The following is a 144,179-nucleotide window of genomic DNA, read 5'->3' on the forward strand; positions in this document are numbered from 1 at the left end:
ATATCATGAAACTGCTGCCAGTGATGCTGACCAATATTTTTGATTGTTTCCTTGTGTTTCCCCCCCTCTCTCTGTATCCTCCTTTTGTCTCTGGTCTTATATTTAGACTCTAATCTCTTTAGGGAAGGGACTACCTTTTTGTTGGGTGTTTGTACAGCACCTTGCACACTGACGTCCTAGACATTACCACAATCCAAACAAATAAATAAATAATAAATATAGTAAAGAGACACGAAGAGCACTGGGTAATGAATGATCAGGGAGGCACATGTTATGCAGGGTTTCTTCACGGAACTGCCAGCGGTGACCTACAACATCTGCTCTTCCAGTAATCAGCCTTTTATACAAAGGCACATAAGTGAATAGAACTGAGTGATGGCTTTGGCGTGTGAATAAATAGTAGTAGTAATAATAATAATAATAATAATGATAATAAATAAATAATAAATAAAATATTAAGGAGGATAGGGACATGATATTGGGGAAATATATACCCAGACATCCTCTTTGCAGAGCCAGGGACAGATTGGTCTGGTTTTGAAACAAGCTGATATATTACAGAACAAGTCTTCAGGACTGGATGGTACCTATCCAAGATCTCTGAATCGGTTGAGCTAGTAACAAAAATATGCACTCTTTCAATAAAACCAGCTATTATACTGGAGGCAAATGATGTAGCTATCTTTAGAAATGGTGCTGGAGTGATCCTGGGAATTGCAGATCAGTAAGACTTACCTCAGTACCAAATAAATGAATGAAGTGATAATTAAAAGTAGAATTCCTTAACATCTCTATGAATATGGTATAAAAACGAAGGAGCATGGCTTTTGCTTGTGCCTCCCTAATCTTCTAGAATTCTTTGAGTACATAAAGAAGATAGTGAGATTGATTGCAAAGATTTGGACTGTCTAGAAAGGAAATGAATGCAAGAAGATAGATAAATCCATACAATAATAAGGTAGATTGGGTGCTTTCATAAATCAAAAACAAGAGGCCATTCAATCTAATTGAAAGGCAACACGTTAAAAAAGAATACAAGGAAATACCTTTTTATACAATACATAAGCTCTTGTAAATCACTGCCACAGGTCATCACTGAGGCCAAGAATTTAGCAGGATTCATAAAAGAATCGGGATACCCAAATGAAGACAGAGAACATCCACAGTTATGTTAACTAGGATAAAAATATATTTAAAAGGGACATTCATGCTCATGGTTCAGGACATATACCAAGCACTAGCTGATAGGTTTTCAGAAGAAACTTTCTCAATAGGTAGATTATTCCACAGTTGTCCATTATGGCTTCATGCATCTCCCTCTGAAACAGTTCATAACAGCCATTGGCAGTGACAGGATATGGACTAGATGGATCACTGATCTGATCTAGTGTGCCAATTCCTATGCTCCTAGTATTATTGACTATAGGTCAAACCCTGGCCAAATGACAAAAGCCTGCCACCTCATTTGCAAATCCACGCTGAGACACCCACATTATACCCCCCCACTCGATTGACACATTGCACAGAACTGCTAGCCATGCCCCCTGCAACGCCCATGTTCCAGAGCAAGTTATAGTCTTAGGATTTTTGTGTTCCTCCCCTTTGCAAGGACTGAGTTTGAGGCCCGCAAAGAACTCCTACCTCTACTTATTACACGTGGCCACCAGCGGTAACCTAAATGATGCCCACATCCACCAAAACCAGAGCCCGCCCCCACAATGCACTCATGTAATTCCCATTAGGTGCAAGTGGGAGTGTGAACTTCCATATCCAATACCAAAAATTATCTTTGTGTGTGTTTGTGTGTGTAAGCTTAGAAATACAAACAGTTGTTGCAGTTCTCTGTCTTGTGTTATGTGTCTTCATGTGTAGGGAACACAATGGTCCCATGGACAGGGCCCTGGCCTGGGAGTCAGCAGACCGTCATTCTCTTACCCTCTCTGCTTCTGACTTATGAGACCGTGGGAAAGTCACTCCACCTGTCTGTTCCTATGTTCTCCCGTCTGTAACATAGACAGAATACTGACCTTTTCTTTTTAAAACACTTGAATAAGTGGAGCTACATGAGAACTAAATATTATGTCAGATAGTGATATAACTCAGATAAAGCATTTCAATTGTAAAAATAAACTACTGAGGAATGCTTCCTCTCCAACTGCCACCCAGACATGTTATTCCATAATTAAAGCCTTGCTATTAGCATCAATAATGCTCGGTTGTTTTGGAATGCAGACATACATAACGCACAAACTCCTGATTGATTCTTTTGTCATTTAGTGTTAATTAATGTCCACTTAGTATGAAATGTGATGACATATTTTAGGTCAGTACTTCATTGTTAATATAAACTGTAAATCCTGCACTTGAACACTGAAACCTCTCCAAGGATATGATTTTCCTGCAGTATCTGTTTGACACACTGTTTGCATAAAATATAAAGCAAATATATCATTGAATGTCAGCCTTCTTTTTCATTTTTCTCAATGTATTGTGCAATACACACAGCTCTGTGACATTATAGCGCATCTGTTGCCATAATACAGTAAACGTGGTGAGAAATTGCTACATGCAATTCAATAAAGTATATTTAGCATATTTTCACTGCACCAAATATCAGCTGATCCATCTCTTATTAGTATAAATGACATAGATTAGTGTCAGGCATTTTCAACAGTGAAGAAATTACAGAAGGCTGCATGGCTCATTAGGCTCTTGTTGCATGTTAAAGAGGGCCAGACCTTATTAATAAGAGAAAAAGATAAAACTGGGAAGTAATGGCACATATACACATATATAACATCTTTTTAAAATGATTAAAGCTTCCTTTTAGAGAAAACTGGTCAATGCATTGTTCCAGGCTCTTGACTATTTCTAAAGTCATCTTAGCTCAGTTCTTGCTGCATTTATAGATTTTTATAAAAAGAATTCAAGTTAAAAAATCTGGTAATCATGCTGTACCAATAGGGCATTTTCCACTGTGAAATTTATTACATTGTTTATGTGGTTTCTTTTTCAGGCCCTGGTTCAGGAAAGCATTCCTGTTTAGCATAGTATTTAAATAGAAGTTGATTTTAGGCACATGCTTACATTCCACTGAAATCAATGGAATTTAAGCACATGCTTTAATTTGAATTTATGCTGACATGCTGTCCTGATGGATTTAAGAACCTGCTCAGTGCTTTCCTTAACTGAGGCCTTAATCATTAAGGCCCTGATCCTGCAGATACTTACATGTGTACTTAACTTAACTCACTGTGAAGCCTTGTTAACTTCAGTGTGATCTCTCACAGTGAATAAAGTTAAGCATGTAGGTAAATCCTGGGAAGACGGAGGCTTTAATCCTCCCCACTTTGACAACCTCCACCCTCAACCCAGACTAGCTGGGTCTTTGAATAAAATGGGAGAACTGGCTCATCAGCTGATTTTGTCTAAACAGAAAATTTCTTTTTAGAATTAACCCACCCTTTATCTTTTCAACCTCCAGTACTTACTCGTAGATGCCAGGCTAGTCCTCAGAAATGAGTATAGGATCAGCACTAGCTTGGCTGACATTGAATTGGGGAACCTTCTGAGCTAAAAGCGTGAGTCTCTACAGCTTGAGCGAAAGAAGCAGGTGGGCGTAACAGCTTTACGTCCTATATGGCTCAGGCACAGCGGGCACATGTAGCCTACACCAGTGGTTTTCAACCTGTGGTCCGTGGACCCATGGAGGTCTGCAGACTATGTCTAAGATTTCCAAAGGGGTCCGCAAATGAAAAAAGGTTGAAAACCACTGCCCTACATTGACCGATTACAAATAGAGAGATTCTCCCCCATTAGGAGGGGTGGGGGGGGAATGCTTTGGATTTTAAACCTAAATCAGAACTCAGTTAATAAGCTACTTCTGATGCTAGCACCACAGACGAGCGTATTGAGTTTATACATTTTTTTATTCAATATGATTAGCATTTTATTTGAGCCTGAGACATTAATCAATGAAAGCAACACCCTGTGAACAGAGTAAAATGAAAAGCAATGCTGCATTTTGATCAAATAAATAGAACGCTGTGTGGCAATAAGGGCCAAGGCAGATGCTTTGAATAATATCAAAGAACAAAAAAGTGAAGGCAAAATAAATGTTCAAGGATGATTACACACAGCTGAAAAAGTAAAGAAAGATCAAATATTGAATATTGGCTGGTTTGGGGAGCTATATATGAAATATTTTATTTCATTGTGTTTCTAATAATTTGTCCTATCTAGTTATCTATATTATGGGCAGGGAAGAAAGAAAGAAAAAAAAATAGACCCATATGGATTAGGTGGAGTTCGGAAAAAAAATCGTCTATTTAAATTAGAACCGTTAAAGCAAAGAAAATTCTGTTTGTTTTTTACAGTTCCACGTCATGCCATTTATTCTTTAAAGGACACTTCATCACTGATTGATTACTTTTTAAAGTGCTTTTTAATTTTCTTTTAATCTCTTTAGGGAACAATACCATCTTGGAAGCTTGAAAATAATAATATGCAGCTCTTATTTAGGGCTTTTCAACCACAGATTTGATAGTGCTTTACCAAGGCAGTAAGTATCATTGTGCAGATGTGGAAACTGAGGCAAAGAGCATTGAAGTGATTTGTCCAGGGTCAGTCACTGGGGGAGCTAGGAACAGAACCCAGTCTCAGCACAGTGCTTTATCCACTGTGCCACACTGCCTTAAAGTATTCTCAAAATGGTATTTATGTCACTACCAACTTCATTCTTTCCTTCTTGATGACCATTAATTTTACCCTCTGTGTTTCTAACTGAACTGAAATTAACATGAATCTTTTTGTTTACTTCCTTGTTTGTCCTGCCCCTATTTTCAGCAGTGTCACCAGAACTCTGGGAATAGCTTTTATTCGTGTAGTGATTTATTAATGAGTTGCTTCTAGAGCTGCTGTAATTAGCAGGGTGAGTTCTCAACATTTATCTTGTGCAGACCCCACACAAACAGAGATTGGCTATTTGAACTTTTTCTCTGTCGCAAAGTAGTAGATTTTTATTTAGGCAGGAAATGTTCCTCCCCAGTGAAAAACCAAAGCAAACCAAACGTTGGGAGGTGGTAAAGTAGCAGTAGAAAACTCAATGCATTTTCCTTTCAGAGGGGAAGGATTAGCAACCCTGTGTGGAGGAATCAGTGGACATGACTTCCTAATCACTCAGATCCTGCAGGGAATCAGGGCAACAATGTGAGGTGGTTGCCCTCCTGCTTTGTTCTCTGCCTCAGGTCTGGGATCATAATACTTTAGGTGCCAAGTCTGTAGCTGCCCACTATCTTACCTCCAGAGATACAGAAGGGGAGACAAGTTGTGAAAACTCTAGCAGTCTCAAATGCGGATGGGATATTGTGGGCTTTGCGATACTGTCGCGTGCTGTTCAGCTCCTCCAGCTTCTATACTTTTTGGATCAATGTAGCATGATTATTACTATTATATATTTTAAACGATTGTTACAGTTATTATTTGTTAAGCATCATCAATGTGCTTAGTGCTGTACAAAGTACAAACCAAAAGTTATCCCAGCCCCCAAAAATTGATAGTTGAAGGCGCTAATCCTGCAACTTGATCTGCTGAGTGTATGGATGTGAGCAAAGGATTGGGGTCTAAAATAACATTAATGCATGTTTGCTTCCCTACATGGCTCAGAATAGAGGGAAGCAATTGGTCCTTGGACTCTAAAGGACATTTCTCATAACATTTTAACAAGTTAAGAGTGGGTACAAATTTGGAATTTAACTAATTGATGGTGTTGCCTTTAATCTTTGCAACTCTCTCTAAATCAGACTGTATTATCTAATGCATAATGCCATTTAAAACTGATGGGGAACCATTCCTGTAATATGTGGCCCTCAAATTATAGACAAGCATTTTTTATATTTCTAAATATACACAAAATACACACTGTTTCTGTTTTTCCCTAATTAACAAACATGGGAAATATTTTGCAGTACCAAACTGATATTAGTTGTATTGCTCCACGATGAAATATTGAAAACATGTTTTTAAAAAAATCTATTGTCATAAATCTCTGCATTTCCTTTTGTGTTTGATCTCATATATTTCTTAGGGTTTCTAAAATGATAAGACATGCATTAAAATATTTCTCTAATTGTTACATTTCAAGCACGTTTATCGCTGGTTGCTTAGTGTCATTACGTATCATAGTCTGAATCTACAAATCAAGTATAATTAGACTTAGAGAACTGATTGGATTTCTAATTAAGCTACATTGGAAACAACAATGCACAATCAGTAAATATTCTGACTAGGTACATTTTAAAGAGCAACTCTTGGGCTTTTTGCTGATGACTAGACACCAGTGTCATTAAATTTGTTGGTGGCAAGCAAATTTTAAAGCTAAAATAGAGGCAATTAGTAAAGATCTTGAAATATTTAATCACTTTTGTCCAATTAGTGTGCAATTAGGCAATGGTGTGGCGTGGGACAAACATTCTGCTTCAGTGTTTGGTAGAGAAGGATCCCTTTGAAATTTTGCTGTTTAGTTTATTGATATATAAAAAGGAAGTTATGGTAGTAATTTCCAATTTAAAAAAATACTGTGCAGATGGTCTGACTATATATTTAACAACGTTAAACAAAACTAAACAAGAGAAGCACGTTACCTGAAATTACACAGCTGTGATCAGTGAATAAGCTCCAGATCACATTAGATTACAGCTGTGGTTATCCTGATCACTGAAAGTGCCAGTTAGTTACATTGGAAAAATCAAAACTAGATAAGCTCACCTACCTTGAATGATATGATAACTATTTCCTTGACCCTAAGGACCATTGCTGCCTGCTCTGTTTGGTTGCTTTGAATTCCTTCTGTGGAGTCTTGTGCTAGGTGTGTGGATGTGTTCAGTGTGCAAAAGCAAGTGGAGACTATAAATAAACCAGTTAAGAACCCCCAGGCTTACTTGTGGTAAGCTTTACTTGGCTCAACTATAAACTTTCTCTACGGGCCTCCATTTGGTTCTTGAAACGTCAAGATACCATTTTAGCTGGCATGGATCCAGTGGCTGATATAATGTATATAAATACTACTGTAATACTGTAGTGAGTATGAATATTAGCATTCAGTGGGAACATTGTGCACAGTACAGAGCCATATGCTAGACCCTTGGGATGGGTTTCACAGGGGAGGAAATCTCACAGAGCTAGATGGGGATGATGCCGCTACTCAGACTGTGTTTCTGACCCACACTCTCCTCCCCACAGCCTACCCTGTTTCTCCCCCTAGCACAAGATGGACCCAAAACCTGTGGAGATTCCTTTGTATCTTTTGGAGGGGGAAAGAGCAGTGGGCACAGTTGGCTGAACCTTCCCTTCTGCACAAAAGGGAGAGATCTCTGTGTGGAAGGTACCTGTCAGGTAGATCTAGGGGAGACAATCTTGGCCTTAATAATTAGAAACGTACATATTATAGCTCCCCACTGTACATGATGATGACGTCACAGAATCGTGTGTGTTCTTCATGTGACTCTATAGTCCAATTCATGAGAAGCAACAGATGTCACAGAAGAATATGCAGGCTCCCACTGAATACTTGGCATGACCTTTAGCCCTTTTTTGGTCAGTTTTTTGCATCTGTCTTCAAAGTGGTTACAATCGTTATTGATAGTTGCTCTCCGTTCAGGTCTGTCCTTGGCTGTATCTTTGAAGTTATCAGTATTTACGCTGCATGAGGTGAAATTCTCTGCTTAAGGGTGTCTTTGAAGCATTTTTGTTGATCACCCAACCTGTGCTTTCAAGGTACCATCTCTTTGCAAGTGCAGGATATAGCTCTCTAAGGCCTGGTCTACATTAGGGATGGGGATCAATCTAAGTTATGCAACTTCAGCTACGTGACTAACGTAGCTGAAGTCGACATACTTAGATCTACTTACCGCGGTAAGTCGTCTTCACCGTGGTAAGTCGATGGCTGATGCTCTCCTGTTGACTCCGCCTGCGCCTCTTGCCCTGGTGGAGTACCAGAGTCGACGGGAGAGCGCTCGGAGGTCGATTTATCACATCTAGACTTGATGCGATAAATCAACCCCCGCTGGATCTATCGCTGCCTGTCAATCCAGCGGGTAATGTAGACAAGCCCTAACAGAGCACTACAATTGGCAGACTATTGCAAAAGAACAGCAGACTTGATTGCTGGAAAGCTATTTTGTCCTCCAAAAGAAGTAGACTGTGATCAGTGTTTTTCTGATAGATGAGATTTCCATTACTAGTACTTCCAAAATTTTATTAAACCAAGATGTTTTTGATAATTTTCACCTGTAACTTCTCTTCTAAAAAGAAAAGAAGTACTTGTGGCACCTTAGAGACTAACAAATTTATTTGAGCATAAGCTTTCGTGAGCTACAGCTCACTTCATCGGATGCATTCAGTGGAAACAGTGAAATTTGTTAGTCTCTAAGGTGCCACGAGTACTCCTTTTCTTTTTGCAAATACAGACTAACATGGCTGCTACTCTGAAACTTCTCTTCTAAAATATGATTTAGCTTTGTTTTCAACATTGCCAGTCACGCTGAAAACAAAAATAACTTTATACTAAAAATACCCTTCATATTAATTAGATAGATTCGATCTTGGAAATTCAATGTAGATTCTACATAAGGGCCTTGATCTTGCAATCAGATCCATGGGAGTAAAAGAGAGTTTTATGAAGAGGATAAAAGCATGTTAATAGAATGTATCTTGAATGAGCACCAGTTAATTCAAAGCAAAATACTTGTATGTAGTTTAACTGGAAGGAGAAAGGATGCAAAGACACATGCATATGTGGGCAGGGCTGGGGCAAGGAAGGAAAGATAGCAGATAATTAGAGTTATGCAAAACATTTACTTTGATCCGTGAACCTACTCAATTTTATCAAGGGTCATTATATTTCAGCTATGCCTGCAATGTGCAGGAGATCATGATGATCCCTTCTGGCCTTAAAGTCTATGAGCTATGAAATCTGCAAACACTACTTCCAACCTGACCTCCCTCCTGCTCCCTTCCACACAAGAAGCCCTGGGAACTCTTTCCGGAATGCCTGGGGGCTAGTCTACACTAGAAGCACTACATTGCCGCAGCTGCTGTAGCACGTCTGGTGACGATGCTCTATGCCGACAAGAGAGAGCTCTCTCATAGGCATAATGACTCCACCTCCGCGAGAGGTGGCAGCTATGTTGGCAGGAGAGCATCTCCCACTAACATAGCACTGGTGTGGACAGTGCTTAAGTCTCTGTAACTTGCATCGCTCAGAGGGGTGGGTTTTTTCACATCCTTGAGCGACATAAGTTAGATCAACATAAGCAGTAGTGTAGGCTGCCTTCAAGTCTTTTTGGACGGCGCAAGTCGCTGGGGAGTTAGGGAGAAGATGGATGCTGTCTTTAAAGGCTGGAATTCCGTGAACCTCAAGGTGAAATGGAAGGGCTGATTCACTTTAATCCCCTGTAAACTGAACTGCAGAGTGGTGTTTACAAGCTCCATCATGAAGTTAGCCTGGCAGGATGTGCACTGCTCTAGTATTAATCATTATTGTTATTAATAATTAATATTTATAGCATTTGTTTGTTTTATTATTACAAGAAGTTAGGAAGTGCCCATCACCATAGTATCTGGGTGCAATTTATCTATAGACTTGTGGCCCGACTTTCAGAGGTGGTAAGCATCCTCAACTTCCACTGAAATCCATGGGAGCTGAAGGTACTCAGTGCCTCTGAAAATCAGGCAATTAAGTCATAGGAGGCTAGCTTTGCAAAAAACCAGAGGCACAGTGACACAGCGTGTTGCCACACCTAACTTTTAGATGCGTAGAAAACCACTGGGATTCACAAAGCCTGAGTTCAACGTCTAGGCTCCCTATGCAATGAATGGGGAGAGAGAGGTGACTCAGAATGGGGTTCACAGAAACCAGCTAAGTGGCTCCTAGCCTAAGATAGTCAATGGGAGATGGCAAGCCAACGGATGTGCGCTAAACCTCACTCCTTCTCTTGGAGATAGGCACCTAAGTCCAGGCTGCAAGGAGGTGCCTCTCTCTGTTTGGGATTTTCAGCTACAAACAGGAGTGCTGGAACAATTTGTATGGTGGGGGTGCTGAGAGCCATTGAACTAAGCTGTAAACCCTGGATATGATGGAAACCACTTCAAGCCAGTGGGTGAAGCAGCACCCCCAGCACCTCTAGTTCCAGCACCTATGGCTACAAACCCTCTCTTGGCATTAGGAGCCGATGCTGTTTTAGCAAGGAGCTGGAAGTGGGTGGGGCAGAGGAGAAGGACCTTCCTTCAACTTTTTAGCCCAGGGTTATGGTACTCAATAGCAGGACTGGAGCCTGGTCTCCCACTTCCCAGATGAGTGCTCTAGCCACTGGCAACAGAATCTTTCTTATGCTTTTTCCCCTCACTTTGCCTCTGGCCCAGTGATTCTTTCATTATTTATCCGCAATGAAACAGCTTCAACAGGAGAGACTGAGGAAGCCTCCCATCAGAATATTGCACAGCCAGTGGTTAGGCCAGCACCTGAGATGTGGCAGCTCTGTGTTCAAATCCCTTCTGACCTCGGCGGGTGGGCAGACTTGTACTGTGGCTCTCCCACAACCCGGTTAAGTCCCCTAACCACTGGACTAAAAGTTACAATGGAGGTTGTCCTCCTTCTTCCCTCCCAAACATTTTGTTTAAGCTCACCTATAGGGGCCTGATCTGGTAGGCGAGGTCTGAGCTTGCTTACCGGATTGGACCCCACAGGCAAAATAGATGAAGGAATGCCTCTCTTTCCCTGGTTTGTGCATCACTCTGGGCCTTAGGCAACTGGATGCCAGGCCTGAGGCTGCAGTGCATATGCACAGAGGCAGAATTATAAGCACCCAGGGAACTTTTACTGCAAAAATGTAGGCACCAAGCAAGTTTAGGTGCCTACAAGGTTCGGGGGCAGCTGAGGGGAGGTTTTGAGACTCCCACTGGGGCCTGATTCTGGCCTACAGAGGCAGTTAGGCACCAAAGTCTTTCTGTGACTCTAGCTCAAGGGACATGTGTTGTGCTCCATGACCTCCTACGCCCCCCCAGGTTACTGATCAGGAGACAGCCCAGGAAACCTATTGATTCTCTAGGTGGCAGAATGTTCGATGGCACACTGGAGAAAGAGATATATCTAACAGTGAATGCCTTGTAAAAAATCACACAAGCTTATGGCAGTGCTAACCAAACATTCATGGCTGTAATTTACAGTGATCTTCAATCAGTGGAGAAATAGTTACTTTTTGCTTGATGTTACAAAATGGTGGCAATGAAAGGAACGAAGGCCCTGATTGCCCAAGGCTCTACAGCATGTGTGTAACTTTAAGCATGTGATTTCAGTGAGATAACTCATGTGCTTCTGAACCTTCCTGAATTGGAGCCTAAATCCTTCTGGCACCTGACTGTCCCTTGCTCTTCTCTTCCTCCTCCTCAGTAGCAACCTCTTCTTTTTTCTCACATAAAATTGTTAATTTTAAATAATAATAATAATAATGATTAATAATATAGAAACACTTTTGTTTAAAAAGAAAGTGGCAAGCATTACACATTCCATACAAAGAAAAATCTGCTTGGTTGACAATATAAATGGAGTATGTGACCTCTCTTGACACACAGCAATCGCTTGAATGGGAGCATATACCTCAAATCAAAGCGAGTATCAGATGCATATGCAGGCCCCCAGGAACTCTATAATGGTTGGATTCTTGACAGCCTTTTTTTACATGCTGAATATATAAAAATAGATTTTACAAAATCTCATCTATGGACAGGATGACACAGGGACTGAAGTTTCACTAACTGGAGAGAGAGTGCATTATTTAAATGATCCTCCACAGCAAAAAGATAACTGCAAAGTGATATACAAGCTAACTGTACTGAGAAATAAAGAGTATTTATTCTGTTAGCTCCCAGATTCTTTTCCTTCTCTTTTAATGATCTGATTTTCTGATGGGGGCCTAGGCACCTCTCCACTGGCCAGCTGATTCTGACCAAAGCAAGGCATGTATCCCTGGGAATCTCTGCTATCCCAGGCGGAGACTCTGAAAGGAGGGAATTGGTCAGGGAAACTGAATGGTTGTAACCTGCCTTTTATCCTTTAGAATTCCACTTCCCTCAGCCCAGCTTGTCCTCCAGTATTTGCCACACACATCTTGGGACCAGCAGGGTGGGCCACACACATCTTGCATCCGGGAGGAGTAGAACAGCTGTGTCTTGAAAGAATGATGCTAATGTAGCTCTGTGATTTGGCCCCCAGACGAATGTGGTGTGATCAGGTCTCTTCCCAGGACACTGAGGGCAGTGTCTACAGTGCTGCAGTCTGGGCTGGCTCAGAGTAACATATATCTTTGTAGGGAGAGAGAGAGAGAGAGAGAGAGAAATTAAACCTCATCTCCCATAAAGCGACACACAACAACTGTCTGCTAAACCACCCAGCTGGCTCAAGACCCAGGTACTTTGAAGGGATGGTGGGAAAGAAGATTGTTTTCCTACCTTCCTTCCTTATTGTATTAGACCATGTAAATTTGTAGAAAGGGTCTGTGAAATTAATTATACTGTGAGTGCTTGGTAACCAAGGAATTGTAAATTACATTATTAAAACAGCATCAGAGAACTCACTGATCTATTATTTTTAGGGAATGAATGAAGAGACGAGTTTTACATGCATTACAGGTTTTTCTAGTCACCATAAAACAAGGAAAAGGAAAATTATGATAGTATTTTTATTTCTATATAAACTGCAATTGAAACCATATTGTATAGTTTTGTTTTATTAAATCATCATGTATTTTTGTGTATGTCAGATTATATATATAATGTATTTATATGTGTGTGTGCATATACAGTTCATGGTGGTTCAGTACATTATCTAATCTATCTATCTTATTCTAGAAGATGTTTGAAGGAAAGCTGCTGTTGAGCTGCTTTTCTGCTTCATACTTTGTAAAGCAATATAAATAAATACTATGAAATATCCCCTCCCTCAATATATGTGTACATGTGTATACACAATAAGATGCATGCCTCATCAGCCTGATCACTTTGGGTATATATTGTATTCCTTACCCCTACCTTTCTTCTTTTAGATTGTAGGGTTTGTGAAGCAGCGAATGTGTGTTTTTACAATACCCTGCAAAATGGGGTCCCAGTCCTGACTGGGGATTCTGGGTGCCACTGTAATACAAATAATAATGCATAAAGGAAACCCTCTGAGGCAGCATGGTCATGACTGGGAAAACACTGATAGGCTGCTCTCCCTTGTGAGACACCTGCCCCAATGTATGCTCCTCTCCCCCAACATTCCTCCATAATACATATCCCCTTTCACACTCCTCTTACCAGACGCCCAATTGCTCATGGATTTTTCTGTAGACGAGAGCTAGTTCTCACATGTTGGTTCTCCTCTTCTGTATGCCACCACCATGAATGCTAGCCTTTTGTGTACCTCTTTACATGCACTCCCCAGTGACACATGAAGTGGTAGCCATTTTTACCCATTGCCTCCATCAGAGAGATTGCTGGATGCCTCCTAGAATCTATTCTTTTAAAGTGAAGCAGTATGTGTGGCTAGGTGTAGAGTCGTGTGATTTCCTCAACACCATTGCTGAAGAAAAGAAGTGAGCCGGGGAAACCTCCAGTGGAATTTCCCCTCCAGCTCTCCTACACTCTCTCACTGACACGAGGTAGGAAAGAATATGTTGAATCCTACTCGGGACAGGAGAAACAGCCGGTGGGAACTTTCCACCCTGAACTGCTCAAGGCAGGGCTGTATTTTCATATAGGTTTGGACAGCACCTAACACAATGGAGTCCCAAAACCAATAGGGGCTCTCTGGCAGTTACCGTAATATAAATACAGAATAAATAAGGACCATAATTCTTTCCTCTGGAGAACAGAATCAGGATAGGACCAGTCTCAGCCTGATCCTCATCACTCCACCAAAGAGATCCAACAGGGAAGGTTTTCAGGCAAAAATTTGGTTTCCCCCAACTGCCAGAGATAGTTATTCTTTCACCAGAGTAAATGGGTAATATGTAATTGAATCAAGACCTGGCAAAAACATAAAATGGGCCTGATTCTCCACTCCATTACAGCATCACAGATGGCACATTGGTACAAAAAACAGTGTTACAGAATGGAGGAACAGGTCCATTTTTTTAAGATAAACTATTTAAAAAAATAAATGGAAAAAAACAATATTTTGGAAGATTTAATGTCCAAGTAAGAACTATGTTCGTTCTAGTTAGCAATTCAAAACAATAGCTTTGCCTTTGCTGTCACTGATCAAATCCAAAAAAAGACTCTATAACCCTCTTACAAGTCAACTCCTTAGACAATTCTCCCATATATGGGTGCAGTGCATCCCTAAATTCAAAAGAGGGCAGCATTTTACTTATGCTGCTTGAAATAAAGAAGAATCCAAGCGTGTAGAAGAATGTCATGACTGAAAAATCACCAGTTATGAAATACACATATCATGTTCTGAAAGATTAAATTTAATCTACAAAGAATTTGTTCCTAGAAGTGTAGATTTACATACAAATGCTATTAATTGATCATTGATATTAGCAACTTTAACACTTCATTTTTCAAGGGAATATTTGTATAATTTCTTCTTGTTGTGCAACCATAACTCTTATTATCCTGCACACATATAAAACCGACTATGCATCCAAGTCAAGCATTGCCTTGGAATAGTCACATGAAGAAGGGACTGACTGAGGTACACAAAGTAGACATGATATTTGATAGAAATGTTAAACTGTTCTAAAGAAAAATGATCGAATCCACTTCTCCCAAATCAAGGCTCCAGTTCAACAAGGTTCTTGAATACATGCCTAAATAAAGCATGCAGTTAGTCCCATTGACTTAGATAAGCGTAAACTTAAGACACTTGCTGAATCAGGGCCAGAGTCTATTTTTGATATTTATTGGTTTCATTTTTCCTTCTCTCCTTTATGGTCCTACGAAATGTACCATTTCAATGGGAAGAAATCATATGTGCAAAAAGGGAACAAAGTACAAATACTAAATTAAAATAAAAACCTGGAATGTTTTGACACAGAGTAAGTTTTTTGTGACCAGCCATCACTTGCCTTCTATTTGTGTAGGGTTTAGATTAATATTTACTGTACCTTTTTAAAAATTGCATACTGTTTACAAAGAAATAGTAAATTAGAGAACAGGTACATTTAAAGGATGCACTGGATCATAGAAAAATTAGGGTTTACATAAGGCAAATGCATTTCACCCAGTTTACCCATTTAATTTTTAATAAAATGTTGCTCTCCAGAAAAAAATTGTTTTGTTAAGCATTGCATTTGCTTCACTCAACCAGCCAGCTTGCTTGGAACGTTAAAGAACCTTGGACGATGCAAATACCCATTTTTCTGTTCTGTTTACATCTAGCAAATAACAGATGTTGCGCTACTGAAGATGCACATCTGATGCATCTGAGAAGGGATTTCTAAAATATACACCCTAAACCAATAACAGCTTTAACACTAAACATTTACTATGGAATAGAACCAAATCAGTACATGGGGGATACTTGTGTTCTGGCAGTTCTGTTCATGAGTATAACAGTTAGGGATGTGCACAACGGTGCTTGAAATCAGGTGGGAGCAGGATTCTTGTGTCAACTCAGATGTGCGTCCATATTCGCCAAAGAATAGAGAACCTGGACAGATGGATTTGAAGCCTAAAGAACTGAAACTTCATAATCTTTAGTATATACTTGCTAGAGTATCTCTGAAGTAATCTGTGCAATTCACTGGTGGGTCCCATTGATAGATATTCCTGCTCTTCCCTTGCATGAAATTATCCACAGTGTAGTGCCTCTCTGGCTCTAGGGAGGTGCAAGTTTGAATGCCAGGGGTGAATCTAGCACAGCATCTCCAGACAAACCTGCAGGGATCTGGGGTCAATCCCTGCAAATAAACCTCAGCTTTGAGTAGCCCACACAAATGGAAGCCTGAAAGATTAATTCATTCCTAATTATAATAAACTAGTGTTTGCAAAGGCCAATAGGTCTGCGATGCTTTTTATGAAAATACTCATGATACTCATTGAAGTTAAATAGTATTTTGCTACTGAATTCAGTTGGGAACAGGGCAGAGTCCTAACTTTCCTGGCTTAGAATTTGCTACTCTTTGAGTTTCCTTGAAATAAGAGCTCAAGCACTTTTATAAATGCACTGAAGGGTTGTCTAATTGTCTGTAAAATCTTCAAGTAATTTATATTCTCTGCTGAATACTATTTTGTAACCTCTTATAGCTGTTCTCCTCAGTGAATCATAACAGATAACCCTACTGCAAAAGCCTGCTAGAGAAATATTTTCCCTTTGTCTCCCATGATGGAGGCCCACATACTTCACTAAAGGATGTGCCATACTAATCCTTTCTAAAATGATACCAAGAGGTCCTTAAAATGCAGACTCCAAAAGATTATTTCTACTGCTTCCATTCCCTGTGGTGGCATATAATTTTCTTGCTAAAAGGATATATCCCATTATAACGTTTTTTTAAATCATAGATGCATTTATTTCAACTCTAAGAGATGCTACACACTGGGAATGGATTCCAGTGAACAATACTAATATTGACTCTTTCTATGGACAACAAAGGGGTGTTTAAAAGTTACACTGTATCTTGCTGTCAAATGTAAAATATTCAATATTAACTTTATATGCATATTGAATAAGCAATTAATAATACAATAATAACAATAACATCTCCAGTCCTTACACAGGCAAAGCTCTTGTTATACCAATGGGAGTTTGTAAAGAGCAAAGAATACAGCATTTGGTTTTGTCAGTGTAGACTATGCCTTCAGATGAGACAGATATAATAAGATATGGAAAGCACCACCAAAATGTCCATGAAGTATAAGCTTTAACACGTGCTATCATCACTATTGAAAACGAAAAACAAAGACATGGGTTTACATGTCCCTCCCATAATCTCACACACACACACACAGATTTGCACAAAATCACATTTATCCCATTGGCCCCTTGATTTTAATACCAAGGTGTTTGTCTGACTCTGTCAGGTTAGATATTGAGGCCATTATAAGAACTGAGGACATATGACTGGACGGGACCTAGGAGTCACCAAGTCCTAGTCCCTTCCTATCACAGGCAACTTTTATTTTGCTCTTCCTAAACTGAGGTAAATCAGGAGTGACTTAAAAAAAGTCAGTGGAGAGATATTGGTGTAAGCTGAAGGAGAATTGTGCCCTGATTGCTTAGCTTTTTGTAATTGCATGTTCAGTGAGTCTGCTTATGTCATTTTTATTGTACACATTTTCTTGGGATCTTTTCTGTAGGAGATCTAGGTAGAAAGCACGAAAACAACAAAACTGGTTTAACACATTTGCTAAATCAGACCCATTCATTGTGAAACCTTTAGTCGTCTATGACTGTTATGATAATAAACGTTGTTGAGCTCTGGTTGTTACAAGCACAGCTCTGTACTAACTGCTCTCCACCACTTTCCCATTCTCTCATGTTAGCAACACCCTACACACCTGTTCAAATAATATTACTATTGCCTTGTGTTGACACCAAGTCCACCCTTTCCTTTCATATAATAAGAGCTCGTGGGGAACTGTAAATTGAAAGCTAGTGGTAGCAGAAGATGATTGTTTACCTGTCTCTAGTTTGTTGACACAGATACTTCTAGCAAGAGTTGAACAAAGATCAGTTTGACATCCTTGTTAAGCAGGATTTGTCCCCCACCCCACCCACCAAAGTTAACCAGTTGCTATTCAACTTTGAATTGTGCAGGTGTTCCATCACACCTGTCTGAAAGAAAACAAAATACAGTTTGTCTCAATATGGATATTCCCCTAGCAGGATAAAAGACAAACTCACCCTGCAATATAGACACTAGCATTTGTTGTAATATTTCAGTAAATCCAAACAAACAGAGAATGATACCCCTGTTTATATTTAGCATTCAAGCTTAACACAGTAAAACAATTCCAAACAATCTAATTTAACAAGCATCTGATCTTGCTATCACTGAGTTAGTGGCCAAACCCCCATTGACTTCAATAGGAGCAAAATCAAGCCCTAAATGGCTTTTCTGAAGGGAAACAGAATCTTACAACTTTAAAAATGTTTATCTGTGTTATGGGCCAAATTTCCAAATGAGTGCTGTTGAAATGCACACATATTTTCCCACACATCTAAGTTAGGTGCACAAATACTAAGTGCAAACACTTCAGTTGAGGTTTGCATGCATCCATAGCAGCATGCAGACACAACTCCCAGCTTACACATGTGCATTGGGGTGTTTGAACATCTAAGTCAGGCACATATAAATGTGGGTGCATATCTGTGAATGCCTATCTGAAAAGCAAGGCTTTTTAAAGGGTCTAATCAAAATGCCTATTGAAGTCATCGAGAGCCTAACTGCACAGAAAAGTAGTTTATAGGATTCAGATTATACCATTCTATTTGTTTTACATTTCTTCTTGCTGTAGAACTATCAGAGGAGACACCATAGCTGCATGTAATATCTGACCCAGAATGAATTATAGTCATTTTAGATTAATAGATAATAATAAATAGAAGTCCAAATCCTGATATCATTACTCAGACAAAAGTTTGTGACTCAACTGGGAGTTATGCCTGAGGAAGGAATGTGACTTAGAGTCTGATCTCCATTTATCAGTGTAAATCCAAATAACTTTAATGGGGTGACACCATTTTAAATGATGAAACAGAGATCAGAATCTGGGCCTGAGCAAGGAAGGAAGGAAGGATTTTGCCCATACCTTTGGAAACTATCATTCAATCACTCCATGTTTGGATTTCCCATTTAATGGCTGGATTCATAGAATCATAGAATCATAGAATATCAGGGTTGGAAGGGACCTCAGGAGGTCATCTAGTCCAACTCCCTGCTCAAAGCAGGGCCAATCCCCAGGATTTCAAATCCCCTTGAAATCAACGGTAAGACTCTTACTGACTTCAATGGGCTTTGAAATAGTCTTTAAGCTCAGATTCTGTAAGTTATTTAGGTACTTAAGTACCACTGATTTCAATGGGAATTAGGTGCCTAAATACCTTTAGGGATTTGGGCCTAAGTCTGTAGGCATTCCAAAGCTTGAAGGAACTGCAGAATCAGGTATATTAGAAACTAATAATAATAGTAAAACTGAATGCATCCGATAAAGTGAGCTGTAGCTCACGAAAGCTTATGCTCAAATAAATTTGTTAGTCTCTAAGGTGCCACAAGTACTCCTTTTCTTTTTAGAAACTAATTGTTTCCCAGAAAACATTATTATAAGCAATTTATCCATTTCAATAATGAAAACTATGCAGGACGTAAATATTCTATTTCACTATAAAAAGAAGCTTACTATATCAGAGTCCATTATAACCAGGGTCAACTGTAATTAGAATCATTTTCTTTATATTTGACTGTGAAAAGATGTTCCTGTATTTCTGAGAAAGTGTGTACTATACTGATGCTTGCCAGTTTGGCAGAGATTTATATATTGACTATAAACATTTCCTCTGGGCTGCAACTTATATAATAAAACTGTTATCCAGGCAGGAAGTATATTTTATGAATTTTTTATTTTTTGCGTCTGTTCAGTAAATTTCATACTAAATTGTGAAAGTGCAAAACAAAATTTAAAAGTTTATCATGATCATATGTTTTGTTGTAGTCAAAAACAATTTTGTCTTTCAAAATGGAATGCTAACAGCTTATTGATGGTGAGGTTCTAGGACCTCTTGAATGGATCAGCTGAATTTTAAACAATTTGAAAATAGATATATGCATGTACAGCAACTTTTCATTGTTTTTATTCTGCTCATCTGTAGCAAATGACGAAGTCCTGAAGAGGTTAACACAAACAAGGTACACCTAGAAGTAAGACTGTTTAAACTGGGTAAGTGAGGCAGAACATTCATACAGGTAAATTACTCTGCCAGTAATGTTTAGCATTCCCATCCCTATTGTTGTAGCCATTTGTGTTTGAATGGACTTTATCTCCCTCAGCCCAGCTTTGCTTCCTTCATGATCTTGCATTGAGGTTATAGGATTGTCTTATCTATATGGGCCACTCATGTTTAAGGAACTGGAAACTGTTACATTCCCCTCACAGTTTCTTACACATTCTTCCATTTAGGTGGAACTGTTAACCACCCAATTGAAAAAGAAGGGTGTGTGGCCCCTAATGTTATTCTTTAATATCTGAAGTTGCACAGAGTCATCAACATGGAGGCCCTGTGTCTGTGCACTGATTCCTGGCCCCTCTCTGCCCAAACTAGTCCCATCCCACCATGGTTCCTGAAAGATCCAGTCCAGTGGGTTTCCCCACTAGCCCCACAGTCCCCATTGACTTCCCATCCCCATCATAAATTGGGGAAAGGAAGTGAGTTGACACTGATACCGTCATCATTTACCTTAACTACTAAAGTTACACAGGGCTGGGAAGTCTGATGCTGCCCTCATGGCCATTTCCTCAGCAAGCTTTCTACATGTGAAGCCCATCCTCCAATTAGCCCATAGGAGCTTCAGCAGGGTCAAAGGGAAAGATGATGATGTGAATATAGCACTCTGCCCTTCTGCTCCCCTGAGGCCAGGATCTGCCATATCCTCCGCTTGTGGAAGCATAGGGTTCATTCTAGCCTGTAATCCTGCATTTCTGACGTCAGCATGTTTACACAAGATGTCACAAATGCAGCTCAATGACTCTACTGCCAGTAAGTGAAGAACAGGATACACTGTCAAGAAGGAAAAAAAATTCTGAAGAAAAGAACATGAAAAGTTAAATAGGTTTATGTTAGTCTGCTTCATTTGAAAGTTTTCTCCTCTTTAACGTTTGCAGAGGAGCTCTTCCAATCTGTTGAATACATAGAGTGATATTTATTTTTAAATGATGTAAATACATATTTAGATGATAGACTGTAGACTCTCTGAATGAAGTGGTAGCCTGTTGAATAAATAATACACTTTCAAAAAGTCTAAATATGAATTTACAAGATAAAGTGTAATGGCTTCAAAGGAGCCATTGATCTATGGAGTACATAACATGCATGTTAGAAGTCATTGAAATACTTATTTACATGACATGCTGCTCACAAGGAGCCATTATGGCCTTTAAGTAAATGGTATGCAGTGTAAAAATTGTCTAAGCAAATCATTTCTTTTATCAGACATTAGTGTATCATGTCAGCTGATAAACACATACTTTTTTGAAAAAAACAAACCCAAGGCTAAAAGGAGGTGAAATCAGAAAAACATGTCAAAGGGTGTTTCCAGCCCATCAAAGGAAGGAAAATTAGGGTATGTCTACAGTGCAATTACGCACCCGTGGCTTGCCCGTGGTAGCTGACTCCAGCTCTTGTGGCTCGGCCTAAGGGGCTGTTTAACTGTGGTGTAGACATTCAGGCTTGGGCTGGAACCTGGGTTGTTGGACCCTGCGAGGTGAGAGGGTCCCACAGCTCAGGCTGCAGCCCAAGCCTGAACATCTACACTGCAATTAAACAGCGCTCTGAGCCCAAGTCAGCTGGCACAGGCCAGCCCTGGGTTTTTAATTACAATGTAAACACAGCCGCAGAGGCAAGAGTCTAGGCTCTGCTCCTGGCCTACGCTATCCTACACAATGGTTCTTCCACCATTGTTAGGACTGGTGCTAGACCACCAGTGGAAGAATTGCTAGTATTTCTCAGTGTACACAAGCCCTATGGGCCATATTTTCCCCTTTCAAGCCAAAAGTGCAAATGGGAACACCCTCATACCAGCCACCCCCGGACTTCGTAAAAGTTACGGTACACTTGTTTTTCTTCCCGCTGATGTGTTTATCCTCTCTCTGTGTTTGTTATAAGCAGAGAGTAGGGCTACAAAAACCACTGAGGGTTAAGGATCCATGCACCAATACCCTAACTGTGCCAATCGTGGCCAGCTGTAAAAAGGGGGCCCCCTCTGGATGCCATCTTCCACATTGACCACTAGCCATAGCAGCACAGCTGGCGTGCTAACTTTGCTGCCATTGGCTGAATGGCACACTGTTGAACTCTTTGACACCTCTGATGGGGAAAGTATTAACATATAACACATAGGACCCTATCCAAAGCCCATTAAGATAAATAGGACTCCTAGCATTGACTTCAATACGCTTTGGATCAGGCCCCTAATTTTTGCGTATAGGAGCATACCACTTAGTGGAGTTCATTCCCAGGACAATGCCCCTTTCTGTATGTTCTGTTCACTGCATGACTGTTGTGGAAGGGATTTAGCTAGTTACACAGGGGAGTGGGGGACAGCATCATACAACGCAGCTTTTTCCCCCAAACTGCTTTTTATCCCGTTTTGCTCTACTCTGCACTAGATTGGGTGGGTGATGTTGGTTGGAGCGTAGGGGCTTTTGTCCTTAAATCACCCTCTTGTGCCTAGAAACTGCAGGGTCTAAGAACAGTACCATGGATCATAAACTGTATGTAACTCCTATTTGTGGTGTTGGAAGAACAGACTTCTGTATGTACTGCACAACATAAGGGCAACAGTAAGAGTTAAGTAAGAGCAGTGTTTACCACAAGTGTCAGTCTTAACTCTTCTTGCCTTTATGCATTTAGGAGAGATCTGTAACATTAATGTGTCTTGTGGTTTTATTACAATGTGGATCTGCTCAGTGTAAGATGCAAGAATAAATTAGGAAGGCATTTTATATAGACAAATACATTTGTGAATCTTTTTCAATTAAATGGACCAAACAGTGTTGGTTCACTGGTGTAAATCTAGAATATCTCCATTAATTTATATGTATATGCGTCAGGCATAAATTTAGCTCAGTGTGTCTTAAACAGGATATTTAATATTGCTTTGAGAATAATGTAGGTAATGGTGTCTGCATTCCTACAGAACAAACCATGAGATGGTATTGCAACTAAAATCACTGTTTTTATACCATTACTTTTTTTTGATACCATAAAGATTTAGGTAAAATTTAAACACACACAACTATTCATTCATTCAAAAAGAAATAGTAAACTAATATCTTATGTTTACATAATGCTTTTCACTCTATGATCTCAAAGTACTTTTCAAATGTTTAATTAATCTAGCATTAGAACACATCTGTAAGGTAGCTAAGGAATATATTACAAGCACTTCTTCTATGACTGAAATGCCTCAACTGTTTAACACACTACACGACAATTTAGGAAGTGAAAACAAATGCCATAGCCATCTGAAATGGCAGATAATAATTAATAAACAGGATGAATTTGACTAGAACACTGCAGTAAACACTTTCATGCTTATGAAATTGGAAAGGGCTCCTTAATGACTGCAAGTGATCAGAACTTTAATATTGCACCTAATCTAAAACACACACAGTGTGACATATCTAATAATCATTGACATTCAATGGATATTATATAAGTTAAGGATAGAAAAGACCTATGCAGTCACCTCATCTGTCCCTCCTTCCAATGCATTTTCCAGCCCCTTTTCTAATGTAGTTTTAAATGGTCTCAAGCAACGGAGAAGCAGTGTCTCGTGACTTCCCTTAAGAATCCATTCTGGAATCAATTAACTGATCCTGATAATCAGCCTAAATTTTCCTAAAGTTAATTTCCTTCCATATCTGAAACTTTTGTCTCACAGCAAGATTAATTAAATAATAATATCTAAGAGTTTGTCCATTCATCCCAATGTACTTTAATGATGTGTACTTATCTTTGTAAAGACATATAAGTGGAAAACTGAAACACAGAAAATAAGTTAGACAGCAGCTTGCTCCAGAGCAGGGAACAGAACACAGTTCTCCCAATTCCTAATCTGACAGCCACTCCACTGATCAACCATAACTTTTGTCAATGAAATGGCTCCCTTTAAGGAACAATTTAGGTACTGTCTAACAATAAATCAGACATTTTGGGAAAGATTTTTTTTAATTCTATGAATATTCATTGGGGTGTGGAGCAAGTGAAACTATGTATAGGGTTAAATAAAAGTTATTTTGTAAGAAGCTAAAAGTGGTGACAAATAAACTTTGTAAGTAAAAAAACCCCAGTAGTTAGGTGTGTACTGATGTTAATAATCCATAAACAAGCTGTTAAGTTGTCCTTGTTTACAGTTTCACACATTGCATAAGAAATAAACCAAGAACAGCATCTCCTATGTGTGGAATATTTTTCCCTTTTAACATTGCATTGAAGCCTTTAAATCTGGAGCGTTAAGGACATTTATAGAACAACAAAAGATTTCTCATGGCATTTAAAAAAATTAATTTTTCTAACTGATCTAAATTGTTGCATAGCACCATTTTTTTAAAAAGCTACGGCCAAAGCCTTGTCCCATTTAATTCCATGGGAATTTGCCTTAACGTGGCACCAGAATTTGATACTGAAGAGTGCATTCTATATTGTTAAAGAGACGTAGGGGTACAGGTTCCAGCAGGAGCTCTCCCAATAAACTCTTTATTTGTGCAAACATTACAAAGTGGTTTCATATTTTTGAGGCAGCTCGTTTTGCTTTTTCCTTCCTACTACCCCGAAGTAGCAGAACAGTGTTTAACTGGCAACAAAAAATATGACTTGAAAATTAAGTCTTGTTGACTTCTGGGGAGAAAAAAAAACATACATAGTATGTCCATCTATGTAAGATAAAATAGGTGGGCACTACAAATGCCAAATTTTAACAACAAACAACAACAAAAAAATCCAACAAACAAAACAAGCCTGTCTCACAAAATGAATAGATTAAACAACTCCATGGGGCAGGTAAAGGGTTTTTTGAATTTTCCTATTTCTGTAACATGAGAAAAACAGACTTCAGTACAAAATTCTAGTATTAGTGTTTTTATTACTTACTCTCATTGCATTATTTGAAGAAAACAGCATTAAATGTTTTTACTTCAGAGAAGCATTACTTGATATTACAAGCACTTATATTTTGTTTATTAAACTAACAGTATTACAACTTCAAAGGTGGGACTATAGGAAGTTTCAGAACCTGTTTCTTGTCTCTTAAACCAGTTTTACACGTATGAAACTCCATTGATTTTAATGGATATGCAGTGGCATGTTTGCAGATAAGTGTTTGCTGTTTTTTTGGCTTGTTTGATCTTAATGCAATTATTTTAAGAAAATATTCATCTTGTTAACACATTACCACTTTAGTTGTTAGCTAGCCACCACAGCAGTTGATTTCCTCATAAATATTTAACATAATAAAAAAAGTCCCTTGGGCCCTAACACTTTTGACACTTGTATAATCTAAAACAAATCCTCCCACTTTTTAAATCAAACAGACCATGTTACACACATAGTTGGCTAACTATTTACAAAGCACCCAATTAAATTCTGCTTAATTCTCCCACTGTCTGAAAATCCCACCTCACTGATCCGTGGACTACTGATCACACAAAATGCATAACTTTCTCATAGCTTGGACATTACTTTACAGACTGTAAAACTTTATTGTACATAAGACTGCTATAAAATGAACTCATCCATTAAGCAACACGTATAAGAAAATGAAGCAATTGTATAAATTTAGAGGATTGAAGAAATAAGCAGAAGAATCACAGTACAAAGACACGTAAATCTAGTTTAATGTTCACATGTAGAATTTACACATCACAGAGATTAAACAGGATTTTAACTGTAACATAGCTGCAATGAAATGAAAGTCATTTTGTATTAGAAAAATAATCTTGATGCAGTTATCTGATTTTTGGTCTACTTAAGTTCATTTTAAGATGGATTTACATCACTGATCATAATGATTTTGCTTGTGTGCTTTTCCACAATCCCATATCAATATTCTTTGGACGAAACAGTAACTGTTCATTTGTTAATGGTTTGCCCTTTGGTTGCAAGCAGAGAACTGTTTTCACTTTTTAAAAGTAATATGCAATAAGAATGAAAGTTTGTGACAATAAGCCTTTTGTTGTTAAATGAAGTTCCACAGTAAGTTTCTTGATTTTGATGCAACAGCAGATTTTATAAAAGCTGATTAAAGACCTAAAGCATTGCCTTCAATATGAAAAAGTAGATAGAATTTGTTTTTCTAATCTCAGTAAAAAAAAAAACACTGTCTTAACACTACTTGTATATAATGCACTAAAAACCCGTGTGCCTAATTGACAAAAGTGTAGTTTCAAAATGTATAATACAATTATCAACATTTTAATCTAGATTGAAGAAAAACACGTTTGTATGGACTCAACACAAGTTTATTTGCAATTAGACATCTCATGCAATCATGCAGGACCACTAGCTATAGCTGTAACTTCCAAGTCTAAAAAGACACTGGGCAAAAACCTTAACTGTCAAGATATTTTCATATTAGCAGCTCTGTACCTGAGCTGTAAATAATGTTCTAAAGAAATATTCCCACACATTAAAAAAAACATACACACCTTTATAATATTTACAAAAAATATTTAATTAAAAATATTTTATAATTACAGTAGTCTATTAAAGCATATACTTTTCTCACTTACACTTATAGAACATCTCTATATATACACAGTATGAAATGTCACTCATTTATCTATACAATATGTAACATTCCTGCAGGGAGAAGAAAGTTCCCTGGGCCCCAATAAAATCATCTATTTTAAACAATAGATGTCAAATATATCTACAATGCTCTGGTAGATTAGTAAAGCTTCAAAATTCAGCTGCTCGGTCCCTTACAGTTATAGTTCTAAAGTTTGATTTACTCTCCATCTTCTATCCAACAGAAGAGTCACACTTTTCTGCTTAAGTTTTAAGTCTCATCCCACCAAAATAAACAAACAATTCACATCTGCTATAAAATGCACAGAAAAAAGACATGTTTAAAATGCTATGAACGTGCAAAACGGTGAAAGGTTCTCTCTCAGAAGGAAGCATGGAAACGATTCTGGGGTTGAATTATTTTTTCCTCTCATCTGATGGCTGATATTTCTTTTTCCCCCTCCCTCTCTAATGTGTTTTTCTCTGCTCCTCTGGCTCTGGGTCTGCCTGCTGCACACCTGTGGAAGAGGAATGAATAGAGGGGGTGTGTGAACCGTTTTTGCTCCAGACTGAGTGGCGCCACCAACAAAACACAAGACATGCTTGATCAACAACCCAAAACAAACCAGGTCAAACAACAACCTCAGCTCCCATGCTAGGCCAAACCAGAGGAATACACAGCTGCAAGCCCCAGTGATAAGCGCTTGACACAGGGGGTTTAAATAATAATAATAAAATAGGCTTCCAGCAAACCTTGTTTGCTCAGTCCAGACCCCATTTCTGCACTCCAGATGAGACAAAAAAGAAAGACGGTCTCAATGCTAGGAAAAGAGACTTTCTTTAGAAAAGAATGTAGGTGCACTCAGGTCAGAGAGGCACTAGTGCTTCTAGAATAATACATGATTCATGCGTTTAATGGAGAAGAAATTAACTCCTAAGGAATGCGCAAGACTCCAACCCCTTTGAAAAAAAGAGCTAGCTGAAACATTTACAGTACAAAGGGCACTGGTGTAACAATCCTACAGATGGCAGAGATGCAGCCTTTTCTCTAGATGCCCAATAATTAACTGAGACTCACCTTGAGAGTGCAGTTCAGCGGCACAGAATACTGTCCCCCTGCTTGTTAACAGCGCCAGCCTGCACAACAAAACACCAGTAAAAAAAAAAAAATAAAAATGAGTGCAAATAATTAGCTTGGCCATGATACCTGTGCTTGTGTCTGGATCACGCACACGGGCAGAGACCAGCCTAGAGAGGTGACAAGCTCCACAATGGAGAGCGCAAGCCACAAGGACTGCCAGCCTGGGCCAGCCAAGTCCTACCGCCCACAGATCAGTGCACCCCACAGCAGGTTGCTAGATTCTCAGCGTGACACCTCCTGGCTCCGACACAGGCAGGGACACCAGGGGCTGCTGAGTGTCACATTCTGAGCACACAGCTGGACCCATCGCCCTGGCACCGCCGGCTGGAGAGTCACAGGTTCCTTTCTGTCCCTCAGAAGCAAACACCTTCTGCTGCTAAGGGTGGATCCTGGAGAAGAAAGATCCTTCCCGCTCCCAGCCACAGCCTTTTTTATATACAGAAGGGTTTATAAAGGGTTTCAGGGTGTGTGTATACATATATACATATACCCTCAAACAGTTAAATGTGCACACTCCCCTTAAGTGTTTAGATCAGCTATAGTACCCGTAAGTGTGTCCAGAATCATTGTACGGATTCCTGTGTGTACACACATTAGCTATACTTCCCTGACTGGCTGTAACTATACAGGAAGGGGAGATGTGTGTGCGTGTGTCTATATACACACAAGCGTACAGCTCATCATTCTAAGGGGAAGCGTGTGCCCCGGTACAAAGTGTGTGAGATGCACACACTGAATGGATCACACAACGGAAGTACGCTGAACAGCGGCTATCGGTGCATTCTTGCGGACAGATCCTGCTCGCACTAAAGTCAATGGCAAGACTCCCGCTGACTCCCGATCGGGTCTCGGGCGCCCGTAGCACGAACACACGGATACCGTCCGTGTAGCACTCACACGCCTAAAGGGAATCTCTGTCGACGCCGGAGTCCGGGGTACCCTGGCCACACACCCTTCACGGAGCGCCCAGTATGAGCCCTGCAGTCCCTAGCTGGCTGGCCAACGCTACACGTACACATCCCTGCCCAGCGTGGGCAACACGGCCAGGGCAGCGCCTCGCGTTTTCCCTGCCACGGCGCTTACCGGGTCGGTGTTGAGGGCTGTAAGCGGGGTCCGGGGGGTGGCTGCGGGACAGCTCCCTGGGTGCAGCGGGGGTGGCTGCTGTTGCTGCTGCCTGAGCAGAGCCGGGTGCGTCTCCAGAGCCAGCTGCAGGTCGAGGATGTAGTCGATGACATGCTGCAGGATCTCCACTTTGCTGACCCGCTTATTGGGCGGGATGGTGGGCACTAGCTTCCGGAGCCGGCTGTAACAGTCATTCATATCGCACTGCAGGCACAGCGACGCCGGCTCCTCGCCCGACGGGGCCCCCTTGCAGCCGTGTTCGGCCAGGCAGCGCAGAGCCAACTGCCCGCCTCCGCCGCCTCCTCCGCCGCCGCCGCCTCCCCCAGCGCCGCCGCAGCAGCCCGCCTGTGCCTTCCTGCTGGGGTGGCGGACGGGGCTGACCGCTTTCATGGTGCACAGGGAGAGGTCCCCTCGGGCACCGATGCACACCGCGTACCGCCCGCAACGCAACAAGAGCAAGAGGCAGCGCTCAGCCAACGCAGCGATCCCTTCCTAACGCAACCACGCAGGGGCAGCCAGTCTCTGGATACAATCTCCGGGCTTTGCCAGAGGGGATGCCAGACCGTGCGAAGAAAAGCCACCCGCCCAGCCTAGTCATTCACTACCCTTCCCCTTCGCTCCCACTACAGCCCAGCCGCCTCTGCTCAGCCCGGCTTGCAGCGCCGCCCTATATATATAGCACGGGGTACAGACAGGCGGGGCTCGCGCTGCCCTGGCCCGGGGAAAGGAGGAGGTAAGAGGCGCGCGGGGGAGGGGAAATGTGTGCAAAGGAGAGGGGAGAAGGGGGTGCGGAGCGCCGCGTTTTGGCCAATCACCGCCGCTTCCTCCCTCCATGGAACGCCGCTCTGGCCAATGGCGAGGACGCTCCATGCCGTCAATGCTGTGGGGTCTCGGGCTGGGGAGAGTGCTGAACCCAAGGGAGCGGAGGGAGGAGGAGGAGGAGAGAGAAGTTCCTAGGAAGGAAGAACTGCGGGAATGCGAATGGAATTCACTCTGCTGCTGAATGAGGCTGCTGAATCCTGCCATTCCCATCGGCACTCACAACTGGCTGTGCCAGCAGTAGGCATCCCCTCCTCTGATCTATCCTTGAAGCCTGCAAGGAGCAATTGGAGATTGCTAATGTCATTTTACCGTACACACTTTTTTTTTTTGCTGTCTATTTATTCTTCAGACTGCTTAATCATCACCAGCAAATATTTCTACAAATAACAGAGGTGGGGATGCTGTTTGCAATTTCTAGCCTCATTCAATGTATTTTTTTAACCTTTCACTGCTTTCCGCCCCCTACACATAGACACACAGAGTCTTTTGAGGGACGTTGAATTAAAGAAAAAAATAATCCAAATTTGAGTGCGGGGGGGAGGGGTAGAAGATCAAGAAAAGCGATTGCTATGGAACATTAAATTAGAGCACATAATTATTAAAAATTCATGGAGATGGAGTATTTAAAATTCCTCTATGACATATAATATTAATCCATTTTATGTAAAATTCATACCTGTAAATTAATTTGGTCCATTAATGCATCAGATCACGTATTAGTAAATGTATCATGTTTTAAATATGATGCTAGAAACGTCCAGAGTTCTGTACTTTGAGACAGCACATTAAAATTAACAGGCACATACTCCAGAGTCCTGCCTAGGTCATTGTGTGGTGGATTGCAGCCTTTTAATTTAATCATGCCTTGCTTAAACTTTCTATTAACTCCTCATGAGGATTCAGAACAGATGCAGGTGAACTGAACATTAGAGTAAGAAATAAAAGGCACAATCTTGCAACTCATACAAACAGTCCTTACTCCTTACCCATGTAAACTGTCTCAATTATTTCAATAGAACTATTTACTTGAGTACAGTGCTGTTTGAATGAGCAAGGGCTGCAAGACTGGTGAGTAAAATTTAATAGAAGGAAAGAAATTCATAGTTAATGGTGACTGATGATTGCATTCCCCCACCACACCTAGTCACAGAGTGATGTACAAAGGATACAGAGGGAAACAGTTAAGCCTAGAACCTTGAATGGGAGGAGAGGTTGGGTCATCTTTTCATAACAGTATAAAGAGTGCATATTTTCCACCCCCTAAAAGGTACAATATCAGTCCCCAATCCTGCAAAGACTTATGCACATTCTTAACTGTACACACTATGAGTAGTGTGTACAATGGGGCTACTTACAGGGCATAAAATTAAGCACCTGTGTAAATCTTTGTAGGACTGGGATCTAAATTAGTGAGCTAAACAGTGACCATGTCATGACAGGCATATTGTCATCAGCTATATACTCTGCTATACCTTACACTGGTTTTACACCATGAAACTCCAGGAACTTCAGTGAAGTTACTCCTGATTTTCATCAGTGTGATACATCAGGCCCTAAATTATAGTTATGCCTTGTCTATTCCCCAGACTCCTGATGAGATGGACAGACGTAAGGTTTTTCATTTTCAAAAAAAATAATCTGTAGATAGTGTTAAGTATGTAGACTAAAATCTTGCTGATCTGATCTTAATTAAAATCTCTGTGAAACTAGGTACACTATAGAATTTAATTGATCTATTTGTATAGAATCAGAGCTGATTTGATCTCACTGAAAATTTGTGGGAAATCCTAGTATGTAACCATTTCTCCTGGAGCTGATCTGATGTGAACAGATGTGTATATATATAATAAACCCCATTGGCATCATGGAAATTCCATTGAGACTAATTTGGGTCCTAAAGATTAGTCAATATTTTTGGAAATTTGCGATATCTTGATATGTTACAGATCTATTTTTTCATCAGTCTACTTCCATAACACAGGAGCCAAATGGTACTGTATGGATTTTTGTGCATTGTTGCAGACTCATCTAAAATTTATGGGAGAATGTTATGTGTTCCCATTGCTGACCTATCAATATACATTGTGAAAAAAACTTGTCCTATAAATGTTCAGGGACTTCCTCTGGTAACTCCCTCTGGTAACTCCCTATAATACTAATGATACATGATAGTCTGCTGTGCATGGATGAGCAAGCAGACATCAGTTCCCTGTCAACAATTGGCCTGCTTCTGCTCTCATTGAAGTCATTGGCAGTTTTGCCATTGACTTCAATGGGAACAGGGCTGGGTCCAATGTTTTTTCTGTTTAGATTGGATGTGCCCCAGAAGTTAATTAAATTGCTCTAGTAGTGTATTGGGAACCTCAATCTGTTAGGAATCATGCATTGAGTTGAGCATAGTGAAACTCTTTATCCATACAAGAAGAGAGGGGGCAGTAACTGCTTTTCACTCCTTAGTCCTATTAATAGCAATATTTTTCAATGTTCGAATATATAGGCGTTAACTGCTCCTGTTTTGAACCATACCAATTATGGATTTATAAAAACTCCTCTGGATATCTTAAAATGAGTGGTCCCTTCCAGGTTAGCTGGAGGAGTTCTCCTCTGTTGGCTGAGTTACTCCGTGGATTAGAGTCCCAATTCCCAGTGTTACCAACTCTGGCTGTATATTTTGTGTTTGAAGTGATCATCTTATTTGAGAATGTCTAAATTCAAGTCAGATCATTAATATTAAATATAACAGTTTCTTTTGCTTTAAATATAAAAACAAAACAAGTTAAAAATGTAAACATCATTACTGGCTAATCTTCCTTGCGTGAATGGAGCCATTTAAATCAGTGAGACTTCTCTCGTGAACAAAGCAAGTTGAATTTGGTCAAACATTTCTGAATATGTGAACATATGATTCACTCCAATAGAAAAATAAACCCTTCCATTGACAGTGTATCAGGGTCACATGGCTCTTCAGGACCTCATACAGTGTCAAGGAACAGTTACAATTCTTCCAAGAGCCGAATGAATGAGACATTTCCACTGAGATCATACTTGATTCACAGGTCTTTTGTATACAATACTATGCCGTTGAACCAACTGCTGAATTGGATTGTAACATGTTATTTAAAATATTTGCAGCATATATAAATAGGGTTGCCAACCTCCAGGATTGTCCTGGAGCCTCCAGGAATTAAAGATTAATCTTTAATTAAAGATTGTCATGTGATGAAACCTCCAATGTCCAACCAAAATTGGCAACCCTATATATAAAATATTAAAAACCCCACATTTATGCATGTAGTGTGCAGTAACCGTTAAATAATTTAAGCCATTTACATTTTTTTAAACAGAAAAAGAATTGTATAGACACACAGCGAGTATTGTCTGCACACAAGATGCTGTGGGATATAGCTTTTGAAAATTGTGCAATTCTTACTTAACAAGAATTTTAAGAAGTGGCTTAGTTAACTGCTCTATTTTTTTTTTTTGACACAGTCTCTAAACAGCTCAGTGAAATCCAGAACATTATTTAGAATTATTTTGCATAAGGCTGATAAGTGGTATAATGAGTTTTATCCTGATGTGTGCCCAATCCTGCAAGGAGCTGAGCACCTCCTGCACAAGGTATCGAGAACCTCCAGTGCAAACTGACTTCAATGGGGGACGAGGATACTCAGCATCTCACAGGACTGAACATTAAAAAAGCATTATAAATCTCTGAATGGTTTATGGTTTATCAGGATAATAGCAATTGATCCCTCAGTGGTGCTATTACTGTATATTATTGCTATCACTTAAATGGCAATAATGTTGGTTATTTAACTTCAATTAAAATATCTAGCTAGTTGTGATGTCATTTATAATAACACAATAATGTGTACTGTGCTCTCCCACCCAACCCCACAGCTAATCTCCTGCTGGCAGCAGGGGTGAGGTAAAATGAAAAAAAGGGGAAAGGGGGGAAATGAAAAAAATGATTATTGGATGATTACTCCTACATGCATATATCCACTTGGATCTCCATATTAGGTGGTAAGAATGACATGCTGCCTCCTGGACTCACAAGGTGGGATCAGTGAAGATCCTTAGAATCAGGAGGAGGGCAAAGTATCATGGTACAGTACAATTGTTCACCACTTCTGCAATTCCTAAGAGACAGGTGGAATTCATCCCTTTTCTGGATACTGCTCTGCCATCCTTGCCAGAGAGATGACTCATCCCGTGGGCTCCTCAAACTACTTCTTTGAGCAAGTTTTCTGCTTCTGGAATCTGCCAGGTTACATTAACTGGAAGGTGTTTTAAAAACATGTTCTAGGAGAGGAAAACCCTGGAACACCCTGTCTCCAGCAAGTTTCTCACCTCCAGATGCCACTTTAAATTACACTAATTAAAGTCTGCTATTCTATATATGTTTCAGGAACAAAATCATAAACATAGCCAACAAACTCACTTAATATAAGTTTGTTTTCTCCTTCCCTGTTTATGGTAATAAAAAAGCTGTTTTGCCTTTAAACAAAAAACAGATTTCCAAATCCTTCACCTCTGTTCTTTATAGCATCCTCCCCTATCTCCCACCATATGCATGAAGTTTATCACAGAATAAAGAGGGAAAAAATTGTGAGAACCCCTTGTTAGAATACTGGCAACACATACCTACTGTTTCCAACCACCCATTCCACTGGTGGCATGGATACAGACTTAAAATAATATGCTTGTTCCACTTGCCCAAGATAGAATAAAAGGACAATATAACCTTGCTTTATAACTGCTTTCATATATTGCATTATATTTCCATTTTGAAAGTACTACAACATTTCAGAATCAACAGATTTTTTTTTTGGATGATGAGGTATTTGTTCAATTTAAAGCATCCTTCCTTATCACAAATCAGAGGTGGCAGTATACTTATATACAGTCATATACCTTGTCATGTGTTTTTCCTTCAGTTTCTGTCTTCTGCAAATAGGTACAGAATAAGTACAATAAGGGTGACCATTTCAGTGAGCAGAAAAGGTAGGGGAAGTTTCCTTCACAGCATGATATTTGGACAGTTGCTTTTTTTTTTTTTTTAAAAATAGGTGGGGCTGGCAGTAACACCTATTATTAAGGTTACCTGATACTTCCTAGTATAAGATGCTGTTTTCAGTTGCTTATAACTTCACCCAAACTACTACTATTTGGGCTGAAATTTACAATCCTGGCTGTCTGCCTCGGGTTGAATTTTGGGGGAAAATTTTGGATATACATTGAAATAACTAAAAAGGTTGATTCCTTATGAGTTGATGGGATGGAGAGGAGAAAAAATTCGTAGTGGGAGTAGAATATTTTCTTCCTCCTTCTTGTTTCTTCTCTCCTTTCCTTTTCTTCTCCCATCATTTTTTGTCCTTCCATGTGACAGAATGAGCACTAGTCTAATAATTGCACAGGAATGTCCATTTCTTTAAACAATACTATTTTGTACACATTGCCTTAAAATATTGTAGTACATGAGGCATCAACATCCTTTTTCTGAGGAAATGTACTGAAAACAAATCCTTCTAAATGTCAGATATAAAATTCCAAGGTGCATGTTTTGGGGATTCAAATTAATTGAAGAGGAGAGGAAAGGAATTTAAGAGAATAGCTGAGTATTCCTAGCAACTTCTGTAAGAATAATATGCCAAATCCTAATACAAAGTAGCAGATTGAAGTTGAAGATCCAAACTTAACTTTGATTTTAATTCTTGTAGTTTTAGACCAGTCCAATGTGCTATATCATGCTACTGGTTTTAAAACAGAACTCCACAGCAAACCTATAGGAAGATCTGCTTGTAAACTGATAACATGGTATGGCCTCATTTTATTTTCATATGTTTGTTATGGGTTTGTATTAAGATTCATTTTATCACACACTTAATTCATCCTGCAGGGAGAATCTGCAAATAGCCCTAAATTAAATAAGTACCTGGATGTGTACATATTCACCTGTATATGTTATAGCTACATCAAGTGTATCAGAATCCATTTTCCTGGGAAAGGTACAGCTTTGTCAGTAAAGGCAACTAAGTTCAAGCTGCAAAAAAACTGCAGAAATAAAAATAATACTTAGCACTTATATAGCATTTTTTAAAGCTCTCTGTTAGCATTAACTTTTTAATTAATCTGTTCTCCTTGAGTATTTTACTGTTTTCTCCAGAATCTCAGCTTTCCCCCCCCCAAAAGGAAGCTTCTACCTTTACTTGACTCTGCAGGTAGGGTCCTTGAGGCATACAGGGTGTATATTACACACCATGATTTTAATCAAGTGCACAATGTTCTTGAGCTGTTGTTATGAATTGGCTCTCAGTGCCCCTTTATGTGTGTGTTTTACCAACTCACTTTCACACATTACCAGCCTCTTCTGTTTCTCCTACAACAGTTGGTGACAAGATAACCATAGTAAATCTAAAACAAAATATATTAGTAGATTTAAAACAACAAAAAGTAAAACAAAATAGTATACAGTTATCTCCTCTTTTATCTACCTGCCAAAGGTCTGGGTTTACAGTTCTGTTTTCCTGTAGAAGAGACAGCTTGTGAAGAAATGACTGAAAGAAAGCTACAATAAAGAAATGAGTGTTGCATTGAATTGTAATAGTGGTTAGTTCTCTGGTCATTGTCCATAGTCTAGATTCAGGTCACGTGAAAGTGCTGCCTCCTGAACTCATGAGCTTCCCCCATTTGTTTAAGTTAGCTGTTGTGGAGGTCATGGTTGTACAGAGAGAGAGAGAGAGAGAGAGACTCTTTCATATAGGTACGGTCAACCTCATTGGTTGCAATGTCTGCCAATACTGTTTCATTCAAATGGTCTGTTTAATTAATCAGTGACAACAGGATTGTCAAATGAAAATCTCTGTGCAGTGCAGCAGAGGTAGAAACGTGAGTGGATTAAAATCAAGTGATGCATTATAAATTAGGAGTGGTAGAATGGGAATAATAAAGAAAGGAGAAAGTGGAGAGAACGTAGGATGATATAAGGATCAGTAAACTGAGATTCTTCATAAATTAAATGTATGTACCAGATTTACCAAATTTCACTTATTAGAAGGAACATTCAGTTATTTTAATTTAAGTGTAAGGCAGGCCTCAATGTTTTCCCTTTTGTAATGAAGGATTTTGCAATGTGTTTCAAGGACACATTTGAAATTTCCTTGTCCCATAAAAAACCCTCCCATATGCAAACTGACTCCATTTTACAACTTTGACTTTATTTTCTTATAAATGATATGTATGCAGTTAGCAAATTTAAATAATCAGCCTGCCTATGTTAGATAACTAAATATTTCAAGTTATTTGCAATACCAGTGAATATTTCCACTTCATAAGTATTTTCTAAAAATCACCCTAAAGTGTTAAATGCATTGTTGTTTCAGCAATGCCTACACTCTATTAACTTGATACTTTGAGACTTTAAAGTACTGATCCTGCTCTCAATGGAGGGTTTGGCTTCTAGGGAGAGGTTGTCTTGAGGAAGCAACACAAACACTTAGTTGGGTAGTTGTTCTTTAAATTAATGCTACTTCTTACCTGAATATGGGTCTATGAGTAAGGACTGCTCATCTGAGTAATGGTTTTCAGAATTATGTACTAAGTCATTAGCCTGTTTCAAGCTAAACACTTCAAGTAATTGTAATTATCTTAAGAGCACTTGAGAACAGTTTTTAAACATTTTCTTATATATATTCCAAAAACAAAAAAACTTAATTTAAAAGGGATTAAGATTGGTTAGGCTTGACAGCCCTCCAAGCCAAACTCTAGAAAGCAAGGAAATACCAAGTTATAGGTCCTCTCTTAACTGTACCCCAGTGCCCACATAGTGGATTTCCATTGACAGTAACAGAGTCCACATTGCTGCAAAGAGCTTTCTTCTGCCTCCAACTGAAAAGAAAACATATTATATATTAATCTCCCTCAGAGTATAAATTAGTATAGTTCATTAATAGACTATTATATATACACAATCTCAATTTAAAGTACAGAATGTTTTATTTAAAACTTGCACCTCACCTCCTCCTCCTTCTTGTCCTCTAGTGTCTTCTTTTTCGTGAACGGTCTTGCACGTGTGGTATTAGCACTCCCTGTGGTATTTGATGTTTTAGTGAGGTACATTGTCTCTCCTTTCCCTCTTTTACTGTACAGTTTCATTTTGATGTGGAGAGAGATGCACGCTTATCTCCTTGCATTGTGACAAAATATACCCCATAAAGTGGGTGTCTGTTTCTTTCTCCCTCCACTGCTAAAAGAGCCAATTGCTTCAGCTAGAGACCCATGTTGCTATAACACATTTTTTAAAAGCTCACTTATGCCACTTGAAACTTAAACTGAGGTTGCATAAACAGAGCTCACAATGGTGTAGACTCTGGTTACATCATTTATTTCCAATTATTATTGATGACCTTTCATAACTTGCTCATAGCTCTACTTTGCTCTGTCACTTGTGAGCTATGAGGTCATCAATAACTCATGAAAATAAATGTCTTATTGATACTCAACACAGTGCATATCCAATATTTTGTTACACATACACACATACTCTGCAAACCATAGGGAAAAGACTTGTGATGTTATTCCTTTTATCTTTTAAAAACGGTGACTTTTAAGTAGCAAGGTGGTGGTGGTTGTTTTCCCCCCTGAATGGCATTTCACAAAGATATCTCACTAATTTATTTATAAGGGTAAGTCTTCAGAACAAGGTAGCATTACCGTGCTGGCCTAGTAGTGCCTCTATACACAAGTACATTTATAATTGATGAAATGGTCTATAGTGTTGTGGCTAGAATAAACTTAAGGTCAAATCTCTGGGAGAACAAATCTTGCCATTATTCTTGATGAGAAATAAATACATGCAGGAACTAAAAAGTGCTGAAAAGGAATAAAATCCAATGTATAAAGGCATTTTGAACAATTCATTCCTAAATGAAAGTGCTTTTACTTAGTTTTTCTTCATTGCCTTGATCTTCCTAAAACTGTTGTTGGGGCAAGTTAATGATTGACCTTTGAGGGAACCACATACCACTCTTTGTTTCCTAGCAGTCAGGATCTTGCAGAGGCTAGAAACTTTTGAGGGAGAGAATAGGATTAAACTGCTGTCTGAAGTCCAGTGCAGGTGATGGTCAATGGGAGCTGAGAAATGAGTTTTTCAGGACATTTCTACCCTCCTTCATTAGAAGGAGTTTATTTCATTTATTGTGGTTACCTGGTGAAGATAGCTGACTGTCAATGATTGTGGTCTGATTAATTTTCTTAAGTATAGTCATTAAAAAGTGCATTATTAAAATATCAAAACACTTTTAAACCATACAAATTGAATGAACAAATCATTTAGATTTAAGTTTCAAATTGATCACTAATGAAAAAGTTCCTTCTGGTATATTCTAACTTGATTCTCACATTAAAAGAAATCATATGTACATAGTTGTTTAATTGCCATTCTCAAATTCCAAAAATGAGCAGCAAACTGGAAAGATGTAAAGACTCAGTCCTGCAAAGCCTTGCTCACATGAATGGTTTCAGGTAAGCAAGGGTTTGCAGGATTAGTTCCTCAGGACCTGATTCTACAAATACTCACATGATTAGCTTTACGTATGTGAGTAGTACCACTGGTACTACTCATGATTAAGCACATGTATAAATGTTTGCAGGATCTGAGCCTTGATTGCAAACTCTTCAAGTCTGTAACTTTGGCCTTATATATAAACAAAAGTTGCACCAGTTTAACTTAAATTAGTTTAAAAACAAAGTTAGTTAAATCAGTGTACACATAAGTGTGAACATAAGAACGGCCATACTGGGTCAGCCCAAAGGTCCATCTAGCCCAGCCCAGTATCCTGTCCCAACAGCGGCCAATGCCAGGTGCCTCAGAGGGAATGAACAGAACAGGTAATCATCAAGTGATCCATCCCCTGTCATCCATTCCCAGCTTCTGGCAAACAGAGGCTAGGAACACCATCCCTGCCCATCTGGCTAATAGCCATTGATGGACTTATCCTCTATGAACTTATCTAGTTCTTTTCTTTATCCTGTTGTAGTCTTGGCCTTCACAATATCTTCTGGCAAGGAGTTCCACAGGTTGACTGTGCATTGTGTGAAAAAATACTTCCTTTTGTGTGCACATTCTTATATTGGTTTAAAAGTGGCTTATACTTTAACTGCTATAAGCTACATTTAAATTGATTTAAGAGTGTCCACACACACAGTTGTACTGGTTTAACTAAGTCAGTTTAGGATCCCTCTTTACTTTAGGCTATGTCTACACTGCACACCTTACAATGGCTGCAGTTGTGTCGTCGTAAGGTGCACAGTTTAGCTGCTCTTTATCACCAGGAAAGAGTTCTCCTGGCGTCAAAATAAACCATCTCCAACTAGGAGCCTGGCTCCTGCCGACGAAGTGCTGTCCACACCAGTGCTTTTTGTTGTTAAAATTTTTGTCGTTCAGGGGGTATTTTTTTCACACCCCTGAGCAACAAAAGTGTAGACAAAGCCTAACACTAATCAAGTTTTGTGTGTAGGGCAGGCCTTTGTCTCTTTATTGGTTATGAAGCACCTAGCACACATTTTGCATTATGGTGCTCAGCCTAAGCCCCCTGATATTAATGAGGTGACCAGATAGCAAGTTGTTCCTTTAGGAATTTATCCCATGATAAAGAGTAAGAATTACAATAAGAATTAATGATGAAAGTTATACTAAAACAAAATAAACAGAACATTGCAAGCTACTGTGCATGTTTGCAGAATCAGCCTAAATAAATATAATCAGTGTATCATTTTGAAAACCAGATTTATCACTTCACAATTAGCATTTCTTTGTGTTTCTCCCACTTTTGCAGTGATGGATGCATCTTGTTGCTAACAGGGCTCTACACTGTGGCAATCTGAAGGAGTAAAGTTTAAAAATATTGAGATTTTAAATCTAATTTAAAAAGTGAAAAAAACCCTTTATCCCATGAGTGAAATACTTTGAAAATTGTTTTTAAATTAATAAAAAATGAAGAAGTCTGCATTCAAATGATTAAGAATTGGTAGGTTTGGAACAAAAACATCCAGCAACTGACAGATTTAAAGGGGGATAAATGGTAGTGATCACTTTAAGAAGCATATAATAAACCATGAGGAACAAATTCACCTCCATTCACCACAAATAAAATAAAACCTATAATGGGGAAAAAATAACATGAGGGAAATATGCAGTGGGAAAGAAGACAAGACAATGAACCTGGGTACAATTTAGCTACTGGATGGGGAGGGATTCCCTCCTCAACTCATAAACAGAGGTCAATGTGAGTGTAAGGGCAAATTATTATTTATTATTCTGTATTGTTTAAAATGGACTAGGTGATGTGCAAACACATTATGACTGAGTATGCACTTGTGCATAACCAGTTGTAACTACATATATTTGCATTCTACACCTATGTGATATGGTCTGATATGTGCAATTGGGGAACTGTGAAGGGGCCAAATTCTGCAGTTACGTATGTGCAGTTCCAACCTGAGGCTGTGTGGCTGTAACTGAAAACAAAATTTGGCTCAGTAATGCTTTTACATGTGCAGCTAAAAGCTTAGTACCCAATCCTGCATTTCTTTACTGAGTCAAGTAGTTCATTAAAAGAAAAAGAGTACTTGTGGAACCTTAGAGACTAACAAATTTATTTGAGCATAAACTTTCGTGAGCTACAGCATCCGATGAAGTGAGCTGTAGCTCACAAAAGCTTACGCTCAAATAAATTGGTTAATCTCTAAGGTGCCACAAGTACTCCTTTTCTTTTTGTGAATACAGACGAACATGGCTGCTACTCTACATCAGCTACATCAGCCACACTATCAGAGGCTCGTTCACCTGCACATTCACCAATGTGATATATGCCATCATGTGCCAGCAATGCCCCTCTGCCATGTACGTTGGTCAAACTGGACGGTCTCTATGTAAAAGAATAAATGGACACAAATCAGATGTCAAGAATTATAACATTCATAAACCAGTCGGAGAACACTTCAATCTCTCTGGTCACGCAATTACAGACATGAAGGTCGCTATCTTAAAACAAAAAAACTTCAAATCCAGACTCCAGCAAGAAACTGCTGAATTGGAATTCATTTGCAAATTGGATACTATTAATTTAGGCTTAAATAGAGACTGGGAGTGGCTAAGTCATTATGCAAGGCAGCCTATTTCCCCTTGTTTTTTCCTAACCCCGCCCCCGACGTTTTGGTTAAACTTGGATTTATGCTGGAAATGGCCCACCTTGATTATCATACACGTTGTAAGGAGAGTGGTCAGTTTGGATGAGCTATTGCCAGCAGGAGAGTGAGTTTGTGTGTGTTGAGGGGACCTGGATTTGTGCTGGAAATGGCCCACCTTGTTTTTCATACACATTGTAAGGAGAGTGGCCACTTTGGATAAGCTATTACCAGCAGGAGAGTGAGTTTGTGTGTGTGTGGCTTTTGGAAAAAAAAAAAAAGGGGGGGGTGAGAAAACCTGGATTTGTGCTGGAAATGGCCCACCTTGATTATCATACACATTGTAAGGAGAGTGATCACTTTAGATAAGCTATTACCAGCAGGAGAGTGGGGTGGGGGGAGGTATTGTTTCATGGTCTCTGTGTGTATAATGTCTTCGAAGCAGGGGCCGCGGCAGCGCGTGGGAATGCGGGAGGGCTAGCGACAGCCAGAGAACGCTGCGGGACACACAGCGCCTGCGGCTTCCCCGCGCGCGGCTCACCCCTCCCACCCCTCTCAGCTCCCCAGCTGATTCATTGGCTGTGACTGCCCAGACTGGCCGGCGCCGGGCGCGTGACATCATCCATTCACACTGCGGCCCAGCTGGCGCCGCCAGGGCGGTCGCCGTGGCGACGCGGACGCCAATCTCAGCACAATGACTTCCAGCTGCACGCAGCGAGCGGCGCTGGGCCCACGGCGCAGGCGCCGACGCGGCCTTCCACGGCCGCCGCTGGCGCGCGCTTTGCCCGTGCGGAAGCTTGGGGCTGCGCGCGCTCGCTGTGGGGCCCATCCCCTAGGGTCGTGCCTGCCCTGCGCCGCAACGTGCCGGAGGGACGGTGCAAAATGAGCCCCGCCCGGGGGAAGCGCGCTCACCCAGCGGCGTCGAATGTGGTGGCCCTGGCCAGGCTAAAAGGAGCGAGTGGGGTCAAAGGCGTTTGCAGCAATAATAATGATAACGCAAATTAACTGATCTTTGCAAAGCCTTTTGGAAATGCCGAGTGCGTTCCCGTGAAAGTGTGCTGCAGAGGGAAAAGGCCAACGCTTGAATCTCCTTGGAGTCTGAGGGTTCTCGCCAGCTTTTGGCCCCAAGCCACTGAAGAGTAGGAAGAAAACAGAGACTGAGTCTAGCTGCTCTTGTGGACGAAGCGCAAGGCAGACAATCCAGACCCTGGAACATGAATGCTGCAATAAAGCCAGCTGTGCCACTTGGATCCAACCAATTGTTGGCCCTCTCCTCCCAAAATTTCCATGGCACGAGTAGAGAACAGATGTAGCTGTTCCTGCTGCACCAAAACTTTTGGGCCTTGTTGCACCCAGGTGAATGAGGACCACAAAACCCCTGGAGTTGGCATCAGGTGACTGCAGGATCTTTACAACTTTTGGGCCCAAACTGTAAAACCTAAATAGAAACAAATGTAGCTACTTCTGCTTTACTGGAATAAAATCCCCTTTTGAAAATCTCAGTGTTTCCAACTTTCACAGTTTTATTGTCTTTTGTGATACTTAGTGTTTCTGTTGAAGCCCTAGATCGTGAACTCAAGTGATTGAGAACCACAGCTTTCATTTGAAAGTAGATAGTTTTCTAACCCTTGTGGTTGTGGAGAAAAGCTTGAAAACCTGATGTGACTGTAACCTAAGATTCAAAAATCAAGAGGCCAAATAAAAAGAATCCCTACTTGATTGTTCCTAAAAATCATGAGACTTTTAGCAAGCATAATCCTGTAATTTCTGGTGCCTGACTCTTTTCTTTTTTTAAAGGTTCAAGTAGCAGTACTGTGACTTTCCCAAACCACTAGGAGCCTGTGTCAAATCAGGGTGTTTCCTTGCTCTTAATACTGTACTCAGCCAGCTCAAACTACTCTCTTCATCTAATGAATAGTAGTTACCTGTTGCCTTGCAATTTATTGATTCACACTTTATAACTGAAAACAACTACAAATAGTATTCTTTATTATGGGCAGCAATACTAAACTATGAGAACCCTATTTAAGAAAAAATAATTGCATTCTATGTGACTCAAAAAAATTAATAATAGTATTTTGCACAATTTTAAAATACTGCCATTCTGATTTTTAATAAAATTGGGAATGCAGCAAAATGTTACTTTAAAAAAATTACGGACTATTTAAATTGGATTATAATTGCTCTTTTGTGTCTTTAATTTATAACATTGAAACCAAATTGTTTAGATGGGAAAGAGCCTGTCTGTCATAGTTGGCATCTTGATATAAATAGTCTGTGTATAATGATCACTGATTATCTTCTCCACATTATTTTGAGTTTGTTAAGCCCAAGGATTCAACATTTATTCAAAAGCAAACTCATGCTTACCTGTTTCAGGGTGAGGTCTGCCTGCAGGTGCTGTTGTTTACTCCTCCCTTCCTACTAAACAACTTAGTTTTCATTTAGCAGATTTCCGTATGGGACACTCTCTTGCTCCCTGTGCCATTCATCACTTTTTAGCTTGCGCTTTTTTCATGTGCAACACTTGACACCTGCACTGTGCATGATCAAGCCTTTACTGTTGCTTATGCTTCAGGGGAGAGCTTCATATGGAAATCTGCTAAATGCTTAAGTGCTTTGCTGGATCAGTGCCTATGTCAGTACTTTCAAGATTAAGGCCTACAGCAGCCTGTGGTGATCTATAGCCAGGCAGCAGCAGTTGTGACTCAGTGTAATCTGGACCATTCTCCAGGAATTGAAATGATGAATATCCCGTATATAGTGTCAGGAGTCACATTTGAACTCAGCACTTCCACTGGCAGGGTCTGGTGCATAAACATGCCTATTAGGAATGTTCATGGTTTTCTTATGCTTTTTTTTCACATCCACTTAAGAAACAGTTCACATTTGCTACAACAGACTTATTCATATTATAATTATGGCAACACTAAGATAAGAAAATGTGGAAAGTGTCATATTCAGTGAGCACATTCCTTAACATAATATAGCATGGCCTATAGGATATGTTGTCTTCAAAGAGCAAGATATTGTCATTAATGTAAATATAAAAATATAGCTACATTTAAGAATGCTTAGACTTTAAAATGATTTGTTTACTGATTTGTAAACTGCTCTGTACTCATCCCAGGCATCAGTAACATCAAACAGTCACCATTATATGTTAGTGGCAGATGTCTGAGCTGGGCTCAAGGTTTTCTCTCTTTATTTTTGATTTGTTTGTATCATTGGGTTTCATGTCTCATGCTTCTGATAACTGGAATGAATTCAAGCAGGTTGCCTTATCCTGATATACGTTTGTAGTTAATTTTTGTCAAGGTATCGAGGTCTTGAGTGCCAGTAAATCAAAAATTATTATTATTCTTTTATTTTGGGCTAGATTGTCACTAGCTCTACATGCCACATATAAGGGAGTAAGGCACTCCCATATTTTCATATGATGGGTTGCAGGGCAGGCTCTGCAAAGCCTCCAAATCCTCTTTTACCCCATGCAGCTGGGTGAGAGGGGGCAGAATGGGGCGTGGCCTTGGCTTTGCCACCCCTCCCCCCCATGTGCTGGCCAACATAGCTGTTCTGGCACACCAAGTAACTGACATGTGCCAGGTAAAGACTCATCACCATTTATATCCTCTCAGGAGTAATGAGGAGATTGTTACTCTGAGCCACAATTTGCCTCTGGGGCAGTGGAGCTAGGTGCTGCCCTTGTTCAGGGCAGATCATAAAGTGCCATCTAGCCCTTTACTAGTAAGTGCCACCCAAAATATGTTTGCCCCAAATTTTGTAGGATCCACAAGGAGTTTGCTTATTGGGTTGTAGGGAAAGATATGGGTCTGCTGTACATGGGATGTGCAACCACTGTGACGAATAGAGTTTGGCACCCCATGGTCTCGGGGGGTGCTATTGTGCAGCGGATTTGAGGTAGACAGGGCAAGGGCTGGAGGATCTGCCACTATGCTGATCTTCTGGTTCTTTCTCACTCTTGGTGGGGGGTAGCTCATGGCTGAGAAGTCTTCACTAGACTTTAGTTTGGGGGTAGTGGTTGTGCAACAGCTTCAGGTTTGATCCACAATCAGGGATGGGGGGGATCTTTTCCTTATGGAGTTCCCCAGTGACTAGCATGTGAGCTTCATGATTTCAAGGTGTCTGGCCATTAGTTGTGATTAATTCAACTGCAATTCTTTTTGTCTCAAGGTATCTTGGGTTCCGCTACCCCTTGCTCTAAAGAGTGCTTCCTCTTCACTTAGGTTGTGATCTTTTAAATTTTGCCTTGTGGGACCATGAACAAAGTTTTCACAGCCACGATAGTGTGATAGTTGCACCATTGTGAAAATACAGTGCCATCGTGAGTTAAAGATGAGTCGGCCTCAAAGTTACTTAATGTCTAGTAATATAAACTTACAAGATAGACTTGTGAAAACTGTAGAGGCCAACTTTAGAACCTTAAATCCAAATGCCTTTGAACTTTGGAGGCTCATGGGGAGTTGAATGCAAGTCCCAAAATCTGAACTTTTCACTATAGCTTTGGTTTTGGGTCAGTTTTGGGATTCTGGTTCAAATGTGACTGTATTTTTGGGAGATCATTGTGAGGACAATTTGAGGCCAAAATCTCATAATAACAGCTCCTGAATCTCAGTGCTTTCTGGCCTAAAGCCTAGATCTGACTGTACCTCAAACCCTGAAACTAACCTTAAACCTAATCAGATCTGAGTCCATATCTGAATGCTAGTCCCTTGGCTCAGTGATAGTTAAAATTTGAATGTTTAGTGTTGACCCAAAAAGACTATGCAACTAGGAATACAAATCTTTCAAAGGCCTCTCTAACCTTTTCTGTTTCCTATTATATCATCAAAGTTAAACACAAGCAGGCATACACACAAATTTCACATACTTGATAGGAGAATCATAGCTGAATTTGTTCAGATAGTTGCACAGTGTCATTTTGTTTACCTCTATTTGTGTGTGGGTGAATTTTGTGTCCATGAAATGTAATGGCTTGGATGCCCTGAAAACTGAAGCCCTCTGGTTATACATAGAAAAGATATAGCAACAGCATAAGCTTTCCCATACCCACACACCTCTGTGTCTCAGTCCTGTTCAAAAGGGACTAAGACTGAAAGGGGTAATTCAGTTTCCGTGTCCATTCCGTCCTTGGCCTCTGCTGAGACTGCCAACAAGGTTGCAATTTGTGGGGCCAGATGACTTTTAAACATAAAGCTTCCACAGGATAATGTATTCACTGGTTATTTTCCTTGCATTTCTGCCATCCACCAGATCTGGCCCACCCATTCAGGGAAGGAAATAACATTCATACTGCTCCTCTATTTAAATGATCAGGGACTGGCTGACAGTGTAAGCTCAGCTAGAGTCTTTCAGTATTTTTTTCTTCAGCAGAGCCCTGTGGCACAAGCCACTTTGGGCACAATCCTTTCCAATACAGGTACAAATAGTTGCACAAATAAGCACAAGGTAAGCAATGATTGTGTAACCAAGCCCCTTATTTGGTTGATGAATATTATGTTTTAAGTCCTTTCTCTGCAGATCTACCCATTCTCCACCCATACGCCACTCCTCTTTTACCCTGTGAACTTATTCATAAAGGAGTTGGGTGCAGGTGATGTGAGACTTAGAACCACCCAGCAATGAGGATTGCACATAGTGCTAAATTTTATATTTGCCTTAGTAGCGTTAACTCACACTTGTCCTTAAATGTGGGGCCTCGTGCACCGTTCAAGGACTTGTAGGATCAAAGCCTTCATGGGGAGCTTGTTCTTCCAGAACAAGTAGTGTTTTATTTGAATTTTATGGCCACTCCATTAAAAATTGTATTGGACCCTTTAAAATGATTTGATTGAGGGTGGTCTGCCTATGATTTCTATATTAAATCAGCAGTAATATCCCTCTGTTTTTCACATGTTGGTTATTCTTTCACATTTTAGCGGCTCTGGTTTGACATCAGTAGATTGAGAGGTATGAAAGCCTAGATAACACTTATGGCTTGTCTTTGGGGGGAGGGATAGCTCAGTGGTTTGAGCATTGGCCTGCTAAACCCAGTGTTGTGAGTTCAATCCTTGAGGGGACCATTTAGGGATCTGGGGAGTTGGGGATTAGTCCTGCCTTGGGCAGGGGGTTGGACTAGATGACCTCCTGAGATCCCTTCCAACCCTAATGTTCTGTGATTCATGTACAGCGCTACAGTGGCGCATCTGCACTGGTGCAGTGTAGTGCTTTAGTGAAGACACTCCTACACCCATGGGAGAGCTTCTCCCATCAGTATAGTTAATCCACCTCCACGAGAGGTGGTAGTTATGTTGATGGGAGAAGCTTTCCTATTGACATAGCGCTGTCTACATGGGGCGGACTAGGTCAGTATAACTACGTCGCTCAGGGGTGTGGATTTTTCTCTCTCCTGAGTGACATAGTTATACTGATATAGGTCTGTTGTGTAGATCTGGTCTTAGGCTCATCTATAGTGGCTGTAAGCGTGTTCATCTTTTGCTGACGAATTTGCGCTTGGTGGGAGTTTTATTAGGTCTTGTATTTTCTTGAGTTGTTTCTTAACCTATGCTCCTCTGGGTTTCACATATTCCTGTCCAGGCCAGCTTATTCATAACATTGGATTGGGTGTCCCTTTTTGCCAAGATTCTTAAGGAATTTCTTTCTGCTGAACATTTTTTCCCCATCTGATCAGGCTAGTCTTCTGAAACAACTACTACTTCTTCTTTTTTTAAATCAGAGGGTTGAATCCCATTTTCTGTAGATAGTCTTTATATTCATCCAGGGTTGGATGAATGGCAATGGCAAAACTCCTATTGAGTTGAGTGGTGAAGAATCCGGCATCAAGGCTGTGCTGTTGTTTCTCTTTCTTCAAGAAGCCCTCTTGTTACCTCCTTAGTCAAAGTGACATATCACCTAAATTTCAGTTTGGCTTGAAATTGGAAGCCTGGTATAATTGACAAGTAATGCACATTTGTTTTCTTGGAAGATCGTAGATTAGAATTTTTATATCCAATTTCCCCCCAAAACTTTTAAACCTCAGATCTCATTTTGCTCATACATGTAAATTTTATCAGCTAACTTTTTCTAAGGAATTATGAACATGTGTTGAATATCCGTTCCTACTCTCTGTGATTGATTTATTAGATCTTAATCTATAGTTACACCTTTGTCATCTTTAACTACTCCTTTTCTATCTAAGGCTTGTGCGGGAAATAGCTGCAGTTAAGGACTTGCAAAGAGTCCTTCTAAATTCAGATTTACTCACAAGAGGATATTTACAGATTAAGTAAACTTGTTCTTTGCTTGTGTCCTGAGCCAGACCATGAGGGACTTGGACCAGGGGATATACATCTGCTACCGATCCAATGGCTCCCTTCCTGCTCTTTGAAGACTCAGTGTATTACCAAGTTGCTGGAGAGGTTTCTTGTCGAGGCACTTTTTGCAGCTGACTGCGTCTTGATGGTCCGTAGAGACAACGACCTTCAGGTCAGCACTGACAGATTTTCTGAAGCATCCCAGCTCTTTGGCCTCACCATCAATCTCGGGAAGACAGAGGTCTTGTTCCAACCAGCACCTCATTCCAATGCCCCAGTGCCAGCCATCTTCATCAAAGGTGCACAGCTGAAAAATGTGGATCAGTTCAAGTATTTGGGCAGCACCATCTTGAGTGATGGTTCCCTTGATAAAATTTCCTCCAGAATTAGTAAAGCCATTCAGGTCCTTGGCTGACTCTGAACAAAAGTCCTTAACCAACGCAACATCCATCTCTCCGCCAAATTGAAGATCTACTGTGCAGTGGTTTTAACATCTCTCCTGTATGGATCTGAGATGTGGACTCTTTATAGATGTCACATTAAACAGCTCGAGCAATTTCACATGCGCTCCCTCTGCTCAATAATGAGCATTCGCTGGCAGGGCAGAGTGACCAATACTAAGGTCCTTGAAAGAGCAAACAACCAGCATTAAGGAAATGCTACTGAGAGCACATCTTAGGTGAACTGGACATGTCATCAGAATGGAAGACCACTGTCCCCCAAAACAGATCTTGTATGGGAAGCTGAGTCAGGGCAAAAGAAAGAAGGGTCATCCATATAAGTGTTTCAAAGATAACCTGAAGAGCGGTCTCCAATGGGCTGGCATCAGTCTCCAAGAACTCGAGCAAATGGCTCAGAACAGGACTCACTGGCAGTCTCTGATAACATGTAATATATTTGAATGGGTTCGACAAAATTATCTCCAGGCTGAATGTGAAAGGCGCCACAGAGCTACATCATCAAACATAGATACAGACTTCCCAGGCTCTGTGTGGCCGACTCTATCCATCAGGGTTTGGCCTTCAGAGTCATATGTGTAGTCAGAAATGAGAACTGCGACAATATTGTCAGCGATGGACTACCAACAAACTCTCAGCCTAAGTTTTGTAGCAGACTTTTGAGAACCTGTAAGAGGGGAGAGTATTGTAAAAATAGATACTTAGTTGTGGTGGTTAGAGGAGTTTCCCATGGAGCCCTGGTTTATAGCAGCTGTCAGCAGTAGTATGAGAAAAGTTGCTAGTCTGTAATCTGACAAAACTCACATTGAAATCAATGCGAGTTTTACCTAAGAAAGCTGTGGAGATTATAGTTCCTGACTTTTATAAAGGGCTTGTTCCTAAGAAGAAATAAGCCTGCTTCTGGTCTCACACCAGTTTTACACCATTTACCTTGGAGTTATTCCTTATTTACATCTATGAATGTGAATCAGGCTTCCTGGGTGCTCAGCAATAAGCAGGATCCAGTCTAAAATGAGTAAGTCTGGAATTTGAGTAGTCACAGGTTTTCTGTTCATTTGTCAAAACATGGGATTATTAATACAAAGCTTGCATGAATACTTTCTAAATGTGCAGAATGTGCTTTCCCTTTTGTCAGTTTTCAAAGAAGTTTAAAAAAGATGGACAGACACATTTTGGTTTCTTTAAATCAGAACATGTTTTGTTTAAAAAAATCTATCAGAACAATTATTCTTTAATTTCCCCCCCAAATTAATTAAGGGCTTGTGAAAGATGCTGTTTTGACAGGCTTGGAGAATGAAGCCCTCTTTTTATCCACCAAATAGATACAAATGGCAATCAAAGCTTCTCCACACCACCGCACCAATCTAATGTATCACAACCCTGTCCTCAAGTCACAATTTCAAAGTTTAAACTACAATCGGAGGTGTGATTTCAGTTTGGGTAGCCATACCCACGCTGTCTTTAATCTAGCACTTCTAAGAATAGCAGTGAAGACACAGTGGCACAGACTTCAGAGTGGGCTGTACAAGCCTGCCTGGAACCCAGAACGTGTACTTGTGTTGATAGCCCATGCTTCTGCATCTTCATTGCTATTTTTAGGTGCGCTAGCTAGATTAAAGCTAGTGTTGGGTACGTGTACCTGAGCTGCAGTCACACCTTGGACTGCAATATAGACATACCGTAAGGGTAAGAGGGTATTATAGGCTACAAACCAATTCATTCTTTCTGCCGAGAATCCTAAGACAGGTCAATCGTTGTCTGTAGTGGTGATGGATATTACCTGTTTTCTAACAATTGGAGTGAGACTCCTAGCTTATTTCATATCAGCCACTGAATGGTGGTCAGATGGCAAGAACTTCAGATCGCTACTGATGTGGGTTAGAACTGAAGCAATGACCTGTCAGTGAAAGGATCAATATGAAAACACCCCGCTCTCCTTCTGCATGATGAATGTGATAGTTCTACTGCAACTCTAAATCCATAATGAACAGCAACCAACTATACATCATTTTCCCAGTTCTGTTCTTCATGTGCCTGTCATCAGCTTTGTACAGAGACTGAGTGCAATCTTGTTTAAAAACAGGAAGAAAAAAAGGAAGAAATAGCTACACGTTCATTAGAAGCAAAATCAATTATTACTTTTAAAAACTACCTGCTTTCAATTAAGTAGGAAATTATCTAACCGGTTACTTAATTTGCTCTGGCTGGTAGCCCCACAACTGCTTTATGCTGAGTGGAGCATGAAATTAAATATGCAACAACTCTCTTAATGGTTATGTTTTTAGAAACATAGGTGGAATCATAGGTATTCTGTATAGCATAAAAAAAACCTTCATAACGATAAACTGTTTTAGTGCACTGGATATCTTAAAAAAACTACCACATTTTAGATTCTTTCAATATCTGGTTTATAATAAAATGATCTTTAGTTTAACTGATGCAAATGTGCACGTGGGACTTTATATATATATATATTTTAAATTACTTATATAAGGGGAAGAGTGCCTCTGGTGATAGCCTGCTGATAAACCCTTTATATCGCACCATATAGAATCATGGAAGTGTGGGACTTGAAGGGACCTCAATAGGTAATCTGGTCCAGTCTTCTGTATTCAATGCAGGACTAAGTAATAACTAGAGCATTCTTGACAGGTGTCTGTCTAACCTGTTCTTAAAATCCTCCAATGATTGACATTCCACAATCCCCCTAGGCAATTTGTTCCAGTGCTTAACTACACTGATGGGAGTTTTTCTTAATGTCCAATCTCCATTTGAGAGATGGGGAAACTTAGGCACAGAAAGGCAAAGTAACTTCCCCAAGGTTACCCAGTCGTAGAGGTGGGAATAGAGCCCAGTTGTCCTGAGTCTAAGTCCTGGGCTTTATTCACTAAGCCACATGGGTATCTGATTTCAAAAAGAAGATAAGCATCTTCCTTAGCAATATTCCCAAAGATTGTTTGAATGACTTCAAGATCAGAGTTCAAAGCAGCACACTATGCAGTCACAGTTTGAGCCACTGAAGTAGTAAATGCCTCAGTGTTTGCTTCATGTCTCGACTCAATGTTCATTGCTTGCAAAATAATTTTTAAAGATTCCTCTCAAATTTGGTAGGGGTCAACTCTTCCACAAAAGTAACAGAGGACCAATAAGAGGAGCAGGCCACTGCTACAGAAGATGCATGGCTTGTAGTAGCAGCTTACCTCTCAGCTGACCATAAAAACAGATCGGTACCTTTCAGTTGGCCATTAGCCTTCCCAGGAATCATCTGCTTTTCTTCTTTAAGGAGCCAGCGTATCAAATACCCCAAAATAACAAAAACAAATTGTAACTAGGTTACAAAAACTAAACTAAAACAGAGAAGGCTTGATTTTCATTTACATTAAGGTCAATTTACACAGGTCTGGCAATGAAAAGTCACCCCAAGATTCTCAAACAACCACCAGCGATATCCTTAACCAAAGCCATCTTGGCTTATACCAACCATTGGCATCAGCTCCCTTTCACCATTGTCTTCACTCAGAGTTGCTGAGAAGAACAATCACCTGCTCTCACTCAATGTCTTCCATTGAGGTTGACGACATTCTATTTGCAGCTTACCCCGACAGAACCACTGGTGCCATCTTCATTAGAGTAAAAGCTACTGGAAACACATAAAGGCGTTGGTGTAGATAGCAGGGTAAGATGAGTGTTACTGAAAAATGTTATGTGCATTCTGTTGCTATGCCTTTTAGTGTTAAAAATATCTAAATGTTATATGAGTCTCGGATCCCACTTTATTTACATAAAATATTTACACATGAAGCAAGACAATTTCACAACTTTAAAATGTATTTTCTTGTTAGATTAATCTTTTCATATGCTAACCACTTTTCAAGTAAACATTTTCATAGTCTCCTCTACATGAATATGGCTAAAAGCTTCCTTGTTATTTTATAGTTACAGCTTTTCAAATGTATCCCATTTTGACATGGTTAGGCAACCTGCCAGTTTTACCACTAAATTATAGCAGAGGAAACACTCAGAAGAATTTGATTAGTTTTCTTCTTTCTCTCTGAGTATAAGGAAGACAAATTTATATTGAAAATGGAAGTTAGATTCTGAAGAACTGCGGATATCCATATCTGTGGTGATAAAAATGTAGACACATTTTTGGAATTATAACTTATTTCTAATACTGCTTTCTATTAGTGCTGTATTTTTCATTTTTATTAACATCATCTACAGAAATGCTTGAAAAACACAAAGCTAGACAAAAGCTAAGATGTTGGGCTGTGAAGTTCAGGGAATTGGTAATGGGCAATGGAGTCTTTCCTTCACTAGTTCTATAGTGCCTTCAATCCAAGGATCTGAAATTCTTTACAAACGTTAATGAATGAAGTCGCATAAGATCCCTGTGAGGTAGGTAAGGTTATTAATATTTTTACATATGGGGAAGCTGAGATATGGAGAGGTTAAGTGATCTGCACAAGGTGAAATAGCAAATCAGTGATATGAACGGGAATAGAAACTTGAGCTCCTGATCCTCAAATTTCCCTCCTATAGCTTCTAGAACAGTAGTTCTCAACCAGGGATACGTGTACTCATGTGGGTAATAGAGGTCTTCCACGGGTTACATCAACTCATCTAGAGATTTGTCTAGTTTTACAATAGGCTACATAAAAAGTCAGTACAAACTAAAATGTCATACAGACAATGACTTGTTTATACTGCTTCATATTACTATGCACTGAAATGTAAATACAATCTTTATATTCCACTTGATTTATTTTATAATTATAAATAATTATAAAAATGAGAAAGTAAGCAATTTTTCAGTAACAGTATGCTGTGACACTTTTGTATTTTTATGTTTGATTTTGTAAGCAAGTAGTTTTTAAATGAGGTGAAACTTGGGGGTATACAAGACAAATTAGACTCCTGAAAGGGGTACTGTAGTCTAGAAAGGTTGAGAGCCACTGTTCTAGAACATGATTCATCTAGGTCACCGATTTGAATTTAGTTGTTTGGTTTGGTGAATTATGGACAGTAGTGATCAAATATTGATGCTATATTAGATAGCTTTTTGGTAGCCTATATTCAATGAATTGATGGTCTCAGTCTATAGTCAAACACACAGATAAGTGCATCACAAAATTCACTCAATGTAAAAAAACAATAAATAGGCTATATAAAAGCAAAGTTGTTTGTATTATTGTCTCCCCACTATTCTGGGTAGTGTTTCCACCGATTTATAGGCTTTAAGGCGAGATGGGACCATTGTAATAATCTAGTCTGTCCCTGTGTACCACACAAGACAAGAAATTTCACTCAGTACTTTCTGCATCAAGCCCATACAGAGGTGCTGGAACTAGGGCTCCCACACCCCTTCGCTGGAAGTGGTTTCCATCAGATCCAGGGTTTACAGTTTGGTTCAATGGCTCGCAGCACCCCCACTATACAAATTGTTCCAGCACCCCATAGCCCATATCTCATGGTTGAGCAAGAGCTTAATTTTTAGAAGACAAGTTTAGTATAATGACCATAAGCTATACGGGACATGAACACTAAAGGGCTTGCTTGCCCTTAAATTATGTGTCCTCTCCATGTCACAATGGAGGCACAATAATTGGGTGGCGTAAAGAAGCTTGCCACTGCCTGTATTGTGTATGTTTTGTGGAAACATTTTAGTAGCTAGTGTTATCTAACACTTTAAACTTTGAGTCAAACAGCTACTTATTTTTAAATAGGAATAACAATACATATTTTCAATGTCAAAATGAATTTAAACTTTTATACACTGAAGGGTCAAGTCTCCATCTCTTATTGGCAGGGAGGAGAATGAAGTCTGTTATCTCAATTAAGGTTAAGAACGACCACACTAGGTCAGACCAGTGGTCCATCTAGCCCAATATCCTGTCTTCTGACAGTGGCCAATGCCAGGTGCTTCAGAGGGAATGAAAAGAACAGGTAATTGTCAAGTGATCCATCCCAGGTTGCCCATTCCCAGCTTCTGGCAAACAGAGTCTAGGGACACCATCCCTGCCCATCCTGGCTAATAGCCATCGATGGACCTATCCTCCATGAATGTATCTAGTTCTTTTTTGAGCCCTGTTATAGTCTTGGACTTCAGAACATCCTCTGGCAAGGAGTTCCACAGGTTGACTGTGCATTGTGTGAAGAAATACTTCACAATACAATTGGTTGATGAGTTAGTTCTGAACAATTTATAGATTGTGACATTAAAAACTGCTTTGTGTGTGAAAAACATCTTTAAAATCACAGTGTTGTTTGTTGTGCAAGATTACAAATAAGAATTAAATACAGTGTAATGAATGTGTAATATAGCCCTAAAGTACAAGATTCAGCTAGTCTGAAAAAGGTTAAATTGTTTTAGGATAGCTAATATAAGGGTTCCTCACCAGGATTCATGTGGGTGACATTTTGGAAGAGTCCGAAGCAGATGACTGAGACAGGGTTCCATGTTCATCTCTCTGTATGAAGATTTTGAAGTTTAGGGCTAGAATTTATTTACTTACCAAATCTGTTTGGAAAAAATGCTTACAAAGGCTTCAGGTGCCTGTACAAACAGTAAAACTATAAAGGATACTGTGATGGGGCACCTGCCCCACACTGTGCTCTAAGGGGTTAATAGAGCCCCCAGGAGGCTGTGCAGGAGGCAGCCTATCAGGGAAGGGCTAAGAGGAGCAGCCAATCAGGGTCAGCAGGCCCATATAAGAAGAGTTTCAGGGTAAAGCACCTTCAGTAGCTGCCTAGAGCTTGAGGAGGGAACCTCAGGCTCCTAGAAGGAGTGCTAGCACCCTGGACAGAGCAGTGCTGCTAGCAGCGACCAGAGGGGGTGCTAAAGATGGCTCTAGGTTGGCTGCAGGAATTTCCAAGCTGAGATCCTGAGGCAAGGGCAAAGACGGGGCTGTGGGGAAGTGCCCCAGGGATAGTTACTGAGAGGTTGGAGGGGTTGCAGTACATGGCTGCCATCTACAGGGTCCTTGGGCTGGGACCTAGAGTAGTAGGCAGGCCTTGATCTCTTCCCCCCACACCCTTCTTGCCATTGAGGAAGTGGCTATGCAATTGGCTGCAGTTGCCACTGAAGGAAGTGACTGGACAGTGGACTGCAGTTCCTCTGGAATGGGGGAGAACAGAGTGTGACATAGCCGGAGAGCTGTGTCATGAAGAGGATGTTGTGGTCCTGGGAGTGATGTGGGTCCTGGAGCAGAAGTGATGGCAGCGAAACACCACCAGAAGGGGCTGCACTGGCTAACAGAGCTAATCCCTGGGACAGCCAGCAGGAGGTGCCGCAGTGGTGAGTTGCACCCTATCACAGATACACACACCTTATCCCTGTCAGCAGGTTCAAGGAGTTCAGGTGGCCAGTGGAGCTGGAACTAGAGGTGCTGGGGATGTGGCAGCACCCCAACTTGAAGTGGCTTCTATCATGTACAGGGTTTACAGTTTGGTTCAACAGTTTTTTCCGTACCTCCACGATGCAAATAGTTCCAGCACCCCTGCAAGTGGCTGTTTAACTGCAGCGTAGATGTTCAGGCTTGAGCTGCAGCCTGAGCTCTGGGACCCTGCCACATCACAGGGTTTTAGAGCCCAAGCTCCCCTCCAAACATCTACACTGCAATTAAACAGCTCTAAGCCTGGGTGAGCCTCTTAGCCCAAGTCAGCTGGCATGGGACAGCCACAGGTTTCTAATTTCAGTGGAGATATATTCTAAGGGTCTGATCCAAAGCCTACTCATGTCAATCAGAATATTACCATTAACTTCGGTGGGCTTTGAATCAGACCCTGTCTGGGGAATAAAGTTAATGAGCAGACATTTGAGTTAAGTCATAGATTCATAGAGTCCAAGGTCAGAAGGTGCCATTGTGACCTGCATAACACAGGCCACAGAACCTCCCTAAAATAATTCCTAGAGCGATTGTTTAGAAAAACATCTAATCTTGATTTAAAAATTGTTTGTAGTTTTCAGTTGTGATGCACCAAACTTTCACATTGGGTAAATAGTACTTGTGATACACTGAGTCTTCAAACCATGTTCTTTACAGTATTTTAAAAGTTGACTATGTCTACATAGCAGTCAGTCAATAGCTAAGAAAAATATAACCCTGTCAGAAAGGAGAGAGTATGGAGGGGGTCGGTACTGTACACACAGAAATAATTATGTTTAAGCAGGACAGTAAAAATATCCACTTTTACTGCTTTTATTTATGTTATGTCATGCATCACTAGGGAAAGTGACTTGTAAGTGCCTCTTCTTTTATGTCTGCATGTTAATGTGATTTTTTTGCTTCCATTGAAGTGAATAGTAAAACTCATATAGGTGTCTGTGGTGAAGGATCATGTCCTAAAGGCTGCAGTCCTACATGTAGGTAGTCCTTATTCACACATTTATTCCCACTGAGGTAAATGGGATTACTTATAGTTTGTGAGTAAGGATTTCTCACATGGGTAAGGGTTTGCTCAGGATCATAACCTAAGTGTATAACTTATTAATATGTTTAGAGAGAGTCAGGCCCTTACAGCTTTTGTGACACAGGCAGTCTTCAGTTATCCTCTAATATACTGTGTACTGAGGAGCACTGCTGTAAAAACCTTACAAAATGGCATTGCATAAGAGGATAGAAAGCTACAGTAAAACTAGCCAGTCTTCTGTCCACTTTTCAAAGCACTTGTTGTTCACATTATAAAGCAGGTGAACTCATAACAGATGTTAACCAAAGAAAGTTTCTCTGTAGCTAGAGCATCTTCTAAATTAATGTAGTATTCTGAGAGAACCTTGAGTTCTGTTTCCAGACTAACAGAAATACTAAGTGAAGATAAAAGTGTCTGTCTCTGTGCTGGGGTACTGGTAAAGCAGATACCCTGTAAACACGAATAGAGGACACTGATTAGCACTGTGTAAGAACCTATATAGATAGGGCCCTACCAAATTCACAGTCCATTTTGGTCAATTTCATGGTCAGAGGATTTTAAAAATCGTAAATTTCATGATTTCAGCTATTTAAATCTGAAATTTAAGTGTTGTAATTGTAGGGGCCCTGACCCAAAAAGGAGGGGTGTGTGTGTAGGGGGGGGCACAAGGTTATTGGGTGTGTGTGTGTGCGGTACTGCTACCCTTACTGCTGTGCTGCTGCTGATGGCTGTGGTGCTACCTTCAGAGCTGGGCAGCTGGAGAGCGGCAGCTGCTGGCCGGGAGCCCAGCTCGGAAGGCAGAGCTGCCACCAGCAGCAGCACAGAAGTAAGGATGGCACGGTATGGTATTGCCCCCTTATTTCTGTGCTGGGCCCTCAGTCAGCAGCCACGACTCTCCGCTCGCCCAGCTCTGAAGGCAGCAGCACAGAAGGGTGGCGTGTATTGTATGGTGTTGCCACCCTTACTTCTGTGCTGCTGCTGGTGGGGCGCTGCCGTCAGAGCTGGGCGTCCGGCCAACAGCCACCATTCTCCAGCCACCCAGCTCTGAAGGCAGCGTAGAAGCAAGGGTGGCAATACCGTGACACCCCTACCCCCCAAATAACTGTGACCTCCCTGCAACTCCTTTTTGAGTCAGGACCCCCAGTTTGAGAAACACTGGTCTCCTCCTGTGAAATCTATATAGTATAGGGTAAAAGCACACAAGACCAGATTTCACTGGGGAGGGAGAGACTAGATTTCAGTCTGTGACACATTTTTCATGGCCGTGAATATGGTAGGGCCCTATATATAGAATAGCATTGGACCCAATCCTACTTCCATTGACTTCAATGGGAGTTTTATCACTGATTTTCATGAGGGAAAAATTAAGACCACAGGTGTCGCATAGCAAAACAACATCTGACCCAGGGCTTTAGATCTCCCTTCCACAGTATGGTAGAATGACCATGGATCTTACCATCGTCAGGGGACCACATAAGCCTTCCTTCCTGTCTGAAACTTTCCTGCATTAAGAGCAATATTGAGAATTAAACAAAAATATTACACATCCTTGCCCTGCATCCAGGGGTTGAAGGGAGAGAAGAATCCAAAGTTCAATGGCATTTGGATTACATGTTGGATTTTTGTAATACCATAAAGTGTTTAGATACCACAAGGAATAAAGAGCATGCTTTTATTATAAAGGGTTATAAATAAAGTGAACAGACTGTTTTTTTTTTCTACTCAATTTAAATACATTTACTTTTCCTTCTATAACCTTAAAGTGATGACATCTAAACAGTTTTTTCTACCGCATGAAATGCTGTATGTAAAAATATAGAACTAGGAATATTCAGCTATGCAAGGGACTTAACTGGTTGATCATCCCTCACTGTTTATTGCTTAATCATAAAGATAGAGGTGCATGGCATTTCCTGGGGATTAATAACTGGTAGGGAGGAGTTAATGGTCTGAGGTGTGGCTGAGGGCCATTAACCCCAGCTGGTCATTAATCCTCATTATAAAGCACAGAAACTCAGCTCACCAAATACAGCAAAGGACAAACCAATCCTCTAATTATCCTTTTTGCTGCTGCCTATTCTCCTTAGATCTATTGGAACCTGTACTGTAATTTTTGGATTAGGTGCTATAGTTCTCACTGAGGCAGAACTCCAATTCATGGTAGAGTTGTCTAAATTACAATTGAGTGAGAACTGTAGGACTTGGTTCTTAATGTGTAAATGGGAGCAGAAATTAAAGGAGCAGTAGTATAGGCACTGATAAGAAGCATCTAGAAAAACTGAGCATTTAGGATGTTCCATTACTGAATTAAATGAAGAGGGGGTGAGTTAAAAAAACTAAATTACTTCAAGCTCACAAAAATAAATTTACTTCCAAATAGCTAAAATTTAATCTAGTCTCCTGTGGGCTGTAATTGTTCAGTCTAATTTCAGTTGTTGAGTTTACTGTGTGTGGGTGTGTAGATGCTAGTGGTGGTGGCCTGTGATATATAAGAGGTTGAACTAGATCATCTGTTGGCCCCTTCTGGCCTTAAACTAGAATCACTCAAATTTTGTCTGTATTTCAGTACTGAATGTATTTTAAAGGTCTCTCCTGCCTCTTTTATTCTGAGATTATAAAGCATTTTCTCTCATTAGACAGTTCCAAAAGCCACTCCTGTATGGCTTGTGGTAACTGGTATATAAAGTATCTATAATTCCAAAGTCCTTTCAGTATAACAAAATTCCAAGTGTTGCAGTCATTTTTACAATCATATAGGTAAATGTTGGGAACAAGAGTTTTAAAAGTTTGATTTGATGTATGCAAGAAATGCACATCACTGTATTGCACTAGACATGTCAAATTAATGGTAAACTCATTGGGCAGATTGTGTAGGTATGACATCTTGTATAATTTTTTTTAAAGAGACTGCAGATTCTGTGCTCTTGCATAATCTTACTTTAGTAAAACTTTGAACCTACTAAGAATATTACTTTTTGTTTTAAAAAAAAAATTCTAAAGTCCTTCACTCAGGCTCAAATTCTGTCGTGTTACATCAATACAATGCCCCATTAACCCATGGGTTTGCATAGTGAAACTGTGGAGAGAAGGTAGTCTTTAGTCCTTGGTCAGGTCAAATGAAAAGCACTGAGAATCTGATTCTCGACTGCCTTACACCTTGTGTAGTCTGATGGTACCAATCAGAATAGTATTTTTTTCTACCCACTTTGCACATATGTAAATAATTACACAAGATACATGGCAGTGGAGAATCCAGTCTTGGGGGTTTGACTTGAGTATAATTGAAGGCCCAGTCAAGTCAATTGAGGTTTTGCCCTTTAATGTGAGGATTTGGCTTCCATAGTCCTCTTTACAAAACAAAACCAACAATCTCACCTCCCACCCGGATAATGAGGATGAAAACCCATTTAGTCGGTATGATATCAGTGACAGAGGGTAATAAATTTTAGCACTTTACCTCATCAAAATGGACACTCAACTATGCATAGGTGGACTACAAGTATTTTAAGAAGGGTGTTGGAAATGGGAAGGGCCTATCCTTCTTAACTAGGGAGTACTGCTCTTCCTACATGACTGGGGTTGAATGACAAGTTCACTGTGGAGTTAGGGCTCAGTCCTGCCATCTACACTCATACATGCTTTCACAGATAGCCTTGTATAATATGTAAATAAGGATCACAGGATCAGGCCTCTGCTCTCATCTGGCTGGGACTGTTAATCACTGTTACTGCCTTTTAAAGCCTGCTTCTCACTATGGACATTACAATTTAATACGTTTTCTGTTTCTGGGGAGGGACTCTCACATTTGGATGCCTGACCTGGTCTCTTCCTCCCCACTCTTCGTTAATAAAATTTTTTAACCCCTACCTTTATTCCGTCCCCATAAATCAAGCAAACAATACCTGCTGTTTAAAAAAAAAAAAAAAAAAAAAACTCAAGTAAAACAAACCGACCCTCTAAGCCGTTGCTTTTAAAGTCGCACCACGCTGAGAGCCCATTTCAGTCTGCTCTGTTTCACTGCACACACATGCAAATTATTTTGCAATCTGATGAGCTGGCCTTAAACAAAGAAACCTGCCTTAAATTCTTAGGCCAATTTTGCAAGGGGGGGGGGGAAATCCCCTCATCCCCGTTAGCTTTAGAATAAGCGAACCCCAGAAAGCGGTCTGGGATCGGTCACGCCCCTACTACAAAAAGCACGGCAAGGGGGCGGGCAGGCTGCTGCTCCCGCTGATCAGGGGGAAGTTTGAGCCTCCGCTACCTAGTCACGGCCAGAGCGAGAGGCTGCAGCCCTGGGGGAACCTAGGAGGGGCCGCTGTCGCGTGCCGGCCCAGCGCCTGCGGCTCCCTGGGAGGGGCGCTGGCTGCGCGGGAAAGGTGCGTGGGCTCCGTGGTGGCTCTGGAAGGCACCGGGAAGCTGTGAAAAGCCCCGCTCCCACCTGCTTGCCCCCTGCTGATGAGATGCACCGCTCCCTCCTTGCACGGACCGGCTCAGTGGTGTGAGGTGCTGGGCACCTTGCTGCACTCCGGCGGGGCTTGAGCCCTGGGCACCAGGTACCTCTGGCAGTCCCGGCTTCCTGCCCTGTGTGACTTCTGCCCTTCTGGTGTGGGGGCTGCACCAATACAAGCCACAGCACAGGAGTAACAAGAAGATGCCCAGTCTAGCTGGGGAGCGCCCTTGGGCAGTTGCAGGGCACAGGTGACCTCAGGAGGTGAGTGTCACTGAAAGCCTTTCTCCAGCTGATTTATCCCGAATCCCAGAGACTCATCAGATGCTGCTACAAAATAAAAATGGAGAGCCCCAGATCTACCTGCCCTTACATGGGCGTGATTCTCTCATGGAGCCTGGTCAGTGCTGAGGATGCTACCTTTGAACTCAGCAGCCCTGGGTTCAATCCCCAGCTCCTCCACTAGCTTCTTCTGTTACTTGGGGAAAATCACAACCTCTCTGGCCCAGATCCTCAAAGGTTTTTAGGCATCTAACTCCTGTTGATGTAGCACCCAAGTACTTGAGGATCTGGGCTGCTGGGCCTCAGTTTCCCATCTGTAAAAATGAGGATAAGAGGCACTTCCCTACCTCACAGGGGTGTCCTGAGGATAGATACATTAAAGACTCAGGTGTTGTCAAAATCAGGTACATATGTGTACCTAAGATAGCTAGACTTCCATTAGAGTCATAGCTGTTTTAGTGTGGAAACCTAAATACAATTTGCCTGTTTTACCAAAGATTTGACCTGAATATTGTAAATAAAAATATAAATATTAATTTATAATTCCTATCTCTTATACACTCTGAGCAAGAGGTTAATGAACAAACTTGAGACTCCAGTGTGATGGTTTCAGGTTACCCAGGACTGAGAGTCCTTTTGTTGCCCTCTCTCCGCTGTCTCCAGCAAGAGGAAGGCTTGCTGGTGCTTAACGGGGTGTGAGCTCCATGACATGACATAACCTGTTAGCCACCCAGGCACTCTCTTATGGGCTATGCCAGCCCCTACTTTTCCTTGCAAGTTAACAATCTGTGCACCCAGTCCCTGAGTCCTTGAAGCAGTGGGGGGCAACTGCGGCCCATGGGCCGCATCCGGCCTGTCAGGGTAATCTGCTGGCGGGCCGTCAGACAGTTTGTTTATATTGACTGTCCACAGGCACGGCCGCCCACAGCTCCCATTGGCTGGGAATGGCGAACCACGGTCACTGGGAGCTGTGGGCGGCCGTGCCTGTGGACGGTCAATGTAAACAAACTGTCTGACGGCCCGCCAGCAGATTACCCTGACTGGCCGGATGCGGCCCATGGGCCGCAGGTTGCCCCACACTGCTTTGAAGCATTCCCCTGTAGTGCTCTACCCTCTATATACTGAACACTCACAGAAATACCAGGTTTGTTGTCTTCAGGGGAACAGTGCACACATGAGCCTGTGAGAGTCAACTCAGGATCAGCACCTAGCTTAATATCACAGCACTTAAATATATTTATAGTGAAAACAATAAGTTTATTATCAAAGATTGAAGATTCAAGAGATAGCAAGTAAGAATAATGGAAACAAAATGTTATATGTAAATCAAAATAATAATATGCTTTCTAGAGACTAAACTTAACTGTTAAGCTTCCTGTCTAATGAAGTTTCTCTCACCCAAAGCTTTTTGCAGTGTTGTCTTCAACCAAGGCTGGTTGTGATTCTGTTTTCATGAATGTAAACACACTGCCTGTTTACTTCCTCGATACAGGATAAGAGGGTGTCTTCTTACCCTTCTACTTATATCCTCAAAGTTCATTGTCTGCACTCAGAGAGTGTAACTCCCATCGCTTGTTTTTACTCTTTGCTCTTCCCTATTAACTTTATATCTCTCTGTTGTAAATGTGCATCCATTGTGTTAGATTGCAATGTTTAATTTACATGCTGACAGGGAGACAGGTGAATATACATCTTTTGTCTGACAGGAAACCAGTTTCTCCATCTCTGTTGAGATACAGAAACCAAGAAGTTATTTTCAGTATTCATAATCATTCCTTATATAGTATCTGTACATACATTCATAACAATACCATTGTGACCCTGGATTTCATTTAAGACCTCACATGATATTCTGTGGTGAACCAGAATGTATATACTGGAATCAGGATATTCTTGTAACCTCCTTACTATTTGGAATTAAGGAGTTCTTGGGTCACACACTGTCCTGAAAATACTTACATGACTTCAGAGAACAACTCATATGAGTAAAGTTAGGCATGTGTTTGCAGGATCAGTACATTGAAATAACTGTAGTTTACATTTCACCTAAGACCATCCAAGCATCTTAAAACTATTACTTAATTAGGCCTCAATATATTATTGTTATAGCTGAAGAAATATACTCCCATATTAACTCTATGGGAATGGTAACTTTACTGCAGGTGGGGGGTTGAGGAGTGTGATAAGGCGCACAAGAGTGTTAAAAAGTCTAGTACCTTTTTGTGTACACAGAAGTATTTCACTGTCGGCAGTTTGGACTGCTGTGAAGCTGCTGAATGTTATTTTTACTTTAGGAACAGTTCAGCATACTTTATTGAATGTTTTGTGGTTGCCTGGCATCTTGGGGATGCTATTTTTCTGCAGGAATGCAGGCATCTTCTCTTTTCATTCTTATTATTGTGGCTATAGTGGCTTTGGAGCAATGTCTTTCATTACATTTTCAGCGCTAGCTGTCAGCAGTACTAGTCCCATTTTATATGGTCGGGTACTTAGTGAGACCCAGTTCAGAGACTCTTTTAAGCATGTTTTTGGAGTATAAGGTATCTTGTATGAGACATGTTAGAATTACAGTATATAGGTTTATTTGTAGGCAAAATCTCTGCCTTTCCCTTCATTTCCTATAACCTTTCTTGTTTCTGGTTTGTATTTATTGCAGTTTTTGTAATTCTCGGGATTAACCTTTCATAAGTGTTCTTCTGGCCATACAAACTGTTTTATGGCAAAAAAGTGAAGTTTCTGAAATATCAGTTCACATGCAAAATTTCACTAGAAACTATTACACCCACAATAATCCTACAGCCCTTAGCTTTGTATATATGGAGAATTCTCTTTTGGTTTTGGAGATCATGCCTACCAAAGGCTGTGGGGACCTTGTGACATTTTGGGAATTACACAGATCAGCAAGGGGTTCTTACCATCTACCTTATATCTTTGGGTGCCTTAATGCTATGCTATTATGTCGCACGGCCTTGACGCCAGTAGCCAGCCTACCAACATAAAGGTCTCATCCTGGCTTCCACCAAACTAGTGGAGCCTTTTATTTTATTTAAAGTGAATTTTGTAATGTCGTATTACACCACTTTGGGTTCGACTCTGGCGGCTACAGTTTCAAGCTTAACAGTGAAAGTCACCTCTGCTACTTGCTTTAGATTTAGAATCTCTAGGAACACATAAAGACCAAGGGTAGTGACCACACATACATTCACAAGTACAAGGTTTAGTCTGTTTTGTAACTTTAATAAAAGTTACCATTGAAGTTATGATTACCCAAGCAAGTTACAAATATAATTATACTTACATCCTTAACAATAGTGTTAGGGTCTGATGCGTCTCATGGATTGATCATCAATAGAAGGATGGTTTCTGCTGGAGTTTCCCATAGGGAGCTCAGTTTTCCTGCTCTGGGGGCACTCTCGTTTATAATGTGATTCTGTCTATACCTACATTCTGCGCATGTCCATAAAAATGTCAACCTTCTTTTTCCTTATTGGTCTGATGTTCCCTAGAAACTTACGGGGCCCTGATTTCTAGGCTTGTGTAAAGGTTGCGTAGGCTCTCTTTACCCTCATTAGCACTGACACGAATCCTGTATCCTTTGGTTAAGACACATGCTGGAACAGATTACCTTTTACAGAATTTTTTTATGATTTAAAATTAATCTTCCAGCTAATTTTTTAGTACCTCTTCTCCCATAATCTTAGGGAATCTGGTTATTCTTTGGTCACATACTTATGTTAGCATTTCTTAGCTCCGAGGCCTAGTATGGCTAAGCGAAAATCTTACAGGCCTCAGCCTGTAGGCCTTGTGTTTCAGCTCTGCTTACTTAGATACCTAATACATGATTATTCCCTCTACCCATTGATCAATTTTATGCTTCTAGAATCCTACAACTCCACTCTATTTAGCATACAACTATATATAAATATGGGTTGTCAATTAATTGCAGTTAACTCACGTGATTAACTCAAATTAATTGTGATTAATCAGTTTTAATTGCATTGTTAAACAATAGAATTTATTGAATTATTAAATATTGAAATTTATTAAATATTTTTCAATGTTTCTACATTTTCAAATATATTTATTTCAATTACAACTCAGAATACGAAGTGTATAGTGCTCACTTTATACTTTGATTACAAATAATGCACTGTAAAAATGATAAATAAAAGAAACAGTATTTTTAATTCACCTCATACAAGTACTGTAGTGCAGTCTCTTTGTCATGAAAGTTGAACTTTCAAATGTAGAATTATGTACAAAAAATAACTGCATTAAAAAAACAAAACAAAGTCCACTCAGTCCTATTTCTTGTTCAGCCAATTGCTCAGACAAACAAGTTTGTTTACATTTGCAGGAGATAATGCTGCCTGCTTCTTGTTCACAGTGTCACCTGAAAGTGAGAACAGGTGTTTGCATGGCATTGTTACAGCTGGCATCACAAGATATTTACATGCCAGATGTACTAAAGATTCATATGTTCCTTCATGTTTCATCCACCATTCAAGAGGTCATATGAATGTTTAGCATATCTGGCATGTACATACCTTGCAAAAGTCCCGTGAGAACGCCTGTTCTCACTTTTTGGTGACATTGTAAATAAGAAGTGGGCAGCATTGTTTCTCGTAAATGTAAACAAACTCGTTCGTCTTAGTGATTGGCTGAACAAGAAGTAGGACTGGGTGGACTTGTAGGCTCTAAAGTTTTGCATTGTTTTGTTTGGATGTCATAAATATAAAGGGAAGGGTAAACCCCTTTAAAATCCCTCCTGGTCAGAGGAAAAATCCTCTCACCTGTAAAGGGTTAAGAAGCTAAAGGTAACCTCGCTGGCACCTGACCAAAATGACCAATGAGGAGACAAGATACTTTCAAAAGCTGGGAGGAGGGAGAGAAACAAAGGGTCTGCGTCTGTCTGTATGCTGCTTTTGCCGGGGATAGAACAGGAATGGAGTCTTAGAACTTTAGTAAGTAATCTAGCTAGGTATGTGTTAGATTATGATTTCTTTAAATGCTGAGAAAAGAACTGTGCTGAATAGAATGACTATTCCTGTCTGTGTGTCTTTTTTGTGACTTAAGGTTTTGCCTAGAGGGATTCTCTATGTTTTTGAATCTAATTACCCTGTAAGGTATCTACCATCCTGATTTTACAGAGGTGATTCCTTTACTTCTATTAAAAGTCGTCTTGTAAGAAAACTGAATGCTTTTTCATTGTTTCTAAGATCCAAGGGTTTGGGTCTGTGGTCACCTATGCAAATTGGTGAGGATTTTTACCAAACCTTCCCCAGTAAGTGGGGTGCAAGGGTTGGGAGGATTTTTGGGGGAAAGACGTGTCCAAACTACTTTTCCCAGCAAACCGAGTTAAAGTTTCGTGGTGGCAGTGGAAATCCAGGGGCAAAGGATACAATTAATTTGTACCTTGGGGAAGTTTTAACCTAAGCTGGTGAAAGTAAGCTTAGGAGGTTTTCATGCAGGTCCCCACATCTGTACCCTAGAGTTCAGAGTGGAGAAGGAACCTTGACAGGAGTGTAGTTATGTAACAAAATAAAACTCTACATTTGTAAGTTGTACTTTTGTGATAAAGAGACTGCACTACAGTACTTGTATGAGGTGAATTAAAAATACTGTTTCTTTTGTTTATCATTTTTACAGTGCAAATATTTGTAAACAAAGTATAAAGTGAGCACTGTACACTTTGTATTCTGAGTTGTAATTGAAATCAATATAATTGAAAATGTAGAAAACATTGAAAAATATTTAAATGGTATTCTATTATTGTTTATCAGTGCAATTAATCATGCGATTTAATGTTTTTAATTGTGCGATTGTTTTTAATCGCTTGACCAGCCTTAATGTGTGTGTGTGTGTGTGTGTGTGTATATGTATGTATATAAAACATAACATGTTTGTTCATTTATTGTGTGATTTTTATAATTAACTATGAACTAAAATAATTGGCTATGCTAGTTACTCTTCTTCAGGATGATCTCAACAGTCATTCCAGTCCTGAGTCTCCCCAAAACTGTCTACTCTGCATTTTTAGCTACCAGACACTCAGACTTTACTCTTCTGATTCATCACCCTAGACAGAATGAAACCTGTCCCCAGTTATCAGTTGACTTTCCACACGTACTCAACACAGTTTGCACAGAGATCTATGTGGAGGCAAAAATAAACAAAAGATCTATTTAATAGAAAAATCAGACTCAGATGAAACAGCAAAGGAAGCAAATGTATACAAGTTACATAGAAAACAAACATGAGACGCAACTTCAGGTTTTACACTTGCATATATTGAGTACAGAGGACTGGACTAGATGACCTCTCGAGGTCCCTTCCAGTCCTATGATTCTATGATAAATTCCCCTTTTTAATACAAGTTACTTACTGCCTTTGAACAGTTTCCCAATGTGCCTTCTATCATAATGGGGATTAAGCGTTTTGCAGACAGCACCCTGCCTAGATGCTGGTCCTTAGTTTTTTGGGTAACAAACACAAGTCTGCTTTTAAAAAAAAATGTTTTCTTTCTCCTAGCATGATGATGCATGGTTATTCAGAATGGGGAACACTGTCTCCCTCCTTTCTTAATTTTCTAAGACTTGGTTTTTTCTTCACTTTTAATGTTTCTATTAACTTTAATGGTTCACTTTTGTTTCTTCTTGGGTTGTATAATTCTAGGTGCTTGGAGCTAGTCTGATTTGGTTGGCGAGGCAGCCCCTCCCCGCCTGACTGCTTCACTGCCCAGCTGTGAGGTAAAGATGAATGTTGCAGCACAAATCATGAGCACAGCTCTACACATACCCAAATATATTAAACTCATAACCAGTCTATCTACATATCTCCTAATTCTTTCATAAAAGACGTTACTCAACATTTTTTATACACAATAACACTGTATACAGCCACTTGATTCAATTGCTTACTTTTTGGGGTTCAGACCCCATGTTCTCACCCTGCAGTATCTTGATTGTCACAGAGGTCACTGCAAATTAAAGCAGTTCAGTGGTGCAAGGGTGGCTCCCTCCCACCTACACTTGTCTCCTGTGAAATGTTGCACAGAATCTAGCCGACATGTTCTGATGCACCAGTTAAAAGTGGATAATATGGAGTCAATGTGGTTGAAGGAGAAGGTGGATGGTGAGAAATCCATGGATACTGCTCAGCAGAGGAACCACATCCTTTTTCTTTCCACAGAAGATATGATGTTCTCCAGCATCCCTATATGTGTAAGCCATAAAAAAAATAAGTTAATCTCGCTGTAGCTTTTGCTTCAGTTATCATTCATTGACCCATATGCTGCATAGTTCATTTTCTTCATTTCCTCTTTTGACATGACCAGTCCATTGCCTCTAGCTTTTTTTATATCATTCAAGAAAGTCTTCACCTTGGTTTGATGTTTCAGAAATTTATTTATTACCCTGAGGCAGGTCTGGATTAAGGCAGGGGCTTTAGGGGCTGCAGCCCAGGGCCCCGGCTCAAGGAGGGCCCCACAAAAATAAATCACAGACAGCGATCTACAACTCCGGGCCACTAAAAGTCCTGTGGTGCAGAGGGGCACTCAGGCAGGCTGCCTGTATGCCTGGGCCCCATGCTGCTCCCAGAAGCAGCTGGCTGCTAGCATGTCTCTGCAGCCCCTGGTGGGGGGAGAACGATGGCTCCATGCTCTGCCCCACACCCAGCACCATCCTCACAGCTCCCATTGGCAAGAAACAGGCCAATGGGAGCTACCAGGGTAGCGCTAGCAGTGCACGGAGACGCACTGTCCCCCTCCCACGCAGGGGCCACAGACTTGCTAGGAGCCAGCTGCTTCTGGGAGCAGCGGGGGCTATGGCAGGCAGGCAGCCTGCCTGAGCCCTGCTGCGCCACTGGTCGGGAGCCGCCTGTAGTAAGCGCCTCCTGGCTGGAGCCTGCAATGTGTCTTTGTCTGATTAAATACTCCAGCATGATACTTCATTTTCCAGACAAGCTTAAATATTAATATAAATGTATTTCAGGGTCCTTGCAGTACATATGTTTCTACTACTACTTCTCTTCCAGTACTTCTGAGATCACTCTTCATTCCATCCAGTCAAAGGGCTTCTCAGAGTTTAGAACACTGTTTCTTGCCCTCAGTGGTGTGTTCTATTTGGCTGTCCTTCCCAGAATATGATTGATTGGATTGTTAGCTCAATGAGCGATGTACAACTGTTTTATTATAGACCAGAATAATATTTGAATGTTGTTGTTGTTACTTCTGGACTTCCAGCTGTGCATGATTCCCACCCTCATATTTGATAGGTTTGACTGGAATGGAGTTGAGAATAGAGTGTGGGTGTGGCTCACATTTCATAAGCAAGCCCTCTTCCCAACTCAGAAAAGGTTTATTTCCTGTTTGCCCCATCCAGAGTAAAAAACTAATTAAAAAACCACCACATATTAAGAGACAAGAGACTACTGAACATGATGGGCTAAAATTCACCGCAGGAATAAGCAGACATAACTCACTGAACAACTGAATTTGGTTTGTGTTGGAAGTGAACTTGGCTGGTGGTTCCTCAGTCTGTCAGGATAAGAACTGTGAAAAATACCAGTCTTCCAGAAATGCTGCAAGGAGTCCAGATGTAAATTTGTGTCATTTGCATCAGATACAAACAAATGGTGCGCCAACACCTGTATAGTTGCAAATGTTTCAGGCATAGGAGATAGAGATCAAACTATGTGAATGAGCTGTATCCACCTATAGTATGGAAGAACTCTTAGGGAAGCACTGTGGGAAATTAAATTGATTTTTTTTTATCTAGTTGAGTGAGGGGAGCAACTAGGGTTGCTGTATGCATTGTAGCAGATAGCTTTCAGATAAGAAAAGAAGGTAGCCTGCTTGCATTACCTCCTGAGCAGGAGTTAAAGACAATTGCAGCCTTTGTAGCTCCCGTAAGTGGAAAGATTGTTCTTGCATAATGATGCTAGTCAACCCAGAAAGTGTAGCAATGAGAGCGTGCTTCTTGCATGTCTGTTTGCTCTGGCAGAATGTCGCCTAGAATTACTGGTGATGGTATGGCTTTCACCTAATCCAGCACTAGTTAATGCATTAAAAGCACACTTGAGCCCATATATAGTTCTGAGATGACAGAGCCTGCCCTCACTTCTGATTCAGCTCTCACCTACTCCAGTATAAATCCAGTAGTTACTCTTGTGTAAAACTGAGATGAGATCAAAGTTGGATCCCAAATGCTGTAAATATTATAAGACACTAATATATTTTGTTAATTAAAATTCCAGTCACTGATGATGATAAACCCACCTCATTTATAAAGCATATCATGGGACATCTAATTTGGTAATCACCATACAGTGTATCAAAGATTCAATAGACATATATATTAGAAAATATATGTAATTAAGTGACTGGTGTCAAGTCATGTATTCATATACCATTTATTAATTGGAACTTGCATCTTCAAAACATTTTAGTCAATACACGAACTTTTCTCAGCAAGATGCAAGTTAGGTGTTTGTTTTAAATTGTGAGGCAATGCTAATGTTTCTTGTGAGAAAGATAAGAAATCAATATATGCTCCTCACTTTTGAAACCTCAAAGTAAAAGATAACCATGAAAAGCAACTGATATTCTTGTACAGGTTGAAATAGATATATAAGGAGAATGCTTCCATCTGGGGCTCTTGTATCAGCTCCAACTTTGGGCTACATCTTTGTCTCCAGCATTGCCAGTTTTACATCACCAGGTATCAGGGCAGGAAGGTATGGGAAAGCATTGTGCCAGGGCAAGAAGGAACTGGGGCAATGTGATCCTGGACCAGTGGAATGGCACTATTCTATATATTCTGTATGTATCTATAATTGAGAGACATTCTCTCATAAGGGACAGTATTATGAACATGGGAATTTAGAGATGTGCCCTGAAGGCAGGGGTTGGGAGCACCACATTGCTGTGTGCAGCAGGTCACCAGAGATGCTCTCTAGTTTGTTTTGTTAAAGTTTTTATTCCTTTCACATTCACTGGTTTGTTATTTAATGAAACCCAAGGTCGTTACATATCGCATTCAGCCCCCAACCAGTCTCATGATCAGGGCAGCAGAAAGCTGGCTTAAAACCACAATTGTCTCTCTCCATAAAGCTGTGTTGAGTATAAATTCAGCACAGCTTTTTTAGTGGCTTTTGAACCATGTGACTATAGTGTAGACAACAAGAACAACTCTTCCTGTTTTAACAGTATGATTTAGTAATGTGGGCGTACCACAGGAACTTTAATTTTGTTCTAAAAGTATCACTTGTGGCTTGAGCAACATTCCACCAGAAGTGTACTAAAATCACACTACTTATCTAAAAATGTTGTTAACAGTTCCCCAGTCTGATGGTGAGCTTATAATGAAAACCAGTCTTTACAAATTGCTGCTAAAGCTGGTCAGCAAAACTAAGGAGCACTTGAAGCAACTGGGAGTTAAGTTCCTGAATATTATGCTCTTGAATTAAATCAAAGACAGTAGAAGTTATACTTCTGAGGTAGGATTGGTTTCTAGATTAATAAAGTGTGGTTCTACTCTGAAAAGTGTGTAAAATGGCACCTTGTTACTCAGTGTTTACTCAAAATTACAGTCGCTGATGTTAGTGACAAAAATAAGATTTAACTTCTTTTTACTCTTGTTAGCACCTGCAGTGCCCAACACAACACGTGACCTGAGCTGTGATTTATTTATTTATTTATTTTAAATTTCATTTTATGTGCTAGCAACAGGGCTAACTGAATGAAGGCTTGGGGTCTCCCAGGACATGTGACCATGTCACCTGGTACTGGAATCCATCTTAAACCTGGAGCTTTTCCATTTAGAAGGTGGAGTGGGGACCCAGAGAGACAAAAGATTACCACCTTGTGCCAAAGTTATATAAGGGGGTGGAGCAGAACAAAGGAGGTCATGAGAAATCCCCTAGCTACCACCTGAGCTGGAACAAGGACTGTACCGGGGAAAGGATTGGGCCCAGAATAGAAAGGCGTCTACTCTGTGAAAGAAGCTTATTGGAACATCTCTGAGGGTGAGATTTATCTGCAATCAGTGTCTTAATGTATTAGGATTAGACTTGTGTGTTTTGTTTCATTTTGCTTGGTAACTTACTTTTTTCTGTCTGTTATTACTTGGAACCACTTAAATCCTACTTTTTATATTTAATAAAATCACTTTTGCTTATTATTGAACCCAGAGTTAGTGACTAATACCTGGGGGAGCAAACAGCTGTCCATATCTCTCTGTCAGTGTTATAGAGGGCAGACAATTTATGAGTTTACCCTGTATAAGCTTTATATCTTTGTATCTGGGTGCTGGAGACAGGAATACCTGCTAAGTGGTTTTCAGTTAAAGCCTGCAGCTTTGGGGTGTGTGGTTTAGACCCTGGGTCTGTGTTGGAGCAGACTGGCATGTCTGGCTTGACAAGGCAGGGTTCTGGAGGCCCAAACTAGCAGAGAAAATGGGCTCAGAGGTAGTCTCAGAACATCAGGTGACAGTCCCAAGGGGGTATCTATGACTGAACCCATCACAAACGCATCCTATTACACTGATATTTTAGACCTGCAGGGTTTTCCAGAGAAAGTGGAATCAGAAAACACATTATCTAATTCAGAGATGCTAGGACACAAGGCTAATCATCTTCCAAATCATTTTATTAAGACAAGGGAGTTACTTGTATTCTTTGTTGGGAGAATAGGACCCCAGGGTATGAAAGATTGTGGTGCCTCAGGACATAGGCCTTGTTGTAAGGCCTTTCTTTTGATCCTCTTGTGTTTGTGTCTGTAGGTAACTCATGGTAATCTTTTTCTGACACTTGTATTTTGGTTTTTAATGGTCATGACATATATTATGTGAAAGGTTTATAAGTAACTGTGAGCTGAGAGAACAGATGAGTTTGTTAGCAGCTTTTTAAATGGTATAGATAACATTAATGAACATATGACGTATCCAATTTGTCAGCGTTGGGAGGGCCACAGATTTGTAATGTATGAATGCAGTCGTACATTATTTCTGATATGCAGACTCTGAGGATCTCTAGATATTTGAATTGTTTGCTGGTGTAATTGCCGTTAGACAAGATAAGGGGATAGTATGATCAGAGGCATGTCAAGAGATGAATGTATGGAAAGTATGTCAATGTTTTTTATAAATAGCATTGTTCATAGGTCATCACCTGCACAGAGCATTTACTTTACAAAACCAGTGTTTCCTACATATAACATAAGGAATGTTTCTGTTATAACTTCAATAGATGATCACAGTTGGGGGTACAAAGTAATGAGATATTCTCAATGTTTTCCTAATATAAATCCTGCACGAGAAACTCAGAAGGCAGGTTGAACCGAATTCTAGTTTCCTGAATAAGGATAGAGATCCTTACCTGAAAATAGAAATATGAGAAGCATTATTTCTCCCACTGAGTACAATGAAGCTTTCAGATTGATGAATTTTTTTAGTGCTGATACTTAAAAGGCCCAAAATATTTCATATCACTTCAATACTGATTGAAAAAAATGGAACTTCACCCTCCCCCACCCCCAAATGTCTGTGCAGTTAGAATGTTTGTCAAGTTATCAGGGTAGAGTGGAGAGAGAGTGTGTGTGAGCTTTCTCCTGGAAGCATGTTTATGCTGCAGTTAGACTCCACAAGTGGGAATCTAAATACATGGTGCAATAGGAAGCAATGTGAATATGGAATGCACTGGACTCTGGAGCCAGAGTTTTTATAATCTAATATTGTACTGAATAACTTAGAGGAAATTTCTGTCTCCAGAAGTTGCTATTCCCAGATAGTCTACTCTTATGGTTTACACAGAAACTGCCCTTCCAGAGGCTTTCCAAGTAGTAATGAGTCTCCTGGCCACTTCTAGCTACCTGAGAGGAAGGAAAATGCTACGGGTGGTTGGTGGTTTCACTGATTTCCACCCCCCCCTCCAATAACAAAGCCACAATAGGCAACAAGGCCTATGTCCTGAGGCACCACAATCTGTCTGTCTCTCTCTCTCTCTCTCTCCCTTTCTCTCTACTGTAAACTAAAGGAGTTATTATTTCTGTGGACATAATAGTCTTTTCTGCAATTATGGCAAAGGGTCCTGTGGCACCTTATAGACTAACAGATGTATTGGAGCATAAGCTTTCGTGGGTGAATATATGACATGCATCCGACAAAGTGGGTATTCACCCATGGAAGCTTATGCTCCAATATGTCTGTTAGTCTATAAGGTGCCACAGGACCCTTTGCCACTTTTACAGATCCAGACTAACACAGCTTCCCCTCTGATATTTTTGCAATTATGTTGCCACACTTTCTCCTGCTGCTTTATTAGGTTGGTCTCACTTGTAAACACTGTATCCAGGTAGTTCAATCATCTAGGCTGGCTCTACAGGAACACATTTGACCATCTTTGAACACTATGGTGAAGAACTGAGTTAGCTGACACAATGTTGACCACAATTTTGCATTTGCGAGTTAACCCTCTCCTGACACACTGCTGGACGCAAGTTGTCCTAGGCTACACTCGCTGCCAAGTGGTTTGCAACGTCTCAGCTGATGTGATTCTTCACAACTGCGTTCAGATATGGTAAAAGTAGTGAAGACAAACCCCTACCTTAAATTTCAGATATTTTAATTATAACATAGGCATCTAATTTAGCAGCTCTTTCATATATGTTGCTAGAATTGAACTTTTTACTCGCCACTTGCTTTTCACCGTCTCCCTCATTTGTTCATTCTTAATTTTTCCTGTAAAAACTTACTAGTAAGAATGTTGTCTTTAGCCCTGGTGAACCACCTCCTCTCTCTCCATCTATTATTTTAAAAAATAGCAAGGTAATTATCTCTATTAATAGTCTGCTTGTGCTTGACTGAAATGGTGCCTGACTCTTCTATACCACTGATTTATTCCCAAGGAGCAGTTCCAGTTGTCTAAAAAGCCAACACCTTTGGACAGGCACCATCTGGTCAAGCACTTATTAACTCCCAAGATCCTACTCACTTCTACCAATGATCAGTATAATCTCCGAGAACACAACCTAAAGGATGCTGTCAATCTTGCTAGCCATCAAAATGTATCTTCCCTAAAGAAAGATAAATTCCATGCAGTATCCCTAGAGTAGGGGTAGTCAACAGGCAGACCATGGGCCAAATCCGGACCATCAGACACTTTTGAGCGGGCCCTGAAATCTTTATTTACTTTACTTTACTTTTCTCTGTAGTCTAGACCTTGACTATACCTTGAGCAAGAAATTTGGGCCATGACATAAAATTGACTACCCCTGTCCTAGAGGATGTTTAAAAACAAAGACTTAAAAATCCCCAAAGTCTGTCTAAGATCTGCCTGAGGGAGGAGGAAAGGCAAAGGTGACTTCATACCATCAGTACATCTCCCCAATTTGTGGACTTGTGGGGATGCTGCTTTGGATCCAAGCACAGATCAGAGTGGTCTCAGGGCTGCTCTAATTTTTACCTGATTACCTCTGGCTCTGGCCATAGCCCATACATGCCCCTGTGCCAAGTGCTGCAAGAAGGGTGGTATACAGCCTTTATGCTCTAAGACAGTGGTTCTCAACCAGGGGTCCACAAGCAGGTTTCAGGGGGTCCGCCAAATAGGGCAAGCATAAGGCTCATGAAGGCCTAGGGCAGAAAACTGAAGTTCCACCGCATGGATCTTAAGCCAGGGTCCCTGAGCTCTGCCACTCAGAGCTGAAGCCAAAGCCTGAGCATTGTAGCTTTGTGGGAGCTTCTGTGGCATGGGGCTCAGGCAATTGCCCTTCTTGCTACTCCCTAATGCTGGCCCTGGCTTTTATATGCAGAAAACCAGTTATTGTGACACAGGTGGGCCATGGAGTTTTTATAGCCGGTAGGGGAGGCCTCAGAAAGAAAAAGGGTGAGAACCCGTGGTCTAAGGATCCCTTCAATATTGGGGGAATTCTCAGGTGACTGGATTTGCTGGCTCTTTGCCCTTAGCACCAGCATAAAGGGGTTCTGGGACACTGAGGAATCACATCCATTGACTCTAAAAACACCATCTTAGTATACCTGTTCTGAGCCCTTGAACATCCAGTGAAGATGAATCAGGTTATTAGGAGGGTATAGCCCATAAGAACCTCTACCACTGAGGTCACATGTTCAAAAAGAAGTGTAAAAGCAGAAAACCAGATCAGAAAGAATTACTTTTCTTCTTCACTGTAATGTCATCTAGAATTGCTGTTAATTAGAAGAGTGATAAAATATCAAAATCAATGACCGCTAAAGGACTAAATTCCTCCTCTAGTACATACAAGCAACTTTTGTTGATTTCATTAAAAGTTTTTTGTTGCGTGCAGCAAAACAAGAATCAAGTCTGTCCATCTAAGTTTATATGCCATGCTCATTAATGAATGCTTCCATCACAGGGAATATTAACATATTTCGTAAAGCATGAAAAAAATAAACTCACAAATGACAGAACAGAGTCTCTGAAAACGCTCCCTCCCATAACACCTCCCCTATAAATCATTTTGGGTTTAGAGAAAGCATGTGAAATTTCAGGAAATGTTTGCAGAAAGTTGTATATAAAACTAAAAGTGGCTTTATTAATTACAGCAGTGCTACTGCAACACTACAATAACTTGTTTGATCTAATCTATCTATCCTAGATTGTTCTACCATGCTTGACATTGTGGTGTCTGAGCAAGTTTTTGCATTTATAAATTCCCAGACAAAAAAACTTAAAGTGAAACTTAATATTTTTCAGATACCATTATGCCTGGTAGAGAAACACCTTGCATTTGATTTTTTTGCAGCTATTTTAATTGTAGTGCTCATTTGTTTTAAAAGGTTAAAAAGTTAATATTAGCCAAAAATGCTGTGTTTCATCTTGATGTAATCACATCAAAACATAGGATGTGTCCACAGTTAAACCCTTCTATTGTTGTGCCATGAGGCATTACGCCTGCATGGTGCTTGTTTTCACCTCTCCACACTGGAGAGGATTCATTCCGTGCAAGGAAAAAGTGTCAGATTCAGGTGTCTGCTTTTCTTTCCTCCTCCCCACTGCTTATTTTTCAAGGGGGATTTTTGCCAAGCAATGCATGTACCAGAATTTCTGGCACTTTCTCCCACTGGAGAATTAATTGTGTAACTTGCAATCACTAGCATGGTACCCACTACGAAGACAAACTGGAAGATTGACTGCAAAACAGCTGCATGTTGGTGTGATTGCCCCCAGTACAGCACTTGAAAGCTTTCTTAATATTAAAACCTAAACACGGAATAAGTGAAAACCATGGCTGAAGTGAGTGGCAATTAGCAGTCCATCTCCTAAGAGATTCTACTATTAAGGTGTTATGTAAAAAAAGTAGGACTAAAGATTATATTCTTTTGGCCATTTTTTTTTATTACCTTGCACCTTCTGTTGTCATTTGTACCTGTGCAATGTGGGCATGAAATGCTCTCGGATCAGAATGGTAATATTTTCACATTCCTTTTGCATGTAAGCAAGACAGTGAGGGAATGTGCCTTTTATTTTGAAAGGGAAAACAGCAGTTTTATGTCATTTGCTGTACAGTACTTTTTGTCCTACCACAACACATTTATGCATGAGGTATAGTGGGCCCAGTCTTACAGGCCATACATACAGGCTAGACTTCTGTTGAAGCCAGTGAGAATTTTACTTGTGTGAGTCCTGCAGGATCATGCTACAATAAGCTTGAGAAATTCAGTTATCAACTGTTATTGGCTATAGCAGCGCCGATGGGAGCTTATTGGTTTTATTTGCCAATATATTGTCTATTTTGAATTTTCACCCTTTTGTTTTCAGGGAAGCATTTGCAGATGACTGGCATGGAAGCAAAAGAACAGCAGTGAGGTTAGAATTATATCTGGAATATTCCAAATAACCAGGGGTAAGAGTGTTTGCAATGTTGCTGTAGCCATGTCAATCCCAGGTGATATCTTTTATTGGATCAACTTCTGTTGTTGAGAAAGACAAGCTTTTGAGTTTACGCAGAGCTCTTCTTCAGAACAAAATTCAGCACACAGTAAACTTAAAATATGTCCCCCCCCCCTTTTTTTTAGGATCTGTGATGTCCTCCTGTCCACAAAAGAATAATTTTCTCTCCTTCTGAGATGTACCAGTATGTTGTTGCATCATCTCCAGAACCGTGTTGGAGCATGGACACATGCTGTAGGCAAATCTGTACATTTATTTGTTGCAAAGCTCTGAGATGTAAAGGTTTAAACACTGTTTTGCTAGTTAGTATCAGCCTGCTGGTCACAGGGGAGCTAGGTCAGACTTCGAGGAGAGAATTTTGGAACAAGACACTTCCACAGAGGCTTTATTTTCATGTTTAAACCTGAGCCTGGAAGGACCAATATACTAGCAAACTGTAGGAATTCTCTTAATAGGACCTGGAAGATGTAAGATAAACTGGCCATAAGTATGTGTATTTATACTATATGGGTGTATATATAGTCCTACAAACAAAAAACATTGTTACTTTAATTGTTAAAGTACAAATCCCATCAATGGAAATCTCTGAAAATCTAGGAACTCGCCAGTTTAGGTCCCCTTCCTCTACACTTCACAGTACACATGCCACCTCTCCTTGTACTGACTAACTCCCTTCCACTACTCACAGCATGCATTCTTCCAATGGCGTCTCTTGGCAAAGATCAATTCAGTTGTGTTGTAAAAAGGGGCATAAACTTTGAATGTGTTGAATTTCAAAGTGGCTTATGTTTGAGATGTTACCACAATATGAGAGTGAAGTTTTAATTGGTGCAGAAGGGAAGCTAACAAAGTGTGAGCCAACCATGAAAAGTGAGGATTTTTGGTTTTTCCTGCATAATGTTTACAAATATTTTGCTTATTTTTCCATATTTTTTTAAATCTTCTGAATAGCTATACTGCCCAACTTGGAGTGAATCGTGTGTTTAAACGGAATGAGTTTTTTATCCTGGGTTAAGCGCAAACCTCTGTGTAATCTTAATTATGGAGTCAGTCAGTATATATACTGGTACATGCCTATACAATCCAATATGTGGCACCATATAAATCTTTGTGTGTGTGTGTAAAGGCAATCAGGCCCACAAGTCCTATCAGACTTGGGAGTCCTATAATGTTTTTACTAAACTGGTAGACTGTGAGTGGCCAATATTCATAGTGCTCATAAATTGTATCTGAAACGCTTCAATATGAAGGACAAATCTTAAGGAAAATTAAATAACACTCAAATGTTTTCCGATGGTGGGGGAGAGAGGCTAAAGAACGTGATGTCTAGTGATGGATGAATCTCCGAAGATTTGGATCAGATCAGAGTCACCCTAAAATTCAGATGATTATCTAAAACCTGAAAGATTTTTGGTTCTTTCATTCACCTACTTTCTGCTCAAAAGCTCTAGCCACTCAGTGATCCATCTTGCAACTTCTTCCACCCACACTTTATCAGCTGCCAGTATCCACACCCACTCAACAGCTAGCTCTTCCTCCATTATTCCCCCCACTAATAGGCTCCCAGCACCCTGTGCTAGCTCTCTAAACCCTGTCTCAAAGACTTCCAGCAACCTTCTAGGTTAATTCTGCTAGAATCCTTTAGCATAGGGCTCCTATGTTTCAGACCTGAAACACAGCTTTCAACTTGTTTCTTACCCAAAGAAAACAGTCTGTTAACTTGCTTGGAGTTAACTTCAGCCAATTTTTAAAGTCTTAGTTTTAGTGTCAGTGCCAGGTTTCCAGGGGCTGATCCAGAAGATGAATAAAACACACATACGTTGTTTTAGCCAACAGGTGTTGCAGCTTTTTTTAATAAAAGCAAAGCTGAATTAGACAAAATTCCTCAGACTATTGTATATGTGCCAATTATGCTGACATGAACTACGTTCCCCAGTCTTCAAATAGCCTACTTTGGAAATCACCACTAAATACTTGCAGAATTGCTTTGAGTGACAATTAATTTAGAGAAGATACTGTCCTCATAGTTTCCTAGTGTTGCCATATAATTAGGCAAGATGAAAAAGAGGAGACCTATTGTGAAACACAGAAAAGGTGCTGTGCCCCTCCCTGGTCCCGTGCTGTGTAATAAATCTAGTTTAGCTTCCAGTTGTGCAGCTTCTGGCTTTCTGATCTTTTGGTGCCTTTACCCAGCTGGTCCAGTTGAATTCTGACTGGGATTTTCAAGGTTTCCTCAGAAACACAGCCTGCATATATAAAGATTTCTTCCATCCCCGCTCTTCTACATTTCAGAAATCTGAATGTCATGCTCATTAATCATGTCTGCTCTACAGTACTGGACGATGAAGTTTTCAGTTTGTACAGAGTTACAAAATGGTAGGAGGCAGCACAAGCATCTTTGACTTCCCCACCCATGTGTCTCAACTCCCTTCTTTGAGGTACCCCCCGTTGAGAGAATGCTTAAATCTCTGCTCAGTCCTCCTGAGACTGCCACAGGTTCCAATAGTCCATGTTCTTATAACATGTGTGCCTTGTCCACTAGGGATTGTTCATTTCACTTATGCTACCAAATAGCCATCAGATATTGTAGTAACAGCCCAAATGCTGCATTCCTATGTCACTGCAATTGTACAGGTGTAAATGGAAGCATAATTTTGTCCAAAGACTTCCAGTAACTATTGAGCTGGGCTGAATTTGAATGACCTAAAGGTGAAAAGCTCCATATTCCATTACTAATCCTCTGAGAGATCCAATTCCCCTGATGTTTAAGGATTTATTTAAACATTCTCAAGAACACTTCTTCCATCTGTCGTCCGGATTTATGACAGTTTGTGTAACAGTTCCCAGCAGATATGGGGATTTATTAATTACAAATATCAGCTGCAGTTTTGGTAATTGCATTTCTGGTTTGAAAGGTGAGGTCTGGAGATAATCTCCCTTTTGGTAAATGGTAAACATATCAAATGCTTGTTCGTATGAGACAAAAATGCTTCTATAATTGCTGACTGTGATCTGAAATAAAATTTCAGCCATTTTATGAAATAAGTTCACTGAAGAAAAATCACTAATTCAAATTTCAGTAGGAAATGTTAACTAAATGTGTGGAGAAAAATTGCATTTCTTTGTGAATGTTGGTGACTACCTGATAGAAGTCAGTAGACTGCAATGGGTATTTCAGTTGCTCAGCACCTCTGAAAATCAGGCCACAAATTGCAAATTAGGAGCTCAGGTAGGCTCACCTTATGGAATCATAGCAATATAGGGCTGGAAGGGACCTCAAGGGGTATGTCTACACAGCAAAGAAAAATGTACAGCCGGCCTGTGCCAGCTGGCTCAGGCTTGGAGGACTTGGGCTGCAGGGCTATGTCGTTGCCGTATAGACTTCTAGGCTTAGGATGGAGTCCAGGCTCTGGGACCCTCCCACCCTGCAGAGTCCTAGAGCCCAGGCTCCAACCCGAGCCCAGAAGCCGACACAGCACTGAAACAGCCCTGCAGCCTCAGCGGGCTTTTCTTTGTGTGTAGACATACCCAAAGTCATCACGGCCAGCCCCACTGCACTGTGGCAGGAGCAAGTCAAGCTAGATCAGTAGTGGACAACCTGTGGGCCGCATGCGGCTGATCAGGGTAATCTGCTGGTGGGCCGTGAGACAGTTTGTTTACATTGACCGTCCACAGGCACGGCCAATGGAAGCTGTGGGAAGCGGTGTGGGCCACAGGGATGTGCTGGCCACCGCTTCCCACAGCTCCCATTGGCTGGGAACAGTGAACCGGAGCTGCGGGTGGCCATGGCTGCGGGTGGTCAATGTAAACAAACTGTCTCACAGCCCATCAGCAGATTACCCTGATGGGCCGCAGGTTGCGCACCACTGACCTAGATCATCCCTGACAGGTGTTTTTAAATACAGGTTGGACAAAAGCCTCCAGTGGTGAGCTTTTCACATTCTCCCTTGGAAGCATATTCCAGAACTTAACTATTTTTACAGTTAGAATTTTTTCCCTAATTTCTAACCTACATCTCCCTGGCTTCAGATTAAGCACATTACTTCTTGTCTTACCTATTTCAGTGGACATGGAGAACAATGGATCAGTCTTCTTTATAGCAGCCCTTAATGTATTTGAAGGCTGTTATCAGGTCCCCACTCAGTCTCCTTTTCCCAAGGCTAACCATGCCCGGTTTAACCTTTCCTCAGAAGTCAGATTCTCTAAACCTTTTATCATTTTTGTTTCTCTCCTCTGGACTCTCTCCAATTTGTCCACATCTTTCCTAAAATGTGGTGCCCAGATTTGAACACCATACTCCAGCTGAGGCCTAATCAGTGCTAAGTGGAGTGGGACAATTACCTTCTGTGTATTAAAGATGACACTCCTGTTAATACAGCCCAGAATGATATTAGCATTTTTTTCAGCTGCAATCACTCTGTTGATTCATATTCAATGAGTGATCCATTATTATCCCCAGATCCTTTTCCTTAGTACTCCTACCCAGCCAGTTACTCCCTATTTTGTAGCTGTGCATTTGATTTTTTTTTCCTTCCTAAGTGTAGGACTTTGCACTTGTCTTTATGAAATTTCATCTTGTTGAATTCAGACCAGTTCTCCAATTTGTCAAGTTCATTTTGAATTTTAATCCTGGCCTCCATAGCGCTTGCAACCCCCTCTCAGATTGGAATTAGCTGAAAATTTTATAAGATCACTCTCCACTCCAATAATTTTCATTAATGACTTAGATAATGAAGAGTACCGGGTCCTGGATTGACCACTGTGGGATCCCACTAGGTACATCCTCACCCAGTTTGACAGTGAACCATTGATAACTGCTCCTTGAGTACAGTCTTTCAACCAGTGATGCACCCACTTTACAGTAATTTCATCTAGACCACATTTCCCTAGTTTGCTTATGAGAATGCCACGTGGTGCTGTGTGAAAGTCTTACTGAAATCAAGATATTGAACACATTATTATGAAAAAAAGTCAAGTGTCTAAGCTATTTCAGGAGTCAGGACATTTGCTCTTCCCAAAGCTGGTAGCAGCTTGAAGATTTTAATCTGTATGTCTAGGGAGGAAAGTATACTTTGCATTCCATAGAGTATCTCCTGGCAGCTGCAGGTTCATGATGTGTGGGAGAGGAAGGACTGATAAATTATTGTGGAACAAAGCAGTTACCCTAAATGAAAGTAAAAGTCTTATGAATGCTCCTTAACCTTTCTTCATCCAGTTTGCTTGGGTCTATATGTCTAAATCTGTACTTTGGAGTTGGAGAGAGATCATATATCTGGGATTGGGTCAGGTGAGGGAGTACCTATAAGTGGAGGAGTCTCTTCTATAAAATACACATTCAAACGTTTCAAAGTCTCTGTATTTCATCAAGTTAGTGGGGGGAGAGGGAACCTTCAGACTATTATTACAATTCTTTTAGGTTATGCAAGGTATTAAGGCTCAGAAGAAGACCCAGTGCACCTGAAAATTTCAGAAATATACTCCGGAGATACCTGTTCTGCATGAACAGGGCAATATTGTAATTTACAGATAAGCATAATGTATGTAAATCCTGGAGCCTGCAATCAAGTGTACAGAGCTTATGTAATTTACACTGGCAGAATAAACACATGCTCTGGCTGACTTGAGCTCTCCATTTGACCTCCTTGCTGAGACACTTTGGAAAAAACAAGTCCTGTGATAGTCTCAGACAACCCTGCTTGAGGGTCACTTGATCTTTCATAAACTGTCCTATTTGCCCTCTGATTAACCAAAAACTACAAAGAAGCCACAGACAAAAGTCTGCATTGATTCCCTACAAAAAGTCTTAGAGCAAAGTTAAGCTGCTCGTACATATCAGTCATTTGCAAGCAAATTACTCTTCAAAATGTTAGAATTTAAAAAAATACATCTCTTCCCACCCCCACCCCCATCAACACCTGGTAAAAAACAAAAACAAACAGAAAATGAAGTGTTAAGGTTGTACTTTTCAAACAAGACATCCAAGCTACTTTATCTCTGTCCCATAGAAATGCCCACCTACTATTCTTTGCACACAAATTATAGAAAATGTGCACCACAAAACCTGGATTTATAATTTGTTTGATACATACATATCACTAGTACTAAGAATCATGATCTGAAACCATGGAGCCACTTGACATTTTTACTCTAATAGAACGATTTGGGCCTGTTAGGGTTCTATATGGGGACATGCTTGCTCTGTGTTTGATGATGTTTGGTTAATTGACACAAATGCAAGAAGCCTGGGAAACAAGCAGGGAGAACTGGAAGTCCTGGCACAGTCAAGGAATTACGATGTGATTGGAATAACAGAGACTTGGTGGGATAACTCACATGACTGGAGTACTGTCATGCATGGATATAAACTGTTCAGGAAGGACAGGCAGGGCAGAAAAGGTGGGGGAGTTGCACTGTATGTAAGGGAGCAGAATGACTGCTCAGAGCTCAAGTATGAAACTGCAGAAAAACCTGAGAGTCTCTGGATTAAGTTTAGAAGTGTGAGCAACAAGGGTGATGTCGTGGCGGGAGTCTGCTATAGACCACTGGACCAGGGGGATGAGGTGGATGAGGCTTTCTTCCGGCAACTCACGGAAGTTACTTCCGGCAACTCACGGAAGTTAGATCGCAGGCCCTGTTTCTCATGGGAGACTTCAATCACCCTGATATCTGCTGGGAGAGCAATACGGCGGTGCACAGACAATCCAGGAAGTTTTTGGAAAGTGTAGGGGACAATTTCCTGGTGCAGGTGCTGGAGGAACCAACTAGGGGCACAGCTCTTCTTGACCGGCTGCTCACAAACCGGGAAGAATTAGTAGGGGAAGCAAAAGTGGATGGGAACCTGGGAGATGGTCGAGTTCAGGATCCTGACACAGGGAAGAAAGGAGAGCAGCAGAATATGGACTTTGGACTTCAGAAAAGCAGACTTTGATTCCCTCAGAGAACTGATAGGCAGGATTCCCTGGGAGAATAACATGAGGGAGAAAGAAGCCCAGGAGAGCTGGCTGTATTTTAAAGAATCCTTATTGAGGTTACAGGAACGAACAATCCCGATGTGTAGAAAGAATAGTAAATATGGCAGGCGACCAGCTTGGCTTAACAGTGAAATCCTTGCTGATCTTAAACACAAAAAAGAAGCTTACAAGAAGTGGAAGATTAGACAAATGACCAGGGAAGAGTATAAAAACATTGCTCGGGCATGCAGGAGTGAAATCAGGAAGGCCAAATCACACTGGAGTTGCAGCTAGCAAGAGATTTTAAGAGTAACAAGAAGGGTTTCTTCAGGTATGTTAGCAACAGAAAGAAAGTCAAGGAAAGTGTGGGCCCCTTACTGAACGAGGGAGGCAACCTAGTGACGAGGATGTGGAAAAAGCTAATGTACTCAATGCTTTTTTTGCCTCTGTCTTCACAAACAAGGTCAGCTCCCAGACCACTGCACTGGGCAGCACAGCATGGGGAGGAGGTGACCAGCCCTCTGTGGAGAAAGAAGTGGTTCGGGACTATTTAGAAAAGCTGGACGAGCACAAGTCCATAGGGCTGGATGCGCTGCATCCGAGAGTGCTAAAGGAGTTGGCGGATGTGATTGCAGAGCCATTGGCCATTATCTTTGAAAACTTATGGCAATTGGGGGAAGTCCCGGATGGCTGGAAAAAGGCCAATGTAGTGCCCATCTTTAAAAAAGGGAAGAAGGAGGATCCTGGGGACTACAGGCCAGTCAGTCTCACCTCAGTCCCTGGAAAAATCATGGAGCAGGTCCTCAAGGAATCAATGCTGAAGCACTTAGAGGAGAGGAAAGTGATCAGGAACAGTCAGCCTGGATTCACCAAGGGCAAGTCATGCCTGACTAATCTAATTGCCTTCTATACGAGATAACTGGCTCTGTGGATGAGGGGAAAGCAGTGGACGTGTTGTTCCTTGACTTCAGCAAAGCTTTTGACATGGTCTCCCACAGTGTTCTTGCCAGCAAGTTAAAGAAGTATGTGCTGGATGAATGGACTATAAGGTGGATAGAAAGTTGGCTAGATTGTCGGGCTCAATGGGTAGTGATCAATGGCTCCATGTCTAGTTGGCAGCAGGTATCAAGTGGAGTGCCCCAAGGGTCAGTCCTCGGGCCAGTTTTGTTCAATATCTTCATCAATGATCTGGAGGATGGTGTGGATTGCACCCTAAGCAAGTTTGCAGATGACACTAAACTGGGAGGAGAGGTAGATACACTGGAGGGTAGGGATAGGAAACTGAGGGACCAAGACAAATTAGAGGATTGGGCCAAAAGAAATCTGATGAGGTTCAACAAGGACAAGTGCAGAGTCCTGCACTTAGGACAGAAGAATCCCATGCACTGCTACAAACTAGGGACTGAATGGCTAGGCAGCAGTTCTTCAGAAAAGGACCAAGGGGTTACAGTGGACGAGAAGCTGGATATGAGTCAACAGTGTGCTGTTGTTTTTGGGATGTATATGTAGGGGCATTGCCAGCAGATTGAGGGATAGATCCCCTCTATTCGACAGTGGTGAGGCCTCATCTGGAGTACTGTGTCCAGTTTTGGGCCCCACACTACAAGAAGGATGTGGAAAAATTGGCAAACGTCGAGCGGAGGGCAACAAAAATGATTAGGGGATTGGAACACATGAGTTATGAGGAGAGGCTGAGGGAACTGGGATTGTTTAGTCTGTGGAAGAGAAGAATGAGGGGGGATTTGATAGCTGCTTTCAACTACCTGCAAGGGGGTTCCAAAGAGGATGGACCTAGACTGTTCTCAGCGGTAGCAGATGGCAGAACAAGGAGTAATGGTCTCAAGTTGCAGTGGGGGAGGTTTAGGTTGAATATTAGGCAAAACTTTTTCACTAGGAGGGTGTTGAAACACTGGAATGCATTACCTAGGGAGATGGTGGAATCTCCTTCCTTAGAAGTTTTTAAGGTCAGGCTTGACAAAGCCCTGGCTTGGATGATTTAGTTGGGGATTGGTCCTGCTTTGAGCAGGGGTTTGGACTAGATGACCTCCTGAGGTCCCTTCAACGCTCATATTCTATGACTCCCACATAGGATTGTAGGGCCTAATCCTATTATATGTTGAACACCTCCAATAGGAGCTTAGTGCTCTCAACACCTTGCAGGATCTAACCCTTAATAAAGGCATGATTACTTTCAGTACTCTATTTTTCGAATCAGGAATTTGTAAAATTCTTGTAGGTGTATTGTGAATGTCCCAGGGCTTAATTTGTGCCAGGGCTCAGCCCTGGCACCTCTACACTTGGCAGTTCTTAGCCCCGGCACCTCTGCGCTCACTGCATCAGTTATGAATGTAAAAAAATTGCTTGAGCACCAGAACCTCTTTTATTACAAATTAAGCACTGGCATTTCTATTAAGAAAGATACCACCACAGTATGATTAAGGCATTCTTGTTTTGGTGCTCACAAATAAAAATGAAACTGTGTTTCTTATGGATAGATAAGTTAATATGTCTTCTGACTCCACCAGGCATTGTTATGGAGTCATAGCTAAGATAGTTTGGATGATTTGTTTGTGAAGTTCAGCTCTAACTTTGTTTTCCAGGTTTCTGATTTGTGGGTTGGAGGGGGGGGGGTAATTTAATGATATGCATTTAAGCCACTGATATGAGCCTGTAATAATTAACTTCAAGCCAAAAAAGTTTTTTGTGGAGGGATTTCTTGGTTGTTTTTTTTTTTAACTGTTAATTCTGTTGGAGAATCCAGTTTCTGCAAACATTAGGTCAACAAGAGGGAGACCATGATCCAGAAGACCTAAGGTGGTCTAATGGGGAGAGAATACCCCAGGGCCTGTTGATGATGAAATTCTGCTTATCACAGTTCCCACCTCCCATCTGTGAAGAGGAGTCCTGGATGCTGTAGACTTCCATGGTCTGTAAAAGGAGTCCCACTCTTGCAAAATATTATAAGGTCTCAGAAGCAGGGCTCTTCTGTAAAGTTTGTGAGGTGAATAAAAGTACTGCTCTGGTCCTGTCAACTTCCGAATGTCCCAAAGATGGGGGGTGTGATCCTAAGAGCTGCAGTGAGGTGTGTGAGTCTGAGAGAGAAACTTGTCTGGCAGAAACATTGGGGGTCAGCAGAACCAAGGGTAAGAACCTCTTTGTGATTTCTGCTGCTCTTCAGGCCCCATGTATGGGGTCCCAGGGAATGAAGACTCCATTCCCTGCTCCTCTGATTCCCGCAACTGAGAGGCTTAGGAGCCTTATAACTTTCTAAGAGTCTAAGAATGCTCATCAGGGCATCCAGCCCCCTCATTAACTTTAGTAGACTCCTTGGGGACTCCTTGGGGCACCCAAGGCCTCGCATGAATCCAGATCTCCAAATGAACCAAAAGCCTCTAAACCATCCTCCAACCCATATTGTCCACTTACAAGCCAGAGCAGGCTCTCTAGGACTAACAAGCTTGATAAGAGCGGCAAAGAAAACTCTTTGCTGCTTTTACCAATCCAGACTAACAAGCTACCCCTCTGAAGCTTGATAAGGTTGTGGGGAGTTGGAGGAGGCATGGTGAGCCTCCTAAGACTTGTGTGTTAGGGGGGAGGTGATGAGCCTCATCCGGCTTATTGGTTGTCCCAGGCTTCAGTAGGTCCAGAAGAATCCCCTGATATCTCCCGCAAAAGCCTCTTGTTGGTGTTGCACTACTGGAAGATACGGTGATCAACGTGGTATAAAAATGTATGTAGCATAGAACAGAAAATTTCCAACAGTTGTGTGACATGCTATACCAAGATTGCCAGAGAGGATGATCCCCAGCAGTGTTTAACATTCAAGTCAATAGCTTCAGAAACTAGACTTTAATCAACAAAATTTTGATGCCATGTGCGACATCTTTGCTGGTGAACACCACTAGTTTTAGGATGTTATAATTCAGGAACAGCACTTCAAATCTTATCGAAAAATTCTACTTTAGCCCCAAATCTAACCTACCAATGTTGAAATACTGTGAATTTTTGTGCATAGATTTTCTTTTCTTTTCTTTTTTTTTTTAGAAGGGATGCCAGGGTGGGATGGGGTGAGGTGGGCAAACTCAGATATACTATGGAAACTTAGTGGCAAACTTAACTAGTAGAGTGTATAATAGTGCCCATAATAATGGCAGGCATGCTAGCATAGTACGCACATAAGAGCACTAAATACTGCACCAGCAGGAGACTCTGGAGATTTGTAAAGTATTTGTTTGTATTTTTCCCCATAGAAGATGGTTGTCAATAAAACATACCATTTTAATCTGCCTTTCCCAATAGTATGTTACAGGATTTTAATAAGATGCCATTCAATATGAATTCACTATTTTCTGTATGAAAAGATTTTGATTTTAAAATACATTTGAGCATTTCTTTTTCTTTCTTTCTTTTTTTTTTTTTTTTTTTGACAGGAGCTACTGTAGTATTTTGTAGCAGTGAAGCAGCTCATGCACCTGTTTCACCTTTGGGCCAGGTGCATTTGTGTGCATTATATATCAATAGACAAACAGTCCTAATCCATCAAACATTCATGGAGCCTTTGACTTACTGAAGACAAGAACACCTAATGTTCCACAGTCAGAAACCTGAATTTGTAGTTTCAGTGAGTTTGTTGTAAGAACTGGGGGAATGCTAAACAATGTTAAAAATTGCAAATAATCAATTATTTTTTTCAACGAATCAGAAAGGGCAGGATCACTGCAGTAAACTCCAAGGGCCAAATTCAGTCCTCAAATGGGCTCATGCCTGTCTCCCAAGGAACTTAACATGGATTCAGAACATGCATTCAGGGGTGTAACTTCTTCCTTAGGAAGGGTCAGTGAATTGTTAAGTAGGGATTTAGTAAATTGCTAATATACCACAATCCAGGAGAATAGCGAGAACTCCATTCAGATATTATGTTTTTACATGTAAAGAGCAAACAGATTTTAAGATCTGGCCTTTTTATATAACACAGACAGTATAATTTAATTACTGCATCAAGCCTAAAACTTCTAGTTCACTCACTAGATCATATGTTTAGAAGGGCATCCAATCTTGATTTTAAAGAATTCAAGTGACTGAGAATCCTCCGTGGCCCAGATCTTCAAAGGTGTTTAGGCACTTACCTCCAATTGACTTCAGTGGTAATTAGGAGTCTAAATACCTTTGATCTGGGCCCACATCCCTAGGTAAGCTGTTCCAACAGTTAACTACTCACTGATAAAATGTACACATTATTCTAAGTCTGCATGGGTTTCAGCTTCCAGGCTTAGTCTTCTTAATTAAATAGCCGTTTCTAATTGTATGCTTTCCATCAGTAAGAAAAACCTTTATTTTAGATTAGGAGAACACCAGAACCAGAGAGAATAAAAGCAATGTCTTCATGAGAGCACAGAATGCGTCTTTTCTGACAGTCTGCATTGAACCCAGAAAACAAAATGGCTGCTGAAATCTTCACATAGGGAAACAGCTTAGAAATTTAAAACTGTAGTACTCAGAAAATAAAGGGCATCCTAAGTTCATAACTGTATACACCACACACATTCCAAAATAGCCAGAACTACATATCCCAGTCTACACTGACCCTGACTAATGTCTAATTCTAAGAACATCATAGGCAGTTAGGTAATAGTGAACCTGCAGAGTTGTGTGAGAGATGTTTTCCATTGGTTTAACTCTTGCAAATAAGATTCCTGCTAGAAGCTCATTGCATGGTTTGTGCATCTGGCTTCTTTGCTCTGAATGTGTATAATTGCTTCAGACCAGGTGATACAAAGAGAGACTGTCTTAGCTCTTCATGGACTGGTCTCACCCTGAATCACATGTAAGTTGTGGTGAAGTGCTGACAATCAATGTGGAACAAGCACTGTGAGAGAGGTGGATTTTTCCATGTAGTGTTTTCATTCATTAGAACCAGACACAAGAATGGGTGGCCATTGGCAGCTGGAAGAGGATAGGCAGAGAGAGAAGGTGAATTACTCTCCTTTGTTTTAACCATCCTCTACCTCTGAAGCCATGCATCACAGCTACCGTCTTGTCAACTAAGGAGTTGGATGGGACTCCCTTAGACTATCAATGCTATTGTCAGATATTCTGAATGGTTCTTGATGAGAAGTGTGCAAATCTCCCCCTTTTAGGAGCTGAATCCATTGTCCTCCAGCGTTCTGAGCATCCAGTTGCTCAGGGAGTGAATGACTGAAAATCAAATTGAGGATTCTTTATTGACATTGCATAGTATTATCACAAAGCTACCTGCTTAGTCCCTATATAGTAAGCTTGTTTATATTTCAAATACCCACATGTCTGGTCATGTTGGTATTGTACAAAAATAAGAGCAATGCTTGGGTACAAATGCACCAACAGTCATTAGCCATTCTCACATCAGTGGTTTTACAGTTTTGTCTCCCATCAGTTTAATTGCAGTGGAATTTAAATGCATTGCAGGCTGTTAAGAAGCTGAAATCTTTAGCTTTCTTCAGAAATCTATCTGCCTGAAGCTAAACTTCAAGGATGAAATCCTTGCCCAATTGAAGTCAGTAACAAAACTCCCACCGACTTTAGTGGGGACAGGATTTCAACCCAAGTCTTAATAGGCAAAAAGTCTGAAGTTGCCACAGCTCAGGAAGAAGAGGGCCTCTTTTGTAATCTTTCAGTACATGTTGATTTCAGAAAAAGATGTTATTTAACATCAGTTCTCGCTTTGACATCCTTCCATGAAAGTGAGAGGAAGATGCCACTTGCCAAATTCAAACTTTCAATGTCTGTCAGGGGATACAAGACCATCCTATTTTGAAATATGGGTAAGATTAAGCTCACAGGGCTATCTGTATTACATAGGTATTGCTTTCTGCAGCAACCACTAGCTCTGACACTATATCAGCAATCGCAATTCTAGAGCAAAAAGGCATATAGATATGTATTCTCCCTTTTTTTTTTTTTTTGTGTGGAGGGCCTTGAAATTAAGTAACTTCCAATGTGCTTTAATTACTAATAGACTGCGTCACTGGATTTAACAAAGTCAACAAGACTATCACTTTTACCTTAATTAGTCTAATTGAGAAATGTACTCATACATTTTGGCTTTTAGTAAACAGAGCAGCTTTCTAATTAAAAAATTTAAAGGACTAGTACATTCATGAGAGAAGCACAGACATATGCATGGAAAGACAGACAATAGCATAGATACAGGGTGAGCAGAGCACACCAGTGGATAGTCATAGCTGATTATGATGAAAATGAAATTAATATCTTCAGGGATTCTGAAAGGAAGTAACTTGAAAGAAAAGCATATTCATCTATGCTGCATGCAGGCTGCATAAAGGTGAGAGGAAGTTTGGTTGCCATTTGCACCTGATCCATGCTGGGCAGGATATGGGATAGAAAGTGATTTATTTTGGAATTGTTACTGCTGCTGTTAATTTGCCGAGAGATGAAATATTCGTGGCAGGCTGTGATTTGGCTTTCTCTTTCCATTCTTTCCTTCCTTCTGCAAAATGTCCTACGTTTGCCAAAAGGTAGCTACTCAAAGGTCGAGACCAAACCCCGTGTTCACTGGCCCTTCCTGTTGTCCTGCCTAACCTCGAAAGGTGGCAACTCTAAGAGTATAATAGTAAGTCAACAGCTGCTGGCCTTCCAGACAAATGCTTCCTTTTTCCTTCTTGATGTGCTGTTGTTTCATTTGCTGCTCTGTTCAGTTGCACCTGTTCAAAATCATGTGCAGGTAGGTGCATCCTCCATAGTCCTGGTATGTAGATGAAATGATTAGAATGCTATTTTTTAAATAGAAGGTTCTGACATCTTAAAGCAAAAATAGTCTAAAAATATTCAAGTCGATTGTATCCTTTTAAGCAAACTCTCAGAATAGAAAGCATCCTATTCATAATTTGGATTTTCTGTTTGGTTTTTACAAAGAGAATCTCACTAACTGTAGACTCTTGCTCTCATACACACACTCCTGTTATAACTACTTCACTCTCCCTGGGTTTGATAGGCGCTGGATTTAACAGCCATTCGGAGCTTGAATTTGTCTGTTAAAGCTACTGTGTAGGCCTTTTTGTAGACAGCAATGGTGGACCAATGAGTACAAGTAAACCATGTAAGCAACAGAGGAAGAGTTTACTTCCAGTTCTTTTTCCATTGACCCTTTGTTTGTGTGCAGTCTGAAAGAGAGATTTCTATTCCACATTTACCTTGTGTATTTCTTAGGAGTGAAATCAAACCAAAACTCTGTATCCAAACACCATATCTGAACTTTGTAGCTTTGTAATGCACAGATTCAAAACTCTGTGTTCAAACTTTCTTGAACCTGAGCATCAGTCAGGTTTGACTCTCAACTTTCCTACAATTTGAGTTTGGATTTGGTCCATTATAGCAATCTAAGTTGCAAACTCAGATCTTAAATTTGGATCTGAGGACTTGCTTTGGGTAAATATCTAGTATTTCTGTGTCTTCTGCAACCTGGTAAAGTTTCAGTAAAGCAGAATTCTTTAGAACATTGATCTGAGAGCTGGATATTGCTGGTAGGACTAGAGGTTAGGCACAGTACTTACACGTTTCTAAAAGAATAACAAAAACTAAAGAGATCGCAAGGAGGTGATGAATGCTGGAGTATTTATGTATGTATGGTATACAAGCGGTGGATCATTCTGTTTGCCAAGAATTTTGGGGTTGAACGCTGTCATGGTTTGAATTGTATGACCAGTCAAGCTGAATATATATTTTAATGGATTTTGCTTATAAGTTAGAGTAGCTGATCCTGCAAACTTCTTTAAAAGCAAATAATATGAATGTGAAGAGTGACTTCATTCCCCAACATTTTTTAATGGATGGTGGATCAGTATAAGTAACATAATATTCTTCTCTTGAAACCAGATCATGTGATCTGAAGCTTGCCATTTCACTCAAGCAACAGACCTGGACTGAATTGCTCATGCATGGCTCCCCTTTCTTTGACACTTTCTCAGTGATGGCCCATATGTGTAGGTTGTGCAGCCACTTCTGAGATTAGTGAGTTGTATATAAGAGTATCAATGGGTGGCTGCATGTCAGAGAATTGTGTTCCATCCTAAAACCCCTTTTGTTGTGGAGTATTGGTAAAATGAGGAACCTGATCAACCTGTGATCCCAGGCAAGCTTTTAGTGCCTGAGAGCTCCCACCCCTTGGATTGAACACTGAAACAGATTTGGAACTTGTTGAAGTATTGTTAGCAACGTGTAATTGCCAAAATGTTCTCTGCTTCCAGATTGGAACTGATTTTCTTTTTCAACCAGATATAGCTCATTTGTGACGTACGAAGAGAAAAATGGGCAAAGACAGAAAAATGCATATAGACAAGGCAGATGTTTTAATAATAATAAATACTAAGCCTAATATTAATGGGAAACATAACTGTCAATTAAACAAGGTAAATAAAACTATTTGGAAATGGCTCTTATCTTTTTTAGTAAATAACTTTTAAAGGGAGAAACATATGTAACTTGGAAAGACTCACGTGGTTGAATTGCTTTTTGTAGTAAGAAATTGTCCAAGATTTTCAAATATGGCTGCCTAAAAAAGTGGCCTGAATTTTGTGTATTAAATACCATTGATTTCAGTGTGACTTTAATGGGAGTTGTTGGGTTCAGACATTTTTTTAAAATCAGGCTATTTATTCTGGTGCTTACACAGGGATTTAGGAGACTAATTTTAGGTACCCATCAATGAAAAATCTTGGTTCTTATTCCTTATAATATGGGCATCCTGAATCAATAAAAGATCAGAAATTAACTTGTTCTAGAGTATTAAAAATTGAAGATTGTGGCATATGTAATTCAAAACGTAATTCCCATGTCTGCAGTGAGGTCTCGTATCTGACCTATGACCTTAATATTATGAGATACAGTATTATTTATACAGGCAAACATATCATATATTAATTTATTATAGCTAATTAATAACTTCCTAGTAAATCTACAGTGTAAATAGAATTCATTAGATTCTAAAATATGACTTATTTACACTGAATGTATTTATAACTGTTCATTGGCAGGCAGCTCCACTTCCATCTACCAGTGCTTAATTGTCTTGGTAACAACAGACTATTGTAATCTTTGTATTTGGAGGCACAGGGCCATATGGTACCTTCTGCTTCTATGAGTAAAGGATAGAAGAGTCCATCAGATCCAGATGCCAAAAGGGACACCGCGCCCATTGCTGCATTGTTTTCAATGTTCCTTGACTCTGCAGAGAACCTGTGAGGTATGGGATCTGTCTGTGGACAGGAGTAGGACGGAACGGCTTGGGGAATGGATGTAGAGTCAGCACTGTCACTCCAGTGAATTACTCTTTTCTATTTATGCTGTGGAAACCCCATGCCTCAGGGTAGCTGGCTCTCAGAGGTGGGGTCAGGCCCCCAACCTGTCTGTGACAGACTTAGCTAAGGAGAACAAGCCAATCCAGAATCACCTGTGAGTAGTTAATTGCCTAGGTGGCTGGGCACCAGTTAATTAGCCAAGGAACACCTGGGCCTTATAGAGGGTTATGAGATCTCAATTGGGAGGTTCTAGAAAACAGGATGCTCCTGAGGGGAGGGACTTCTCAGGAGAGCTGATTAGGCAGCTCACCAGGAAAGAAGACACACAGAAGGAAGAGGTTCTGAAAGGGAAGGGCTAAGAGTTTCAAACCGTAGGCCTAGGGAGATGTGGAAGGACCTTACCAGACAGCAGCAGGCATGTCTGATCCCAGATGAACTATACTATCAGGAGAAAAGCTGCAGTGGTTTGACCTCTGTAGGGATCCTGAACTCCAGAGAAGGAACCCTTCCTCCAGGTGGTGGTCAGAGGGCAGTCCCAGATCAAGAACACCTCGCTGGTAAGGAGCCTGGATGGAGGAGAAGGAGATGGATGGACTCAGGTGGAGAGGATGGACTAAAGTTAACTTCTTCCTTCCCCGCCCCCAAGCTAGGATATTGGGTAGAAGGCTTGGGGTAGAAGGGGACATTGTTCACTACATAAAAGCTTCCTTGATCTCACTGAAAGCCCACTAGGGGAAACTGAGGCAGGGATGTGCACACAAGTCTGCACCAGGCTGTGAGGAGGCATATTAGCCTTGACACAAGGGGGCACTCCAGGGTAGGTGTCTGCCCTAACACCCCACTTTATGGGAGCATTCCAAGCCCAACAGCTTGTAGGGGGCCCCTGGTAGCACAAATCCTGCAAGAGTCAGACTGTCAAGGAGCCAGAAGGGGCAGAAAAGAGACAAGAGTCAGGGCAGAGGCAGAAGGCCCTAAGTAGCGGCTTTCTGATTCCACAGATCCCCAAGATGTGTGTTTTCAGTGTTGCTGGCTGTTCTGCAGAGGAGCAAACTCTGTTCTCATAGAGAACAATTCATGTAAAAAACTGAGAGGAACCAGGGGTTGCTTGTGCATGGCGTGATATGTCCCATAACTTATCTGCTTCAGTACCATAGTGATTGCATGATATAAGAACCTAAACAGAACCGGTTAGGAATTGTATTTATTTTGCAATAAAAACAGCTAAGCAATTGTAATCTATTATAAATTTGCATGATAAATTGCTGAATAATTATACTTATTAAAATGGTCCCAGAAAAACAATGATCTTTCTGATTTACTTCACTTTACCCAAGCATCAATAAGGAATTAGATGAGGTGATTTCTAAAACATCTGTGGATGAAAGCTTGGGGTGTTCTCCCTGGGTATGAAAGCAAGCAGTCCCTCTAATCCCTTATTCCATTAAATCTAATAATGAACACATGCTTGCTCAAAATCTTTTCCAAGGCATAGATGGGTGGGCTACTGAGAAAAAGATTGATGACTGGCACCTGTATCTATGAGGTGGTCAGCTCATGATACAAATTCCTTCCCCTACTTCCAGAGCAGTTGTGTGCCACTCTTCCTCTGTACAAAGACCATTTGCTTTTCATGTAGTAATGAAGAACAATGTTTTAACAGACAAAGGCGCTTCTAGTTTATTATTGTGCTGTCTGACTAGCACTAGATGCTGGGAAAAATGGTAATTCACAGTGTGAATGCTTCTTGTCTACCCATATGGGTTAGGGCTGAGCATGTACAATGTATATTGCATAAGGTACAATGGTGAACACTGTGAGAATGAGAGAAGCTCAAATTACAGCTGTTTTTGATAGCCAAGGAACTATAGTCTTTTGTGGTTAAAAAAACCCAAACAAAACCCAAAATATTGTCCTTTAAACAGTGTGTTGCTGCATTCAGTTACAATATGTTAGGTTTCAGTGTTTGCAAATTAATATACAAAATCTACAGATATACTGTTGGAACACCTGTATTCTCCTATTTTCTCTTGAAAACTGATACAAGGCACAGGTGGCTCCTCGTTAACTTATTTCATGAAAATATAAATACACTGCACAATTCTCTTGCCTTAACTATATAATTACCGAAACATGATTGTTACTGATTTAATGTAATCAACATTGTAAGGGGAATATTCTGAGCCCTTTGTGAATGGCTCTATTCTGAGGGGATTTACACCCCATGTAAATCTGATTTAAATGGGAATGTGGTGGAATGTGGCTTTCCTATTTAACCTATGCAAAAATCTATATTCTCCCACCTAGACTTCTTGCTGTGCAATGGGATACTCAGCTGGTGCACAGTGGGGGAAGGGAGCGACAGAAGTCCAATAAGGATGGAGGAAGTAGGGGAGGGAATATCTCAAACAAGCAAATTATACATTTTGATTCAATATTCTGATATTCTTATCAATGCTTTCCAGAATGTGACACTGACACAAACTGCAAACAATGTGGAAAAAGCAGCAAACATGTAGGTGTGTCTATGGTACTATGATTTTTTTGAAAGGACTACTGTTACAGCATAAATAAAAACCTAGAGGAAAAGCAACAGTGAACCATATTAACATTCAAAACCAGATTATTTTTAAAAATAATTTTAGTAGTGTAAAGGTATATTATCTTTCGGTTTTAATTTATTGAACGATAGCCAGATTTATTCAATTAAGATAATACACTTCAAGGTTAACTACCATTTGATGTTCACTTAGGCAAGCTATTGTACAGTTATGTAAATTTCATGAACAGAGCCACTACTCGAGTGTCTTAATTACAAGCAAAAAGTGTAATTTAAATATGAATAAGTGAATAGTTGTCTGTATTTCCTGTTTACATTTTCCTGTCATCTTAAAGACAAAAATTAACTAGCCATCTATGTTGCATCTTCTGTCTCTAAAATGAAAAATAATTCTTGTATACATTTAAAAAAGGAGAAAAAATTAGAAATGTCCCAGTCTTTACAGTGATTAACAACGTGAATTTTAATGTAGCCAGACCACAATTTGTGTGTGTGTATATATAGAGTATTTTTGTTTTTAACTAGTTTGTGTAGTTTGCATAATTTAAAGAAAATATAATTTCTATATAAAATACTTTAGTCCTTTTAAACTTTCAGACAAGACTGTTCAAGGTTTATTTTGCATGCATATATTTAGTGCTAAGAGAGAGCATGAATTTCTTTTATATATAAACAGTGGTGGTGTTATAGTGTTCAAAATAGTTTTTTCTATATTCATTTATAACCATCATAAATGAAATTTATGTAACAAAACATTTATAGCATTATTCCCTCAATTTTTAGACCAAATTCCCTACGTTCCTATCACATGTAGACAGTCTTAAATTCCCCCCCCCCATTGTTTTGAATTTTTGTGTGTCTAAAAATGATCTAGAAATAAATCTGTTATTAATCAGTATCAACAAGGGAGGGATGATTAGTTAATAAAAAACATGCCTCATTTCTGTGGACCAAACAGCTAATTCTGGTTCTCAGTATGTACAGAAGCTCCTGAAAGAATATTCCCATCCTTCAGTGATGTAGCTGCTGCTCTCCCCCAGGAATGAGAAGTTCACTATTCATTCTGTGCTTGCATCATCCTTTCCAACATGTTCCCACTGATACATTAAAGGAATTAATTGCTCATAATGATCTCACCATCTGTTAACAGAGGTTCATACCTACAGGCTGGTGGCATGTGGTGGTCCTATTCAGAAATCAATAGGCAATGCTGGGGGAACGCTTTCCCACATTGCCTTCCATTGCACTTTGAAAAGGGGAGGAGAGCTCAGTGTTGGCCATCTGCTCCTTGTCTTTCTGTGAGAGACCTTGATGCAGTCCAGCACAGCTCTGATCTGACTCCAATCTGATTGGAATGTGGCTGATCTGAGAGCCTCTCAAAGCTGTGAAAGTGAGTCAAAAGGAGATCCCCATTGTCCAGAATGGCTGAAAGAAAATGATCACTTTAAAATTCATAACTCCCAGGTGCCTGCCATCTATTCATGGGAAAAACTCTCTGAACTTCTCTTCATTAAAAAGAGAGGGAGTTTTGCTAAAAAGAGAGAAAAGGAAGTAGTTTGTGGGAATGTGCAGGGGATTTCAGGCTAAACAAATGAGGAATGTGGATTTTTTACTCTTAGTAAAAGACCCATGTAAGGAAAGGGAAGCATTTGTAAAAGCAGGGCCTGTGTGCTAGAGGCCCTTCCCTGGGGCACTATAGCAAAATAAAAAGGGACTTTTTTTCTCTAGGGAGTTTTTTCCCCCTCTTACCTGTTTGAATGAGGATAGGAACAGTATATGAACAAAGTCTGTTCTTACTTTCTTTGACATCCAAAACTAATTCATTCTCTCTCCTCCTTCCTTTTTCCCTATAATTTGTTTTGGTTGCCTATAACGCTGACTTGACCATGGACACATGAAACATCAATATGTGTCCTTATAGGGCACTGTGCTTTTTGGCGGGGGGGGGGAGGTGAAGGTGGCACATTCTTTCGGCCTGCCGTCAAAACTTTCCCCTCCTCCACATTTTATAATCTTTGGTGCCTGGCCTATCACAGATACTAGTGAGAAGCTCTTTGATTTCCCTCCCAGTTAATAAAACCTCCATATTGCCAAGCATTTCCAGATCCTTCCCCAATGCCCAAATACACTACATGCATTTCCAAAATCTGAACATCTTCACACAGGGCCTTAGAAAATTTCAAGTGGAATATGGTTGCTCCCTTTAGTCTGTCATAATTCTTGCTTAGGACTTTGAAACAGCTAAAGTAGAGACTGACTCCCAGAGAATAATGGGGTCAAAGGCCAGAAGGGACCATTGTGCTCATCTCATCTGACTCCTGAATAGAATCATAGAACTGAGGTCCCTTCCAGACCTACAAGAGGTCATCAAGTCCCTGTTCTGAGGCAGGATTAAGTAAACTTTGACTGTACCTCACAGATCCAATGATGGGGATTCCACAACCTCCTTAGAAGCCTGTTCTAGAGTCTAACTACCTTTATAGATAGATATTAGGAAAAACATTCTAACTAAAATCTAGCTTGCTGCAGATTAAGCCTGTTACTGCTTGTCCTGCTTTCAATGGATTACTGTCCACTTTGTAACAGCCCTTAACATATTTGAAGACTGTTATCAGGTTTCCCCTCAGTCTTGTCTAAAGACTAAACATGTGCAGTGTTTTTAACATTTCCTCTTAGATCAAGTTTTCAAAACCTTTTATTTTTTTTGTTGCTCTCCTCTAGACTCTCTCCAATTTGTCCACATCTTTCCTAAAGTGTGGTACCAAGAATTGGACACAGTACTCTAGCTGAGGCTTCACCAGTGATGAGTAGAGTAGGACAGTTACCTCTGTTTGTCTTTGTCCTGTTAGTACACCCCAGCATGATAGTAGTAGTTTTCACTACTGCATCACATTGTTCACTTATGTTCAGTTTGTGATCCACTATAACCCCCAGATCCTTTTCAGCAGTACTACCCCTAAGCCAGTTATTCCCATTTTGTAGTTGTACAATTGACTTTTCCTTCCTAAGTGTAGGACTTTGCTTTATTGAATTTTATCTTGTTGATTTCAGACCAGGTCTCCAATTTATTAAGGTAAATTTGAATTCTAATCCTGTCCTCTAAAGTGCTTGCAACACTGACCATCTTGGTGTTATCCATAAATTATATAGGCATACTCTCCACTGTATTACCCAAGTCATTAATGAAAATACTGAATAGTACTGAACCCGAGACTGACCCCTGAGGGACTCCACTAGACAAGTTTCCCCCAGTTTGACTGTGAACCACTGATAACTACCCTTTCACTATGGTCTTGCACCCAGGGTACAATCTGGACTGTTGAACAGCTGTGTCCCCTTAATTCTCTAGCCTGGGGTGCCTTTTACACGGTTTTGTTGTCAGAACCTCCACTCCTGGCCTGTTTCCACAGCCTTCAGCATGCAAAACTACTCCCAGGTATGTTACATTAATGCTTTGACCAATCACTTATGAATTACATACAGGGCCACATCTGCAAATTCCTAATCCCAGCCTTGTCCCCCAGAAATGTGCATCTTGTACTGATCAGTATGATTCTGAACAGTCAAGCTCATAGAAAGTTCATAATTTCAAGGAAAATCATATGCACCAGCCTTATTATCCCAAATGGAGTTTCCCACACACCTTAATCCAAATATGCTGTTTAAAATAAAAAATGTAAGTTTATTAGCTACAGAAAGATAGATTTTAAGTGGTTACAAGTAATAATGCATAAAAGCCAGGATTGGTTACAAAAGAAATATAAGATAAAACACAAGCTAATGGCTAACTTAACAAACTAACAGTACCTCTCACCTTGATTAAAGAGTTCCTAATAACCTGAAGCACAAATAATTAAGCTATCCTGGGGTAAGGGTACAAGCTTGAAACCTGGGGCACTTGGTTTCAGTTCCCTGCTCTACCACAGCCTGTCTGTGTGACCTTGGACAATTTTAATTGTTGTAAGCCTCAGTTCCTATCTGTAAAATAGGGACAGTAGCACTTCTGTATCTCATAAGAACATAAAAATGGTCATACTGGGTCAGACCAAAGGTCTGTCTAGTCCAGTATCCTGTCTTCCAACAGTGGCCAATGCCATGTAACCCGGAGGGGATGAACAGAACAGGTAATCATCAAGTGATCCATCTGCTGTCACCAATTCCCAGCTTCTGGCAACCATCCTGCCCATACTGGCTAGTAACTATTGATGGACCTATCCTCCATGAACTTATCTAGTTCTAATTTGAACCCTGTTATAGACTTGGCCTTCAAAACGTCATCTGGGAAGGAGTTCCACAGATTGACTGTGCGTTGTGTGAAAAAATACTTCCTTTTGTTTGCTTTAAACCTGCTGCCTATTAATTTCATTTGGTGACCCCTAGAAGGAGTAAATAACACTTCCTTATTTACTTTCTCCACACCAGGAATGAGTTTATAGACGTCCATCATATCCCCCGTGAGTTGTCACGTTTCCAAAATGAAAAGTCCCAGTCTTATTAATCTCTCCTCATATGGCAGCTGTTCCATACCCCTAATCATTTTTGTTGCCCTTTTCTGAAACTTTTTCAATTCCAATATATCTTTTTTGAGATGGGGCGACCACATTTGCATGCAATATTCAAGATGTGGGCATACCATAGATTTATAGGGGCAATTTATTTTTCTGTCGTCTTAGCTATCCCTTTCTGAATGATTCCTAACATTGTTTGCTCTTTTGACTGCCGCTGCACACTGCGTGGATGTTTTCAGAGAACTATTCATAATGACTCCAAGATCTCTTTCTTGAGTAGTAACAGCTAGTTTAGGCCCCATCATTTTGTACGTATAGTTGGGATTATGTTTTCCAATGTGCATTACTTTGCATTTATCAGAATTGAATTTCATCAGCCATTTTGTTGCCCAGTCACCCAGTTCTGAGAGATCTGTTTGTAGCTCTTTGCAGTCTGCCGGGGACTTAACTATCTTGAGCAAATTTGTATCATCTGCAAATTTTGCCACCTTACTGTTTACCCCTTTTCCCAGATCATTTATGAATATATTGAATAGGACTGGGCCCAGTACAGACCCCTGGGGAACCCCACTATTTACCTCTCTGCATTCTGAAAACTGACCATTTATTTCTACCCTTTGTTTCCTATCTTTTAACCAGTTACCAATCCATGAGAGGACCTACCTTCCTTATCCGATGACAGCTTAAGAGCCTTTGGTGAGGGACCTTGTCAAAGGCTTTCTGAAAATCTAAGTACACTATATCCACTGGATCCCCTTTGTCCACATGCTTGTTGACCCCCTCAAAGAATTTTGCTAGATTGGCGAGGTATGATTTCCCTTTACAAAAACCATGTTGACTCTTCCCCAAGAAATTACGTTCATCTATGTGTCTGACAACTTTGTTCTTCACTATAGTTTCAACCAGTTTGCCCAATACTGAAATCAGACTTCCCTGCCTGCAATTGCCGGGGTCATCTCTGGAGCCCTTTTAAAAAATTGGTATCACATTAGCTATCCTCCAGTCATTTGGTACAGAAGCTCATTTTAAATGATAGGTTACAGGCTACAGTTAGTAGTTCTGCAATTTCACGTTTGAGTTCCCTCAGAACTCTTGGACCTTACAGGAGTATCATGAAAATTAATCCATTAAAGATTGTGAGGTGCTCAGATACTATAGTAATGGCAATCATATAGGCACTTAACTAGATTGTAAGTTCTTTAGGGCAGGGACCATTTTTTTGGTAAAGAATCTAGCACAACAGGGTCCTGGTCCATGAGTATGGTTCATAGACTCTATGGTAATAATAAGTAGAAATGTCTGAAGAGTTGGGGATGCTCTCACAGTATCTCACTTGAAATTTGCTAGTGCCAGTGCTGGAATGCTAGTTTTACATTAGCCTTAATGTTAAAATGGATGACTCTCAAAGACAGTGAGGTCCACAGACTGGAGGATACAGAGGAAAAATGCGAGAAACTCAGCCCTGGTCTACGCTATGAGTTTAGGTCAAATTTAGCAGCATTACATGGATTTAACTCTGCACTTGTCCACACAATTAAACCATTTTTGTTGACTTAATGGGCTCTTAAAATCTATTTCTGTACTCCTCCCCGACAAGGGGATTAGCGCTGAAATAGACATCACTAGGTCGATTTTGAGGTAGTGTGGATGCAATTCGATGGTATTGGACTCCAGTAGCTATCCCAGAGTGCTCCATTGTGACCGCTCTGGACAGCACTCTCAACTTGGATGCACTGACCAGGTAGACAGGAAAAGCCCTGCAAACTTTTGAATTTAATTTCCTGTTTGGCCAGCATGGCGCGCTGATCATCACAGGTGACCATGCAGATCTCATCAGCAGAGGTGACCATGCAGTCCTGGAGTCACAAAAGAGCTCCAGCATGGACTGAACAGGAGGTATGGGATCTGATCGCTGTATGGGGAGATGAATCTGTGCTATCAGAACTCCGTTCCAAAAGGCGAAATGCCAAAATATTTGAAAAAATCTCCAAGGGCTTGAAGGACAGAGGCTATAACAGGGACCTGCAGCAGTGCTGCATGAAAGTTAAGGAGCTCAGGCAAGCCTACCAAAAAACCCAAGAGGCAAATGCCCACTCGGGCTCAGAGCCCCAGACATGCCACTTTTATGATGAGCTGCATGCAATTCTAGGGGTGCCCCTACAACTACCCCACACCTGTATGTGGACTCCTGCAAGGGAGTCTCACACAATAGGGCTCCCGGACCTTGAAGGTGGAGAAGGCACCTCTGGTGAGTGTACTTTCGTAAATATAATACACGGTTTATATGCAAGCGTGTTTAAGTATTAATTTGCCCCGAAGATTTGGGATGCATTTGTGGCCAGTACAGCTACTGGAAAAGTGTGTTAACGTGTCTGGGGATGGAGCGGAAAGCCTCCTTGAAGCTCTCCTAGAGGTACTCCCAAAGCCTTTGCAAAAGGTTTCTAGGGAGGGCAGCCTTATTGCATCCTCCATGGTAGGACACTTTACCACGGCAGGCCAGTAGCATGGAGTCTGGAATCATTGCATAAGAAAGCATGGCAGCGTGTAGTCCCGGTGTCTGCTGGCATTCAAGCAACATCCATTCTTTATCTCTCTGTATTATTCTCAGGAGAGTGATATCATTCATGGTCACCTGGTTGAAATAGGAGAATTTTATTAAGGGGCCATTTAGAGGTGGCCGTTCCTGCTGGGCTGTTTGCCTGTGGCTGAAAAGAAATCATCCCTGCTGTTAGCCACACGGTGGGGGGAGGGGTGAAGCCATCATCCCAGAGAATTGGGTGTGGGGGGGCAGGGGTTAGTTGGGTTTGTGCTGCACGTTAAAGCAAAAACATCAGTCCCTCCTTTTAAATGGCAATGTGTCTTTTTCAATTTTACTCTCCCTTTTTTTCCTCCCGCAGCTGCAAATGTTTCAACGCTGCCACTAGCATCTCCGGGCCAGAGGCTAGTGCAGATCAGAAGGTTGAAAAAAATGCATGTGCGATGAAATGTTCTCTGAGCTCATGCAGTCCACCCAAACTGAAAGAGCCCAGCAGAATGCGTGGAGGCAGAGTCCAGGAAAGCACAAAATGAACGTGAGGACAGATGGCTGGAGCAACAGGAGAGGTGGCAGCAGTGTGATGAGAGGAGGGAGGATCAAACTGATATGCTCCGGCATATGGTTGAGGTGCAAGAAAAGCAGAGACCGCCACTGCAGCCCCTGTGTAATCAACTGCCCTCCCCAAGTTCCATAGCCTCCTCACCCAGCCACCCAAGAAGGTGGGGGGGAGGGAGAGGGCTCCAGGCACCCAACCACTCCACCCACAGGACTGCCCAAGCAACAGAAGGCTGGCATTCAATAAGTTTTGAAGTGCAATGTAGGCTTGTCCTTGCCTCCTCCCCCACCCCTTCCAGGCTACCTTGGCAGCTATCCTCCTATTTGTGTGACAAATTAATAAAGAATGCATTAATTTGAAACAACGATGACTTTATTGCCTCTGCAAGCGGTGATCCATGGGGGGAGGGGAGGGTGGTTGGCTTACAGGGAAGTAGAGTGAACCAAGGGGGGCGGCTTTTCATCAAGGAGGATGAAACAGAACTGTCACTCTGTAGCCTGGTCAGCCATGAAACTGGTTTTCAAAGCTTCTCTGATGCGCAACATGCCCTGCAGTCCTCTTCTAACCGCCCTGGTGTCTGGCTGTGCATAATCAGTGGCCAGGCAATTTCCCTCAACTTCCCCCCCCACCATAAACGTCCCCCCCCTTACTCTCACAAATATTGTGGAGCACACAGAAAGCAGTAATAACAATGGGAATATTGGTTTTGCTGAGGTCTGACCGAGACAGTAAACTGCACCAGCATGCTTTTAAAGGTCCAAATGCACATTCTACCACCATTCTGCACTTGCTCAGCCTATAGTTGAGCAGCTCCTGACTACTGTCCAGGGTGCCTGTGTATGGCTTCATGAGCCATGGCATTAAGGGGTAGGTTGGGACCCCAAGGATAATGATAGGCATTTCAACATCCTCAATGATTATTTTCTGGTCTGGAAAATAAGTTCCTTGCTGCAGCTGTTCATACAGATCAGAATTCCTGAAGATGCAAGCGTCGTGTATCTTTCCCGGCCATCCCACGTTGATGTTGGTGAAACGTCCCTTGTGATCCACCAGTGCTTGCAACACCATTGAAAAGTACCCCTTTCGGTTTATGTCCCCGCTGCCTTGGTGATCCGGTGCCAAGATAGGGATATGCGTTCCATCTATCGTCCCACCACAGTTAGGGAATCCCATTGCAGCAAAGTCATCCACTATGACCTACACATTTCCCAGAGTCCCTACCCTTGATAGCTGCAGCTCAGTGATTGCATTAGTCTGGTCGGTCCTGCGCTTTTCTTGGCAGGGAGCTAAAATGCCACCCTTTGCCCCTGCTCTTGGGTGCTGAGGGTCCCGCTAGTAGCCCAGGAAGGTGGTATAGGAGGGAAGCAGGGGAGGGGTCTGGGTTTGCTCCTCACTCTGAGTCCCAGCCCCTCTCAATACCTGAGGGTTTCTTACCCTTGTCCCCCTTAGGTGGGGTTACCATCGGTCCTTAGAAGCTGTGGGGAAGGGAGTCTCCCTGTCCTGCTGGGGCAGGGTCTCCCTTACTTCAGTACTCAGGTCTTCCAAATCTCTCAACACACCTCCAAGCTCCAGTCCTCTCTCCTTCCTCCTCCTCCTCCCCTGTCTGCCTGAAGCAGAGGGTTTTATTAGGTTCCTAACAGGGCCTTGATTGACTGCAGGTGCTCCAATTAACCTGCAGCCACCTTCCCTAGTCTACAGGGGACCATGCCTTAATTAGCCTTGAGCTTATATATTTCCCCTCTAGCAATCTCCCACTGCTCCCTGGCCCTCCTGTATCACTCCTTGGTACTGTGGATGCACTCTGCTGACTTAATGCGCTTAGTGGGGGACACACACAATTGACTGTATAAAATAGCTTTTTAAAAAAATCGACTTCTATAAATTCGACCTAATTTTGTAGTTTAGACATACCTTCGGTGACTTTGCTTTATAGGGTCCTTCAGGTTTTTTCAGTCTTGTATATGAGATTCACATTGGATTCCAGGTTTAAATGAACTCCACAGAAAACATTTTGCCCTTGTTTAGGTCAAGACCATGTACAATTTCTAAATTTCCCCACTACTCTCTATACTGGTCTCTGTGTGTGTGTGTGTGTCTCTCTCTCTCTCTCTCTCTCTTGCTGTTTTATGTGCTAGGAGGGGTAGTGGCCTGCCAACCTCTTCTGATGTTTCTGACAGCAGGTGGTTGTTTGCCTCCTCTCCCCCTGTTCTTTGTGGGATGTTGATTGATCTCCTTCCTCTTCCTGACATCATTGGGGAGGAGAGTGGCTGACCCTGCTTTTCCTTCTTGAGGTGTTTGAATTGGGAGGAAGTCTGAGAAGGTCAACTTGTTCACTCACCACAATCACCCCACAGATATCATAAGAGGAGTGGGCTATCACTCCTCATCATACTAGTCCAATTGGGTAGTACTGGAAATCTCAGTGAAGAAATCACACAGAAATGTAGGGCTGGAAGGGACCTCAGAACTCATTTAGTCTGTCTCCCTTGTACTGAGACAGGACCAATAAACCTAGATCATCCATGACAGGTTTTTTTATAATCTGTTCTTAAAAACCTCCAATGACAAGAATTCTACAACCTTCCTTGGTAACCTGTTCCAGTGCTTAACTATTCTTTGCTATTAGAAAGTTTTTCCTCGTATCTAACTTGAATCTCCCTTGCTACAAACAAAGCTGATTACTACTGGTCCTACTCTCAGTGGACATGGAGAACAATTGATCACCATCCTTTTCCTTTTTAATATTGGAGGATTTCATCCAGGGCCCTCCTCAGCCTTCTGTTCTCCAGATTAAACATCCTCAATTCTTTCAATCTTTCCTCATAAGTGATTTTTCCCTAAACCTATTTTTGTTGCTCTCCTGTAGACTCTCTTCAATTTGTTCCCTTTCAGTTAACTGAGGTTTCATTTGTTTTAACTTGTTTTTCTTAGCCAACTCAGCAGAAGTAAGTTCCTCAGAGGAATTTGAATACAATGAGATTTTATTTGAAAAAATTGTGAAATTCAGTTAAATCTGCCCCTTATATATTTACATGTTGATAGTGGAATTAATATCATGTGCACAACATTAATTTTAGAATTTCTGGAATTTTGAATGTCCCCATAACATTCTCTTAGGAAATTTCATACAAAAGAATTATGTTAAGTCTCTTTAAAAGAAAAGGATAAAGGGGAGGCAGGAGAGAGAAAGAAGAAAACATAAAAAGGAGTTTCACCCTCTCGGACTCCAGAAATTTTCTGGTCTGTGTAAATATCACAGAGTGGAACTCTATGGTCAGGAGTGGAACTCTATGGTCAGATACCACCAGACCACCCTATTCAGTTCGCCTTTTGATGTCTGCAGGAGGGAGGCTCTGTCCTGTATATATCTCGGGAAGTCCTCAGCAGAGGACTCATCTCCTGTGATCTTCAGCGGCTGTGCAAGTAACTATGAACCAGATTTAAATGTTTAAAGATGTAGACTAGGCAGCTAGTGGGACTTTCAAAAACATCTAAGCAGGTTAGGTGCCTACTTCCCTTTGTGCCATATTTTTAAAAGTGTCCACTAATCTTGAGTGCTTCCATTTTCATGTACCCAGTTGAGACAAGTAAGGCTTAATATTCAGAGGTGCTGATTGCTCACAGGTCCCACTGACTTCAGTTGTCTGAAAGGCGGGCTCTTGGCCAAAACTTTCAAAGGAGGCTGTTGGTTTTGGATGGCTCAACTTCTGAGTGCCCAGTTTTAGAGTCTTGTGGCTGATATTTTAAGGTGCTGAGTATCCACAACTCCAACGGACGTGAATGGGAATGGCAAGTACTTATCTCTGAAATTTAAGTCTAGGTTTTCTGAAGCTGAAGCACCTAAAATTAGCAGCCTATGTGAAAATTTGCACCTTTGTGTCTTCCTCATCCATGCACCTCCTAAGGCACTTCACAGCTTACAGTGTAGGCAGCAGCATTACCTAACTCTTTCACATCCTTTTATTCTTCCCTAGCTGCACGCTTCATGAGCTGTGAAAATGTGTTGCATATTCTTGGTACATGATTTTCAAAGGGTCATAACTTGGTCAAATCAAAACCAATTTTGTCTGGTACACACAGAGGTATTCCGCCATCACATTTCAATTTTCAATCTCAAGCCATTTGTCAGCTGTCATGATTCTTATCACAAGTCTCATAGTGATTTGGTGGTTTTCTTAAATCCCCAAAGCTTGGAGTCGCATGATTATTTGAGAATCTCAGCTTTCATTTTTTAATTTCTAACCTGTCAAGGTTATGGAGAAATGCTTGCAAATGCAAATCCTAAAGTCACACCAGAAGATTTATAGTAACATCCAACTTATTAAACAAAAATCTCCTGATTTTTTTTAATCCAATCTGATTTTTTTTGGGGGGGGGGGCCTGATTTATGATATTTTTATTTTATGTTAATGCTTTGATTTGTCAATAGGGTGTTTTGGCTGTGAAGCTGTGTAACATGCTAGTAGTATTTGCCTTGCCTGAAATACACCACCCAGTTAGCAGATGTTGATCCTGCTGGGAGAGGGTTTGGTAGGTTATGGCAACTCCCCAGGTAACTCATTAACTCTATTAAAGATAAGGAGAGGAAGTGGTTCTTTAGGGTGTGGGCTCTGCAGTTCCGCAGGAAGACTCTAAGAACAGCTAAACTTGGGCAGAAGACTATTTTTGTTTCTTATAATAAAGCCAAACCCTAGGGAGGGGATGTGTTTGGAGTTTAATAACTGTATGTGCTGTGTTTTTAAGAGCAGGTTAAGAAAGCTGCAATCTGTTTAAAAAATAGTTGAAATAATTTTTTATAATGGGGAAAACTATTTTCTTCTTACTCAATCTGTTGAACCATTTTTTGCCCATACTTCTGGAAAAAATCAACCTGGGCCAGACATAAAATCTACAAAAATAATAATAAATAATAATTAATCCACTTGAGTGATAAAAGTTTCAAAAAGTTATAAGCAAATGAAAACATGAGGTTAGACTGTAAACATTTTTATAAACCTTAACTAGGAGACGCCACTGACATTTGTGCTCTTTACACTTTTCTATAGTATGTTGGGGCTGGGATGAGGGGCCACTGATGCTATTGCTATTGACCCCATTCTTCTTATTTTTTGGGACAAGTGCAAAGAAATCATATTCATTCCAGACAGAATGAACTATGAAAGATTCTTAGGCCTCTGTTTATTTTTGGGCTGTATCAGTGAGGAGACTGGCAAAATACAATGATGATGCTAATTTCAATTTGAAGATTCTTCTTATTCTGTATTATGATTGTGCTAGATGTTGTTCAAACATAGGGCCAGCTTGTGACCTGCTGTACATGTCTATGCAGGGGCTGGCAACATATGTTGGGAGTAGGAGAGTGGGAGGGAGAGTAGCCTGTGTGGGACTGCTCCTTACCTTCTGGTACAGATGGGCAAGGAATGCGTGGAGATTTGTTTCCATCTTCCACAATGTGCCAACCAGCATAGCTGAGCTAGCACAGAGAAGGAAGCAATCTGTGCCAGTCATAGGTCTGGAACTGATTACATCTCTGCCCCATTCCAGAGCAAGGCTGGGAAACAAGGGATCTGAATTCCTGATTCAAAATCTGGTTCCTGGTCTTCTCTTGGGAGCTATGCACTCTGCCATACTTGGGACTGATGCCAAAGCCACAGTTGAGCTCGTGATTAGACACAGTCCCTGCCCCAAAAGCTTAGAGATGGAGAGGAAAAGTGATGGATGAAGGGTGGAGGAGAGGAATAGAACATGCAATCACCACTTAAACAGATATATAACCATCCCCAACTGGCCCCCTCCTGAACCACTGTTAGTTGGTTAGATTGTGTAGTCTTCCTGGTAGAGTTTGGTTGTTTGGGAGGATTTAGAACAAGTGACCTGCCTTGTTTCCTAGTTTATAGAGGGTATTCCATGCAGGAGGGGCAGTGTGGAAGAAAGCATGAAGACAGTTATTGGAGGAGAAGACAAACAGGATGTTGTGGGTCGGAGGGAACAAGGCTTGCAGAAGTGGTGAAGCAGAGGGAACTGTGGGAACACAAAAGCAAAATTATCCTGTCTCAATTCCTACATTGTTTTCCTTCCTAACTACATAGGGCAGTGGGCCAATGTCTGCTATGGGTTGCACATGGATATAACTGAGGGAAGAATTTGGTCCAATGATTTTGTGTATGAAGATTTATTACAAATGTACACTATATAGTTTTGTTTTGGAAACTGAAATTTCACAGAGAGGCTGCACTTAGCTGATTTCTGTGAATACTTGCCTGCAACTGTTATGATGGCTCCTCCCAATCACATGGGGTAGACTTGGCCAATCGGGGATCAAGAATAATTACTGTGTGATTTGTACTCAGTCTCTAATGATTTACATCTGTCTAGTAGAGCAAAATGTTCCAGTAAAAGGTTTACAAGCTCAGATAAGTATAAATAACAAGCTAGCTTGATATTTGTGTGTGGGTTTTCCTTAATTTAGACTGTAGCAATGAACATTTTGTATATCTCTAGAACAGACAGTGTAGCCCTGAATTTTTGTTCTATATACATATACATAATAGAACTATAGAAATTAGACATGGAAAATTACTTTGTCCAGTCCATCTTCCTGCAAATGTAGGCTTGTTCTTTGCATTATCCAGACTCCCTCTTATCTTTGGCTTGCTACAGGTTCCTGAGTTGTGCAAGAACTTCAATTCTATTCCAAGTGCCTGATTCTCAGCTGTTTTGTACTTTGATTAGGCATTCTCACCTGTGCCAAATTCTGATTTAGCAGCGTTTTACAACTGCTTTGCACCAATGTAAACGATGGCCCCAATGTGCAAGGTGGTAGAAATTCTGGCTTTGACTCTAGGTGCTCTGTGAATTACGTGTTGTTTTTAAGGCAATGGGGGTATGACTGAGTCAGTAATTAAAAAAATAAGCCTTTTGATTCAGATATAAAGCTGTATACAGCTACAACATTAGCCAACTAACCCTTCAGCAAAAAGGTAAACAAACACCCCCTCACTCCCAAAGCCCCAGTGAAAAGCTAAGTTTTGCTGCATGCCTTGAAGGTCAATAAGACTGGCCAGTGTTGGCTTAATGGAGGGAGCAAGTTCCAAAGTCAAGGAGACCCTATTGAGAGAGCCCTGCCAGCAGCTTCCTTTTTCTTGAACTGATGATACTCCAGCTTGAGTTCTTTCTCTGACCTCAGCTGCAGTAGTATATTACAAGTATAGAGCAAAGCATATTGGGGATGGTTCTATATAAAACATAGCTTTCACATCAACTCACTTTGGGAGATCTGGCAAGAGGCAGTCCTGAGGTGATATAGCAGGATATGTGCCAGTTTTTGCCTATGGGTTACTGTGGTATTTATATGAATTTATGGTTACTGCACTATTTACATGCACTTGTTAGTGTGATGGCCTAGGGTAATTTTGTGACAAGAGGAGTCTTCTTAAAATGCGTGTATGTTTGTTTATGCTTCATTTATATCTATTAAAGAAAATCAGTGGCAGATTTAGAACTATATCTTCCAAATTTGCTTTTGTTCTATAACCGGTTTCCACAGACCCTCATTTGAGCAATGAACATTTCTCTTTATTAGGTTTTCTTAGGAAACTTTATTTTCTTACAATTTCCCCTTTGCAGATTAATATATTCCTGTTAGAATAATATATTCTTGTTAACTCTATACTGGTTAATTATTGTGTCTTGGTTCTGTGCCTCTGAACTGAACAGTGACCTATATTTCTGCTATCAAAAAGTGTTCTGTAAGAATAATTTTCAAACTGATTTTCTTGGGCCTTCCTCTTTTAGACTACAGATAAAAATGCAATTTATTGGGATGGGGGGAGAGGCTCAAATGTGTATCAATTAAATTTAGTTTTGCATTTCTTGCATTATGAAAGACAATGAGGAAATAATAATCAGTGTCTTATGTGGTACTCGAGTTAACATTTGCACCAGTCAGATTTTCAATTAGCACTGCCTTAGAAACCGTTCTCCAGCTTTTGTCAATGTGGTGTAGAAGAAGAAGAGCAAATAGATTGGAAATGCCCTGTGTCTCAAGCTCCTGGGAAAATGTAACAGGTGTTACAGCTCAGCTGGGTATGAGCTTTATGAAAAAAGCCCACTCAGACTTTACCCATAGAATTCCCCTTTCTTACTAGAGCTTCAAGTAGGAAGAAACTAATGACTTCATTACCATCTCAATTCTGGGAAATGCTTGGTCCAGACCTGAATCATTAAAGGAAAGGTATAGCACTCTGTGTGACCTTACAAGATCAAAATGTTATTTAGAGCAATTCCATTAGTCAAGGCTATAAACCTGAAAGAACACACCCCTTTTGCGCCAGTTCTTAGGTCATAAAATGGGGATGGGGAGGAGAGAGAGAAGAAAAAACATATTCTGAACTCATTGTGCTGCACGATTTCCTCTGCTTTCTTTGAAAACCCTCCACTTCCAGCACTTCTTCCCTTCACTCTGTGTTGTGACATATTTAATGGCTCTCGTTGTTTTCACTCTTCCAGGGAACTATAATTGGGGGGATGATGCTGGAGCCAAGAATGATGTCAAATTTTCAAGCGGTACAAGATAAAATAAATCTCTTCAGTATTGTAGTAATTAGCAGCAACTCTTTTTATTATTAGATAATTACATCTGTTAATAATCAAAAATGGGGAAAAACTTAACCTATGAGAGACTGGCTCCTGGTTCGTTTATCGTTCCATCTATTGCTGCTTTTGTAACTGTAAGCAAAGAGACCTTCATTAGTGAAAATGTGTTTTCAGCAGCTGTCTCTCAAATCAATACAGGTATGTCTTTAAATGGCATTAACAGAGGAGTCCCTCCACTGAATCATTCTATTGTACTTAAAAAATATAGTCTTTAGACTTTTTTATGGGCATATTCAAGAATACATGTAAAATGTATTTCTTAAACTATAGTTAAAGCACATCTGTTACAGTAAAATATAACAATCATACAGTCAAATGAAATAATATTTAAAAAAACGGCAAAATTATGCCTCCTGTCAGGTATGGATATGTTAAGGAGGGGAAGGAAGTACAATACAGTGGTTCCTTTGGAAGCATTATGGCCTAAAGGGGCAATGCACCCACCCGATTGACTACTGCTCCTGCCTGGGTGGAGGTTGTATAAAGATGCATACACACACGTTTTGTGAGCAACTTTGCCTGATTTGTGGGCATTGGGACAATTATGTACCTGATTCAGGTGTAGGAAATTAATGCATGCACCTTTTTGTGCAATTTTTTGAAAATTTGGATCTGTGACTTTTAAAAGGCACAATGACTCCCACAGGTGCTGGGGACAGCATGGTGGGAAGCAGAATTTTGTCATCCCCCTGGAAAAGGTGTGCTCTTGACAGTACGAGGTAGCTCAGCTATGCTGTGCGTGACATGGCTCTTCTCCCAGACACATCTCCTCTGGGGCTGTTAGAGAGACAGGCAGTGCAACAGCCCTGAAGCCCATTTATGGCTGCCTCCTGCATTTTTGTGCAGAAGGGAGAGGCTCTTTGCGCAATGTGTTTTTTTGCAAGTGCCACTATTACAACGTCATAGCCATACTGTACTGTAGCTTTAAAACAAAACAAATGGTACTTTTCTGTCGCTACACTAGTGTTATTCTTTTTGCTATAGCTTAATACAAATATTGCTAAATAAAACATGGATTTATTTATCTTTCATAGTGTTAGTAAAGAGACTCTCTTGTGTGTCCCCTCCCCAGTTACAATCCTATGGAGAATTCCCTGTTTCCTTCAAAATCATATGGACCTCCTCCTTTCCCATTTGCAGTTGCACAACTCTGCCTTCATGGAGAATGTGCTGTTCTTTGATACATAGGGTAAGAGCTGTACCTGTAAGGGCTGGAGCAAGCTGAGCCTCCTTCTCTCTGTTGAAGATCTTTGTGATCCTTCTCAGGCTCCAGTCCTAACCTGTCTTCCTTCCAAGCAGGGCTGAATTAGGCCATGTGGGGCCCTAGATGCACCATAGTTGGGAAGCAGCAGTTTAGGACCCTTTCTCAGGAGCAACATGGGGCAGCATCATCATTAGGGCCCCACCCAATACTTAACTTAGCAGCTATGGTGTATCTGAATAGGTGGGTCAAGTATGCTAGCATATCTGGTCCTCTGCTGAAGACCCGATTGCAGCAAACCTTGGAGTAAACACATACATAGATGCATGGACAGTTCCCACCTTTCAGTGCTGTGGTTTCAGGCTGTCTGTGGACCCAGGCTGACATCTCTGCTTTGGTTACATTTAGGTCACATTTTCTAGGTTTTCTTTGCAACCATGATGGCAGACACTCTCTTTAATGAAAGCTGAGATTCTGATGTAATTGCTTGACTCCATGAGCTGGAGCCCTAAACATGGTGCTTATGCCTTAACAGGCTCTGTTTATAGGTTCTTGTCTCTAAACACATTGTATTTATGGAATCGCTTGTGTTACTAATAGGGCTGTCAAACGATTAAAAAAGTAATCATTATTAATTGTGCAATTAAAAAAATTAATAGCTATTAATCGCGCTGTTAAACAATAATAGAGTATCATTTATTTAAATATTTGTGGATGTTTTCTACATTTTCAAATACATTGATTTCAATTACAATACAGAATACAAAGTGTACAGTGCTCACTTTATATTATTATTTTTATTACAAATATTTACACCGTAAAAAACAAAAGAAATAGTATTTTTCAATTCACCTAATAAAAGTACTGTAGTGCAATCTTTGTCATGAAAGTTGAATTTACAAATGTAGAATTATGTACAAAAATAACTGCACTCGAAAATAAAACAATGTAAAACTTTAGAGCCTACAAGTCCACTCAGTCCTATTTCTTGTTCAGCCAGTCGCTCAGACAAACAAGTTTGTTTACATTTGCAGGAGATAATGCTGCCTACTTCTTGTTTACAATGTCACCTGAAAGTGAGAGCAGGCATTCTCATGGCACTCTTGTAGCCGGCACTGCAAGGCATTTGTGCCAGATATGCTAAACATTTGTATGTCCCGTCATGCTTCAGCCATCAATCCAGAGGACATGCGTCCATGCTGATGACCCTCATTAAAAAAAATGTGTTAATTAAATTTGTGTGTAAATTCCTTGGGGGAGAATTGTATATCTTCTGCTCTGTTTTACCTGCATTCTGCCATATATTTCATGTTATAGCAGTCTCAGATGATGTTGTTCATTTTAAGAACACTTTCAGAGCAGATTTGACAAAACACAAAGAAGGTGCCAATGTGAGATTTCTAAAAATAGCTACAGCACTCGACCCAAGGTTTAAGAATCTGAAGTGCCTTCCAAAATCTGAGAGGGATGAGGTGTGAAGCATGCTTTCAGAAATCTTAAAAGAACAACACTCTGATGCGGAAACTACAAAGCCTGAACCACCAAAATAGAAAATCAACCTTCTGCTGGTGGCATCTGACTCAGATGATGACAATGAACATGCGTTAGTCCGTACTGCTTTGGATTGTTATCACGAACAACCCGTCATCAGCATGGATGCATGTCCTCTGGAATGGTGATTGAAGCATGAAGGGACATATGAATCTTTAGCGCATCTGACATGTAAATATCTTGCAACACTGGCTACAACAGTGCAATGGGAACACCTGTTCTCACTTTCCAGTGACACTGTAAACAAGAATCGGGCAGCATTATCTCCTGCACATGTAAACAAACTTGTTTGTCTGAGCAATTGGCTGAACAAGAAGTAGGACTGAGTGGACTTGTAGGTGCTAAAGTTTTGTTTTTAAGTGCAGTTATGTAACAAAAAAATCTACATTGTAAGTTGCACTTTCATGATAAAGAGATTGCACTACAGAACTTGTAGGAGGTGAATTGCAAAATGCTGTTTCTTTTATCATTTTTACAGTGTAAATGTTGGTAATAAAAAAATAGTGAGTAGTGTACATTTTGTATTTGGTGCTGTAATTGAAATCAGTATTTTTGAAAATGTAGAAAAACATTCAAAATATTTAATAAATTTAAATCGGTATTCTATTGTTTAACAGTGTGATTAAAACCGATTAATCACAATAAAGTTTTCTAATTGTGATTTAGTTTTTTTGAGTTAATCGCATGAGTTAACTGCGATTAATCAACAGCCCTAGTTACTAATATGCCAACCACATGTTGTTGTATGATCTTCAATGAACTGTGAGGAAAGGAGTCTGGAAAATCTTCTGTCTGCCTGAAACCTTCTGGCATGTCAACTTTCAAGCTGAGAGCTTTCTGTTGTAACATGTATACTCCCACCAGCTCTACTGTCAATCAATGAGGCTAAGAGGTCTTGTCATTTTTAAAAAATGTTTCTGTGCTCTTGCTGGTTACTTTTGTCTATTTATGAATAACATGAATTCTGAGGTTTCTGTGTGCCCTAGTTTATAAATGAGAGGGTTCAAAAAAAGAGTTAAGACTCTCAGTTTGAAAATCTGGGGAAAGTGATTTTTGTTTGTTTATTAAAAAGGAAGTAGCTTAACAAGTACATAACATTTCCACCCAAATGTACCCTTCAGAAAATTCAAATATGTGAAGATTTACCATTTCCAGTACTTGTCTTGATTATTGTTTGGAAAAAACGTTCTAGAAAATTGCAAAGCTTCCATTAAGGGGAAAATGCTGGTGCACCCTTAATTATGGAGCCACTCTTGGCACCTCCATGTGACATTGTGCATATATATATATATAGTAGCTTTCATACAGGCATTTCTGGGACTTTCCAAACAGGAATCAGTTAACCCTCTCAGTGCTACTATATGGTACGTGTTGGGACAATTTTACAGATAGTTAATTGGTGCACAAAGAAATTAAAACCCAATACTCTGATTTTTCTGAAATAGTGAACACACAATGCCCATAACTTCTGTCACATTGCCTATGGAAATATATTTTGAAATGTAGTGGCTTGAAATTATACACTATATTAAAGAGGCCAGTTTTCAAGGTTGAAATCCTGTTCCATTGACTTCAGTGAAGATTTGGCTGTTGATTTCAATGGAGATAGGGTTTCACCCTAAATGCTTATCCACTATGTAACATTCAATAAAGCATGTAATACACATTGTACAGTACTAGGTTTTTAGCTACTATGAACATGGTATCAAGGACATAAATAGAAGAGAAAAACAGAATGGAAACAGCAGTAGTTGTACTGAATAGGATTTGGCTGATTCATTTCACTATTTTAAAAAATAATATCCATGCGGTAATGGCTTGTTGTTTTCATTGATGTACTAGAGGGGGCACTTGGGGAAAGCCTTGTCAAAACTTTACCTCCAAATTGAATAACACATTGAAATGATTTCCCTGCCTCCAACTATGTTCATCTCCTCTCTTTAAACTGCTTAATCATCCCTGCCAGAGATGACTCACCTGGGGCTCATAAAATATTTCTAAAGAGCAAACTTTTCTTCCGATGGAGTGCAACAGATTGTTTGAAAATTAACTGCCATTTGGTGCAATTTCCCTAGGGAGAAAAGCCATAAATAGGCCTAAGATTTTTACCTCTCACTCCTCCAAGCACTTTGAATGGCACAGGTTTGAACACTGCTTCACAATCAATGATCGCTGTATTGTCTCTGTTCAAGGCTAAAGTAACCAACAGAGCAGTTGAAATGTTTGCTTCTTCAAAGGTGCTGCTTCTCTCCTTGGTTTGAGTATGAGAGAGTGGCAATACAAATGAATACATTGATCACTCTCTCAGCCCTTCTCCTCTCTGCAGCTCATACATCCCTAATACATAAGAGTTAGTGCTAGGCCAATGGCACATTTTTCTTCTTGTTGTTCTGGGAGTCCCTTTTTAAAATACGGGCAGCATGACAGTAGGTATTTTGCTGCTCCATGATCTTCCTTTGGCTTCCTGGTATGTGTGCATGAAAGCCTAGAGCGGTCACTGCTTTAGGGGTATTTTTATTTTTATTTTAGGTATTTTTTCATATTCTCTGTGTGAGCTATTACCAGCAGGATAGTGAGTTTGTGTGTGTGGTTTTTGGGAGGGGGGTGAGGGGGTGAGAGAACCTGGATTTGTGCAGGAAATGGCCCAACTTTATTATCATGCACATTGTGTAAAGAGTTGTCACTTTGGATGGGCTATCACCAGCAGGAGAGTGAATTTGTGTGGGGGGGTGGAGGGTGAGAAAACCTGGATTTGTGCTGGAAATGGCCCACCTGATGATCACTTTAGATAAGCTATTACCAGCAGGACAGTGGGGTGGGAGGAGGTATTTTTTCATATTCTCTGTGTGTATATAAAGTCTGCTGCAGTTTCCACGGCATGCATCTGATGAAGTGAGCTGTAGCTCACGAAAGCTCATGCTCAAATAAATTGGTTAGTCTCTAAGGTGCCACAAGTACTCCTTTTCTTTTTGCGAATACAGACTAACACGGCTGTTACTCTGAAACCTGCTTTAGGGGTGGTTGGTTGATGTGCAGGTTTTGTTGAGGAAATTCTCAATACTTTAAACATATTATACATGGAAGTTTAAAGCCAATACTTTTTTCTGTGCCTCTCCGGGTGGAGTATTCCTGTTTGGCATGAAGTTCTACAATGTAAAAAGAAAAAACAAACAATAGTGTTTGTTTTTAATTAAGAAATGCAAATCGAAAAAACAGGTGGAGCTGGTCTGAAACACAGACATTTTTTCCAAACGTAAGAAGAAATATTTCTTTAGAGGAGGTTGGTGTTTGAATTTACCATTTTCCCTTCATCTGGTGGTGCTGGCTGTTTGCATTTCCTGACACCAGAAGTTCATTCTATTTAATAACCAACTTCCTATTGCATTAGCAAATTTCCATCTGGTTGGAAAGGTACGTGGTTGCATTACTACTTGTCTTCACAGCTATGATGCAAACTGTAATTTGCTTATAGCCTCATAAATATGGCTAATGCAATGATATACATATATCACTGCAGCAAGGTTTTGCTTTGTGCAGCATACATCTACATTTGTGAATGTAGTGTGGATAGAGAGAGGAGGGAAACATAGGAAACAGCAACTGTCCTGTAAAACCTATGTTCTCCCCAGATTTTACCAATGGTTCATATGGAAAATCTAGAGGAAACCGCAACTAGAGTTCCTTTTGTAAATGAATGGACAGATACTGAATGTGTGTGTGTGTGTGTGTGTGTGTGTGTGAGAGAGAGAGAGATCATTCCTAAAACTCAGAACTTGGCAAAGAGTGAGATTTCTGGAGAGGATGCCCTTCTCTGGAAGGCTAGAACACGCATTGGGTGGGATGATGAATGTCTCCCTAAAATATTTCTACTTAACAAATTATAAACTGGAAAACTTCTGGGCCTAGAATTAAAGTTAATTGCATTTTCCTACTTACCAGGTTTGTTGACTGCTCCGAAGAGATGGCTACTTTATGCGGTGATATCTGCTTGTGCATTTTTATCATATCTACTGCCCAGCTAATGAAACTGACCATAACAATCTGATTTGAGAGCTACCAAATGGCTAGTGTTTGAGATAATGGGTGAAATATGAAACAAATGGGGCCAGGTTTTTACTCCTGTCAAGGTTCCTCCCCCACTCTGAACTCTAGGGTACAGATGTGGGGACCTGCATGAAAAACCTCCTAAGCTTATCTTTACCAGCTTAGGTCAAAACTTCCCCAAGGTACAAAATATTACACCTTGGACAGGCCGCTACCACCACCAAACTAATACTGGTTACTGGGGAAGAGCTGTTTGGACGCGTCCTTCCCCCCAAAATACTTCCCAAAACCTTGCACCCCACTTCCTGGACAAGGTTTGGTAAAAAGCCTCACCAATTTGTCTAGGTGACTACAGACCCAGACCCTTGGATCTTAAGAACAATGAACAATCCTCCCAACACTTGCACCCCCCCTTTCCTGGGAAATGTTGGATAAAAAGCCTCACCAATTTGCATAGGTGACCACAAACCCAAACCCTTGGATCTGAGAACAATGAAAAAGCATTCAGTGTTTTACAAGAAGACTTTTAATAAAAAAATAGAAGTAAATAGAAATAAAGAAATTCCCCCTGTAAAATCAGGATGGTATATATCTTACAGGGTAATTAGATTCAAAAACATAGAGAACCCCTCTAGGCAAAACCTTAAGTTACAAAAAAGATACACAGACAGAAATAGTTATTCTATTCAGCACAATTCTTTTCTCAGCCATTTAAAGAAATCATAATCTAACACATACCTAGCTAGATTACTTACTAAAAGTTCTAAGACTCCATTCCTGTTCTGTCCCTGGCAAGCGCAGCATACAGACAGACACACAAAACCTTTGTTTCTCTCCCTCCTCCCAGCTTTTGAAAGTATCTTGTCTCCTCATTGGTCATTTTGGTCAGGTGCCAGCGAGGTTACCTTTAGCTTCTTAACCCTTTACAGGTGAGAGGAGCTTTCCCCTGGCCAGGAGGGATTTCAAAGGGGTTTACCCTTCCCTTTATATTTATGACAACTCCTATTAAATTTTCATCTAGAGGCCTCAGCAAGATCAATCAACCTTAGGTACTTTATCTCCATTTCCATAGTATCTGATCTCCTTGCAATCTTTTAGTGCATTTATTCTCACATCCTTGTGAGGTAGGGAAGCGCTATTATCCTCATTTTACAAATAGCCTCTCTGTGCCTCAGTGCCCTAAGAAAGATGCTTACAGTCACACATGAAGTCTGTGACAGACAGGGAATGAAGCCCGGTCTCTCAAATCTCAGACTAGCTCCCTAATCACTGCACCATCCTTCCTCAGAATCCTGTTATGCGGAGTGTGTAATGAGAAACAGTCCCAAAGAGCTTACAGCCCACAAATACAAGGAGTAGAAGGGGAAACAGAGGCAAAGTGACTTGCCCAAGGACAAACAGGGCAGCAGCAGAGTCAAGAATAGAATCCTAGGTTTCGTGACATCCAGTACAGCATCCTGTCCCCTGGACCATGCTGCCTTTTCTCTGAAGGATTTTATGGTAAATATACCATAATGAAAGATATTATATTGCTTATGCACATACTGTGCTTCCCTCTTCAAAGTAAAGAAACGGATATTTTCCTTTTGGACCCACATTATGTATGTGGCAAATCAGACCAGGTTATATAATACCACATGACATGAGCCTGAGCCCTCAATCATACAAACACAATTTGTGGCTTCTCTATGTACATTTTTAGGTGCATAAATACTTTTTAAAAACCTGGCCCTACGTCAGGCACTTTTGAAAGTTTTATGCTAGGTGTGTAAAGTTAGGACCCTAAATCCACACTCAAAGGCAGTGAGTACATGCCTTTGTACATGCCACTAACTCCAGTGGGAGCTGGGGTTGCTCAGCATCTCTGAAAATCAGTAGATTTTTATTTAGATACATAGATATGTATTTAGGAGCCTAATTTTAGACACCCATATTTGAAACTTTTGGCTACAATTTGCCTGTTTTTAAGCTAGTTTTCACAAAAGTGCTTATCTCTGCACGCTAATGAGATACTGTACAAGATATTGAGTTACAACTATTAATGATACAAATGACTATATGGGTGAGTGAGTGATGCCAGATAAAGCCTATTTAGATGGCCTTAGTCCCATGTGTTGGAAGCAGCAAGACACACTGCAATAAGTTGGTATCAGAAACTGGATATATTCTTTAACTCACTGTTAACAAGCAGACATATCAAGGAAGTAACCATGTAGCATAAAGGCAAGCATCTCCTCATGAAAGGAGAAAGGCCTGTTCTCTAATGAGTGGAACTATATCCAAAGTGTTTCTCTCTGTCTCTCCCAGAGAAGGACATTTCTCCTGATGGATATGACTTTCCTTATAGTGTTGATAGGAAAATAGAGCACTTTGAGTTGTGTGAGAGATTAGACAAGCTTGAGTCATGCTGTAATTCCAACTTTTTGCAATATTCTGTATGTTTGGTGCCTGTCTATGATGTCGTGTTCATCAAAGCATGTTTGTGCTTAACTATCTCTTATTTCATGGTGTTTCTGTAAAGCTACCATAATGACGTCTTTAGATTAAGATAAACCAAACTGGGCATTTGTTAGGTTTGTAAGCAGCTGGCTAATGCATCAGGGGAAAACTGATCTCAGGCCTTAAAGGAAACAGAGGATGGAGTAGGCGACTCCCAAAGTAACAACATCAATGGCATTGAGGAGACTGGGTCTTCATCTAAAGCAAGTACCGTGGGGAGCTGGTGGGAAACTGGCGGTCACAAAGAGGGCTGTATGTGACAGAGACACTCCTTTATTGCATGAGCTACTGTAGAGGCTTGTGTTTTTGGGACTGATGGTCCTTGCAGTTTGGCTTGCGATCACGTTTTCTCAATGGACATAGCCATGGATCCATTACACTATGTCCAGTGAAGTAACACTGAGCTGTATTTGGTTCAGAAGTTAAATCATTTCCCTTTTGTCAAAAAGTAGACACAGGCACCAAGTAAAATAAAAGGCTTTATTAGTAACCAAATGGACAGCTAACCGGCAGCACCTCACCCTACAGCTGGCAGAAACAATATTATACAGTTAGGGTCAGAACTAGAGAACAATGACAAGAAGTGAGTTCTTAAGAAGAAGGGGTTAACAATAGCTCATGGTTTAACCCTGTATTAACCAAATAAAATCTTCTCTAGTGAAAGCATGAGTAGACTTATAAATGCATTATTCAGTCAAAAGTTACAAATGGAAAATGTCTATTAAGTCATGCAGTCCATCTCTTTGGAAAACTTACTCTCTTGAAGGTCTTCATAGGAAATTGAATCAACCCTAGAGAAGGTAAGCTCTCATACTCTGGGTGAGACTCATTCCCTAAGACCAACAAGCCAGCTACAGTAAGACTTTGGGTTCTCAAATCCTTTGAACTCTAAAATCCAGCTGTGTCTAAGTTGGATCTTGACAGCTGCAAGTAAAGCACATGACCGTTCCCACCTATTATGATTGGATTCCCCCCCCCTTTGGTGATAGTTTCACAAAGCTTGAGTGAGACCAAGAGAGATCATTTTACAATCCTGTCATATCCAGAATTCTTTGAGAATCCCATAGGCAATGAGCAAATGATAAAAGCACCAGTAATGTGGAAATTTTGACACTATCTGGTATTCTGTATTTGTATAATCTTAAAGTGTGCATAATCTGAGACATAATATGATATACATACTTTGAGGGTAATATCATTTATCATGCACATGAGAATCAAAGGTTAAATGCAATTTTCAGTGAAGCAAAGACCTTGATACTGGAGTATAATGTGTTCAGTAGAGATTGTTGGAAAGGATTATTTCCCAGCAAAAAAGGGCTCAGATCATGTAATTCCCTATATTCTGCATATAAATACGGAGAATCTGTATGTCAATTAGATTTGGTCAGAAACCTTCATTTTTGCTTTGTTACCGTGTGTGTGTGGGGGGGGGGGGTTGGGGGGAACAGAGTTTTATGAAAAGTAATGAATTTGACTCAGGTCCCAATGCAAATAGCTAAATTTTGTACTTGGGCTACTACCCCAGCTCCAATTGTGTCCCCCCGTCAAAAAATCCCCCCCCCCTGCAAAATAAACACAGCTAAGCAGGATCCAGGTACCTTCTTGTCACTGTAGGTAACATTCTCCCCTATGTAGAGAGCCAGCCCATTTCTGTGCATCACTTAAGTCCCACTTAAAACTTCCCATTAGAGTTCAAGTGGGATTTAAGTGGTCTGTAGATCCTTGCACAGGGATGACTTTCACTCTGTATGTCCAGACCCAGAGATGATGATGATTAATACAAATCAACCTGTTTGATCCTCTGGATTTCCTGGTGTGTTAATGGAGTATTTGTGGCTATTGGGGTTTCCAGCAGCCTCAGGGAATTTTCTCAGAGGCCTTCTGGCCAATGTCTCTCTTGCTTTATATTTATACTGCCAAGCAGTGGAGTATGAGGAAAATTTAAAACTGGAGTAAAATAGGAAAATAAAAATCCTCTCCTACAGAAGGTGATAGTAATTTTATTAAAATTATTCTCGAACCTTTATATTTAATTGAAAATAAAAAGGGAAATTGATTAAAGAAAATGAGTACCCTGAGATTCTAGTAACACCATAAACTGCTCATCTGGTTTATGATGAGCTAGAAACCCTCACTGGAATTACTTCCTGGTAACTTAGTTACTTGTATTAATTTTGGCTGTGAGGAAATGTGTTGTGATGCCTTTCTTTAGTAACTCAAAAACATAGCACCAAATTCTCCCCTGGCATAACTCCAATGACTTCAGTCAGCAGAGAAATTTGGCCCATATTATGAGGAAGGTTGTCAGTTTTGTGTTTTCTCCAGTTACATTCTTAGCATAATAATTTGAAATATTTTTTCCCTGAACTCAGCTTTGTCTTTAGATGAGTGTACCTGAGAAATCAGTAGACCCCAGTCATAAATGAACTGATCCTTATGCAGAGTTGGTTGAAAAATGGGAATTTTGGAAGGGGGGATATTTGTCCCTGTTTTTGCTGTTGAAAACTTTTGTGCAAATGTGAATGAAAATTTTCTCCCTCATTTTGTGTATTAAAAAAGAGAGAGAGAGAGAGAGAGAATTTTGGAAATGATCAACTTGATTCAACCTCATGTTTCCATAACTCAGAGATAAACATCCCGTTTCCCAGGAGCATATGGATGGGCATGAATGCTCCTTCTTGTGTGTGTACGTACACACACACGCATATGTGTGTACCCACACACCTCTTCAGCTTCAGAACAGCCAAGGAAGAAATCTTAACTTGCCATTTCAAGTGTGCAGTCTCTGAAGAAATCAGGCTTTGAACTCTAGAATATCCTGAGAGAAAAATACAACAAAACATAGATGCATCTTGCATTGCTCAACTGGCCCACAGTTTTATTTACATCTCCACTCCCTCTCTCTCATCCCCTGCTCTCTTACATCTTGGAACACAGTCTTCCCTCCCCTATAGGAAGTCCCATTCATTCATGTTTTGAAGGAATTTCTTAATTCTCTTTCAGCAAGATTACCGCCATCCATGCCCCTTTTCCTCTTTTTCTGCCTTTGCCAGAGAGAGAGAGAGAGAGAGAGAGAGAGAGAGAAGCAGAGCCTGCCCAGATGGTTAAGGACCAAAAGGAAGGAACATTTTCTCATGCTTTTAAAAAGAGCACTTTCTTTCCTGCCTAATATTTAGCTCCTTCAAATGCAAATGGAGAGGTTTCGCTCCAAGGTTAGCATAACAATTATGGGAAAGCTTTAAATCTGAAGCATTTGTTTACATGATGAAAGGAGTCCACAGTCCAAAAGCTCTGAGGCCAGGGCTTTTCAGGAGCTATTTTCTAAGTAGTGAACTGCAAGTCAATTTTAGAACACAAAGAAAACCAATTTATATCACCGTGTAAGCTAATTTTGGAGGGAGTTGTACACTATAAATGATGTGGGGTTTTTTAAGTGTTACTGAAATAAAGTAGTGATTTTTTTCCCCCATTGCATCTTGATGTTTAATGAGACTCCTGAACTCTTTGATTTTCCTGATCATTCAGCAAGGCCTTTATAGCTAGGGACAGACAAAGACAATGTAGCTCTAGTATTACGTGTGTGGATTTTTCTCCAAACTCGGTATGAGTGTGTCAGGAGGGAACCCCCCCAAATCAGCAGAATTCCCAAAAGAAGTATTTTTTTCTGTCTTGTTTTTTCTGGTTTACTTGCTTCTCCGTCCATGTCTCTCTCTCTCTCTCTCTCAGAGAAAATAAATTCATTGAAGTGCATTTTGTGCTGGTGAAACACGTTAGAGTGATAGGCCTGGAGATAGAAATATTTCATTTCAGTCTTAGAACTGGTCCAGCATGGACAGCAGCTGTGCATGTTTCTCCAGTACTGTTCTGCCAATGCGTCTCAACCTTGAAGCCAAATGAACACTGTGCGTTACATAGTACCATTTAGCACCTAAGTGCTTTTGAAAATCTCCCCTGCAAAGTGATAAGGGATTTAGATGCGCAATTCCCATTGACTTAAATCACTTAGGCAAATTTGAAAATCTTGCCCTTTGTCATACATATAGCAACAATGAAATGCAGCCACTTCTGGGATAGAAAACAGTAGCTACCATTCAGTGTGCATTGTAATATGGGTGGTGTAATTTTGGCCAAGGATAACCAGGCAAAACCTATTCTTATGAAAAGTGCCATGGGATTTCAACAACAGAAACCAGACAGGGCCTCTGTGTTTTTTTTTTGTTTGTTTGTTTTTTTTTAGATTTTGTCTTGCTTAGTATTAATTTATCAGAATGAAAAAAGGCAGTGGTTTGAATCACTAGTTTCAGGGAATCTAGGTATTCCAAACTTATGCTCAGGACACTAGGACATCCCCTTAAACTATCACTGTAATAAGATACAAGAAGCTTTAAAATGTTTATTTATTAATTAGAGACTGCTTATGCTCATAGGAAATTCTACATGCTGTTCTTCATGCCACAAACCAGAGGATGGGAGTCCCACACTTATTAGCTTACAGTTCCTAAATTATCAGGAGAGTAGCAAATATCTCAGATATCCAGATAATAACTGAAATGATATTTGACTACTGTGCAGTCCTCATCCTGAATGATGATTTGACTTGCCCACTCTGATGGAAGTAGACACATGTTGAATAAGTCAACCCCTGACTACCAGAAGTTATTAATACAATGTGTTCCTAAACTGTATTCAACTACCTGAAAGAGGGGTCCAAAGAGGATGGATCTAGACTGTTCTCAGTGGTAGCAGATGATAGAACAAGGAGTAATGGTCTCAAGTTGCAGTGGGGGAGGTTTAGGTTGGATATTAGGAAAAAATTTTTCACTAGGAGGGTGGTGAAGCACTGGAATGGGTTACCTAGGGAGGTGGTGGAATCTCCTTCCTTAGAAGTTTTTAAAGTCAGGCTTGACAAAGCCCTGGATGGGATGATTTAGTTGGGGATTGGTCCTGCTTTGAGCAGGGGTTTGGACTAGATGACCTCCTGAGGTCCCTTCCATCCCTGATATTCTATGATTCTTTGATTCACTTTTTTATTAAGAACATAGGTTTGACCCAGAATGGCCATTCTTATGATTCACTGAGCCCAGTATCCTCTCTTCTGACAGTGGCCGGTGCCAGATGCATCAGAGAGAATAAACAGAACAGGGCAATTATTGAGTAATCCATTCTGTCGCCCAGTCCCGGCTTCTGGCAGTCACAGATTATGGGACATCCAGAGCATGGGGTTGCATTCCTGACAGTCTTGGATAACAGCCATTGATGGCCTAATCTCCATGAGCGAATCTAATTTTTTTTGAACCGTTATACTTCTGGCCTTCACAACATCCTCAGACAACCAGTTCCATGGGTTGACAGTGTATTGTGTGAAGGAGTACTTCCTTATGTTTGTTTTAAACCTGCTTCCTATTAATTTCATAGGGTGACTTCTGGTTATTGGGGTAACACTTCCTTATTCACTTTCTCCACATCATTCATAATTTTCTAGATCTCTATTACAGTGGCTCTCAACCTTTCCAGACTGTACTTCTTTCAGGAGTCTGAATTGTCTTGTGTACCCCCAAGATACACCTCACTTAAACTACTTGCTTACAAAATCAGATGTAAAAATACAAAAGCGTCACAGCATACTATTAGTGAAAAATTGCTTACTTTCTCATTTTTACCATATAATTATAAAATAAATTAATTGGAATATAAACATTTTACTTACATTTCAGTATATAGAGCAGTATAAACAAGTCATTGTATGTATGAAATGTTAGTTTGTACTGACTTTGCTAGTGCTTTTTATGTAGCCTGTTGTAAAACTAAGCAAATATCTAGATGAGTTGATGTACCCCCCAGGAAGACTTCTGTGTACCCCTAGGGTTATGCATACCCCTTGTTGAGAGCCACTGCTCTAGCATAGCTCCCTGCCCCCCCCCCCCCCGCCCCAGTCATCTTTTTCTAAGATGAAAAGAACCAGTCTTCTTACTTTCTCCTTGTATGGAAGCCATACCCCTAATAATTTGTGTTGCCTTTCTCTGTACCTTTTCCAATTCTAATATATCCTTATTGAGATTGGATGACCAGAACTGCACACAGTATTCAAGGTGTGGGTGTACTATTGATTTATATAGTGGCATTATGATATTTTTCTGTCTTATTATCTATCACTTTCCTAATGGTTCCTAACCATTGTTTTGACTTCCACTGTATATGAAGCAGTGTTTTCAGAGAACTATGCTCTATGATTCCAAGATCTTTCTTGAGTGGTAACACCTATTTTAGACCCCCACCGTTTTATATATACAATTGGGATTAAGTTTTCCAATGTGCATTACTGTGCATTTATCAACATTGAATTTCATCTGCCATTTTATCACCCAGTTTTGTGAGATTCCTCTGTAACTCTTTGCAGTCTGCTTTGGACTTAACTATTTTGAGCAATTTAGTATTTTCTGAAAACTTTGCCATTTCACTGTTTGCCCGCTTTTCTAGATAATTTATGATTGAACAGCTCTGGTCCCAGTACAGATCTTTGGGAGACCCCACTATTTCCTCTCTCCATTGTGAAAACTGACCATTTTATTCCTACTTTTTGTTTTCTATCTTTTTAACCAGTTCATGATCCATGACAAAATCTCTTATCCCATGACTGTTTAAGCAAAGTAAGAATCTTTGTTGGGGGACATTGTCAAAGGCTTTCTGAAAGTCCAAGTACACTATATTAACTGGATCACCCTTGTTCATATGCTTGTTGACACCCTCAAAGAATTCTAATATAATGGTGAGGCACGATTTCCCTTTACAAAAGCCATGTTGACTGTTCCCCAAAGTATTGTGTTCATCTGTATGTCTGATAATTCTATTCTTTACTAGAGTTTCAACCAATTTACCTTGTAATGAAGTTAGGCTTACCAGCTTGTAACTGCCAGGATCACCTCTGGAACCTTTTTTAGAAATCTGCATTACAATAGCTCTCCTCCAGTTATCTGATACAGAGGCTGATTTAAGTGATAAGTTACATACCACAGTTAGAAGTTCTGCAATTTCACATTTGAGTTCCTTCAGAAGTCTTGGGTGAACATCTAGTGATTTATTACTGTTTAATTAATCTATTTGTTCCCAAACCTCCTCTATTGACACCTCAATCTGGGACAATTCCTCACATTTGTCTCCTAAAAAGGATGGCTCAAGGGTGGGACACTTTCTCACATCCTCTACAGTGAAGACAGGTGCAAAGAATTCATTTAGCTCCTGTGCAACAACCTTGTCTTCCTTAAGTGCTCCTTTAGTTGTCCTGTGGCTCCATTGATTGTTTGGCAGGCTTCCTGCTTCTGATGTCCATATATATTTAATATATTGCTGTTTTGTATCTTCTGCTAGTTGCTTTTCAGATTCTTTTTTTGGCGTGCCTAATTATACTTTTACACTTGACTTGTCAGAGTTCATGGTCCTTTCCATTTTCCTCAGAAGGATTTGACTTCAGATTTTTAAGGATGCCTCTTTGCCTCTAATGGCCTCTTTTACTCTGCTGTTTAGCCTTGGTGGCATTTTTTTTGCATAAGTTGCTTTTAAAATAAACAATATACAAAGTAATGCAACACTTAGAAGCTACAGTACATTAATAAAAGATGGATTCATTTAGTAGCCATAGAAGACCAGGGAAACAGCATGTAATGAACAGTGAAATAACAAAATGGGAAAATTGTTAGCAAACCTGTTCCAGTTTACACCTGTTAACTACTGACAAGCTTAGAGAAATCACTAGGGGCCAGATTTTGCCTTGGTATAAACAGGTGCAATTCCCGTTGATTTTAGTGTGAGTTGTCCTTGGATGAGCCCAGGGCTGAATTTGTTGATGTTTATTCATTTATCCACTGTCTGTAGTCATTGTAATGAATCTGTCAATCATCCCAATTAAGTAGATGTGTCATTTATCAGGGGAGTGGCTATTTGGATTTTTCTATACAGTATCCGTACATATGAAACCTGCAGCTGTATTCCTACGGCACTTTAATTTGAATGAATTCAGCAACTGGATGTGATAGGTACCTGGCACGTAATTGTATAAATGCATTTGCTGGGTGTTTGTCAATTGGCAATGAAAGGGACAACAGTAGTAGCATTTATGTTGTTATGATTAGGCTTTGCTGTTAACAACCCATTAAAATGACTGTGGGAAGTTCATTCCATTCTTAGTGCTTTTGTTTCAGTACTTGAGAATAAGAAGGAATGGACATAATTTCTCTTAAGTGCAAGTCCCAAGCCTGCACAGTAAATCAAAACATTGAAAAACTCAACAGTAAAATCTGCAGGAAGATCCTAAATCAATGGATTTCATGGAGTTTTCTATGCTGATAGATTTCTCCAAAGCTGCAACTGACTGCTTTGGTACAAATAAATGTTAAATTCTCCAGTTTGTTGTAGTGTAATGATTAGTAAAGTCACACCTGCAATTCTGATTACTATGATTATAAATAAAGGTGTAGGCCAATTTTTAAAAGGATGAACAAGTGCCTATATTTAGGCATGTAAATAAATGGCTTGATTTTTTTTTTCAAAATCACTCAGCACTTCTGAAAATCAAGCCACTTATTTAGATGCCTAAACAAAGGTTTAGGAGAATAAATTTAAGATCATATTTTTAAAAAGTCTGGTCTGTTATTACTCCATCTACCCCCAGAGTTAGTTACTTTGGGATAATTCTTTGTGTACAGTAAACAGGCTTCACTCCTGAGGTAAGATTAAATTAATACATTCAGTCATTGACGTCCTAAAGCAGTTGTAATCTCGTTTTCTTCTTCACACATGAATTTTTTGGGGAGGTGATTGGATGAAGCATTCTCATGTCTGAGTAGTGATTGCAGTTTCATGGAGCATTAAGTTGACTGGGAGGTTGGAGAGGTACATCCCCTTGTCAGGTAATAGGGGCAGGCAGTAGTATGCAAATAGAAGCAGCTGGGAGATGATGTATGCCAGCGAATAATGGGAGGACTGAGACAATGGAGGGGTAGAGTATGATGGCTGGATCACTGGTGCCTGTCTGGTGCAGGGTTGAGGCAGGTTGGGATGCGAAGTTAGATTAGGATGTGTAATTGGGCTGAATCCTGAGTACAGAATGTGTGTGGTGCATTGGCTTGAAGGGGTTAACTGTAGCTTTCCTCTTTGTTTTTGACTTGGGTTATAAAGGAGCTACTTCCAGATGTGTCTTGAATAGCTTGTTGTTGAATTTGTTGTGATGAGCATGTCCAGAAGTCCTTCAGAAACATTCTAACATGTTCCTCGTTTTTTTGTTTTTTTGTTTTTTTGTTTTTTTTTAAAGACCTGGAGAAAATTGCAAGGAATTATTTTAACACACCTTACTTTTTTTTTTCTTGTTAAAAAAAACCTTTCCCCCTTTGTTTTTTCTCTCTCTTCTTCTCAGACACGTGTGTGTGTGTGTGTGTGTGTATCTATATCTATATATATCCCTTTTTGATCTGAGTGGCTAGTCAAAATACAGGGCCATGGGGATGTTCCAGCTGGAACCAGAAGTTGATGGAGTCTGGTATTTTCTTTGATGCACTTTTGTTTATTTACAAAGGATGTACAAAGTCCTGTGTCTCTGAACACAGAAGGAAGGCCCAAGAACAAAAGGAGCAGTTATAGTTTACAGCCTCCAAGCCTCCCCAGTGAATACCAGCTCTAAGAGCTCACTCTAGGTTTTTGCAAGGTCACATTGTGCTCATAAGCTATTGCTAGCCTTTCCTGCCCTTTTCTTCCTCCCTTCCCCACATCTCCCCAGCTCTTGGTCAAAGTACCCACTCGAACCCTCCATCCCCTGGATGCTAGTTTCCAGACAGCTCTATTAGGCTTTTAGATTCATAGATTCATAGATATTTAGGTTAGAAGGGACCATTATGATCATCTAGTCCGACCTCCTGTGCAACGCAGGCCACAGAATTTCACCCACCACTCCTGCAAAAAACCTCACACCTATATCTGTGCTATTGGAGTCCTCAAATCGTAGTTTAAAGACTTCAAGGAGCAGAGAATCCTCCAGCAAGTGACCCATGCCCCATGCTACAGAGGAAGGCGAAAAACCTCCAGGGCCTCTTCCAATCTGCCCTGGAGGAAAATTCCTTCCCAACCCAAAATATGGTGATCAGCTAAACCCTGAACATATGGGCAAGATTCATCAGCCAGATACTACAGAAAATTCTTTCCTGGGTAACTCAGATCCCACCACATCTAATATCCCATCACAGGCCATTGGGCCTATTTACCATGAATGTTTAATTACCAAAACCATGTTATCCCATCATACCATCTCCTCCATAAACTTATCGAGTTTAATCTTAAAGCCAGATAGATCTTTTGCCCCCACTGCTTTTCTTGGAAGGCTATTCCAAAAGTTCACTCCTCTGATGGTTAGAAACCTTCGTCTAATTTCTAGTCTAAATTTCCTGGTGGCCAGTTTATATCCATTTGTTCTTGTGTCCACATTGGTACTGAGCTTAAATAATTCCTCTCCCTCTCGGGTATTTATCCCTCTGATATATTATAGAGAGCAATCATATCTCCTCTCAACCTTCTTTTAGTTAGGCTAAACAAGCCAAGCTTTTAAGTCTCCTTTCAGAAGACAAGATTTCCATTCTTCGGATCATCCTAGTAGCCCTTCTCTGTACCTGTTCCAGTTTGAATTCATCCTTTTTAAACATGGGAGACCAGAGCTGCACACAGTATTCCAGGTGAGGTCTCACCAGTGCCTTGTATAACGGTACTAACAGCTGCTTATCCCTACTGGAAATACCTCTCCTGATGCATCCCAAGACAGCATTAGCTTTTTTCACGGCCATATCACATTGGCAGCTCATAGTCATCCTATGATCAACCAATACTCCAAGGTCCTTTTCCTCCTCCGTTACTTCTAATTGATGCGTCCTTAGCTTATAACTAAAATTCTTGTTATTAATCCCTAAATGCATGACCTTACACTTCTCACTATTAAATTTCATCCTATTACTATTACTCCAGTTTACAAGGCCATCCAGATCCTCCTGTAGGATATCCCTGTCCTTCTCTAAATTGGCAATACCTCCCAGCTTTGTATCATCCGCAAACTTTATTAGCACACTCCCACTTTTTGTGCTGAGGTAGTAATAAAAAGATTAAATAAGATTGGTCCCAAAACCGATCCTTGAGGAACTCCACTGGTAACCTCCCTCCAGCCTGACAGTTCACCTTTCAGTATGACCCGTTGTAGTCTCCCCTTTAACCAATTCCTTATCCACCTTTCAATTTTCCTATTGATCCCCATCATATCCAATTTAACTAATAATTCCCCATGTGGCACGGTATCAAACGCCTTACTAAAATCTAGGTAAATTAGATCCACTGCGTTTCCTTTGTCTAAAAAATCTGTTACTTTCTCAAAGAAGGAGATCAGGTTGGTTTGGCACGGTCTACCTTTTGTAAAACCATGTTGTATTTTGTCCCATTTACCATTGACTTCAATGTCCTTAACTACCTTCTCCTTCAAGATTTTTTCCAAGACCTTGCATACTACAGATGTCAAACCAACAGGCCTATAATTACCCGGATCACTTTTTTTCCCTTTCTTAAAAATAGGAACTATGTTAGAAATTCTCCAATCATACGGTACAACCCCTGAGTTTACAGATTCATTAAAAATTCTTGCTAATGAGCTTGCAATTTCATGTGCCAAATCCTTTAATATTCTTGGATGAAGATTATCTGGGCCCCCCGATTTAGTCCCATTAAGCTGTTTGAGTTTCGCTTTTACCTCAAATATGGTAATGTCTACCTCCATATCCTCATTCCCATTTGTCATGCTACCATTATCCCTAAGATCCTCTTTAGTCTTATTAAAGACTGAGGCAAAGTATTTGTTTAGATATTGGGCCATGCCTAGATTATCCTTGACCCCCACTCCATCCTCAGTGTTTAGCGGTCCCACTGCTTCTTTCTTGTTTTCTTCTTATTTATATGGCTATAGAACCTTTTACTATTGGTTTTAATTCTCTTTGCAAGGTCCAACTCTACTTGACTTTTAGCCTGTCTCACTTTATCCCTACATGTTCTGACCTCAATAAGGTAGCTTTCCTTGCTGATCCCTCCCTTCCACTCCCTGTATGCTTTCTGCTTTTCTCATGTGTGGGCCCTTAAGTTTGTCTTACAACTTTCTTAAATGGGGGTGGGGTGGGGGGGAGGCTTATTCACACATCAGTTTGAACAAGATTTTAACTCAGCCCATAACGAGGTTTCATCTAGCTCCTCATAATAATGTTCTGTGTCCTTTCTGCTGTCTGGTATCAGTGCCCTACTCCATGCAGTGAAGAACTAAAATTCTAGTCATCTTGACAACTGAGATCATTAGAGTCAGTCAAGGCACCACGTTTTGTTCTTTTCTGTCCGGGATGAGTATTTTGTGGCACAGCTCACTTTCCATCATTTCTTGATTTAAGAAAATAACATTTTGCACTTTTATTGGGCTTTACATATAATAATTAATTGAGCCTCACGATATGCCTCTGTGGGATGTAAATACAATGAGTGGGATCAATGAGGCATTTGTCAAGCTGGAGTTGCTCAAGTGTGGGTACCACCCTCAAGGCAGATGGTTAAGCAGCAGGGCACCAAACCGGTTGTGAATTCTATACTTAAGTTTACACTTGATACTTAGTTGGTGAAATCTGTGTGCTATAACAACCTAACCCTGGAGTCACAGACAGTCCCTTTGGGTACTCTGATCTCTCTTTCCTCCTATGCAAGCTTGCCTTTATGATAGATGGTCTCTTACGCTTAAAAAAAAAATCACAATAATATTCAGGTTACTCCCAGGCCCAAAGGACCAGTCACTTGCCTCAGGTAGATTGCACTTCAGATCTTACACCAAAGACACTTGTAGCCAATCCCATAATAAACTTTCTAAAGATGTATTAATTGAAAAGGAAATGAATTGTTTACAAGGTTAAACCAGGTAAACATACACATTCAAATGAGTTAGAATTGGGTTCCAAAAGGTGGTAGAAGCTTCTATAATAAGCAACCTCTATATATCTTTTAAGGGTAACTCAGGCCAAGCACTGCGGACCTTGTGCTTAGTAATCTTTGCCCTCAGAGTCCAAGCAACACAAAGTTTCTTCCTGTCAGGAATTTTTATTCCCTTCCCCCAGCGTTGAAGCTGACAGGATGAGTCCCAATGCATGTTGCCTCTTTGTGGGTGTCGGGGAGCAATCAAAGTCTTTTGTCCTTTGATGTTCCACAGTAGTTTGTCTGGTGTCTATGGACCTTCTTTTGATGGGCAGGAGATGACCCGTCCTGTGGCAAACTAATATTTCACACTTGGTAATGCATCTCTCCTGACTGGTGGCTTACAGTTACAGAGCAAACACTTAAATATTACCTTGTAACATGGGATACAGATATTATAAGTGAGATTAATGCATTCAGCAACTTACAAGCATTTCATAGTCTAAACATTTTCATAAACCTACTACCTATTTTAACAATACTAACACACAAGTGAGCCAGTCTGGTTTCCAGCTATGCATTTGTCAGTGTTCAGTTGAAGGCCATGGCATGACCTGGCACCTGGTATGCCAGCATCACATTATTCACTTGCCTAACAGGGCCGGTTTAACCCATAGGCTGATAAGGCTATAGCCTTAGGCCCTCCTACTTTTAGGCTCTACTTTAGGCCCTTATTTTTAGGCATTCCTATTTTTAGGCCCTACTGTAGGCCCTCCATTCCATATTGGACATTGCTTTGTACAAATTAATCCATCAAGACTGTTAATTCAATTTATGGTGGTTGTGATTTTTGTCTTTGTGGGCTACGTAAGCATTTGTAGGCCCAAGCAATATTGAACTTTGTACACAGTAGGCCCACACTGGACAATAGAAACCATTCTGAAGAAAGGAGGATGGCAGAAATTGAAGGAGGCCAAAGAAAGATGGCAAAGACAAGATGTAGTGCAGTCTAAGCTTGCAAAGTGCTCAAAGTGACCTTTCCACTTCTGTAAACCAAATGAGTTTTGGAACTGTTCTTCAACAAATGCGGGATAGTTTTGATGAGTATGAAATTCAGGGGACTGCAAGGACTGATAACTATAAGTCAGCCAAACGCCACAAAAGACAGAATACATGCAATGATGCAACTGCCCACTCATTCGGTGACAAGGAACCTTTCAAAGCTAATACTTTCATCATAATCATCAACAAACTGAAGAGTTCATTAGCACATCGGATTGAGGCTTACGAAAACATGGACAAAACCTTTAGTAGGCAAAAAAATTGTCAGTACAACATTTCAAGTTCCAAAGTCAGTGAAGGTATCAAACGTCTGTGTCAAAAGTACCCAGACAATCTCACAGTAGATTTTACTAAAGAATTTCTTCCATTTGTTGAATTCATATCAATCTGATACAGAGAGAAAAGATGATGAAAGCAAATCTATTTGGATGTACTGAGTTATCACTGAATCCAATGTGATAGAATGTTTCCCAAATATTGAAACTGCATTAGAGCTGTATTTGTCACTATTGATCACTAACTGTAGTGGAGAACGTTCCTGCTCTCTTCTAACAAGGGTCAAAAATGTCCTCTGATCCACCATGACTCAAGAGCATCTCAAAGCTTTGTCCCTCTTGAGCACTGAGAATGAAATTGTCAGGTCTTTGAATTACCATGACATCAGTCATGACTTTGCCACAGCTAAAACTAGGAAAAAAAAAGAATTGAGTGTAGTGAGAGTAGAATAAACTTGTTAATTTTATATAAATAAATATGTATGTATATAAATGTTTGACTTCATAATTTCCCCCCCCCCCCATTAGCCTTAGGCCCCTCATAACCTTAATTTGGCCCTGTTGCCTAAGGTCACTCATTGAATAAAGCCTGGTCTATACACAGTGCTTGTACTCATGGACGGCGGATATCGTAGACAAGGGGAGGCTGTGCCTCCCCAACAGCCTACTGTTGCCCCGCCCCCAGGCCAGTGTGCCTCCTGCAGGGACTTGGGGCCGCCAGGGCGGCTGGTGCTGAGTCGCACTGCCTGCCCTGCGCTCCAGGACTAGCCGCCTGAGCACCAGGACTGGGGGCTGCCGGAGCCCTGGGGCTAGGGGGGCGCGGTGACCATGCTGCCTTGCTACATGGCCACCTGACCCCCCGGGGCTGGGGGCCGCCTGGAGCCCTGGGCCCGGGGGCATGGCGTCCATGCTGCCCACACACACAGAGCTTTCATTTATCACACTCAGCCTGCAAAGCACAGTTAATCCTTTTGAGGCTGGTGTGGGGTAGGGATACCCCATCACACTCCCCACACTCAGAACTCCTGCTGATGAGCCCCACTCCCCCTGCACCTGGACCACCCTGACGAGCCACCCGGATCCCTACTGCATCAAACCCCAACCAGCTGCACCTGGATCCCCACCCCACTAAGCCTCACTCACCCAGCATCTGGGCCCCCCACACCCAGACCCCCCTGTCAAGCTCTATTCTCCCCCCTCCCAATGAGCCCAACCACCTTCACCTGGACCTCCCTGCAGAGTCCCATTACCATTGCACCCAGAACCCCACAACAAGCCCCTGTGCATCTGGATCCCCCACTGAGCTGCCCGCACCCAGATTGCTCTACAAAGAATTCTCTCAACCCACACCTGGACCCTCTCCCCAAGCCCCTCCATACTTGGATCCCACCTTGCTGAGCTTGCCTGCCCACACCTGGTGCACCTGGCACAGAGGGGCCGGGCCCTGGGGTGTTTCTGGGGCAGGGCTGGTTCTTGTGCTGTGTCAGGGTTGGGTGCAGCCTCACCGCTGAGTCTGTGTCACAGGGACTGTAGGGGGGCGTGGAGCTGCACAGTGATTTCTTACCTCTGTGCTCCCCAAGGCTATGCTGGAGCTTCCACATTTATTTGACCAATATAATTTGCAAAATTTTTCAGAATTTTAAAATATAGTGCGCAGAATTTTTTGGGGGGCGGCCCCAGAATTTCTGTTTGTTTGTTTGTTTGTTTTGGCACAGAATGCCCTCAGGAGTAAATAGCCTATTGCACCACATCTTGTTTAATTCCACAGATTGCTAAACAGGATTTAATGTTATTAAAGGGTCTCTGGCACTACTACTACTGAGCAGCCATGGCGGGGGGACCCAGCCAATGGCAGTATGACTCCAGGAGGAGCTATGTTACTACGGGGAGTGGAGTCAGTGGAGGGAGGAGTTGTCCACAAAGATGACTGCTGCCTCAGTGGATATGGTATTGAGGAAAGGGGGATTTCCTCAAGGTGGGACAGGGGCCTCAAACTCCCAACTGCTTAAGGATTCTTGGGAGGAGACTCTGCAAGGAGAACCAGATGGTGTTTCCTTGGGGTCCCACTTCTGTGGGTTCCTCTGTGGAGGGGGCAGTCTGGCTCCCAGTTTTCACCACAGGGCTTTATTCTGAGCATAGTTTGGACCCTGCAGTGCTCTGTCTGCAAATCAGAAAATTCCTCCAGTCAGGAAATAAAGAAGCAACACACTATTTTAGAAAAACATATTGCCCCTTAATAATGTGTTACCAATGACATCCATGTATTCAGATGCCAGTGTAGCATCTGCCATTTAACTTGGCTTTGGATAACTTACAGGCAATCAGTCAAAAAGTCATGTTTCTCTTTTATGTAATTCACTTGTTGTTCCCTGTACCATTTGCTAGTGTGGCATTATTCATACGCAAATATAGCAAAGTGGGAGTTTGATATTTGCATAGAAGAAATATGCCCATTTATAGCAAGGAAAAAAATAACTAGCTGATAAGTGTTTATCTCTAACACTGAAAATTGTTGTACACTTTTATTTGTGGCACGGCAAAGTGTTTTTATTAGATTTTGTTTCTTTTATTAAAAGTGTGACAAATAAGAATTTGGTGTAATGATCAGCAGCAATCCAATAAAAAAACCTCATTTGTAGTCTAAGGGAAGTGGGTACAAAAAAAGTGCTGAGTTGGAGTAAAATGTGTTTTTTTTGTTGTTGTATGTGGTAAAACAAAAGGGAAGGTGAGTGTGTGGGAGCTTTAAACAATTTTTTAAGATCACTAAGGGCCAGATTCTGCCAACCTTATTCACAGTCAGTAATATGTTACTCTGCAAATACCAAGTATTTATCAAGTACCATTGATTTCAGTTGGACGACTCAAGGAGTAAGGTACAACTTGTGCAAGAGTATCACGATCTGGCCCTACAACTGTATTATGATATATAGGTAAAAAAAATCCTATTTAATCTTGCATCTCTGTGGCCTCTCAAGGTCCATTCCAGCCCTACATTTCAATGACATAAAAGATATAGAGTAAAATTGTCAAAAGTACCTAAGTTCTAATTAAAAAGTCTAAATGTGTCTTTGCACTTAAACCGCTGTTGTGGCACAGCGGCAGTGCTTCAGTGGAGATGCTGCCTGTGCCATGGGGAGGGGTTCTCCTACCCATGTAGATAACAGATACTATCGACCCGTGTAGATACTACCTCCTCGAGAGGCAGTAGCTAGGTTGATGGAAAGAGCATGGTCTACAATGGGAGTTAGGTCGGCCTAGCTATGTCTCTCAGGGGTGTTGATTTTTCACACTCCTGAGAGATGTAGCTAGGCTGATGTAAGTTCCCAGTGTAGATCAGCCCTTAGGTGCTTAAGAGCCTAAAGGCTGGTCTACACTGAAAAGTTACATTGGCATAGCTGCTTTTGTCAGGGGTGTGAAAAATCCACATCCCCCGAGACACACAGCTATGCCGACCTAACGCCCAGTGTAGACAGTGCTATGTCAATGGAAGAATTCTTCTGTTGATCTAGCTACTGCCTCTCCAGGAGGTGGGGATTCACTACAGGGACAGGAGAGCCCCTCCCATCGCTGGAGAGAGTGTTGACACTGAAGCACTGCAGCTTTGCTGGTGTAGCATTTTATGTGTAGTCATGGCCTGAATCTCACTGAAAGACAATGGAACTTAGGCTCCTAGGTCCAGGTATTCAAAGATATTTAGGCTCCTAACTTCACTGAAATCAGTGTAAATACTTTAAGGATCTGGGCCCTAAATCACTTTTGAAGAGGGGACTTGGGCTCCTAAGACAAGTCATTTAGGTGTTTTTCAAAATTTTACATAAACTATGTATCTGCTGTTCATGTTCTTATCTTCTATGTGATATAATATTTACATAATTGATTCCACTGAAGTATTAACTGGCTAATCAAACGTAAGCATATTTGCAGGTGATAATATATATAATGCTTTTTCATTTTTTATGAGAGCCCACTGTTTTCTTGTTGCTGCTGAGTTCAAATACTTCCGCCTAAGCTCTTCATGCAAGACCCATCTTCGTTATTTGTTTGTACAGTGCCAAAGACAATGGGACCTTGTCCCTGATTGGGGTCCCTGAGTGCTACTGCAATGCAAATAACTAATAATAATACCTAAGTGTCTGTGATCCTCCTTTAGGTACTTACAGTGACTGCAATGAGATCCCAACCCCTCTAGTCTCATCTTCTCTCAAGGCAAGTTCTTAATCCTGTTATAAGACCCCCTATACCTGGGATCAATTTAGCATTTCTTTTCTGGACCTTCTCCAGCATTTGTAGATTGTAATGGCTCCTTAGGAGCAATGATGGTTTGTCACATCAATGATCTCTAAGTTAAGGGTCTGTAACTGTATGCATTGACTCACTAGACAGAGACATTATAGCCTATCATGTAAATGACTCATGGGCTATAAGGGTATACATTTCATTATGATCTTTTTATTCTGTCAGATTACTTTTAGAAAAAACAGAGGAAGCTAGTGCACACAAAACGTATCTTTAAAGTAATGCTTAGTGTCTGACTTTAAATTGGCCAAACCAAGGACAAACTTATTTAATGTTTTTTTGCCCTAACCTACCCCGTTGTGCCTTTGATTGCAGCAGACCACAGAAAGTTACCTACTACAGGACAGGCCTAACAAAGAAAATAACAGAACGCCACTAGCCGTCACCTTCAGCCCCCAACTAAAACCCCTCCAACGCATTATTAAGGATCTACAACCTATCCTAAAGGATGACCCAACACTCTCACAAATCTTGGGAGACAGGCCAGTCCTTGCCTACAGACAGCCCCGCAACCTGAAGCAAATACTCACCAACAACCACATACCACACAACAGAACCACTAACCCAGGAACTTATCCTTGCAACAAAGCCCGTTGCCAACTGTGCCCACATATCTATTCAGGGGACACCATCACAGGGCCTA

At 40.7% G+C, this 144,179-nt stretch overlaps 1 protein-coding gene and 1 long non-coding RNA gene across 3 annotated transcripts; one reads left to right on the forward strand and one right to left on the reverse strand.

The window, feature by feature from the left end:
• Positions 1–26,432: 26,432 nt before the first annotated feature.
• ID4 (inhibitor of DNA binding 4) lies at positions 26,433–29,392 on the reverse strand. Its single transcript, XM_084619806.1, has 3 exons — positions 28,710–29,392; positions 27,564–27,622; positions 26,433–27,003 (listed from the first exon to the last, which is right to left on the reverse strand). Exons 1-2 carry the CDS (start codon positions 29,136–29,138, stop codon positions 27,578–27,580), a joined length of 474 nt encoding a protein of 157 aa, XP_084475932.1. The 5' UTR covers positions 29,139–29,392; the 3' UTR covers positions 26,433–27,003; positions 27,564–27,577.
• Positions 29,350–107,334, forward strand: LOC311516106. 2 transcript variants are annotated; one of them, XR_014710325.1, is made up of 3 exons: positions 29,350–29,481; positions 104,541–104,708; positions 106,799–107,334. It is a non-coding gene; the product is annotated as an uncharacterized lncRNA (long non-coding RNA). The 2 variants fall into 2 exon arrangements; XR_014710326.1 differs by lacking the exon at positions 29,350–29,481 and adding an exon at positions 62,191–62,650.
• The last annotated feature ends 36,845 nt before the right edge of the window (positions 107,335–144,179 follow it).

This window comes from Lepidochelys olivacea (genome assembly GCF_965140295.1).
Source record: "Lepidochelys olivacea isolate rLepOli2 genome assembly, chromosome: 2".
Taxonomy (NCBI): domain Eukaryota; kingdom Metazoa; phylum Chordata; order Testudines; family Cheloniidae; genus Lepidochelys; species Lepidochelys olivacea.

Bases quoted from the DNA above. Each gene is read 5' to 3' on its own strand.
- ID4 (XM_084619806.1), bottom strand. From the start codon at position 29,138: ATGAAAGCGGTCAGCCCCGTCCGCCACCCCAGCAGGAAGGCACAGGCG. The intron at 27,623-28,709 runs GTAAGCGCCGTG...TTTGTTGTGCAG, and splicing joins CAGCCCTCAACACCGACCCG to GCTGGCGCTGTTAACAAGCA.